This window comes from Ahaetulla prasina, chromosome 4, assembly GCF_028640845.1.
Source record: "Ahaetulla prasina isolate Xishuangbanna chromosome 4, ASM2864084v1, whole genome shotgun sequence".
Lineage (NCBI taxonomy): Eukaryota > Metazoa > Chordata > Lepidosauria > Squamata > Colubridae > Ahaetulla > Ahaetulla prasina.
The window spans coordinates 6,172,919-6,315,299 of NC_080542.1; the positions used below are offsets into that span (position 1 = coordinate 6,172,919).

The 142,381-nt window shown below is 45.7% G+C and overlaps 3 protein-coding genes across 4 annotated transcripts in view; 1 reads left to right on the top strand and 2 right to left on the bottom strand.

Annotated features, from left to right (window-relative positions):
* Nucleotides 1-10,091: 10,091 nt before the first annotated feature.
* REM2 (RRAD and GEM like GTPase 2) lies at nucleotides 10,092-36,765 on the bottom strand. Its single transcript, XM_058182316.1, has 5 exons — nucleotides 36,619-36,765; nucleotides 27,057-27,343; nucleotides 23,015-23,088; nucleotides 13,225-13,432; nucleotides 10,092-10,366 (listed from the first exon to the last, which is right to left on the bottom strand). The coding sequence occupies exons 1-5, from the start codon at nucleotides 36,681-36,683 to the stop codon at nucleotides 10,092-10,094; spliced, it is 909 nt and encodes a 302-aa protein (XP_058038299.1). The 5' UTR covers nucleotides 36,684-36,765.
* A 4,765-nt stretch (nucleotides 36,766-41,530) lies between these two features.
* Nucleotides 41,531-79,681, bottom strand: LRP10 (LDL receptor related protein 10). Of its 2 annotated transcripts, none has more exons than XM_058182319.1 (7): nucleotides 79,182-79,681; nucleotides 75,345-75,383; nucleotides 72,262-72,394; nucleotides 67,794-67,978; nucleotides 64,203-65,061; nucleotides 62,601-62,730; nucleotides 41,531-41,779 (listed from the first exon to the last, which is right to left on the bottom strand). In XM_058182319.1, exons 1-7 carry the CDS (start codon nucleotides 79,252-79,254, stop codon nucleotides 41,546-41,548), a joined length of 1,653 nt encoding a protein of 550 aa, XP_058038302.1. In that variant the 5' UTR covers nucleotides 79,255-79,681; the 3' UTR covers nucleotides 41,531-41,545. The 2 variants fall into 2 exon arrangements, with proteins under 2 accessions (XP_058038302.1, XP_058038301.1); XM_058182318.1 differs by lacking the exon at nucleotides 41,531-41,779 and adding an exon at nucleotides 53,944-55,430 and having other exon boundaries at nucleotides 79,182-79,606.
* Nucleotides 79,682-99,563: 19,882 nt separating this feature from the next.
* Nucleotides 99,564-142,381, top strand: part of MMP14 (matrix metallopeptidase 14) — a 58,681-nt gene continuing 15,863 nt past the window's right edge. Inside the window, exons 1-4 of the mRNA XM_058181820.1 lie at nucleotides 99,564-99,877; nucleotides 129,864-130,012; nucleotides 139,861-139,983; nucleotides 141,548-141,855. Of these exons, the coding sequence (XP_058037803.1) occupies nucleotides 99,797-99,877; nucleotides 129,864-130,012; nucleotides 139,861-139,983; nucleotides 141,548-141,855 (661 nt within the window). The 5' untranslated portion in view covers nucleotides 99,564-99,796. The remainder of the gene's footprint in view (nucleotides 99,878-129,863; nucleotides 130,013-139,860; nucleotides 139,984-141,547; nucleotides 141,856-142,381) is intronic.

Here is a 142,381-nt window from a genome sequence, read left to right on the forward strand (position 1 = left end):
AGTTCACTTAGCGGTGGCACAAAGTTACAACGGCCTTTGAAATAAGCGACTTAGGAGTCTCTTTCACACTTACAACCATGGGAGGGCTTCAAAAATGTTAGGAAGGGGTTCTCTGCCCGATTGCTGGGTGGGCGTGGCCATGGTGGGCGTGGCCTAGTCGACCTCCTGCACCATGGCAGGAAGGGGGTGTTTTTGCCCTCCCCGGGCTCCAGAGGCTTTTCTCGAGCCTCCAGGAGGGCAAAAACGGCCTCCCCAGGCCCTCTTCCCGAACTTCCAGTAGGCCTGTTTTTCGCCCTCCCCAAGCCTCCACGCGCACTCTGCATTTACCTGCATACAAAATGGGCCGTGTGGGGATTCCTGGGAGGAGCATGGTGGGGTGGGTGAGGCCAGCAAGGAATGAAATTTGGGGGTTCTCCGAACTGCACAGAATCTTAGCAAGAGGTTTTTTATTATTATTTATTTATTTGCATTTATATCCCACCCTTCTTGGAAGACTCAGGGCGGCTTACACTATGTTAACAATAGTCTTCATCCTATTTGTATATTTATATACAAAGTCAACTTATTGCCCCCAACAATCTGGGTCCTCATTTTACCTACCTTATAAAGGATGGAAGGCTGAGTCAACCTTGGGCCTGGTGGGACTAGAACCTGCAGTAATTGCAGGCAGCTGCTGTTAATAACAGACTGCATTAGCAGTCTGAGCCACAGAGGCCCATTCTCCTGAACCCCTGCAAACCCCCAGAAGCCCACCCCTGCTTATGACGACCCCTGAAGCATCCCCATGGTCACGTGATCAAAATTGGGATGCTTGGCTTGGCTCATGCTAATGACAGTTGCGGTGTCCCGGTGGTGTGTGTCCTGTGATCCCCTTTTGTGGACCTTCCGACGAGTAAAGTCAGCGGGCCAGCCTGATTCATTTAACTACCGGGCGACTAACTGAAGCGCTGCCGGGATTCCTTTAACAAGTCGTTAAAAACGGGGCGAAATTCTCACTTAGTGGAAGTCTCGCCAAACGACAGAAACGTTGAACTTTTTTTTTTATTCAAAAAGTTTTACAAAATTTTTTTTCCCCTTTCCCCCCTCCCCTCCCTTCACAACCCCCGACTTCCCGGAACGAGCACAAGGTATAGTTAAAAATAAAACAAACATATGCTAAAAAATTTTCGTCCCAACTTAATTATACCCCTACAATCATCAATTCCTAACTTCCCCCGAAAACAATCAAAAATAATACATCATAATCATTCAAAAACAGTCTGATAACTCTTAGTCTGATATCTACGTTGAATATAGTCAATCCATTTTTTCCATTCCTTTAAGTATCTTTCTTGCGTATTGTCTTTCAAAAAGGCTGATATCTTTGCCATCTCAGCCAAATTGGCAACTTTCAATATCCATTCTTCTATTGTAGGTACTTCTTTTTTCTTCCAATATTGTCCTATTAGTAATCTTGCTGCAGTTATTAGATTTAAAATCAATTTAGTCTCAATTACTGTACAATCCGTAATAATTCCCAACAAGAAAAGTTGCGGCAGGAACTTTATCTTCTTTTTCAAAACATTTTGTAAAATCCACCAAATTTTTATCCAAAAGACCTTTATGTCCTTACAAGTCCACCAAATGTGAAAATATGTAGCGTCATCACAATTACATCTCCAACATTTTGCTTGCATATCTGGATACATACACGATAATTTTTTAAGATCTAGATGCCATCTATGAAACATTTTATAAAAATTTTCCCTCAGATTCTGTGCCTGCGTGAATTTAACATTTCTAACCCAAATTTTTTCCCAAGTTTCCAATAATATTGGCTCCTGAAACGTTGAACTTGATCGTGGTCGTACGGCGAGGTCTACCTCAAATCGCGAGGGTGAGCACTTGGCGAACACCGGCGGGGGTGGGTGGGCGGATTCTCTGTCCGAGTATCACGGTAGTAGACGAAAGGCAGAGGAGCTGAGAAGTGGTAAGGCAGGGGTGTCAAACTCGGTTTCATTGAGCGACGCATCAGAGTTGTGTTTGATCTTGGAGGGGCCGGGTGGCCGCGTCCAGCCAACATCACTTGTGTTGGGGGTTGGTGGAGCTGGGGGAATCCACTTTTGCTAGTAGTTTGTTTTGCCAGCACTCTGCCAGCAAAAACGGAGCTGGGGGGGGGGCTCACGCGGCCCTCCCACCAGGCTCCATTTTTAGCTGTGACTGCCTCCTGCAGCCCTCCAGCAGCGAAAAGGGCTACCGCGTGCAGCCCTCCCAAGCTCCATTTTCACTGGCAGAGACACCGCGGGCGGGTCCTTCACTGTTTCCAGGGCCAGATCTAAGTACCCTGTGGGCCACATCCAGCCCGTGGGCTGCATTCAACACGCGGGCTGCATTCAACACGCAGGCCTTGAGTTTGACACCCCTGTGGTAAGGGAAGGAAAACACCGCGGGGAGGTAAGAAGCAGCAAAGCCAAGAGGGTTAAAAATGTGGGAAGGAATCGATGTTCTTTGTTGCAGGTGCTGCTCACCAGGAACGGGCGTGGGAAGATGACAGCTTCGCCCATCATCCCATCTTCACTGCTGATCTGGGAAGACACGGCTTGCATCTTTAAAAGGTTCCTTCTTGACTGCCTGGGTCGTCACCTTGTCATCTCTCTCGAGTTCCCCCCTCTCCCCCAACCTCTTGGGGACCAGTTTCGTGGAGAGATTTTTTTTTCCACAGACTTGGGGGACGACGTGGTTTCGTGTGCTGCCTGTATCCCCAGGATTGAGCTTCATTTGTTTACGCGGCCTGGTTTCAGGCATGTCGTAGCCCGGTGCCAGACCAGCGACGGGGGTTTTGAATACCCCCTGATGTAGACCTTTGGTCCTCAAGGGTTGCAGACATCTGTCGTGTCCCACTCCTCCGCTGACAGCCGGGTCAAGGAAATCCGAATCAGGCTTGCTCTGCAGCTCTGCCCAAAGTCCTAGCAAAGTCCTCAGAGCAGGCAGGAGACCAGAAAGTGACTTCAGCAAGATAAGTTCGACTTTGCCTGACTCAGAGACTGCCAGAAAGCAGATCCTTTATATAGGCCATGGGGTGTGGCTCCATGACTCAGCACTCATTAAGGCCTGCCCCTCCCTTCCTTCTGTTGCCTCCGTCTATCCAGTCTTCTGATGCGAGGGTCACTCCAATCAGCAGCTGTTGGAAATAAACCTTCCTCAGGCTCATATGCTGTGGAGGAGGGGGAGGGGTCTAGCTGCTCCGTTTGCCTGGGCATGGAGCCAGGACTGGGGCTGGGGGATGCTCCCTCCTCTGCAGCCTGCTTGGGCATGGAGCCAGGGCTGGGACCGGGAGGTGCCCCCTCCTCTTCAGCTTGTCTGGGCATGGAGCCAGGACTGGGGCCGGGAGGCATACATTCCTCCATGTTCAGGAGCAGATAAGAAGGCCCCGGCTGCTGTGAGAGCGGACAAGACACAACATCTTGATGACCAGTTGATAGTGGGGGAGATGTTCTGGGCCTCTTGGTGGCTTTCCAAGCATCATTTAGATCAGGGGTATCAAACTCAAGGCCCACGGGACAGATTCAGCCTGCAGGGTGCTTAGATCTGGCCCGTGGGGCCACCCTGGAAACAGTTAAAGCCCAGCCCACAGTGCCTCTGCCAGTGTGCGGCCCTCACAGGCTCCGTTTTCTCTGGCAGGGGGTTGCAGGAGTCCATTCAGAGTTGATATTCAGCCAGTTCGGGCCGGTTTGGGCGAACCGGTAGCGGCGACTGCGGGAGAGCCTGCCCACCCACCCCGGCATAATGCCGTTCTATTTAGCCATGTTTTCAAAGCCAGGCGCAGGCGCAGAAGGCGCGTGTGTGAGCAAAGCACATGCGTGGAAGTTGCGTGCGGCGAACCGGTGGTAAGAATATGTGAAACCCATCGCTGAGTCCGGAAACAGAGCTTGGGAGCCCGTTTTTGCTGGGAGACCATTTGGCTCACCACAGGCGCCCCTGACACGAGTGATGTTGAGCTGGCCACACACAACCTGCCCCCTCTAAAGTTTGTTTTTTCTTGGACTGAATTTATTACTACCTACTTGGGTCTGGGTCACAACAGCTAGATTGATTTAACAACCGTATTCCTAACTTCACAACCGCACAGCGATTCACTTAACAATGGTGACAAAAAAGGTCATTAAACGGGGCACAACTTGCTTCGCCGGTCTCCCGCTGAGCGGCATCAAATTTGGGGCTCAATTGTAGTTGTTGAGTCGAGGAATTCTTACTCTCATTTCTTACTTCACCCTTTCCACTTTATCTCTCCCTTCATGTAAAAGCAAGCCACGCCTGGCACTTCAATATAGCCAAAGAATCTGTTCTGATCATCACAAAAAAAAAGATGGTTTGGAAAAGGTTCAGAGAAGAGCAACTGAGATGATCAAAGGCCTGGAGACTTAAACCATATGAAGAATGGCTGCAGCAGCGGTGGGATTCAGCTGTTTTTTGTCTGGATCGCACTGTTGTGACCCAGACCCAAGTAGGTAGTAATAAACTTAGTCCGTGGAAAAACAAACTTTATTCAAACAGCTGGGAATTACTTCATTCCCAGCATTGTTCAACTCAAAGTAAAACAAATGCCTCCCAACACAAATTCCTCAGTTATCTCCCAAACCTTGGTCCAATTAGGCAAACTGCCAAAGGCCCTTCCTGGCAAACGTCCAGAAGCCACAAAAACAAAGATGTACATGAAGCAGAAGACAGAGCAGAAGATGCAGCTACAACATTGTTTTCCGGCAAAGCTCAAACACGGGTGCTGGTCTGTTTTAAGCCTTATGGGAGGGGCCAATCATCTCTTGTCCTTACTCCCGAGTTGTCCCTTGTGCTTGAGCTGCTCTTGCCTTCCGGCAGCTCTTCTCATGCGTGCATTAGGAACAGGCTCCTCCTTTTCCTCTGCCTCACTACTATCAGTCTCTGGATGCTCTGGAGTCCGCATCCCAATGGCCCTGACCTCACCTCAGCCTCATCGCTATCCGACTCCATTGCCAGCTCCATAGGCTGCTGATGGACCACATCATGCGTGAACCGGTAGCGGCGACTGCGGGAAGCTCCGCCCACACACCCGGACATAATGCATGACTACTGTGCATGCACAGAGGTGGCACATGCGAGTCAAGCGTGGGCATGCATGTGCTCACATTTGCAAACCGGTAGGGAAGATAAGTGAGTCCCCACCTCTGGGCTGCATGTTTTGGGTCTGGCTAGGCTGAAGAAAAGAAGAATTGGGGGTGACATGATAGCAGTATTCCAGTATTTGGGGGGGGGCTGCCACAAAGAAGAGTGGGGGGTCAACTTATTCTCCAAAGCACCTGAAGGCGGGACAAGAAACAATGGTTGGAAACTAATCGAAGAGAGAGGCAACCTGGAATTAAGGAGAAACTACGTAACAGTGAGGACAATTAACCAGTGGAACAGCTTGCCACCAGAAATTGTGGCCGCTCCATCACTGGATGTTTTTAAGAAGAGTCTAGACCAGGGGTGTCAAACTAGATTTCATTGAGGGCCACATCAGGGCTGTGGTTGACCTTGGGGGCATGGGCGTGGCCAATTGGGTGGCCGTGGCCAACTGTGTAGGCATGGCCAGCTTGACGCCACTCACAGGGCATGGTCAACCGAGTGGGTGTGGCCAGCTTGATGCCACTCCCCAAACTGCTGGCATGTTTCCTCTTTGCATTTATTTATTTATTTATTTGTTTATTTATTTATTTTGTCACAACAATATATGTAACTATCATACAGAAAGGTTATATAGTATAGAAAGGTGTAAGCATATATATATATATATATTTGTTTTCTGAGGTTTTCGCGGGTGTTTGTATGTAGATCTTTGGTTATTCGGGTTTTCTCCCGCGTAAAACTGGAAGTGTCTTGGCGACGTTTCGATGAAGTCTCATTCGTCATCTTCAGGCTTCAGCTTCGTGCTTCTGGGAGCAATGTGTGACTGCAGTTGTTTCTTCCTTTTTCCTCCTCCCAATTCTTCCACATTGCTCCCAGAAGCATGAAGCTGAAGCCTGAAGATGACGAATGAGACTTAAACGCCAAGACACTTCCAATTTTACGGGAGAAAACCCAATAAGAGATATATATATATATATATATATATATATATATATATATATATATATATATATATATATATATATATATATATATATATATATATATATATATATATGAAGAAGAAAAGAAAACAATAGGACAGGAATGGTAGGCACGTTTATGCGCTTATGCACGCCCCTTATGGTCCTCTTAGGAATGGGGTGAGGTCAATAGTAGAAAGTTTTTGGTTAAAGCTTTTAGGATTATGGGAAGAGACCACAGAGTCAGGTAGTGTATTCCAAGCACTGATAATTCTGTTACAGAAGTCATGTTTTCTGCAATCTAGATTAAAGCGGTTGACATTAAGTTTAAATCTATTGGTTGCTCTTGTATTATTGCAATTAAAGCTGAAGTAGTCTTTGACAGGAAGGATATTGTAATAGATGATTCTATGAGTTAAACTTAGGTCTTGTCGAAGGTGACGGAGTTCCAAGTTTTCCAAGCCCAGGATTTCAAGTCTAGTGGGATAAGGTATTTTGTTGTTTACAGAGGAATGGAGAACTCTTCTTGTAAAATATTTCTGGACACGTTAATTGTATTGATGTCAGAGATGTGGTGAGGGTTCCAAACAGGCGAGCTGTATTCTAGAATTGGTCTGGCAAATGTTTTATATGCTCTGGTTAGTAGTGTAGTGTTTTTGGAAAAGAAGCTACGCAAGATTAGGTTTACAACTCTTAGAGCCTTTTTTGCTATGTAGTTGCAGTGGGCTTTGGCACTTAGATCATTTGACATGAAAACTCCAAGGTCTTTAATGGGATGGGGGTCGTCTGTGAGGTAATGTCCATCAAGCGAGTACTTAGTGTTTGGGTTCTTTTTTTCCTATATGTAAGACTGAGCATTTGCTGGGCATTTGCATTGGGTAGACCGGGCCGAAACCAAGCAGGCCGGCTCCTTACATTTTCCAGGACAGCACCATGCACCGGATCCGACGCCCGCGGGCTTTGTGTTTGATACCCCTGGTGTCAGCCCCTCTCCAAGCTTCACTCTATTTGTGTTATATGTGTGCAATTTGTATTCAGTAGTTAGATTGCAGTGTCAGCATGTTAATGTAAAATAGCCGAGAACTTAAGGTGTATACTATCCTATTTAGATTAACATAAGAGGGCCCTTTAAGAGTGTCGTCTGACATAAAAGGAAGGGAGGGGGCAGCCAATGTTTGAATCAGCATAAACGCCAGACGCGCGGGCTTTCCAACGAACCCTGCATTCCTGAGATAATAAACTGCCGCAGACCTTCAGAAGAAGATTACCTGTCGTGTCCCACTCCTCCGCTGACGGCCAGGTCAGGGAAATCCGAATCAGGCTTGCCTCTGCAGCTCTGCCCAAAGTCCTAGCAAAGTCCTCAGAGCAGGCAGGAGACCAGAAAGTGACTTCAGCAAGATAAGTTCGACTTTGCCTGACTCAGAGACTGCCAGAAAGCAGATCCTTTATATAGGCCATGGGGTATGGCTCCATGACTCAGCACTCATTAAGGCCTGCCCCTCCCTTCCTTCTGTTGCCTCCGCCTATCCAGTCTTCTGATGCGAGGGTCACTCCAGTCAGCAGCTGTTGGAAATAAACTTTCCTCAGGCTCACATGCTGTGGAGGAGGGGGAGGGGTCTAGCTGCTCCGTTTGCCTGGGCATGGAGCCAGGGCTGGGTCCGGGGGGTGCTCCCTCCTCTGCAGCCTGCTTGGGCATGGAGCCAGGGCTGGGACCGGGAGGTGCCCCCTCCTCTTCAGCTTGTCTGGGCATGGAGCCAGGACTGGGGCCGGGAGGCATACATTCCTCCGTGTTCGGGAGCAGATAAAAAGGCCCCGGCTGCTGTGAGAGCGGGCAAGACACAACATTACCACGGGGGGCGAGAAGGAGCTGGCATTGGACCAGGCCTGCCTGACCTTTTGTGGGAAGGAGGGACTAACGAGGGGATATGGGATGTTAGCCATATTCTGTCTCAGATCCAACTATACACTGCTGTTGTCCGGATGTATTTAGTAAAAGTACTTTTCTTTATTTTCAAATGAAGTCAAGGTGTATTCTTTTCTAAATATAATCAGAGGCAGCCTGACACCTGGTCTAGAGAGTTACTTATCTGAAATGGTTTAAGTTCTCCTGCTTGAGCAGGGAGCTGGACTAGAAGACCTCCAAGGTCCCTTCCAGCTCATTCCTTCTATTTTACTCAAGAATAGCACAATGTAGTAGAAAATGGCTTTAATTGAAAATAAGGGCACACAATCAGCTGTAGTCAGACATTCTCTCTCCATTTTTTTTTCTGGACCCATTCTGGATTTGTCCTTAACATCTCGGTCTTTTCAGAATCGGGAAACAACGTTCTCTACAGAATTAAAAGTTCTGTTTTAAGAACTGCTGCCGTATCCGGTTCTTTGACACGTCCGGCAGCATCCAATTAAAACACGATCCTTATCATCGTCATCAAAATCATCCGAAGATATGAATAACCTCTCTCTGCGTTTTGCTCAACCGTCCAAAAGGAGAAATCTAGAATACACAGCTGGATTTATAAAGGGGTTTTTTTTTTTTTTTTTTGCCATTCAACATAACGATCCGAACGAGAAGGTCGCACACGATTTCTGAGGTTCTTTAAAAGGATGAGCTGCGTAAAGCCCCTTTACCACAAACAGCCAAGCCTAGAAAACGGCAATTTTGGTCGGCCGAAGTCATTATAGAAAACCGTCGCTTAAATGAAAACGAAAAGCAGCAAACGGGAAGAGGTGTTTTGCCGGAGCAGCGATGATCTACTCGAACCCTGGCTCACGGAAGTTGTCCGACAAAAGCTCTCGAGTGACGTGAAATTCAGAGCTGGAAAAAACAAAAACAAAAAAGGATTTTTCTCTGTTCGGCAAACCGCTGAGGCTGAAACTGTTCTCACCCGCAAAAAGGAAGGCCCGAAAAGTTTACGCCGTTGGCGTGGACTGTTTGAAGAGGAAGGACCCGAAGGGTGCCAGTCCATGGCTTTGAGCAAGGCCTTGTCGAAGTGAGGTCGGCGATTGTGTGAAACCCAGAATTTTGCGCGGCTGCAAAGAGGCACCACAAAACAGCTCTCTGAACCCCCTGATGGGACAAGAGCCGAAACGGAAAAAATTTTCCACACACGTTGTGTTCGTTTGTGCGCACTGACGGTGGGCAGTGGTGAGGTTTTTTTTCCCCCCTAGCTGGAGCCTTGAGAAATTTTTTTTACAAAATCCTTTAAAAGAAAGGCAGGTTTCCGAACGATGACGGAGGAAAAGGAAGGCAGATCAAGAAAAAATCCTGAGTCTCTAAAAGCAAGCGATTTAGCCCCACACGGCACTTTTACAACAGATTGAAAAGCCAAAAGTTGAACATTATGGGGGGGGGGGGTTCTGCCTTTGTCGCCCTACCTCCCCCACTAAGAATCCTCTCATAGAATCATAGGTCTGGAAGGGACCACGGAGGTCTTCTAGACCAACCCCAAAGCAGGAGACCTTATATCATCACAAGGGTGTGATGGTCTTTTGCTGAGGTGAGAAGGGAGATTTACAGTTGCGAGCAATTTCTCCCATCACGGCTCAATTTCAAATCCTCTGGCAGAATCTTAAACTTTCTTCTGAACCTGGATCTTCCCACTACACCCTCAAAAAGTCCTACTCAAAATTCGTCAAAAAGCCCTCCTCAAAATTCCTCAAAAAGTCCTCCTCAAAATTCCTCAAAAAGCCCTCCTCAAAATTCCTCAAAAAGTCCTCCTCAAAATTCCTCAAAATGTCCCCCTCAAAATTCCTCAAAAAACTCTCCTCAAAATTTCTCAAAATGTCCCCCTCAAAATTCCTCAAAAAGTCCCCCTCAAAATTCAGTGCCGTGCAGAAAAATAAAACTTGATAAGTTAGGCATCAAAGCAGATTGAAGAGGTTGAGCCTCCATGGAGTATCCTGCTCGACTCTCGACGGACATGTCCAGCATGGCGATGGACGCCGCCCTGGGAATGCGCGAAGCAAAAGTGTGTTTGTGTCTTTCCTTGGAGAGAGAAGATGGACGGCTCATAGCACTGAAAGGTCATTGCAGGATTTGGACCTCTGCTTGAAGAAGCGTCCGTTGCGGGGCACCAAGCTGGAGAGGAACCGCTTGGCTTTTTTGGTGAGGCTTTCGCGACGGCCGATGGCACCTTCTTTCCTCAAGGAATCGCCCTCCCGTCGACAGCGGCGGAGGCGTATCTGGCGCACGACGCCTTCGAAGAGCTCCTCGGTGTTGTGGTGCAAGGCCGCTGAGGTCTCGATGTGTTTGCAGTTCATCATCACCGCCAGGCTGCGGCCTTCTGGGGTGGAGAGACAAGAAGGAAGGAGAGCAGTTAAGCCATCTGGGATGGTGTTGAGTTTGTGTTTTTTTTTATCTATCCCGCCCTCAAGATCGTGAAGCCAAGATTCTGCCCATAGTTTCTAAAAACAACCCACAACCCGCTTTAAATAGTTGTCAGATTTATCTCCATCGGCCATCCCGCAACCACTCAGGGAGGTGTGCAAGATGGGCTACAAAAAAGAGGTATGATAAGGTTACAAAAATGAAAAGATGATGAACAAAGGACAAAGGCTATACAGGTACTCCACGAGTTACAAATGTAATGGAGCCTGCCCATTACATTCGTAACCCGAGGATTTGTGGGAGTGAATCTCGTACTTTGAACAATCACTCCCTCCTTTTGCTCACGGATTCGCTAATCAAATGCACAGTTTGTTAAATGCACGTGAGGTATTTCAGACTGGGGAAGGCCGGGAGGGGGGGGGCTAGTGATGGAACAGGCCACCGGCTTAAGATTACCCAAGACCTCCCTGACCTACTGAAATACCTCATGCTCCCCACAATTGCTTCCCCCCCGCCACCTTACCATCCAAAGATCTAGCAAGCTGTCTTCTTTCCAGCCTCTCAGCTGTGCGCGCCCTTCTGGAGCTTCGTTTTGGTGTGTGTAGGCCTCATCCAGAACTTTGAAGCCCGAAACAGAGCTCCTGAGGAGCAGGCGTGCCCCTCTGAAGTGCCGTTTTGGCATGGGCAGGCCTAATCCAGCTGTTCTGACCTAGGCTCCCTTAAAAAGCAGGAAGCAGAGTCTTGGTCCCAGCAAAACCTCCTTTATTTACACGACTGTGAATTCCTTTCATTCACAGTCAGCAAGGCCTGTCCAGATAGTTTTTCAAAAGAGTATTTATAAACACAGACCTGATCTCGCTTGGAAAGCTGCCAGGTAACAAATGCAGTACACGACAAAATTTGGCACAGAGTTTTCTGAGAGTCACAGAATGAACGAATTGTTTCCTGCCAAAGCCCATTCCCTGTTCGCTCCTCTTTTGTTTCCTATGGGAGGGGCCAATCACCTCTAAGGTGTGGCTTTACTCCCAAGTCGACCGAGCTTTCTTAGTTGTTCTTGTCTTCTGGAAGCTCTGTGCATGCGCACACTGGGAACAGGCTCTAGCGGTTCCTCTGCCTCGCTGCTGTCTAGCTCCCTCTCTGCCTCGGATGCAGAGCCGTCATCTGAGCTTTCTCCAGATCCCAGGACTGGCCCACGTTCCTCCCCAACGTCCTCACTGTCCGACTCTGCTGCCAGCTCTGTTGGCTGCCGGTGGGCCGCAACACTGACATTTTGCAGTGGCCAAGAAAGTTTCAGGACTTGTTCGTAAACACTAGGGGATACTTAACTTCAAACGTTCGCAAAGGGAACGCTCATTACCTATATAGAGAGCCCCCAAATTATGACCACAACTGAGCCCAAAGTTTCTGCTGCTAAGTGAGACATTTGTTCACTGAGTTTGGCCCCATGTTCAGACCTTCTGTTGTGCCTTGTCCTCCCTCCTCTCCTCAGCCGGGCCCCTCCCATCTCCTGCTATCCGATTCAGAGTCTATTAATGAAGAGGAACGGCCTGGCATGCCTCCAGCCTCCAGCCCTGGCACCATGCCCAGACAGAATGTCAGGAATGAACAAACAAACCTCACTCCTACAGCGTATGAGCACGAAGCCAGCCACGTGCTAGAATTGCTGGCAGCAGATCAGAAGGAGGGGAATTCACAGTGGATGGATCCCCACTTCTGGAGAATTGAGAGGCGACATCAGCAAAAGGAAGGGAGGGGCAGGCCTGGATAAGTGCTGAGTCATGGAGCCATACCCCATGGCCTATATAAAGGATCTGCTTTTTGGCATTCCTTGAGTCAAGCAAAGTCTCATCTGGTTTGCTGAAGTCACACCTTGGATTCCTGCCTGCCCTGAGAAATCTGAAAGGAATTTGGCAAAGCTGCAGAGGCTTCGTGGCCACGCTTGATACAGACTTCCCAGACCCGGCCGTCGGAGGGGGAGTGGGACACGACACCTTCCTTGCAACAGTTCCTAAGTGAATTGCTGGAGTTGTTAAGTTAGTGACACAGGTATTGAGTGAATTTGGCTTCTGCACTGGAACCATCATAAATATACAGTTCCTGCAGATCTTCATCGAGACGAACTTTCTCTACAATTGCAAACTGACAGGCATAATGCTCCAAGGTATCAAGGCCACCATCTGCTCCCACCTTCAACAGGGGTGAAATGCTCCTGGTTTGGACTGGATCACGTGATCCGATAGTGATGGGGGTGGGTAGTTCGGAGAACTGGTAGCAAAAATCCCTCCCACCCTCAACCGCCCATGCCTCGCTATTCCTCTTCTCTGTCCCTGAAGCTCTTGTTGGTGATATAGCTGCAAACGGCCTTAAATGACTGCCGCGGCACTACTGCAGCTGATCAGTGCTATAGGCGGCTAGTAGACACATGCCTCTATTTTTAAAGAAGGTAGACCGGTGCCTCCCAAAAAAAGGCAATTGGTAGACCGATGCCTCTATTTTTTTAAAGAAGGTAGACCAGTGCCTCCCCCAAAAAGGCAATTAGTAGACCGGTGCCTCTATTTTTTAAAGAAGGTAGACCGATGCCTCCCCAGAAAGGGCAATTAGTTGACCAGTGCCTATATTTTTTAAAAAGGTGGACCAATGTGCTCCCAAGTTTTGTGTAATTTATTATTTTTATTATTTATTATTATTGGCCATGCCCATTCAGTCACCTGGCCACCAAGCCACGCCCACCAATTAAGCCACGCCCACAGAACCGGTAGGGAAAATTTTTAGATTTCACCCCTGACCTTCACCTTCGAACATCAGGTAGCTCACCTTCTCGAGACACCTCCCGGGAACGGGCCAGGTCACTCTTGTTCCCCACCAAGATAATGGGAGGGTCAGTCCGAGGGCTCCCAGCCCGTAGGCGCAAGAGAGTTGGGGGCACCCTGGTGAAGCTGCGCCGATCAGTCACCGAGAAAACCACCAAGAAGGCATCGCCCGTCTGGAGACAGGATTCTTGCATCCAACCTCCGGAATCTCCCTGCCAAGAAAAAGTTGGTGAAGAAAGAAAATATCAAAGGTACAGAAGCTGTGGATTATAGGCAGTCCTTAACTTACAACAGTCTGTTTAGTGCAGCGGTCACCAACTGGTGGTCCGTGGACCACTGGTGGTCCATGAGAAAATTTTGGTGGTCCGCAGAAAAATTATTTGCATTATATATTATATACATTATATATAGTGCACTAAATCAGGGGTCATAACATAATAACAGAGTTGGAAGGGACCTTGGAGGTCTTCTAGTCCAACCCCCTGCCTAGGCAGGATACCCTACACCATTTCAGACAAATGGCTATCCAACATTTTCTTAAAAATTTCCAGTGTTGGTGCATTCACAACTTCTGCAGGCAAGTCGTTCCACTTATTGATTGTTCTAACTGTCAGGAAATTTCTCCTTAGTTCCAGGTTGCTTCTCTCCTTGATTAGTTTCCACCCATTGCTTCTTGTTCTACCCTCAGGTGCTTTGGAGAATAGCTTGACTCCCTCTTCTTTGGGGCAACCCCTGAGATATTGGAAGACTGCTATAATGTCTCCCCTAGTCCTCCTTTTCATTAAACTAGACATACCCAGTTCCTGCAAGCGTTCTTCATACGTTTTAGCCTCCAATCCCCTAATAATCTTTGTTGCTCTTCTCTGCACTCTTTCTAGAGTCTCAACATCTTTTTTACATTGTGGTGACCAAAATTGAATGCAATATTCCAAGTGTGGCCTTACCAAGGCATTATAAAGTGTCCTTAAACTACAGCCCCTGGGACAGATTTATGCAATGAATGCTTGTGTTACTGCAGAGAGTCTCCCCTCCATGGGTCTTTTGTGCGGAAAATTCTGACTTCGGGTCCGCTTCAGCTTCCTGGAGTGTGGCGAAGAGCCAGAGGGCCTCGTTCCAGTGGGACTGCATCATGGCCTGGAACTGGCTGACCATTTCAGCCCACTGAGCCTCCAGGCGCCGATACCTGGCCTTGCACTCCCGCAGGTCTTCCCTCTACTTGGAAAGCCTATGCTCCTAGTCCTCAGTGAGGTGCTTCTGCTGAGCCTCCTTCTCGGTCAGATCCAATTTGAACTGAGCTGTTTTGCCAACTCTTTCTCATGGTGGCTGCTTAGCTCCAACAACTGCCTCCTGTTGGGGTCCTAAGGAGCCCGGGAAAGGCAGGCAAGGATTGGCTGGGAGGGGAGGGGCGAGTAGCGGCTGGTGAGGCACCCCTCGACGTGAGTGACATCAAGTTGGCCACGCCCACCCAGTCACATGGCCATTTAGCCACACCCACCCAGCCGGTCATTAGGTAGGTCATATTAGTGGTCCGCTGGATTTAAAATTATGAATTTAGTGGGTTCCTGAGGTCTGAAAGTTTGGGGACCTCTGGTTTAGTGACGTTTTAAAGTGACGGCAGCACTAAAAAAAAATGACATTAGGTCTTGTTTTTCACATGACCGTTCCAGCATCCCACTGGGTCACGTGGGCAACACTCAGATTCTTGGCAACTGGTTCGTATTTATGACCGTTGCAAAGCCCTGGGGGTCACGTGATCCTCTTTTGTGACTTGGAAAACAGTTAGGTTTTCTTTTCATTGTCATTATCCAACTAGGCAAGTGATGGCAGTAAGTGGCATTTGCGGAGCGAAGGAAGAGGGAGGAGAAAAATAAGAAAGAGGGGCAGAGGGAGGAGGAGGAGGAAGAATGAGGGGGAAGGGGAAGGGAAAAGGAGAAGCAGGTGGCGAGGAAGTGAAAGGAGAAGGGGAGGAGAAAGAGGAGAAAGAAGAAGAAGGAGGAGGAGGGGAAGAGAAAGGGGAAGGGCAGGCGAAGGAGGAGAGGAAGGGGCAGGAAAAGGAGAGGAGGAGAAGGAGAAGAAAGGGAAGGGGAAGGGGAGGAGGAGAGGAAGGGGAAGGAGGAGGAAGAGAAGAAAGAAGAAGAAGAGGAGGAAGAAGAAGAGAAGGAGGAAGACTAAGAAGGAAGGGGAAGGAGAAGGGGAGGAGGAGGAAGAAGAGGAGAAAGAAGAGGAGGAGGAGAAGGAGAAAGAAGGAGGAGGAAGAGGGAGGGAAAGAAAAAGGAGAAGGGGAGGGGAGGAAGAGAAGAAAGAAGAATTCTTCCCCTGCCACGCCCACCAAGCCACGCCCACAGAACCGGTAGTAAAAAAAGTTGAATTTCATTTTGGACTAGAAGATCTCCAAAGTCACTTCCACCTCTGTTATTCTATTCTATTTTATTTTATTTTATTTTATTTTATTTTATTTTATTTTATTTTATTTTCCATTGAATTGAATTGAATTGAACTGAATTCCATTCAATTCCACAATTGAACATGTCCAGAAATATTTCACAAGAAGAGTTCTCCATTCCTCTGAAAACAACAAAATCCCTTATCCCACCAGACTTGAAATCCTTGGTTTAGAAAATTTAGAACTCCGTCGCTTTCGACAAGACCTAAGTTTAACTCGCAGAATCATCTATTGTAATGTCCTTCCTGTCAAAGACTACTTCAGCTTTAATTGCAATAATACAAGAGCAACCAATAGATTTAAACTTAATGTTAACCGCTTTAATCTAGATTGCAGAAAATACGACTTTTGTAACAGAATCATCAGTGCTTGGAACACTTTGCCTGACTCTGTGGTCTTTTCCCATAATCCCAAAAGCTTTAACTAAAAACTTTCTACTATTGACCTCACCCCATTCCTAAGAGGACCATAAGGAGCGTGCATAAGAGCACAAACGTGCCTGCCGTTCCTGTCCTATTGTTTTTCTTTTTCTTCTTCTTATATATATATATATATGCTTATACCCCCTAATATTTTCTTCTTATATTCCATTCCATTCTATTCCATTCCATTCCATTCCACTCCACTCCACTCCATTCCATTCTATTCCATATTTTCTATTCTATTCTATTCTATTCTATTCTATTCTATTCTATTCTATTCTACTCTACTCTACTCTACTCTATTCCATATATTCTCTTCTCTTCTCTTCTCTTCTCTTCTCTTCTCTTCTCTTCTCTTCTCTTCTCTTCTCTTCTCTTCTCTTCTCTTCTCTTCTCTTCTCTCCTCTCCTCTCCTCTCCTCTCCTCTCCTCTCCTCTCCTCTCCTCTTCCCTTCCCTTCCCTTCCCTTCCCTTCCCTTCCCTTCTAGTTCAATGAAAAGAAGGACTAGGGGCGACATAGTTCCAATATCTCAGAGGTTGCCACAAAGAAGAGGGAGTCAACCTATTGACTCCAAAGCACCAGAAATCAGGACAAGAAGCAACAGAAAGAGCCAACCTATAGAACTAAGGAGCAATTTCCTGACGGTGCGAAGAATTAACCAGTGGAACAACTCGCCACCAGAAGTTGTGGGTCTTCCAACACTGGAAGTTTTCAAGACGAGATTGGACAACCGTTTGTCCAAAAAATCAGAATGGCAAAAATTTCTGCTTATTTGAAAGACTATACACAAGAAAAATATATTTTAGAATGGAAAATGTGGATTGATTATATTCAAAATAAGTATCAGATAAAAAAATATCGAATAGCATATGAGTAAATTTAGGAAATATTTTGTATTAGATATATTTTTGAAGGAGAGGGGAATTGAGAGTGTGTTTATGTGTGGAGTGACTAGAGATTATAATTTAAGATTTATTTTGGATTATGACTGTTTTTTGATACCCTGCATTTTGTTCTGGGAAGTCGGGGTGGGGGGCGGGGGGTAAGGGGGAGGGGAACCGGGAGGGATGAGGGTAGAGGATGGAGTGATGGTTAATGTACAGGGATTATTGAAACCCACACTGATCATGAAGCACGACCAAGAACCAGAAGCCAGACCGCAGCTGCAACATTAGCCATTTCAAACCCCTCCAATCCATACATACAGCACACAGACACCCACTATGAAGATGTAGCATGACCACAAACGTGAAGCCAAACAACAGCAATGCAGCTCACCAGCTCAAATCCCCCTGCAACTCAGACTAATCTGAGCACATCCAAGCCCCCACCCAAACAGGACATACCCCCAGCCAATCAGAGCACAAAAAAAACCCCAGCCAATCAGAGCACAGCGAAGCTCCCACCCAATCAGTTCAAACCCCCACTAGCAGTTAAAAAGGAAGAAACAGCTGCAATCACACATTGCTTCCAGAAGCACGAAGCTGAAGCCTGAAGATGACGAATGAGACTTCGTCGAAACGTCGCCAAGACACTTCCAATTTTACGCGGGAGAAAACCCGAATAACCAAAGACCTACATACAAACACCCGCGAAAACCTCAGAAAACAAATTATTGAAGATGTATAAATATAATTAATGTAGGGTCAGGTCTGCCCAGCTACCATTTTAGAATGGTGGGGAGGGAGAAAGGAGGAAAGAGTAGGAGGTAGGAAAGAGGAGAAGAGGGGTAGAAGAGAGAGAAGAGGAAGGAAGAGCGGTAGAAGAGGGAGAAGGAAAGTATAGGGTGGAGGGAGGAAAGAATGTAGATAAGAGAAGGGGAGGAAGGTCTGGAAAGTAGAAGAAGGTAGAAGAGGGAAGAGAATTAAAAGGAGGGGGTGGTGACTGGGCAAGCCCGACTAATTGTATATGACTGTACATTGTACAACTAGACACAAGAACAGTTTTTTCCCGAAGGCTATCACTCTGCTAAACAAATAATTCCCTCAACACTGTCAGACTATTTACTGAATCTGCACTACTATTAATCGTTTCATAGTTCCCATCACCAATCTCTTTCCACTTATGACTGTATGACTATAACTTGTTGCTGGCAATCCTTATGATTTATATTGATATATTGACCATCAATTGTGTTGTAAATGTTGTACCTTGATGAACGTATCTTTTCTTTTATGTACACTGAGAGCATATGCACCAAGACAAATTCCTTGTGTGTCCAATCACACTTGGCCAATAAAATTCTATTCTATTCTATTCTATTGGATGAGTTGTTGGATATGAATGTAAAAATAAAACTTTTTTATAAAAAAACCCCAAAAAACGAAAAATCAAACGATAAAATTCAAACAAGCCACCCTTGAAAAAGCCGGCTCGCAGCAATGGACGAATTAAAATGCATTTGCCCGGCGAGGCCGAAAATAGGAATGAAAACTTAAACGTCGCTGCCTTTGTACACATTATTTATTTATTTATTTATTTATGGGGCAAACATTTGCATAATGTAGAATGCCGCCATTCTATCTGGGGAGAACCCTGCCTGCATTTGCATGTCGATTTGCATATATCTGGGCGCTGTCTGTAGCAGTCTATTTGCAGGCGCCGTTTTTTTTTTCCAAACAGATGTCTCATTTGCATACGTTCACATCCTGCCTTCTTGCATTTAAGAGATTTTTGTGAAACGCTGTCATGTCTCCCAACGAAATGTTTAAACTTTAAAAAAAACCAAAACCAAAAACAAAACAGCCGCTCGGATGGTTGGGGATTGTCGGTCATTTTTTGCATGAATTTAGCATCCGCCTAATTGTGCCAAAAAGCGGAGCATTTTCAAGCTGCTGCTTCTTGATTGGATGTCTGTTTTTGAATATTTACCGAAAACAACCAGCTTTCTTTGTTATTTTTCCCCCCCCCCTCGGCTGAGGACACTAAATTTGCACTTATACAAATCATTTAAAAAAAAAAATTCCTATACTGCTTAAATTCACGGTTAAATGAAGAGACGGATTGTACTTCCTGGCTGAAAGCCAACTGAAAATTAAAATGCAAATTCTTAACCCGTAAGAAATCCCCATTCACCCCAAACTCCCTGAAAAATTCACCAGGAATTCTTCCCAGAATCGCTCAGTTCTTAAGGGCTAGAAACTTGACTCGCTCAAGACTGGACTTGGGACAAGAAGCAAATTTCACTACTGAGTTGGACCAGAAGACCTCAAAAGTCACTTCCAACTTTGTTTTTCTATTCTATTCTATTCTATTCCATTCCATTCCATTCCATTCCAATGTACTATTTCTATTCTATTCTATTCTATTCTATTCTATTCTATTCTATTCTATTCTATTCTATTCTATTCCATTCCATTCCATTCCATTCCATTCCAATGTACTATTTCTATTCTATTCTATTCTATTCTATTCTATTCTATTCTATTCTATTCTATTCTATTCCATTCCATTCCATTCCAATGTACTATTTCTATTCTATTCTATTCTATTCTATTCTATTCTATTCTATTCTATTCTATTCCATTCCATTCCATTCCATTCCAATGTACTATTTCTATTCTATTCTATTCTATTCTATTCTATTCTATTCTATTCTATTCCATTCTATTCCATTCCATTCCATTCATTCCATTCATTCTATTCTATTCTATTCTATTCTATTCTATTCCATTCCATTCCATTCCATTCCATTCCAATGTACTATTTCTATTCTATTCTATTCTATTCTATTCTATTCTATTCTATTCTATTCTATTCTATTCTATTCCATTCCATTCCATTCCATTCCAATGTACTATTTCTATTCTATTCTATTCTATTCTATTCTATTCTATTCTATTCTATTCTATTCTATTCCATTCCATTCCATTCCATTCCAATGTACTATTTCTATTCTATTCTATTCTATTCTATTCCATTCCATTCCATTCCATTCCATTCCATTCCATTCCATTCCATTCCATTCCAATGTACTATTTCTATTCTATTCCATTCCATTCCATTCCTTTCCAATGTACCATTTCTATTCTATTCTATTCTATTCTATTCTATTCTATTCTATTCTATTCTATTCTATTCTATTCTATTCTATTCTATTCTATTCCATTCCATTCCATTCCATTCCAATGTACTATTTCTATTCTATTCCATTCCATTCCATTCCATTCCATTCCATTCCATTCCATTCCATTCCATTCCTTTCCAATGTACCATTTCTATTCTATTCTATTCTATTCTATTCTATTCTATTCTATTCTATTCTATTCTATTCTATTCCATTCCATTCCATTCCATTCCATTCCTTTCCAATGTACCATTTCTATTCTATTCTATTCTATTCTATTCTATTCTATTCTATTCCATTCCATATTTTCTATTCTATTCTATTCTATTCTATTCTATTCTATTCTATTCTATTCTATTCTATTCTATTCTATTCTATTCTATTCTATTCTATTTCATTCCATTCCATTCCATATTTTCTGTTCTGTTCTGTTCTGTTCTATTCTATTCTATTCTATTCTATTCTATTCTATTCTATTTTTCTTTTCTATATTCTTTTCTATATTCTATTCCATATTTTCTATTCCGTTCCATTCCATTCCATTCCATAGCTATCTTTTAAAATGTGTTCCAACTTCTGTTTAAAGATAAATGAAGTATTTTTTTAAAAAAAAATTAAATTACCTCACACGATTAGATCATCGAATTGCCACTTCTGAATTGCAGTTATTTGGGTCATTGAATTGCAAATTCTTTTGAATTGTGACATCAGACGTCATGAGTGCTCCTTCTCTGGAGGCTTTCAAAAAGGGACTGGAAAGCCATTTGTCTGAAATGGGACTGGGTCTCCCTATTTGAGCAGGGGGTTGGACTAGAAGACCACCAAGGTCCCTTCCAACTCTGTTATTCTACGTTCTAGTCCCGTGATGGCGAACCTATGGCACGCGGAGCCATATCGGTGGGCACACGAGCTCAGCTTCGGCGTGCATGAGCATGCTGGCCAGTTGATTTTCTGGCCTTCTGGGCCCACCAGAAGTAGGGAAACAGGCTGCTTCCTGCCTCCGGAGGCCCTGAGGGGGTGGGGAAGGCCAGTTTTTTGCTCTCCCCAGGCTCCAGAGCCTCTCTAGGAGCCTGGGGAAGGTGAAAACGGCCTTCCCCACACACCCTGGAACATTCCGGAAGCCAGAAACAATCCATGCGTGAGGGGGGGGCAGGGCGCATAGAATTATGAGTGTGGGTCAGTGCCTGCACGACACCCCCCCCCACACGACCCCCGCTTTTGGCACGTGATGGCAAAACGGTTAGCCATCACTGTTCTAGTGTATGATTAATTGGAAGACGTCAAAGCTGCTGTTCGATCGATGTAAGAATCTAACCTTCTGTTTCGGGATTAAATGCCACTCGTTTTGCATTCGCACGCGGACCGTTTCCCGAAAATAACATTTGGATGCAACGTCAGACATTCGATCAACAATGAATAAACGTTTTCCAGAGACTTTGCATGTGGGATGAATCAACCACGAAGCACCAAATAGGATATAACATCAGGGTGTAACAAAGATGGTTTCAGCCGGTTCGTTCCGATTCAGTCGAACCGGTAAGTGGAGATCGCCTGCCCTGGATCTATTTCGTCCTATTTAGGCACATTTTCGAGGCCGGGCACACGTGCAGAAGGCACGCAAGCAAGAAAAATGCCTGCATGGAAGGCGCGCACGCAAGCAAAGCGCCTGCGTCGAAGGCCGTGTGCCTGCGCGGAAGTGGCGCGAGCGAGCAAAGTGCATGCGCAGAAGGCCGTGTGCCTGCGCGGCGGAAGGGGTGTGAGTGAGCAAAGCGCGGAAGGCCATGTGCCTGCGCGGAAGGGGCGCGAGCGAGCAAAGCGCATGCATGGAAGGACATGTGCCTGCACGGAAGGGGCGCGAGCGAGCAAAGCGCCTGCGCGGAAGGCCGTATGCCTGCACGGAAGGGGCGCGAGCGAGCAAAGCTTATGCGCGGAAGGCTGTCCGCCTGTGTGGAAGGCACACGGGGTGAACCAGTGGTCAGAATATTGGAAACACACTGCTGGGTGTAAACTTTTTGGTTATATTAATTCTCTGAGGAGATTCTCAGTCATCCAAGTCATGGTTGTCCCAAAAGTGCTTTTTTTCAAGAGGCAACTGGATTTTCTGGTTTTTCTTTGAAGACGTTTCGCTTCTCATACAAGAAGCTTCTTCAGCTCTGACTGGTTGGTGGGGGCTATGGAAGGATCATATTTCCTTGGCTTACAACAATTCCTTTAATGCTCATTCAAAGTTCCAACAGCTGAAAAAAGTGACTTAGGTTATGGCGGTTTTTCTCACTTACCGCCTTTGTAGCAACTCCATGATCAAAATTCATACGCTTGGCCGCTGACTCATACTTATGACCGTTGCTGTGTCCCGAGGTCACGCAATCCCCTTTTGATGAACAAACTCAACGGGAAAGCCAGATTCGCTTAACAACCGGCTTACTAACTTATCAACTGCAGTGATTCACTTAACAACCAGTGGCAAGAACGGTCATAAAATGGAGCAAAACTCGCTTAAAGAATGCCTCGCTTGACCCACGGATATTTTGGGCTCAATGGTGGTCGTAAGGCGAGGACTCCCTGTATGATTTTAAGCCTCCAAGGGGCCTCAACGGCTCTCAGAAAGAGTACCAATGACCAGATGATTGCAAAGAAATATGATCCTGCTATCACCCCCAACATTCCGCCAGAACCGATGAAGCTTCTCGGATAGGAAGCGAAACCTCTTCTTCTTCTTCCTCCTCCAGGGGGGAAAAAAAATACAGTCCAGTTGCGTTTTGAAAAAGCCCCTTTGGAGACTTCAGTTAGCTTCCTATCTTTGGTCTTTTCAAATTTAAGGGTGTATTTTTCCTTCTAAAACACAGAGGTTACAAAGTCATACCTGATCCCAGATGTCGTACAACGTCAAGGTCACTTCTTCGTCATCCACGTAGAATCGTCTTTCGTATGAATCTTCTGATAGAGGCAAAAAAAGAGAAGAAGAAGTGAGCATCCGATCAGTGCAGTTGTTGTGCCTCGCCTGCCCCCCTCTCCGCAGCCAGGCCCCTCTCATCTCCTGCTATCTCAGCCAGAGACTGATAATGAAGACGAATGGCCTGGCATGCCTCCAGCCCCCAGTCCTGGCACCATGCCCGGACAGACTGAGCAAATAAACCTCCCCCCCCACAGCGTGTGAGCATGATGAGCATGAAGCCAGTCACGAGCTAGAATTCCCGGCAGCTGGAGGGTGGAGAGATCCCCGCTTCCGGAGAATGGAGAGGCGATGTCAGCAAAAGGAAGGGAGGCCTGGATAAGTGCTGAGTCATGGAGCCACACCCCATGGCCTATGTAAAGGATCTGCTTTCTGGCATTCCTTGAGTCAGGCAAAGTCTCATCTGGTTGCTGAAGTCACACCTTGGATTCCTGCCTGCCCTGAGAACTCTGACAGGACTTTGGCAAAGCTGCAGAGGCTTCGTGGCCACGCTTGATACAGACTTTCCAGACCCGGCCGTCAGAGGAGGAGTGGGACACGACAGCAGTCCTATTTCTATGGGGTCCATTATTTGATTTGATTTTTTTTTTTCAAAGGATGGTGAGGGAAGAATTTGGACTGGCGATGATTTGATTGAGCGGTGTTTTCAGATAAAACCGCCCAAGGAATCAAATATAAGGCAGAAATGTCCGTCTTTTCCACTTTCCATTTCCCTTCCTCTTCTCCCTCCCTTTCCATTTCCCTTTTCCTGTCTTCAATTCCCCTTCTGCTTCCTCTTCTCCTTCCTCTTTCTATTTCCCTTCTCTTCCCCCCTTCCTTTCCACTTCCCCTTTCATTTCTTCAATTCCGTCAAGGACCGGGATATCTACGGGACCGCCTGCTGCCACCAATAGCCTCCCATCGCTCCCATAGGGAGGGTCTCCTCAGGGTGCTGTCAGTCAAACAATGTCGGTTGGCGACTCCCAGGGGGAGAGCCTTCTCTGTGAGGGCACCTACCCTCTGGAATGAGCTGCCTCTGGGGTTACGTTTGCTCCTCCGGACCTTCCGATGTGAGCTCGAGATCTTTCTGTTTCACCGCACAGGGCTGGCCTAATTGTAATAGTTTTTAACTTGGGTTTTATTATTGTTTCATTAATAGTTTTAATGGAATTCGGCCTTAATTGAATTAGATTTTTAAAATTATTTTTTAATTTATTGATGAATCTGTTTTATGTTGGCTGTAAACCGCCCTGAGTTCTTCGGGAGAAGGGCGGTATAGAAATTAAATTAAATAAATAAATAAAATAAATAAATTCCCCTTCTGCTTCCTCTTTCCCTTCTGTCGTGTCCCACTCCTCCGCTGACGGCCGGGTCAGGGAAATCCGAATCAGGCGTGCCTCTGCAGCTCTGCCAAAGTCCTAGCAAAGTCCTCAGGGCAGGCAGGTGATCAGAAAGTGACTTCAGCAAGATATGTTTAGACTTTGCCTGACTCAGAGAATGCCAGAAAGCAGATCCTTTATATAGGCCATGGGGTGTGGCTCCATGACTCAGCACTTATCCAGGCCTGCCCCTCCCTTCCTTCTGTTGCCTCCGCCTATCAAGTCTTCTGGTGCGAGGTCACTCCAGTCGGCAGCTGTTGGTAATAGACCTCCCTCAGGCTCACATGCTGTGGAGGAGGGGGAGGGGTCTAGTTGCTCCGTTTGCCTGGGCATGGAGCCAGAGCTGGGGGCTGGAGGTATTTCTTCCTCTTCAGCCTGTCTGGGCATGGAGCCAGGGCTGGGGCCGGGAGGCATACTAGAACATTCCTCCGTGTTCGGAAGCAGATAAGAAGACCCCGGCTGAGGTGAGATCGGACGAGACACAACACCTTCCTCCATTTCCCTTCCCCTTCCCCTTCCCTTTCCCCTTCCCCTTTCCAGTCGGTTGACACAGACTCAATGCAGAAAAACCCGTTTCGGAGAGCGCAAAAGGAATTAAATGTGTCCTCCATTCATTTAATCCGTTGTGAGGGCAACCGATTCCCCAAGGGCTTTGTTAGATAAAACTCTTAATCTCTAGTTCAGAAACCTTTCTTGCATGTTTTTATAGGTAAGGCAAAAACCACATGAAAACCCAACTTCAAGCTAGCCATGGTTGCAAAAAACAAAACAAAACCAAAACAGATTAAAGGCACGATATTACAGAAAGCAATTGGGTCTACAGCAAAGAAATTACTAGATGGTCTTCAGCCGGTTTGGACCGGTTTAGGCGAACCGGTAGTAGCAACCTGTGGATGGGGGTGGCCTGTTTCGCCACCTGCCCCGGAGCTATGCCATCCTATTTAGTCATGTTTTCTAAGCCGCACACATGCTTGCAAGCCACGCGAACGAGTAAACCGGTAGGTAAATGATGTGTAGCCCACATCTGGTTAGTATCAAAATTGAATTAAAATTAAATTGTAATTCATAGCTGTCTGGTTATTCCTCGTTTTTGTCCCCCCCCTCTGCCTTTATCCTGACTGAAGCATCCTGTGTAGATTAGGTAAAGGTAAAGGTTCCCTTCGCACATATGTGCTAGTCGTTCCTGACTCTAGGGGGCAGTGCTCATCTCCGTTTCAAAGCCAAAGAGCCAGCGCTGTCCGAAGACCTCTCCGTGGTCATGTGGCCAGCATGACTCAACGCCAAAGGCGCATGGAACGCTGTTACCTTCCCACCAAAGGTGGTCCCTATTTTTCTACTTGCATTTTTTACATGCTTTCGAACTGCTAGGTTGGCAGAAGCTGGGACAAGTCACGGGAGCTCACCCCGTTACGCGGCACTAGGGATTCGAACCGCTGAACTGCCGACCTTTCGATCGACAAGATCAGCATCTTAGCCACTAAGCCGCCGTGTCCCTGTAGCTGTGTAGATTATCCTTCCTTTATTAATTTAACCACTTTCATTGCCGGGTGGATGGTGGTTACGGTAGATTTAGCAGAATAAAGAACTATTCTCAGATTTTCAGGGTTTATTATAAGGGCAAATTTTTTCCAAAGCTGTTTTCTGCTCCATTTAATTATGTGTATTTTACTGGTCCGGGATGCATCCATGTTTCATTTGGTTGAGTTTCCTTGGGAGAAATGAGGTAAATTAAACACTGTTTGGGAGCAGTGCAATATGGGTTTAATTGTTTTAACAACACAGTAGAGCAGTAGAGCAATTTTGCTGTAATATTAAAAAAAGCCGTACTGTGTTTTGAACAATCTTTTCCTAGATAATGTGTCGTACCAAATATGCAACATTGCATTAAAAAGTTCAACTGCAAAGTCTGAAGTGGATAAACACTTTCTTTCTTTCTTTCTTTCTTTCTTTCTTTCTTTCTTTCTTTCTTTCTTTCTTTCTTTCTTTCTTTCTTTCTTTCTTTTCCTTCTTTCCTTCCTTCCTTCTTTTTTCTCTCTCCTTCCTTGTCTTCTTCCTTCCTCTTTTCTTCTTTCCTCTCTCTCTCTCCTTCCTTCCTTCCTTTCTCTCTCTCTCTCTCCCTCCCTCCCTCTTTCTTTCTTTCTTTCTTTTTCTATCCTTTTTCTCTCTCCTTCCTTGCCTCCTTCCTTCCTCTTTTCTCTTTCCTCTCTCTCTTTCCTACCTTCCTTTCTTTTTCTTTTCTTTCTCTCTCTTTTCCTCTCTCCCTCTTCCTTCCTTCCTTCCTTCCTTCCTTCCTTCCTTCCTACCTTCCTTTTTCTTTCTTTTTCTCTCTCTTTCTTTTTTAAAAAAAGGAAGATTCCTATAACTTTCAGGTAACTTTAGCAGGTAGTTCAACAGGAGTTGTTTCCTTATTTGCATTTATGTGAGGGGAGGAAAAAACAACCTGATGGGTGGAACTTTTTGAATATGAATATATATATATATATATAACAGCAGTTGCTGTTAATAACAGACTGTCTTACCAGTCTGAGCCACCAGAGGCTGAATAGGGATCTCTTAATAGAACAGGACCAGCCGTTCTTCTTTGCCATCCTTACCTGCATGATCTTCCTCAGGATGGGTGACTCCTTTCATGCCCCCGAAGATGGCAGCCAACATTGTCTTGCCCACTCCGCTCTCGCCCAACAGCATGACTTTGTACGGGCCTCGTCCTCCGGCCGGACTGGCTCCACCATGGCTGCTGACCTCCGGGGAACTCGGTGGAGAATCCAGTTCATCCACCGCGGATGCCCTCACCAGCTGGTGTTTGATGGGCAGGGGCATGCTGCCACGGCGAGGTCCCGCCCCTGCCAACGCCGGGGGCAACGTCATGGCGGAACGGGAGCTGCCCAGAGAGAGAGAGAGAGAGAGAGAGAGAGAGAGAAGAGGGGAGGTTGACTGCGAAGGAGATTTGGCTAACAGGATCAGGATTCAGGCGCGACGGTGACACCTGCCCAATCTCGTCTTGGTCTGGAGGCTGAGCAGAACCAGGACCATGGAAGTGAGACCACAAGGAGATCACCAAAGCTGTCAGGAAGTCAGACGAACGTGCGAAAAGAGGCAGTGCCAAACGTATGGTACATGAAGGTCCAGCCAGTTTCCCTCTTGGTTAGGGCTCGAGAGGGGAAAATAGCTTGACTCCCTCTTCTTTGGGGCAGCCCCTGAGATACTGGGATACTGAGAAAGCTTAAATCACAGTCTTAGTCCCAGAAAAACCTCTTTTATTGAGACGGCTGTGAATTCTGTTCATTCACAGCCCGTAATGAGTCCCAAGCAGTTTGTGAATCGTCCAACAGAAGTCTGCCACAGTCCTTCGGAATGAGGCTGATAAACACCCACCTTTATCTCCCTTGAAACGCTGCCAAAGATCTAATTGCCAATTAGCTTTGCCAGGCCACACAGAGCCCAGAGTCAAAAGGGAGCTTCAGAGTTTAAACCGACCAGCACAAAGTTATCTAGACCCGTTCCAGTCCGGCTTCCGGCCCGGTTATAGCACGGAGACGGCTTTGGTCGCGTTGGTGGATGACCTCTGGAGGGCCAGGGACAGGGGCTGTTCCTCTGCCTTGGTCCTATTAGATCTTTCAGCGGCTTTTGATACCATCGACCATGGTATCCTGCTGCGCCGGTTGGAGGGATTGGGAGTGGGAGGCACCGTTTATCGGTGGTTCTCCTCCTATCTCTCTGACCGGTCGCAGTCGGTGTTGACAGGGGCAGAGGTCGTCCTCGAGGGGCCTCACTTGTGGGGTACCCCAGGGTCGATTCTCTCGCCTACCCTGTTCAACATCTACATGAAGCCGCTGGGCGAGGTCATCAGTGGGTTCGGGTGAGTTATCATCTGTGCGCTGATGACACTCAGCTGTACTTTTCCACCCCGGACCACCCCAGCGAAGCGGTCAAGTGCTGTCCCGGTGCCTGGAAGCCGTGCGGGTCTGGATGGGGAGAAACAGACTCAAGCTCAATCCCTCCAAGGCGGAGTGGCTGTGGATTCCGGCACCCGGTACAGTCAGCTGCATCCGCAGCTGACTGTTGAGCAGTTAGTGGCCCCAAAGGAGGTGGTTCGCAACTTGGGCGTCCTCCTGGATGGCGGCTGTCCTTTGAGGAACATCTGGCAGCCGTCACCAGGAGGCTTTTACCAAGTTCGCTTGGTTCGCCAGTTCGTCCTTCCTTGACGGGATGCCTTATGCACGGTCACTCACGCTCTGGTTACGTCTCGGCTGGATTATTGCAATGCTCTCTACATGGGGCTGCCCTTGAGGTGCACCGGAGGCTGCAGTTAGTCAGAATGCAGCTGCGAGTGGTAATGGGAGCCGCTCGAGGCTCCACGTAACACCTCTGCTCCGTGGTTGCACTGGCTTCCTGTGGTCTTTGGTGCGCTTCAAGATCCTGGTTACCACCTTTAAAGCGCTCCATGGCTTAGGACCCGGGTACTTACGAGACCGCCTGCTGTTACCGTATGCCTCCCATCGACCGTGCGCTCTCACAGAGGGCCTTCTCAGGGTGCCGTCCGCCAAACAATGTCGGCTGGCGGCTCCCAGGGTAGGGCCTTCTCTGTGGGAACACCGACGCCTGGAACGAACTCCCCTGGCTTCGTCAAGTTCCTGATCTTGGACCTTCCGTCGTGAGCTAAAACATACTTATTTATTCAAGCAGGACTGGCATAAATAGTGATTTTAAATTGGGGTTTTAGAGATTTTAAACATTTGTAAATTTTTTTAATTTTTAAATTATCGGCCATTTATTAATAGTTTCTTTTAATTTCTTTTAATTGTATATACTTTGTATTTTATTTCGGCTGTACACCGCCCTGAGTCCTTCGGGAGAAGGGCGGTATAAAAATCTAATAAAACTAAACTAAACTAAACTAAACAAAGTTGCTTCCTACAAAGGCTCACTTGCCTTTGCTCCTCCTCTATGTCTTATGGGAGGGGCCAATCATTTCCAAGCCTTACTCCCGAGTCGCCCCATTTTGTCTTAACTGTTCTTGCCTTCTGGCAGCTCTGTGCATGCGCGCATTGGGAACAGGCTCCCCCTGTTCCTCTGCCTCGCTGACGTCAGACTTTGGAGGCTCCGGAGTCAGCACATAACTCCCAGATGGCCCTGGCCCCATCTCTGGCTTTGATGCAGAGCCCATGTCTGAGCTTTCCCCAGACTCCAAGACTGGCCCATGTTCCTCCTCAGCCTCCTCATTGTCCGACTCTGCTGCCAGCCCGCAGGCTGTTGGCGGACCACAACAAGTTCCTGCAACTGTTCTTCATATGTTTTAGCCTCCAGTCCCCTAATCATCTTTGTTGCTCTCCTCTGCACTCTTTCTAGAGTCTCTACATTGTTTTTACATCATGGCTACCAAAATTGGATGCAGCATTCCAAGTGTGGCCTTATCAAGGCATTATAAAGTGGTATTAACACTTCACATGATCTTGATTCTATCCCTCTGTTTACGCAGCCTAGAACTGTGTTGGCTTTTTTGGCAGCTGCTGCACACGGCTGGCTCATATTTAAGTGATTGTCCACAAGGACTCCAAAATCCCTCTCACAGTTACTACTATTGAGCAAGGTACCACATATCCGGTACCTGTGCACTGGGCCTGTGCATCTTGATAGACTTGAACATTGGGTGCTGTCTAACAAACGGAAATTCAGTGGTGAAAAATGTAAGGTTCTACATTTAGGCAAGAAAAACAAAATGCACAAGACTAGGGGAGACATGATAGCAGTCTTCCAATATCTCAGGGGCTGCCCCACAGAAGAGGGAGTCAAACTATTCTCCAAAGCACCTGAGGGCAGGACAAGAAGCAATGGGCAGAAACTAATCAAGGAGAGAAGCAACTTAGAACTAAGGGGAGAAATTTCCTGACGGTTAGAACAATGAATCAGTGGAACAACTTGCCTCCAGAAGTTGTGAATGCTCCAACACTGGAAGTTTTTAAGAAGAGGTTGGATAAACATTTGCCTGAAGTGGCGTAGGGTTTCCTGCCTGGGCAGGGGGTTGGACTAGAAGACCTCCAAGGTCCCTTCCGACTCTATTATTTTATTCTATTCTAACTTCTTCCCTCAAGAAGACGCTATAGGGCATTGCTTGCCAAAACAACTAGACACAAGGACAGGTTTTCCTCCCCTGTGCCGTCGCTTTGCTAAACAACTCATTCCCACAACACTGAGAAACTACCAAGTAGGCTGTGTTACTATTGTCCTTCTCCTCTTTTCTGTGACCTATTTCCTTCTTTTTTTATGACTACAACTTTGCTGCTTGTACCTTACGATTTATGGAGTAGCCGCGTACGATTTATGTTGATTGCTTACTTGGTAGCCTATGACTATCACTTATGATTTATGATGAATGTATTTGACGATGATTATGATCACGATGGATTACTTGTTGCTTGTATGTACACTGAGAGCTTGTGCACCAGAGATAAATTCTTTGTGTGTCTGATCACACTTAGCCAATAAAGAATTCTGTTCTGTTCTGTTCTATTCTATTCTATATTCTATATTCTATATTCTGTATTCTGTATTCTGTATTCTGTATTCTATATTCTATATTCTATATTCTATATTCTATATTCTATTCTATTCTATTCTATTCTATTCTATTCTATTCTATTCTATTCTACTCTACTCTACTCTACTCTACTCTACTCTACTCCATCCTATTTTCTATTCTATTCTATTCTATTCTATTCTATTCTATTCTATTCTATTCTATTCTATTCTACTCTACTCTACTATTCCATCCTATTTTCTATTCTCTTCTGTTCTGTTCCGTTCCGTTCCGTTCCGTTCCATTTATTCCTATTCTATTCCATTCCATTCCATTCCATTTATTCTTTTTTTAAATTATTATTTGAATTTATATCCCGCCCTTCTCCAAAGACTCAGGGCGGCTTACATTGTGTTAAGCAATAGTCTTCATCCATTTGCATATTATATACAAAGTCAGCTTTTATTGCCCCCAACAATCTGGGTCCTCATTTTACCTACCTTATAAAGGATGGAAGGCTGAGTCAACCTTGGGCCCCGTGGGACTTGAACTTGCAGTAATTGCAAGCAGCTGTGTTAATAACAGACTGCTTAGTCTGTTGAGCCACCAGAGGCCCATTCCATTTATTCCTATTCCATTCCATTCCATTCTTTATTCCTATTCTATTCTATTCTATTCTATTCTATTCTATTCTATTCTATTCTATTCTATTCTATTCCATTCCATTCCATTCCATTCCATTCCATTCCATTCCATTCCATTCTGTTCCATTTATTCCTATCCCATCCCATCCCATCCCATCGCATCCCATCCCATCCCATCTGGGGCCAGCTTAAAAACCTGCATTTACCACCACATGCAAATCTGGCTTAATCCTAGCTTAGATGGACCTCAAACACTTGCTGCATCTAGGATCCAGCGCATGGCCCCGTTCCCCCCAAAAGGGGTTCCTTTGTTAACCGGATTACAAGAGTGTGTGTGTGTGTGTGTTTATTTGTGAATGCGCTCTCTGTGCTTGAAGGATACACCACCAAAACGACGAACCAGACACCGCCGGACGCGTGCAAGACACCGATTTTTCTATACGGCACAACCCATATGCTGTGCATGAACTATTTTTTTAAAAAAAACCATGCACGGGCTCGCATTTCTGAGCCAGAGACCGAAAAAAGCACACGGTTGCCCGAATGTCACATTAACGTCTTCTTTCTTCCATCGCTCTGCACGCGGTCGGGCTCATTCATCCCCGATCAGCAGCGCAAAGGCTCACGAATTACACACGCCCGATCTACTTGTCTAGTTCATCGCTTCATTAACTCTGCCCTGCTGGACGGTGTGCAATTGCATCGCCGAGCGTGGCTGGGCTTCCATCGGTTTCCAGACCAGCTGTTTGGAGTCACCGAGCCCACTCATTCGCATGCGGCTACGCCTGCCCCGGGATTTCAGGCACATGCTTCCCTGACTTCAAACCCACTGCGAAGTGTCCGCGCATTGACCTTTTGCGCCAAATCAGTGGCACGCATCAGACTCGCACCGACGAGCAAGCGAATTGGATGCTTGTTGTGTCTCCGCACAAAAGCAGCCGGAAAAAGGACTGCAGAACCAGTAGTGGGATTCAGCTGGTTCGGACCGGTTCGGACTAACCGGTAGTTAAATTGCTGTTTGGCCCCACCCCTCCCTGCCCGTTCCACGTGCCCCATTTTGACTCCCAGGTAAGTGCAGGGAGGCCTACTAGGCCCAAAACGGGGCGTGGTGGGGGCGGCTCATCTCCCCCATGGCCCATTTTTGCTCCCAGGGGAGTCCAGAAGGCCGAGTGCTGCCCCTTGGCCACGCCCACCATGGCCACGCCCACCCAGCCGATCATTAGGGCAGAGAACCGGTTGTTAAATTATTTGAATCCCACTACTTTAACCACAACCACAAAAAAGGGCCTCTGGTGGCTCAACTGACTAAGTCTGTCTGTTATTAACAGCAGCTGCTTGCAATTACTGCAAGTTCAAGTCCCACCAGGCCCAAGGTTGACTCAGCCTTCCATCCTTTATAAGGTAGATAAAATGAGGACCCAGATTGTTGGGGGCAATAAAAGTTGACTTTGTATATAATATACAAATGGATGAATAGAATAGAATAGAATTTTTTATTGGCCAAGTGTGATTGGACACACAAGGAATTTGTCTTGGTGCATATGCTCTCCGTGTACATCAAAAACCCTCACCCTCAATTCTTGGAGGATGTTAAAAATCCCCACGTACTTCGGCTAAAAAGAAATATCGATTACTTCATTTGGGTATCTGTGTTATCATTAGAATAAGAAGTCGCATTTTCAATTCCTTCCCCCAAAACATGGCTGGTTTTTTGTAAGGTCGAAGGGACTGACTGCTTATTCATTAAAAGGATTTATGTACGGCTTTTTGGAAAAATCCCAAAGCAGTTAACAAATCTGATTAAAATCATTTTTTTAAAAAAAACACATGATAAACACCAAGCCCACAAATATTAGAAGGACTGCCTGGGATTGAAAAATCCCAAAGCAGTTAGCAAATCTGATTAAAACCATTTATATATATAAATCGTTTTTTTATAAATATCTTCCCTACCAGACTTTTTACATACTTGTGGGCTTTATACACATACACACACTAGCAGTTAAAAGGAAGAAACAGCTGCGATCACACATTGCTCCCAGAAGCACGAAGCTGAAGCCTGAAGATGATGAATGAGACTTCGTCGAAACGTCGCCAAGACACTTCCAATTTTACACGGGAGAAAACCCGAACAACCAAAGACCTATATATATATGTATGTATAAAGACCACCAATATTTAAAAGGGCTGGCAGGGAAGAGCAATTTAAGATGCTAATAATGAAAATACGCTCCAGCATTTAAAAAGAATTGAAGTGGGGATGGCAGCGTTTAGCCAGCTTTGAATAAGCACAGCTACCTAAGCAGAACTGCATCTGTTTAGAATTAGGACAGGAGACCACGCGAAAAGCCCAGAAATAAAGAAATTTTTAAAAGCACCTCAGGAAAAGCAGATGATAGGCCATGGAAGATAATATACCTTATCCATAAATTCAGCAAGGTTTAATTTTTTTTCTTGTGGGGGGAAATGGCCTATTCTGAGTTTTTATAGCTTGGCTCATTTCCTTGAGCTCCCCACAGGACGTTTTTCGGAATGGGGAAAGGAATCAAGACCTCTGCTTTTGCTCGGACCTTTGAGATTTATTCAGATATAAAGGAGGAACAAGATTAAATCAAAATGCTTCGGTTTTTTCCCTCTATCCCACCCCAGCTGCCAGAGCCAAGCCCCAGAAGACAAGCGTTGCCCTACAGAGGCTAGTGCTTCACCGGTTGAATTTTTGCCTGTAACACATCTCTGGCAAGGCCCAGAAATGTAACGGATTAATGGCGGACATCAGCGAATGTGAAATAGCTAAAATAAAATTTGCCGGCATTGAAATTCGAAACCGGGGTATTTTTCAAGCTAGGCCCGATGAAGACGGGTGGACTTCAACTCCCAGAATTCTCCAGCCAACACACACACACACTGAGGCGCACAGAAAGCGCAGTACACAAAACCCGCTACTCGACGCATAATCTTTGTGTCGTGTGCAAGGAAGACGCAAAACGCACACAGCGGTGCCCGACCTCAATCTGTCTCCAGCCCAGCTTGCTGGGTCGGATTCAAAAAACCCCACATGCTGTGTTCACACACGGATAGGGGTCCCCGGGTTGGCGCGCACACACGGACGGAAAGGGCCGAGGCGTTTGCACCGATCGAAACAATTGCACATCGCTGCGCTCAGTGCACTACTAACAGTGATGTTGTTAGCTAGTTTGGTCATGAGATGTCTGCAAGAAACCAAGCAAGCTCAGAGGACTCCAAGGACCCCACAGCCTTTTTCCTCCAATTCTTCCTCCTCCTCTTCCCTCCAGACCTCATTCCTTCTAGCACTGATGCCATCACCTAGTTTGTTTATTTATTTATTTTTATTTTATTTATTTATTTATTCTGTCCAACACAACAATAGATATAAGTATAAGCATGAAATAACCACATAAATTGAATACAACCAAAGGGAACATTAGGACAGGGACGGTAGGCACGCTGGTGCTCTTATGCACGCCCCTTACAGACCTCTTAAGAATGGGGTGAGGTCAACAGTAGACAGTCTTTGGTTAAAGTTTTGGGGATTTTGGGAAGAGACCACAGAGTCAGGCAGTGCATTCCAGGCATTAACAACTCTGTTACTGAAGTCCTATTTTCTACAATCAAGATTGGAGCAGTTCACTTTAAGTTTAAATCTATTGTGTGCTCGTGTATTGTTGCGATTGAAGCTGAAGTAGTCTTCAATAGGAAGGACAAGTTGTAACAGATGTTTTAACTATGAGTTAAACTCAGGTCATGTCGAAGGCGGCGGAGTTCTAAATTTTCTAAACCCAGGATTTCAAGTCTGGTGGCATAAGGTATTTTGTTGTGATCAGAGGAGTGGAGGACTCTCCTTATAAAATATTTCTGGACACGCTCAATGTCCGAAATGCACTGTGGGTTCCAGACAGGCGTGCTGTAATCGAGAATTGGTCTAGCAAATGTTTTGTATGCTCTGGTTAGTAGTGTAATCTTTCCGGAGAAGAAGCTAAGCAAGATTAGGTTTACAACCCTTAGTTGGGCCCTGAAACATCTGCAATAAAGCAAGAAAGCTTAAAAGGGCACCAAGGACCCCACAGCCTTTCCCCTCCTCCTCCTCCTCCTCCTCCTCTCCGAAAACCTCATTCCTTCTAGCACTGATTCGATTCCCTAGTTGGGCCCTGAAACATCTGCAAAGGGCCATAATAGCTCAGGCTGTTAGAAACCTGTTATTAGAACACAGCAGCCTGCAATTACTGCAGGTTCAAGCCCGGCCCGAGGTTGACTCAGCCTTCCATCCTTTATAAGGTAGGTAAAATGACCCAGATTGTTGGGGGGGCAATAAGTTGACTTTGTAAATATACAAATAGAATGAGACTATACACTGTAAGCCGCCCTGAGTCTTCGGAGAAGGGCGGGACATAAATGTAAATAAATAAAAAAAAAAAGCAAGCAAGCTCAGAGGGCATCAAGGACCTCACAGCCTTTTTCCTTCTCCTCCTCCTCCTCCTCCTTTCCACAAACCTCACGAGCAAGCTCAGAGGGTGCCAAGGACCCTTCATCTCAACCCTGAGCTACTCCTTTAATTTAAAGAGTCTTCTTCATTGGTAACTTGCACATCAACCTCGCCCTGACAAGCCATGGAATTTGCCGTTCGTTGTGTCACCGCACACAAGCGGTGGGGAAACACAACTTTAAGGACCGCACACACCGCACACACCCACACTCCATTCCAGCAGGGTCCTGAGCATCTTCACATGCCAGAGAGAGAGAGAGAGAGAGAGAGAGAGAGAGAGAGAGAGAGAGAGAGAGAGAGAGAGAGAGAGAGAGAGAGAGAGAGAGATAGAGATAGAGATAGATAGATAGATAGATAGATAGATAGATAGATATGTGGGTATCTATCACCATCCAGGATGCTCAAAAGGAAAAAAAAAAAAACACCTTCCACCAAATTTCTCCCGAATCTTTGGCACAACATCCAAATTGGCCCTTCAGGCGGCCGACTCCTACCTGTTTCCAGCCATGGCTTCGGTGACACTCGCGGAAACCTTCAGCGTGGGCTTTTCTACAGACATCGCCCCAAGCCAAGGCTTCCGCCCGCGCTTGTCTACTTGGGGTTGTCCCGGTTTCGAATCCGGACGGAAAGACTGAGCTGTCTTAAACTACCACCTCGGGAGCAGCTTAAAAAAAGACATTCAGGGAAACAGGGGCAGTAGGAAAATAGGGCATCTCTCTCTCTCTCTCTCTCTCTTTTTTTTCTCTGTCTCTGTGTGTGTGTATGTGTGTGTGAGAGAGAGAGAAAGAGAGAGAAAAAGAAAGAGAGAGACAGACAGAGGAGAGAGAAAGAGAGAGGGGAAGGAGGGGAAGGAGGAGAGAGACAGAGCCAGAGAGAAAAATAGAAAGAAAAAAAGATATATATTGAGAGAGAGGTGGGGGGGGGAGAGAGAGAATGAGAGAAAGGAAAAAGAGAAAGAGAGAGAGAGAAAAGAGAGAGAGAGAGAGACAAAGAAACAGGGGAGGGGGGAGAGAGAGAGAAAATGAGAGAAAGAGAGAAAAAGAGAATGAGAGAATGAGAGAAAGAGAGAAAGAGAAGGAAAAAGAGACAGAGAAAGATAGAGAGAAATAGAGAGATAGTCTCTCTCTGTTTGTGTGTGAGAGAGAGAGAACGAGATAAAGAGATAAAGAGAAATAGAGAGAGAGAGAACGAGAGAAAGAGAAAAAGAGAAATAGAGAGAGAGAGAGAGAATGAGAGAAAGAAAGAAAGAGGAAAAAGAGATGAGAAGGATAAAGAGACAGAAATAGAGAGATAGCGTCTGTGCGTGAGAGAGAGAGATCGTAATTGTGTGTGTGTGTGTGAGAGAGAGAGAATGAGAGAAAAAGAGAAACAGAGAAATAGAGAGAGAGAGAAAATGAGAGAAAGAAAGAGAAGGAAAAAGAGACAGAGAAAGATAAAGAGAGAGAAATAAAGAGAGAGATTGTGTGTGTGTGTGTGAGAGAGAGAGAGAGAGAGAGAATGAGAGAAAAAGAGAAATAGAGAAAATGAGAGAAAGAAAGTGAAGGAAAAAGAGACAGAGAAAGATAAAGAGAGAGAAATAAAGAGATAGTGTGTGTGTGAGTGAGTGAGAGAGAGAGAGAGAGAGAGAGAGAGAGTGATTGTGTGTGTGTGTGTATGAATGTGTGTTTGCGTGTGTGTGTGTGAGAGAGATTCAGTCCCCGTAAAGGCACCTGAAAGGACGCCGGATCCAATTCCTTCCTTCTCCCGAACGACTTGCCCGCTGACTAGACCTCTCGTCCGTTTTGCCCAAACCGGCCGAAGGCTTCCAGCCGTTTTCAGCCGCTGAAAAAGCTCTCTAGCTTCCCTTTCTCTCTTTCTCTCTCTCTCTCTCAATCAATCCCAGCCGCTTCGCTCGCGGGTGGCAAAAAGGTGTGCCAAGTTTGCCACCCAAAATAATAATAATAATAATAATAATAATCATCCAAAAAATTGAAAATAATCCACAAAGAAGAAAGAGGAGGAAGGAGAAGCGTTCAGGGCTGCCGTCTGGCGTTTCAGGGCTGCCGTCGGCGCGGAGGCTGCTTCGCCAAGCTTTCAGCCTCCGCCGCCTCTTTTGGCCGGCTGCCACGCTCCAGGTGGAGAGGCTTCCTCGGCAGCCCCTGCCGGCTTCTCCCGGCTTTGTCGCCAGGGACGACCCGCCACCTTCGCCCGGGGAACGTGGGGTGTGGGGGGACCCACGCCGGCTGGCACCTGGCTGGATGGATCCCACCCGCCTTCCTTCTCCACCCGCCTCATCCTGCCCAGAACTCTGTGTGTGTGTGGGAGTGTGTGTGTGTATGTATGTATGTATATGTATATGTGTATGTTTATGTATATGTATGTATGTATGTATGTATGTATGTATGTATGTATGTATGTATGTATGTATATTTACTGTATGTATGTATGTGAATCTGCACTACTATTAATCTTCTCATCATTCCCATCACCAATCTCTTTCCACTTATGACTGTATGACTATAACTTGTTGCTGGCAATCCTTATGATTTATATTGATATATTGACCATCAATTGTGTTGTAAATGTTGTACCTTGATGAAGGTATCTTTTCTTTTATGTACACTGAGAGCATATGCACCAAGACAAATTCCTTGTGTGTCCAATCACACTTGGCCAATAAAAAATTCTATTCTATTCTATATAGGTATATGTATTTGTAATATGCTTGGTTTTAAGTTTCTGTTTTAATGTGTATATTGTGGGTTTTTATTATCTGGCTGTACACCGCCCTGAGTCCTTCGGGAGAAGGGCGGTATAAAAATCTAATAAAATTAAATAAATAAATATATATATGTATGTATGTATGTATATGTATACATACCCGTGAAAACCTCAGAAAACAAATATATATATATATATATATATATATATATATATATATATATATATATATATATATATATATATATATATATATATATATATATATATATATATATATATGTAGGTCTTTGGTTATTCGGGTTTTCTCTCGCGTAAAATTGGAAATGTCTTGGCGACGTTTCGATGAAGTCTCATTCGTCATCTTCAGGCTTCAGCTCCATGCTTCTGGGAGATATATATATATCTTTTTCCCTTTCTCTCATTTTCTCTCTCTCACACACAAAATCTCTCTCTCTTTCTCTTCTCTTTTTTCTTTCTCTTTTTCTCTGTCTTTCATTTTCTCTCTCTCTCACACACTCTTTCTCTCTCTCTTTCTCTTCTTTTTCTTTCTTTCTCTTTTTCTCTGTCTCTCATTTTCTCTCTCTCACACATACACACTATCTCTCTCTCATACTCTCTCTCTCTCTCTCTCTCTATATATATATATATATATATATATTCTCTTTCTCTTTCTCTCATTTTCTCTCTCTCTCTATATATATATATATATATATTCTCTTTTTCTTTCTCTTTTTCTCTTTCTCTCATTTTCTCTCTCTCACACATACACACACTATCTCTCTCTCTCTCTCTCTCTCTCTCTCTCTCACACACACACACACACACACACACACACTTTTCCTGGGGGGGGATGGGGCACTCCTTTGTCCCCACTTAGCCCCCTCCCCACCCACCCACCGTCTCGCAGAGCCAGGGAAAAAAAGGGGGAGCGGGCGAGTAAGGTGGGTGGATGGGAAAAGAGGGACGAGATTGCCCCTGGCTTTGCCAAATTGCTTTCCTGCGCTCTCTCCAAGGAATTGCCAGCCACTGCCCTCTCCCCACCCACCCCTCTTTTAAAGGGGCTTCCCTCTTCCCTCCCGCCTCTCCCCCACCTCGGCTACAGGAGAAGGGGTGGGGTGGGGGCAAGACAAAACCAGAGAGACCCCCACAGGCTGCCCTCTCGGTCTCCAAAAAACGCACCTGTTTCTTGCTCGCGGACACAGCCTAAGGTGGTAGTGGTGGTGCAAAAAATTGGAGGGGCTTCAGGTACGCCCCCCCCCGGTGCCTCTGCAACCCAGACAACGAAGGAAGGAAGGAAGGAAAAAAGGAAGGAAGGAAGGAAGGAAAAAAGGAAGGGAGGAAGGAAGGGAGGAAGGAAAGAAGGAATTTCGCCAGAAGAAGGGTGTGTGGAAATGACAGGCAGGTAGATTCCAGGAGAGGAGGGGTGTGTGTCTGGCCAGGCCCCCCAGTTTGGAGGGAGCAGGAAGGGATTGGAGGAAGGCTGGGTAGGAGGGGGGGGGTCGAAGGAAGAGCCAGATGGAAGCAATGTGTGTGTGAGAGACAAGGAGATAGCTTGCTAAGGAAGATGTAATAAAAGCATTGGGTGCAGCGAGGAAACCAAACATCGCCCAATTGGGAAGCATCAGCAGTCAATGGGTTGTCATCTAGGGAGGGAAAACAGGGATGGGAGGGGGAGACCCACAGATAAGCCCAAGAGGGGAAGAGAAGAGGTGGGGGGAGGTCTGCCAGCGCTGGGAAAAGGGATGGAGGCAATTTGCTTGGTTCCAGCTCATCTGTGTTGTGAATCTAGTCTTTGGGGCTACAATACGTGTGGGGTAGACCCCAGCCAATTCAATTCTGGCTGACCATAGACCATGGTTTAGAACATGGCTTCCTGAAGGAGGCGAGTGGGTGGGTGGCGGCCATCTGGCCGGAGTTGGGGAAAGAACGGAAAATGGTTTGCGATTGGCTTGCCTTGGCTCTGATCTGTCCCTCTTTCTCTCTCCTGGAGGGCTTGCAGAAGGCAAGATTCCAGATTTAACTTGAGTTGGAAGGGACCCGATAGGTCATCTAGTCCAACCCCACTCCACCCACCCACCCTGCCGCCCAAACAGAAGACCCGACACCATTTTTTGACAAGATGGCAGTCCGGTCTCTTCTTGAAAGCCTCCAGGAATGAAGCTCCCGCAACTTCCGAAGGCAATTTCTGTTCCATCCCTGTCAGAAAATGTCTCCTTATTTCCAGGTGGAATTTCTCCTTGAAATTATTTCTTGTCTGGCTTTGGAAAATAGCTTGACCCCTTCCTCTCTGCGGCAGCCCCTCAAATATTGGAAGACTGCTATCCTGTCTTCCCTGGTCCTTCTCTTCACTAGACTAGCCATGCCCAGTTCCTGCAACCATCCACGATATGTTTTAGCCTCCAGTCTCCTCATTTATTTATTTTGTCACACAGTATATAGAATAGCATTTTTTATTGGCCAAGTGTGATTGGACACACAAGGAATTTGTCTTGATGCATATTCTCTCAGTGTACATAAAAGAAAAGATACCTTCATCAAGGTACAACATTTACAACACAAATAATGGTCAATATATCAATATAAATCATAAGGATTGCCAGCAACAAAGTTACAGTCATACAGTCATAAGTGGAAAGAGATTGGTGATGGGAACTATGAGAAGATTAATAGTAGTGCAGATTTAGTAAATAGTTTGACAGTGTTGATGGAATTATTTGTTTAGCAGAGTGATGGCCTTCGGGAAAAAACTGTTCTTGTGTCTAGTTGTTCTGGTGTGCAGGGCTCTATAGCGTCGTTTTGAGGTAGGAGTTGAAACAGTTTATATCCAGGATGTGAGGGATCTGTAAATATTTTCACGGCCCTCTTCTTGATTCGTGCAGTATACAGGTCCTCAATGGAAGGCAGGTTGGTAGCAATTATTTTTTCTGCAGTTCTAATGATCCTCTGAAATAACTATACAATATATAAGCATATATATAAGCATAAGTATGTAGTAACTATATTAATGGGATATAATGAGAGGAAACAATAGGACAGGACCGGTAGGCACGCTGGTGCTCTTATGCACGCCCCTTACAGACCTCTTAGGAATGGGCTGAGGTCAATAGTAGACAGTTTTTGGTTGAAGCTTTGGGGATTTTGGGAAGAGACCACAGAGTCAGGTAGTTTATTCCAGGCATTATCAACTCTGTTACAGAAGTCATATTTTCTGCAATCAAAATTGGATTGGAGCGGTTAATCATCTTGATTGCTCTTCTCTGCAGTCTTTCTAGAGTCTCAACATCTTTTTTTATAGTGTGGTGACCAAAACTGGAGGCTGTACTCTAGGTGTGGTCTTACTAAGGCTTTATGGAGTAGTATTAGCACCTCCCTTGATCTTGACCGTCTCCCTCTGTGAATGCAATTTAGGATTGCAATTGGCTTTTTCGGCTGCCGCCAAAGATGGAAAGCAAAGCAGTCTGGGAAAATAGAAATGGCCCCTTGTATAGTACTACTACTACTACTACTACTAGTAGTAGTAATAATAATAATAATAATAATAAAAGATCTCTGCAGGTAACTCAAACAAGTGAGCCAAGTCGCATTCCAGCAACCCAGTCAGGAAAATTTCATTTAAGAATAATGGATTGTAGGAAACCCCGATTGGACTATGATTGGGTTTGCCTAGTCGAAGATTGGGTTTGCTTTGATTGGGGTTGAATCCATTGCGATTCCCCTTCTACAGGTAGTGTTCGAGTTACAACTGCACTTTTAGCGACCAACCAAATTTAGAACAGCGCTGAAAAATTGGCGAGTTTGAGGCAATCGCCAGTAGACGGTGAGTTCTAGTCCCGCCTTAAGTATGCAAGCTGGCTGGTAGATTTGGGGCCAATCATCAGGAGACGTTGAGTTCTAGCCCCGCCTTTGGTATGAAAGCTGATTGGGTGACTTTCGGCCAATCACCAGCAGACGGTGAGTTCTAGTCTCGCATTAAGTAGGCAAGCCGGCTGGTAGATTTGGGGCCAATCATCAGGAGATGGTGAGTTCTAGCCCCGCCTTTGGCGTGAAAGCTAACTGGGTGACTTTGGACCAGTCACCAGCAGATTGGTGAGTTCTAGTCCCGCCTTAAGTATGAAAGCCGGCTGGTAAATTCTGGGCCAATCATCAGGAGACGGTGAATTCTAGCCCCGCCTTTGGCGTGAAAGCCGACTAGGCAACTTTGGGCCAATCACCAGCAGACGGTGAGTTCTAGTCCTGCCTCAAATATAAAAGCCGGCTGGTAAACTTTGGGCCAATCATCAGGAGATTGGGAGTTCTAGTCCCGCCTTTGGTATGACTAGGTGACTTTGGGCCAATAATCGCTCCTTCAGCCCAACCCACCTCACAGGGTTGTTGTTTTGGGGAAAACCGGAGCAGAAAGGAGCATCAGGTTATGGTCACCATCTAATTTATAAAAAATAATTTTGAAAAACGTAAAACAAGAGAAAAGAAGACACTGAAGAAAACAGGGATGACCACAAAGTGAACTAAAATGCAACACTGAAGGAAGACTATGAACATTGAGTCTGAGGCGGCTACTTTAAATTACCAGAGCGCAAAGGAAGCGAAATTAACAGCCTAAATAGGAAAGCCAAGGAAAAAATGACAACACCTAAAATCAAATTATTTTTTCCTGAGGAATGAATCAGCTGCCTGTCAATGCAGAGAGGAACCTTCTGATTGATGGATCCTTTCTCACAAGCCAAAATGGGCAGGGAGGAGGAGGAGGAAGCGGAAGAAGAAGAGGAGGAAGAGGAAGAGGAAGAAGAGGAGGAGAAGGAGAGGAAAAGGAGGAGAAGGGAGGAAGAACAGAAGCAGGAGGAAGAAGAGGAGGAGGAGGAAGAGGAGGTTGAAGAAGAGGAGGAGGAGGAGGAGGAGGAAGAGGGGGAGGAAGAGGAAGGAGAAACAGGAACAGGAAGAGGAAGGAGGAAGAGGAAGAGAAGGAAGAAGAGGAGGAGGAGGAAGAGGAGATGGAAGAAGGAGGAAGAAGAGGAGGAGAAGAGGAAGAAGAGGGGGAGAAAGAGGAAGAAGAAACAGTAACAGGAAGAGGAGGAAGAGGAAGAGGAGGAGGAGGAGGAAGAGGAGATGGAAGGAGAAGGAAGAAGAGGAAGAGGAGGTGGAGAAAAGAAGGTGCAAGAAGAGGAGGGGAAGGAGGAAGAAGAGGAAGAAGAGGGGAAAGAGGAAGGAAGAAGAGCAGGAACAGGAAGAGAAGGAGGAAGAGGAGGAGGTGGAAGAAGAGGAGGAGGAAGAGAAGAGGAAGAGGAGGTTGAAGAAGAGGAGGAGGAGAAGGAGGAAGAAGAGGAAGAAGAGGAACAGGAAGGTAGGCACGCTGGTGCTCTTATGCACGCCCCTTACAGAGCTCTTAGGAATGGGGTGAGGTCAATAGTAGACAGTTTTTGGTTGAAGCTTTGGGGATTTTGGGAAGAGACCACAGAGTCAGGTAGTTTATTCCAGGCATTAACAACTCTGTTACAGAAGTCATATTTTCTGCAATCAAGATTGGATTGGAGCGGTTAATCATCTTGATTGCTCTTCTCTGCAGTCTTTCTAGAGTCTCAGCATCTTTTTTTATAGTGTGGTGACCAAAACTGGAGGCTGTACTCTAGGTGTGGTCTTACTAAGGCTTTATGGAGTAGTATTAGTACCTCCCTTGATCTTGACCATCTCCCTCTGTGAATGCAATTTAGGATTGCGATTGGCTTTTTCGGCTGCCGCCAAAGATGGTAAGCAAAGCAGTCTGGGAAAATAGAAATGGCCCCTTGTATAGTAGTAGTAGTAGTAGTAGTAGTAGTAATAATAATAATAATAAAAGATCTCTGCAGGTAACTCAAACAAGTGAGCCAAGTCGCGTTCCAGCAACCCAATCAGGAAAATTTTTATTTAAGAATAATGGATTGTAGGAAACCCCGATTGGACTATGATTGGGTTTGCCTAGTCGAAGATTGGGTTTGCTTTGATTGGGGTTGAATCCATTGCGATTCCCCTTCTACAGGTAGTCCTCGACTTAGTGACCAAAGTTAGAACAGCGCTGAAAAATTGGCGAGTTTGGGGCAATCGCCAGTAGACGGTGAGTTCTAGTCCCGCCTTAAGTATGAAAGCCGGCTGGTAAATTCTGGGCCAATCATCAGGAGACGGTGAATTCTAGCCCCGCCTTTGGCGTGAAAGCTGATTGGGTGACTTTCGGCCAATCACCAGCAGACGGTGAGTTCTAGTCTCGCATTAAGTAGGCAAGCCGGCTGGTAGATTTGGGGCCAATCATCAGGAGATGGTGAGTTCTAGCCCCGCCTTTGGCGTGAAAGCTAACTGGGTGACTTTGGACCAGTCACCAGCAGATTGGTGAGTTCTAGTCCCGCCTTAAGTATGAAAGCCGGCTGGTAAATTCTGGGCCAATCATCAGGAGATTGGGAGTTCTAGTCCTGCCTCAAATATAAAAGCCGGCTGGTAGATTTGGGGCCAATCATCAGGAGATTGGGAGTTCTAGTCCCGCCTTTGGTATGACTAGGTGACTTTGTGTTGTTTTGGGGAAAACCGGAGCAGAAAGGAGCATCAGATTATGGTCACCATCTAATTTATAAAAATAATTTTGAACTAAAATGCAATACTGAAGGAAGACTATGAACATTGAGTCTGAGGCGGCTACTTTAAATTACCCGAGCCCAAAGGAAGCGAAATTAACAGCCTAAATAGGAAAGCCAAGGAAAAAATGACAACACCTAAAATCAAATTATTTTTTCCTGAGGAATGAATCAGCTGCCTGTCAATGCAGAGAGGAACCTTCTGATTGATGGATCCTTTCTCACAAGCCGAAATGGGCAGGCAGGAGGAGGAGGAAGCGTAAGAAGAAGAGGAAGAGGAGGTGGAAGAAGAGGAGGAGAAGGAGAGGAAAAGGAGGAGAAGGGAGGAAGAACAGAAGCAGGAGGAAGAAGGGGAGGAGGAGGAAGAGGAGGTTGAAGAAGAGGAGGAGGAGGAGGAGGAGGAAGAGGGGGAGGAAGAGGAAGGAGAAACAGGAACAGGAAGAGGAAGGAGGAAGAGGAAGAGAAGGAAGAGGAGGAGGAGGAAGAGGAGATGGAAGAAGGAGGAAGAAGAGGAGAAGAGGAAGAAGAGGGGAGAAGAGGAAGAAGAAACAGTAACAGGAAGAGGAGGAAGAGGAAGAGAAGGAGGAGGAGGAGGAAGAGGAGATGGAAGGAGAAGGAAGAAGAGGAAGAGGAGGTGGAGAAAAAGAAGGTGCAAGAAGAGGAGGGGAAGGAGGAAGAAGAGGAAGAAGAGGGGAAAGAGGAAGGAAGAAGAGCAGGAACAGGAAGAGAAGGAGGAAGAGGAGGAGGTGGAAGAAGAGGAGGAGGAAGAGGAAGAGAAGGAAGAAGAGGTGAAAGAAGAGTAGGAGAAGGAGGAAGAAGAGGAAGAAGAGGAACAGGAAGAGAAGATGGAAGGGGAGGTAGAAGGAGGAAGAGAAGGAATAGAATAGAATAGAATAGAATTTTTATTGGCCAAGTGTGATTGGACACACAAGGAATTTGTCTTGGTGCATATGCTCTCAGTGTACATAAAAGAAAAGATACGTTCATCAAGGTACAACATTTACAACACAATTGATGATCAATATATCAATATAAATCATAAGGATTGCCAGCAACAAGTTATATTCATACAGTCATAAGTGGAAAGAGATTGGCGATGGGAACTATGAAACGATTAATAGTAGTGCAGATTCAGTAAATAGTCTGACAGTGTTGAGGGAATTATTTGTTTAGCAGAGTGATGGCCTTCGGGAAAAAACTGTTCTTGTGTCTAGTTGTTCTGGTGTGCAGTGCTCTATAGCGTCGTTTTGAGGGTAGGAGTTGAAACAGTTTATGTCCAGGATGCGAGGGATCTGCAAATATTTTCACGGCCCTCTTCTTGATTCGTGCAGTATACAGGTCCTCAATGGAAGGCAGGTTGGTAGCAATTATTTTTTCTGCAGTTCTAATTATCCTCTGAAGTCTGTGTTTTTCTTGTTGGGTTGCAGAACCGAACCAGACAGTTATAGAGGTGCAAATGACAGACTCAATAATTCCTCTGTAGAATTGGATCAGCAGCTCCTTGGGCAGTTTGAGCTTACTGAATTGGCGCAGAAAGAACATTCTTTGTTGTCCTTTTTTAATGATGTTTTTGATGTTAGCTGTCCATTTGAGATCTTGCGATATGATAGAACCCAGAAATTTGAAGGTTTCTACTGTTGATACTGTGTAGTCAAGTATTGTGAGATACTTGACAAGGATACTTGACAAGAAGACAAGGTGGAAGAAGAGGAGGAGGAGGAAGAGAAGGGGAAGAGGTGGAAGAAGAGGAGGTAGGAGAAAGGAGAAGAAGGACGAAGAAGAGGAAGAAGAGTGGGAAGAGGAAGGAAGAAGAGCAGGAACAGGAACAGGAAGAGGAGGAGGAGGAGGAAGAGGAAGAGAAGGAAGAAGAGGTGAAAGAAGAGTAGGAGAAGGAGGAAGAAGAGGAAGAAGAGGAACAGGAAGAGAAGATGGAAGGGGAGGTAGAAGAGAAGGAGGAAGAGGAGGTGGAAGAAGAGGTAGAAGGAGGAGGAAGAGGAGGGGAGGAAGAAAAGGAGGAAGAGGAGGTAGGAGAAAAGGAGGAGGAAGAGGTGGTGGAAGAAGAGGATGAGAAGGAGGAAGAGGAAGAGAAGGAAGAACAGGAACCGCCTTGCCAGCCGACGATCCTCCTCTAGAAAGATGCTGAGTTAGCTGCTCAATCTAATTAGGCTGGAGGGGAGAATTATATCCGTTAGTCATGGGTGGGAAGGTACTAATGAAGCATAATTAATGCCTGCCACAAAGTCAGGCAGAAATCTCTCTCTCCCCCCCCCGCTCTACATACTCCCCCCCCCCCAGCTCAGCCTTGGGAGACACAGCAAAATCAGGTCAAAGCTGAGCTGAGGATCAAGGTAACGTGCGGATGGAGGCACGGATGGGTGTTTGCAAACCCGTGTTTGTGTCTTCTTTGGTGTCTCTGTATGGAAATGGCGGTGAGGGGGGGAATTAAAATAATCCATCTTGCCTGCCCGGGGCTACGATGCTCCCCAGATTCTTGCAGGACCCGGTGCTCCCCACTTCTGACAGTCGGCAGGGCAACAGGCTGGATCCCGTCCAGAGCGGAGGCTACGTAATGGGTAGCCCCAGTTTTCAGCTACCATTTAATCCAGAGTGGCCGAATTTCTCTTCTGGCTGCTTTTCTCCGTGTTAAGGAGTGAGGGGGGAACCCACAGGAAACCGAGTCTCCGGGGGGGGGGGAAAGCTTTGCGCTTTTAACAAGAAGCATTTAAGGCGCTCACCCTGAAAATGGAGGTCTTTCAGCGTGAACGGCTTCCCAATTAAACGGCTCTTCGGTTGCTGATTTCCGCGGGACCCATGACAATTTAAAAGTGGCTAGCTAGGAACCCGAACAAAATAAATGGGATTCTGGTCCGCTGGGAACGAACTGAAATAAGAAGTGAAGTTCCATCTTATCCACAAGCAGGAGAGGATGGCTTTTTCTGGGTTATAGGAATTGAGGGTAATGTAAGGTCATCCAGTCTGACCCCACGTCTGAGGATCGCCCACTCGCTGTCTCCTTCGGAACCAGTGCAGATCTGTTCCTAAGAAAATGTCGCTCCTTAGTAGTAGAGGAGGAAGAGGAGGAGTTAGTAGTAGAGTAGGAGTAGGAGTTAGTAGTAGAGGAGGAAGAGGAGAAGGAGTAACCACTATAGTAGTTATTTCTCATAATCACTACACAGTAGCTACTAAGTGACTGGTCAGAAGTCAAGGACTATCGGTATAGGAATAGAGTAGAGTAGGAATAAAAGTAGGGTAAGTAGAGTAGAGTAGAATAGGAATAGAGTAGAGTAGAGTAGAATAGAATAGAAGTAGAGTAAGTAGAGTAGAGTAGAATAGGAATAGAGTAGAGTAGAGTAGAATAGAAGTAGAGTAAGTAGAGTAGAATAGGAATAGAGTAGAGTAGAGTAGAATAGAATAGAAGTAGAGTAAGTAGAGTAGAATAGGAATAGAGTAGAGTAGAGTAGAATAGAATAGAAGTAGAGTAAGTAGAGTAGAGTAGAATAGGAATAGAGTAGAGTAGAATAGAATAGTAGAGTAAGAGTAGAGTGGAATAGAATAGAATAGGAAGAGTAGAATAGAGTAGAGAATAGAATAGAATTGAACAGAACAGAACAGAACAGAACAGCATAGAGTTGGAAGGGACCTTGGAGGTCTTCTAGTCCAACCCCCTTCTCAGGTAGGAAACCCTATATACCGTTTCAGACAAGTGTCTGTCCAATCTCTTCTTAAACATCCCCCTGGTTGTTGTTGTTTTAAATAAATAAATAAATAAAGGAATTAAAAGAAAAAAGAAATAAGCCACACCGAACAGACAGGAAAATTTGCTTTATTCTAATAATTCAAAACATTTTTATTTATTTTTTTGGGGAGGGGAAAAAAAAAAAAGCTCGTAGCAAAATTGTAAAGGCAACAGAAGGTGAAAATTACACACCGCGCAGCCCTCGGTTAGTGGTCACAGCTCAAGAACGAAAAAGACATAGTGCAAATACTTGTTATTTCCCATTACCCGCAACCGATTTGGAGAAACAAAACAGAAAGACGTATATATGTATGTATGATGTATATGTATGTATGTATATATGGAGAGAGAGAGAGAGAGAGAGAGAGAGAGAGAGAGAGAGAGAGAGGAATTTATACATATTAACAGAAAGAGACATGAAGAATTTGACGCACTGTTGAGCAAAATCGGGACATAAATTAAGAACAGAATAGACTCGCAGAGTTGGAAAGGGACCTTGGAGGTCTTCTAGTCCAACCCCTTGCTGAGGCAGAAAAACCCACCCTATTACCAAGAAATCTCTTCTTTAAAAGCCTCCAGTGTTTGGGGCATCCATGATTTCTGGTGGCGGGTCGTTCCGCTGGTTAATTGTTCTAACTGTCAGGAAATTTCTCCTTAATACTAAGTTGCTTCTCTCCTTGATGAGTTTCCCGTCCATTGCTTCTTCGCCTGCCTTCAGGGGTTTTGAAGAATAGGTGCCCCCCCTCTTCTTCGGGGCAGCCCCTCAAATATTGGAAGATGCTATAACGTCACCCCTAAGTCCTTCTTTTCATCAAACTAGACATACCCCATTCAGTGGGGAAATTCAAAAATTTTCCCTACCGGTTCTTTGGGTGTGGCTTGGTGGGAGGGTCATGTAACTGGGTGGGTGTGGCCAACTTTTTTTTTACTTTTTAAATCATTTTTTAACTAAAAAAGTTTTAAAAAGTTCCATCGATCAGCTGTAACAATCAGCTGTGTCGCGCAATCGTGGGAACCTTTTAAAAAACTTTTTTAAAGCATTTTTTTTACTACCGGTTCAGGCGAATAGGTAGTTAAAAAATGCTTTAAAAAAGTTTTTTTAAAAAAAGGTTCGATGATCAGCTGTGACAATCAGCTGTGCTGCGCGATCGTGGGAACCTTTTTAAAGCATTTTTTTACTACTGGTTTGGGCGAATAGGTAGTTAAAAAATGCTTTAAAAAAGTAAAAAGGTTCCGACGATCAGCTGTGACAATCAGCTGTGCCGTGCAATTGTGGGAACCTTTTTAAAAACTTTTTTAAAGCATTTTTTTTACTACTGGTTCGGGTGAATAGGCAGTAAAAAATGTTTACTGTGACAATCAACTGTGACAATCAGCTGTGCCACACAATTGTGGGAACCTTTTAAAAAACGTTTTTAAAGCATTTTTTTTACTACCGGTTCGGGTGAATAGGCAGTAAAAAATGTTTTTAAAAAGTAAAAAAAAAAAGTTCCAACAATCAGCTGTGACAATCAGCTGTGCTGCGCGATTGTGGGAACCTTTTAAAAAACTTTTTAAAGCATTTTTTTTTACTACCGGTTGGGGCGAATAGGTAGCTAAAAATGCTTTTAAAAAGTTTTTTAAAAAAAGGTTTGATGATCAGCTGTGACAATCAGCTGTGCTGCGCGATCGTGAGAACCTTTTTAAAGCATTTTTTTACTACTGGTTCGGGCGAATAGGTAGTTAAAAAATGCTTTAAAAAAGTAAAAAAAAGGTTCCGACGATCAGCTGTGACAATCAGCTGTGCCACCAATTGTGGGAACCTTTTTAAAAACTTTTTTAAAGCATTTTTTTACTATTGGTTCGGGTGAATAGGCAGTAAAAAATGTTTTAAAAAAGTAAAAAAAAAAGTTCCAACAATCAGCTGTGACAATCAGCTGTGCCGCGCGATCGTGGGAACCTTTTTAAAAACTTTTTTAAAGCATTTTTTTACTACCGGTTCGGGCGAATAGATAGTAAAAAATGTTTTAAAAAAGTAAAAAAAAAAAAAGGTTCGGACAATCAGCTGTGACATGCAGCTGTGCTGCGTGACCGTCGGAACCTTTTTTTTTTTACTTTTTTAAAGCATTTTTTTACTACCGGTTCTGCCGAACCGGCCCTAACCGGTAGCATTTCACCCCTGACCCCATTCCTGCAACCATTCTAGCTTACTGTCCCCTAATCCTCTTTGTTGCTCTTCTCTGTACTCTTTCCAGAGTCTCAATTTTTTTTTTTTTACATCCTGGCGACCAAAAACAACATTAATTTATCTGTCTCCCTCCTGATCCTTGAATGTCTATTTTTTTCCCCTCAGGACAACCGACTTCTTCCAAGTTTTTTCCGGACATAAATCACCAAAGTCGCCCTGAGATGGTCCTCGACTTACAACGGTTTGTTTAGTGACCGTTCAAAGTGACGACGGCCCCGGAAAAAAGGGACTTTACGACCGTTTTTTTCACAGTTATAACCTCAGCACGGTGACGTGATCAAAACTGAGATGCTTGGGCAACTGACTCGTATTTATGACGGTCGCAGTGTCCCAAGGTCACGTGATTTCCCCTCTGGCGACCTCGTGACAAGCGAAGTCCATGGGGAGAGCAAACTTCACTTAACCACCCTGTCACTAACTGGATAATTCCAGTGAAAGATCATAAAATGGACCAAAGCTAGCTTGATCAATGTTTCACTTAACAACAGAAATTCTGGGCTTTGGTCATAAATCGAGGATCACCCGTGTTTCTCTTAAAAATTTCTACCCCTCTCGGGAGGAATTACGATACAATTTACAATTTTTCCTTTTTTTTTTGTTTTGTCTCGAGCTTGTATTTATTTGCATTCTGTGGGCTTTTGTAAAAAAATAAGGATAAATAAAAACGACTGGGTAGAGAACCAGCACAGATTTGATGGTTATTTTTTTCCCTTTCCCCCCCCCCACTTCCTCTTGCCTAAAATATGATTAAAATCCAGGTACTGCTTTATGATTATTATTTTTTTAAGAAAAAAAAATCAGACGGTATTTAGAAGGATGGAGTTGAATCCAGTCAGCGTCAGAGTAAACAAAGCTGAGAAGTTTCGTTTTCTTAAAAAAAGTGGTTAAGTGGTCGATTTTAGTGGGTTTAACCTAAACCAAGGTTGGATACAGGTAGTCTTGACTTACGACAATTCATTTAGTGACCGTTCAGCTACAACGACCCTGAAAAAAGTAACTTTTTCTTTTCATACTTATGACCGCGGTAGCATCTCTACGGTCATGTGATCAAAATTCCAATGCTTCACAACCAACTCATATTTATGGCCGTCGCCGTGTCCTGGGGTGTGTGTTAGATGATCCTCTTTTGCGACCTTCTGGCCAGTCAACGGGAATGCAGGATTCGCTTAACAACCGTGTGACTCACAGTGAAGCACTGTGACAAAAAAACGGTCGTAATACGCGGCCGAAATTCACTTTTAACGAAAGTCTCGCTTAACAACACAGATTGTGGTCGTACGTCGAGGACTACCTGTGCTTTTCCGCCACAGACCACTTCATCCCTTGTGAGGTCGTATGCCAGAATGGTTTTGGAGAATTCTGGATTTGAAATCCAGAAAAATTAGTGCGGGGGGGGAGAGGGGGGGAGAAAATCCACCATCGTCCACTTCATTGGTGTGAAAGAAATCGTAACCTCGTTTAAGCACAATTTTGTAATAACTGAAGGCAAAAACGACCTTTATTTTTGATTTAAGCCTTTCCTTTCCACAACTTCCCCACTCATGTTTATTTCAGGGTAGGTGGGTATATATTTGTCACTCGAAGGCCATTTTGCTCATAAATTTTAAGATGGGTAGATTTCAACTCCCAGAATTCCCCAGCCAACATGCCGGCTGGGCAATTCTGGGAATTGAAATCCACCCATCTTTAAAGTTGAAAAGCGTTGCTTTATAGGAAATAATCGGCAATGAATACCGCTAAATTTATAACCGATCCCTGCTCTTGAAAGATTCCTTCATACAAAAATCTGGCTTATTTACAAGCTGTTTGGATATTCCATGTGCAAAATTTCTTCTTTTTCTTCTTCTCTCTATTGGCTGTGCTTTGAAAAAATAATTTACTTACAAAAGATTTATCAACAAACGATTCCAAGTATATTCCATCTTTCTTTTTTTCTTTTTTCTTTTTTTTTTGTAAATCTAGGATTCGCTCCCACGGAACGCAAAAAAAAATGTTGGTTAGCAAAAAAAAAAAAAGGTTGCATCGTAAAACATGATTCGCAAAAAAAAATTAGTTCCGGTAGAATTATATTTTATATATATATATATATATATATATATCTTTGGTTATTCGGGTTTTCTCCCGCGTAAAATTGGAAGTGTCTTGGCGACGTTTCGACGAAGTTTCATTCGTCATCTTCAGGGAGCAATGTGTGATCGCAGCTGTTTCTTCCTTTTAACTGCTAGTGGGGGTTTGAACAGTTAAAAGGAAGAAACAGCTGCGATCACACACTGCTCCCAGAAGCACGAAGCTGAAGCCTGAAGATGACGTATGAGACTTTGTCAAAACGTCGCCAAGACACTTCCAATTTTACACAGGAGAAAACCCGAACAACCAAAGACCTACATACAAACACCCGTGAAAACCTCAGAAACAAATATATATATATATATATATATATATATATATATATATATATATATATATTGGAAGTGTCTTGGCAACGTTTCAACGAAGTCTCATTCGTCATCTTCAGGGAGCAATGTGTGATCGTAGTTGTTTCTTCTTTTTAACTGCTAGTGGGGGTTTGAACAGTTAAAAGGAAGAAACAGCTGCGATCACACATTGCTCCCAGAAGCACGAAGCTGAAGCCTGAAGATGACGAATGAGACTTCCTCGAAACGTCGCCAAGACACTTCCAATTTTACACAGGAGAAAACCGGAACAACCAAAGACCTACATACAAACACCCGTGAAAACCTCAGAAAACAAATATATATATATATTTATTCCCAGCTTTCCATAAATTCACAAAAATAAATCTTTCGTTGCGCTCCATGATGGGACGATTGAAAGGTCAAATTTCCACCAAAGGGAAAAAAAAAAAAAAATCAAATTACTGGTCTTAGAGAAAATTGCCTTCATGTTGCTAAAAGTTATTTTGGATTGTATCTTTGCTTCCTTCATTTTTTTAATCAGGCAAATAACTGGAGTTTTTCCTCCAAGGAACATATTGTATTCTTTCCTCCTCTTCATTTTCTAAGAAGGAACTTTAAAATGCCAAGCACATATACTTCGATCACTTTCAAGACAACCTTCAGGGTCAAAGACATCTAAAAAAACCTCCCTTGAGAATTATTGTGCAATTTGAGAACACAAATTGCCATTTCAAAAGAGAATAATCCCTTCTACAAATTAAGACGGAAGGAGCCAAGAAGATTAATCCATCTGGCGAGCCACAAAGACATTTCCGCAACCCTCGGTGGATCTGAACTGACTCCAAAGGCCAAATGAAACCCATTCCTGACAGGTCAAAACGCTGACAAGAAAGAAGAAATAATTTTTTAAAAATTAGATTTTTCCCCCCAAAGATTTCGCTCATTTCTGATGGGGCGGGGCAGGAGGGGGGGGGAACGTGGAAGGATCGGCGGGAAAGAAACAGAAACTTGACTGTCCATTGTCGGTCGCTGGTGACAAAATTTCCTCAAGGCCACATCCAACCTAAATTTCTCAAGTCAGAAGAGGTTCGTCGTCGGCATTCCAGTTCTCGAAGTTCTCGAGTTGCGGATCGGCAAGAGGGACTAGAAGCACTTCGTCTTCATCATCGGGAGATGGAGATGCGTTCCGGTCCTCTCCAGCTTCCGCGGAGCAGGCGGGCATGGGGGAGAAAAGCCGGACGCGGAGGCTACGCATGACCCCCGTAAACCGTGGAGTAGGCCGTGGGTTGTGAGGATCCGGCCTGGGTTCTGCAGGAATCAGTGGGACCTTGGTGGGAAGAGGCAACGGTTGGTCTTCTGGAAGATGGGAAGAAGCATCTCCATCTCCACGAGATGCCTCAGCGAGGTCATCGGGCACGGAAGATGAGTTAGGGATGATGGTGGAAGCCGTGGTAGAAGATGAAGCAGGGGAGGCCGAGTGACGAAGTAACCCCAATCGGCGCATGCGCCTCGTCAGACGTCGTAGGAAGCGGCTTTGATGGGGACGACGCCTCCCGCAGGCTCCCTCAGGGCTAGCTGGGTCCCGTCGCAAGAGATGCAGGAGAGACCGCAAATTCCCCAGGACCGAATTCTGAAACGAGAACCCAGAAGAAAGTTAGATCTTCAGCTTCACAAATTCACAGCTTGAAGAAGGCGGCTGAAGTTGAGAATTGTCCCTTGAACTACAGCTAGACTTCATCTTACAGCAACTCGTTTGAAGTCACAACGGCACTGAAAAAAATGACCCATGACTATTTTCACAATTAGCACGGTTGCGCTATCCCTATGAGCCCACACGATCAAAATTCAGACACTTGGCTACTGGTTCATAGTTATGACGGATGTGTTGTGGTCCGCCAGGAGTCTGTGGAGCTGGCAATGGAGTTGGACAGCGATGAGGCTGAGGTGAGGCCAAGGCCATCGGGGAGTGAGGTGCGGACTCCAGAGCCTCCAGAGACTGATAGTAGTGAGGCAGAGGAACAGGAGGAGCCTGTTCCTAATGCACGCATGAGAAGAGCTACCAGAAGGCAAGAGCAGCTGAAGCAGAGAGGACGACTGAGGAGTAAGGCCAAGAGATGATTGGCCCCTCCCATAAGGTTTAAAACAGACCAACACTGGTGTTTCAGCTTTGCCGGAAAACAACGTTGGTAGCTGCGTCTTCTGCTTCGTCTACGTCTTGCATTTATTTTTGTGACTTCTGAACGTTTGACCTTTGGCAGTTTGCCTAATTGGACTAAGGTTTGCGATAGGACTGAGGAATTTATGTTGGAAGGAATTTGTTTTAATTGGACTTGAATGACGCTGGGAATGAAGTAATTCTCAGCTGTTCAAATAAAGTTTGCTTGTTTTTTCACAGACTGAGTTTCCTACTACCTGCTGGGGCCTGGGTCACAACAGGATGCAATATCCTGGGGTCATGCGATCCCCATTTTGTGACCTTCTGACAAGCAAAGTCAATGGAAAAAAAAACATTCACTTAACAACCGTATTACTAACTTAGCATCTAGGATTACACAGAGTCCTAGTACTCCATCGGTAGAAATTTAAGAGGGATTAATCTTAAGAAAGGACCTACAGAAGACCATGAAAAAAAACCCAGTAGATCTTCACAGTTTTGGGGTGGACCAAAACTGATGGACCAAGAATGTCTTGATGACTTCTTACAAACACCAGCAAATGGGGAACATCAGAAAAATTGGCCCTCAAGAAGACAAATGCTCATTGGGAGTCATTGGTATACACTCATGTTGGTATCATTGCTCATTCTTGTCTTCCGTTGCTCTACAAACCTCTTGAGATGTTCCTTCTCAACCTTCACTGATAGAGAGATTATAGATAGATACAGATACTGATTAACAGAGTGGAAAGAGACCTTGTAGGTCATCTAGTCCAACCTCCCCAGCCCCGCCAGCCCAAGCAGGGGACCCTACACCATTTCTGAAAGATGGCACTCCAGTTTCTTCTTGAAAGCCTCCAGGGATGAAGCTCCCACAACTTCTGAAGGCAACTTCTATTCCATCGGTCGATTGTTCTCGCTGTCAGAAAATTTCTCCTTATTTCCAGGTTGAATCTCTCCTTGTCCCACCCGTTATTCTTTGTCTGGCCTTCAGGTGCTTTGGAAAATAGTTTGATGCCTTCCTCTCTGTGGCAGCCCCTCAAATATTGGAAGACTGCTATCCTATCTCCCCTGGTCCTTCTCTTCACTAGACTACCCATGCCCGGTTCCTGCAACCGTTGGTCATGTTTTAAGACTCCAGTCCCCTCATCATCCTGGTTGCTCTTCTCTGCATTTTTTCTAGAGTCTCAACATCTTTTTTTATAGTGTGGTGACCAAAACTGGATACAGTACTGTACATGTGGTCTTACTAAGGCTTTATAGAGTGGTATTCACCTTTTGGTCTTTCTTTCACTTAATTAAATCTGCACTACTATTAATCTTCTCATCATTCCCATCACCAATCTCTTTCCACTTATGACTGTAACTTTGTTGCTGGCAATCCTTATGATTTATATTGATATACTGACCATCATTTGTGTTGTAAATGTTGTACCTTGATGAACGTATCTTTTCTTTTATGTACACTGAGAGCATATGCACCAAAGACAAATTCCTTGTGTGTCCAATCACACTTGGCCAATAAAAAATTCTGTTCTGTTCTATTCTATTCTAAAGGATCACTTTAAAGGTGCTTTTCTGATTGATCAAATCAAGCAGAAGCTTCCTGGCCTTGGGTCTGGAATTCCCATAATCACATTTTTTCCTCTCAGAATAATATGCAAGTAATCCTTGACTTAATTCAGTCCAGAATTACAGTTATAAGTTATGGTGGTCTTCCAATGGGGTCATGTGACCAACTCAATTTTACGAGTGTGTGTGTGTGTGTGTGTGTGTGTGTGTGTTTTCTGAGGTTTTCGCGGGTGTTTGTATGTAGGTCTTTGGTTATTCTGGTTTTCTCCTGCGTAAAATTGGAGGTGTCTTGGCGACGTTTTGACGAAGTCTCATTCGTCATCTTCAGGCTTCAGCTTCGTGCTTCTGGGAGCAATGCTTCCAGAAGCGAGCTGAAGTGAAGACGAATGAGACTTCGAACGCCGCCAAGACACCTCCATTTATGAGAAAACCCAATAACCAAAGACCTATATATATATACATACATATATATACATATACATATATATATACATATATATATATATACATATATACATATACATATATATATATATATATATATATATATATATATATATATATATATATATTTTTTCTGAGGTTTTCACGGTGTTTGTATATAGGTCTTTGGTTGTTCGGGTTTTCTCCCTATATATATATATATATATATATATATATATATGTTTTCTGAGGTTTTCACGGTGTTTGTATGTAGATCTTTGGTTATTCGGGTTTTCTCCCGTAAAATTGGAAGTGTCTTGGCAGCGTTTGAAGTCTCATTCGTCATCTTCAGGCTTCAACGTGCTTCTGGGAGCAATGTGTGATTGCAGCTGTTTCTTCCTTTTAACTGCTAGTGGGGTTTGAACTGATTGGGTGGGAGCTTGGCTGTGCTCTGATTGGATGTGGGTTTTTGTGCTCTGATTGGCTGGGGGTGTGTCCTGTTTGGGTGGGGGCTTGGTTGTGCTCAATTTAGTCTGTGTTGCAGGGGGATTTGAGCTGGTGAGCTGCACTGGTGCTGTTTGGCTTTGTGTTCGTGGTGGTGCTACATCTTCATAGTGGGTGTCAGTCTGCTGCATGTATGGATTGGAGGGGTTTGAAATGGCTAATGTTGCAGCTGCGGTCTGGCTTCTGGTTCTTGGTCGTGCTTCCTGATCAGTGTGGGTTTGGGTCTGCTTTCTGGGTGGATGTGTGGTGATGACATCCTGTGTGGACCTCGTGAGTGTGGGTCTGATGTCATTCCTCGTTTTAAGGACTCGTTTGTCAATAAGGCGGGTTTCCAAATGGCTGGTAGGCGGGAGGTATCATCTCGTTTGTTCATGCTGTGTGGGCGTTTTTCTATCTCGATGGCTTCTCTGATTATTCTGTTGTTAAAGTGTTCAGTTTTGGCGATAGTTCTGGTCTTTTAAAGTCAATATCATGTCCTGTGACTTTAAAGTGTTGGACCAGGGAAGAAGTTGGTTCCTCTTTTTGAATGAGTTCTTGTGTTCTTCAATCGTGCACTTATTCTTCTGTTGGTTTGTCCAATGTATGTGGTGGGGCAGGCGGTGCATGGGATTTCATATACTCCTTGATTTTCTAACTCAATTTTGTCTTTGGGGTTTCTTAGGATGGTGGATATTTTTGGTTTGTGCAGAATGCTGTCTTGATGTTGTGTTTGTGGAGGATCTTGCTGATTCTGTCTGTGGTGCCTTTTATATATGGGAGGAGGGCTGTGCCGTTTTCTTGTTCTCTGTCTTGGATTTTAGTGGGGGTTCTTTTGGATTAGCTTGGTAATCTTATTTCTTTGGAATCCATTGGATGTTAGTACGTTAGTGAGAGTGTCTAGTTCGGTTTTAGGTGTTGTTCATCAGCTAAGCATTTTGTTCTGGAGATGAGTGTCTTGGCTACGGAGTTGATCTGTGCTGGGTGGTGGTGTGAGTGCGTGCAGATGGCGGTTTGTGTGCAGCCAATGCTCCCACCCAATCAGTTCAAACCCCCACTAGCAGTTAAAGGAAGAAACAGCTGCGATCACACATTGCTCCCAAAGCCTGGGCTGAAGCCTGAAGATGACGAATGAGACTTTGTCGAAACATCACCAAGACACTTCCAATTTTACGCGGGAGAAAACCCGAATAACCAAAGACCTACATATACATATACATATACATATACATATACATATACATATACATATACATATACATATACATATACATATACATATATATATATATATATATATATATATATATATATATATATATATATATATATATATAGGTCTTTGTTTGTTCGGGTTTTCTCCTGTGTAAAATTGGAAGTGTCTTGGCGTTTAAGTCTCATTCGTCATCTTCAGGCTTCAGCTTCTGGGAGCAATGTGTGACCGCAGATGTTTCTTCCTTTTAACTGCTAGTGGGGGTTTGAACTGATTGGGTGGGAGCTTGGCTGTGCTCTGATTGGATGGGGGGGGGTTGTGCTCTGATTGGCTGGGGGTGTGTCCTGTTTGGGTGGGGGCTTGGTTGTGCTCAAATTAGTCTGAGTTGCAGGGGGATTTGAGCTGGTGAGCTGCACTGCTGCTGTTTGGCTTCGTGTTCGTGGTCGTGCTATATCTTCATAGTGGGTGTCAGTCTGCTGCATGTATGGATTGGAGGGGTTTGAAATGGCTAATGTTGCAGCTGTGGTCTGGCTTCTGGTCCTTGGTCGTGCTTCCTGATCAGTGTGGGTTTGGGTCTGCTTTCTGGGTGGATGTGTGGTGACATCCTGTGTGGACCTCGTGAGTGTGGGTCTGGTGTCATTCCTCGTCTTAAGGACTCGTTTGTCAATAAGGGCAGGTTTCCAAATGGCTGGTAGGCGGGAGGTATCATCTCGTTTGTTCATGCTGTGTGGGCGTTTTTCTATCTCAATGGCTTCTCTGATTATTCTGTTGTTAAAGTGTTCAGTTTTGGCGATAGTTCTGGTCTTTTTAAAGTCAATATCGTGTCCTGTGACTTTAAAGTGTTGGACCAGGGAAGAAGTTGGTTCCTCTTTTTTGAATGAGTTCTTGTGTTCTTCAATGCGTGCACTTATTCTTCTGTTGGTTTGTCCAATGTATGTGGTGGGGCAGGCGGTGCATGGGATTTCATATACTCCTTGATTTTCTAATAATAACCAAAGACCTACATACAAACACCCGCGAAAACCTCAGAAAACATATATATATATATATATATATATAGTCCTGTGCCTAATCCTCCACTCATTAAACAAGTTCATTTGATCCAGTGGGTGGTTTTGCCAAACACTAGAAGTACCGTATTTTTCAGAGTATAAGACGTACTTTTTGCACCCTTAAAAGCGGGTGGAAATGTCTGTGCGTCTTACACAGCGAACGTTGCCAAAGTCCCGCCCACCTGCCAGCCCCCATTAACCGGCCGTTTCTGGCCTCCGCGCATGGCATCTTCGGCTTCTGCATGCCCCATTAATGGCCCATTTCAGGCTGTAGGGATTGCCGCAGCCCATCTCTGCCGATCACTTCCTCCATGCGTTGTGTTTTCGGCCTCCGCATGCCCCATTTTTGGCCTCTGCACATCGCATTTTCGGCCTCTACATGCCCCATTAACAGCCCGTTCCAGGCTGCAGGGATCACCACAGCCCATCGCTGCCGATCACTGCCTTCATGCATCGGGTTTTCGGCCTCCGCATGCCCCATTTGTGGCCTCTGTGCATCGTGTTTTCGCCTCGACCAGGCCGAAAGCACGATGCGCAGAGGCCAAAACCAGGGCATGCAGAGGAGGCTGAAAATGCGACACGCGGAGGCAGCGATGGGCTGTGGCAATCCCCACAGCCTGTAACAGCTGATTGTGGTATTCCGGGAGGCTGATCCAGCCGCCAATTAGCTGCTCCTGCTGAATCAGGCTGTTTGCTGCAAGGATGCTAGCCAGATGAATACCGATGGATGCTGGTCGACAGAGGCAGTTTCCCATCCCCCTTGTTTTTCTCCCCAAAAACAAATGTGCATCTTATACTCCGGAGCGTCTTATATGCTGAAAAATACGGGTAAATGCCAAAAATCGGGGGGGGGGGATGTCAAAATCAAAAATAATGTGACTGCAAAACACACTGCAAATCATTGTGAACATGAGCCAGTAGCCAAGCATCCAATAGGGAGATGGTGTTGGCGGGATCATCTTAAATACCTTTGGGCAGGGTATGTGTTGTGACTCTGGCCCTCGAGCCTGTTCCCATGTGACTCGGAAAGTGAGGGAGAGGAGCCAGCAAGGCCTCCCTCGCTAGGACTCTCCTCGCTGGCACTGCCCCAAGTTCCAGCTGCAGGCCAGGAGAAGGAACTGACAAGGCCTCCCTCTCCCACACCCTCCTCCTTCCTGGCAACGCCTCAAGTCCCAGCTGCTGACGATCAATCCTGGATTAATCCGAGGCAGCAACGAAGAGATAAGCGTGCGCAGCAGAGGAAGAGGTGTGGCAGGCGGTGTGGCAGGCTCAGAGATTCTGAGTCACTGAGCCACACCCCCCAGGGTATAAAAGTGGGTGGAGCTGCCATGTGGCCCTTGTGACGGACAAAAAAGCTACCAAGAGTGCACTGCAGCTCGGTTGTTGGAGGGTTAAAGGACTTTGTCAGTGAGTTTTTGGCAACAGATCTTGGACACGAGATAATGGACTCAGAACTTGGCAGGCCTCTGCACAGTCACTGCCAAGTATTTCCTCAACTGAAGAAAATCAGGTCTGTAGCAAAAAAAAAGACTGGGAGACACGCGTCTTTGAGTTTGCTCTGTGAAGTGGGGACGGGGACAGAACAGTATGTGATTGGTTGTTAAGTGACGACTACCTATACATCTTGCTTCTCAGACATAATTTTCATGGAAGGACTTGCCCTCCAATGAAGACATTAAGAGGGTTCTTCGACAACTGCGGGAAATAAGGATAAGAAATGAAGGAAAGTGGAGGCAGAGGGAACCGATGGTCTTCTGAATCTCCAAACACTGGCAACTTTAAGACTTGCGGACTTCAACTCCCAGAATTTCCCCAGCCAACACGGTGGGCTGAAGAATTCTGGGAGTTTGAAGTCCACAAGTCAGTTTGCAAGGAAGGCACGCGAAGAGTGTTGGGCTCACTCACCTGATTTGGATGCTCAACCGGGAACCCTTCTACTGGAGGAATAACCCCGCGAGCGATGAGCTGCCCATAAGATGGGGGAGCCTGGCGCTGAACCAACTGGGCCTCCATCCGTGACATAGGTGCCAAAACTCTAAAAGAGGGAGAAATCAGAGAATGATCATCCTTGTCCCATTTCTTAGGAGCATAACCCTGATTCCCGTACACGGGTGGTATTCAATTATTTTTCCTACCAGTTCACAAATATGAGCGCGCATGCATGCTCGCTTTGCTCGCACACACCCCGTTCGCACATGCACCTGGCCTTCCACGCATGCACTTTGCTGGCGTGTGTGCCTTGCACGCATGTGCCCGGCCTCAAAAACATACCTAAATAGGATGGCATAGAGCCGCGATTTCTGCTATTGGTTCAGCCAAATTGGTCCGAACCGTCTGGATACCACTTCTGATCATGTACCCTTCTTGTTTTCTTATCAAGTCTTTCTCAACTGGGCATCCTCCAGCTGTGTGGACCATCTCCCAGAATCCCATTGGCATCATGGTGGCCAATGCTAAGGAATGTATTCATCTTCCTGGTGGACACGTGAGTTGGGGAGTGTTAAGTTTCCTTAAAAGCGTGGTTTTTTTTCATCTTCCCTAGTGTCTTCCAGTAGGAGGAGATTCATTTTCACTTGGTTGGTACGTTCAAATGTATAAATCTTGGAGGACCTTGTTGTGACCAGCCAGCAGCCTGCAGAGCTGGCAACTGAGTCGGACAGCGATGAGGCCGAGGTGAAGCCAAGGCCATCGGGGAGTGAGGTGCGGACTCCAGAGCCTCCAGAGACTGACGGTAGTGAGGCAGAGGAACAAGAAGAGCCTGTTCCTAATGCACGTGTCAAGGATGAGAAGAGCTACCAGAAAGCAAGAGCAGCTCAAGCAGAGAGGATGACTCGGGAGTAGGGCCAAGAGATGATTGGCCCCTCCCATAAGGCTTAAAACAGACCAGCAACGGCATTTGGATTTTGCTGGAAAACAACGTTGGTAGCTTCATCTTCTGCTTCGTCTAGGTCTTGCCTTTATTTTTGTGACTTCTGAACGTTTGCCAAGAAAGACCTTTGGCAGTTTGCCTAATTGGACCAAGGTTTGCGACAGGACTGAGGAATTTATATTGGGAGGAATTTGTTTTAATTGGAGTTGAACGACGCTGGGAATGAAGTAATTCTCAGCTGTTTGAATAAAGTTTGCTTGTTTTTTCATGGACTGAGTTTCCTACTACCTACTTGGGCCTGGGTCACAACAGACCTTTATGATCGTCTACAGCTATCTCAGCAACCTTAAAATGCATGGACTTCAACTCCCAGGATTCTCCAGTAGGCTTGAGGAAGGAAGAATTCTGGGAATTGAAGTCCACACTTCTTTAAACTGCCAAAATTGGGTAACAACACAGCCCTGGGGTCAGCCCTCATTCCCAGGACACAACTCCCTCTCCCATCAGTCCATTCAATACGGGCCCTTCCTCTCAATACTGACCCCTTTAGTGCATCAACTCTATCCCTGTCCACCTTTCCAGCCACTACACCTCCCAAGTCCCACCCTCTTCCTTTATTTCCACAGCTGGCTCCTCACCCAAATTCATGGCTCCGGAGCGCATACAGACGGCACGTGCAGCCCAGCGCGATAACCAGAAGGAGACCGCATACCAGGCTGCCGATGACGGCCGCCGTCACCACCTTGCGGGGCAGGATGTAGGAGCAGTCCGCCTCATCTGAGGTATCGACGCAGTCCGCTTGCCCGTCGCACACCCAGCTCTCATAGATACAGCGTCCGTCTCTGCACCGGAAGTTCCCAGGCTGGCAGGAGTAACAACGGCGTTCGTCAGCGGCATCCGCACAAAATGTTTGGTAGTTGCAACGGTCGGTGGCACTGTAGCAGACGGCACCTCCGATGCCTCGTCCTCCACAGGGGTACTGCCCCGGCGGGCAGCCATGGCAACCATCCTCATCGGCGCCGTTGGCACAATCCCAATTCCCGTCGCACCGCTCGGCAGTGCTGTAACATGTGGCACCCTCGCCGCTGTCTCCTCCGCAGGGGAAGTCCCATGGCACACAAAATCCTTGCACGTGGTACGTGGCGTTGAAACCCCGTCCTTCTGTTCCCGGCACCGCCTGGTAGACCACCCATGCCCGGCTAGATGGGGAGTCCACCGACACAATCTTGTTGTTGCTGGTGTAATCCAAGTTGCGCAGCAGGTGAGGGAGGAGTGGGTCGCCAGGCACACCGTCGTACACCCGGAGCGAGTCCCCGATATCCAAATTAAGGACAGTGAAGTGAAGGGTGAGGGGACGGCTGTCGTGGGCATCCAGGACCCACTGGCAATGCGCGGCGCCCAGGTGTGAGTCCGAGCTGAAGGCCGGGGAATAAATCACCCCGTAGAAGTCGTCCAAGGTGCGGTTGCATGACACAACAACAGGCTGTGTTTTGGGTTCTGAAGCAGAGAAAGATGCAAAAGGCAAGAAACAAAAATGACACCATTTTTAATTACGTAGCAGGAGACCCACAATATAACTTCCTTCTCTGCTACCTGTGTCTAGAATTCCTCGAGAGAGATATTATCAGCGTCGTGAATCTTAACATAGTGGTACCTCAGTACAGAGGTAGTCCTCAATTTGCAACCACAATTGAGTCCAAAATTTCTGTTGCTCAGCGAAACATTCGTTAAGCGAGTTTTGCCCCATTTTACGACCTTTCTTGCACCGATGTTAAGCGAATCCCTGCTGTTGTTATGTTAGTCACACGGTTGTTAAGTGAATCCAGCTTCCCCAATTGACGTTGCTCATCAGAAGATTGCAAAAGGGGATCACACGATCCCGGGACACTGCAACCGTCTTAACATATGAGTCAGTTACCAAGGGTCTCGATTTTGATCACGTGACCACAGGGATGCTACAACGGTCACGGGGAAAAAACATCCTTTTTCACTGCGGTTGTAACATTGAACAGTCACTAAATGGATATTTGTCAGTTGAGGACAGCCCGTTACTCAGCTGCTTTCAAACTCATCAAATTTTTAGAAATCAATTGTGTTGTAAATGTTGTACCTTGATGAACGTATCTTTTCTTTTATGTACACTGGGAGCATATGCACCAAGACAAATTCCTTGTGTGTCCAATCACACTTGGCCAATAAAAATTCTATTCTATTCTATTCTATTCTATTTGGTACTCGGCGCATTCTGATGCGACAATTTTGTCCCGGTACTCATCGATTGTTAGGTATCCAACACACGAACTGGAACTGTCGATGTTGGCTGCCTTATGACTCACTACTTCAGGGGTGTCAAACTCGCAACGACGTGTCGTCAACTTTCCCCTTTGCTAAACTGGTGCAGGATGCATCTGACCGTCCGATCAACTGATCAACGCATCTGACCGTCCGATCAACGAGTTTGACACCCCTGCACTATATCATTTCTTACAGGAATTTTTTTTTTGGCTGCTCATTTTTTTTTGATACCCATCACTCCTCCTGGAACCAATTAACAATCAGTACCATGGTATCATTCTACAGCAGTGGTGGGATTCAGCCAGTTAGCACCTATTCGGGAGAACCGGTTGTTAACTTTCTAAGCAGTTCGGAGAACCGGTTTGTTGGAAGAAATCTTATTTTGTTTTTTCCCACTTTCCAGGGCTAATCCTGTACGGAAGGAAACATTCTGGTGGTGTTTCTAGCCTAATCTTTATTGCCCTGCTTACAGAAACTGCCTCTTTGGCTAACCCTTAGTACATTGTAACAGCTACGGCGAAGCGCTCATCGGCGTGAGCAACGTTGAGTTGGCCATGCCCACACGGTCACATGACCACCGAGCCACACCTACTCAGCTGGTCATTAGGGCAGAGAACCGGTTGTTAAATTATTTGAATCCCACCACTGCTCTACAGGGAATCCTCGTTTAATAACCGCAATTAGGACCAGCGATATGGTTATTAAGCAAAGCGGTCACTAAGTGAAACCATGGTAGGGCTTACAATCTTCCTTCAGCTTTCCTCCAGCTTTCGACACCCGCGAAGGTGATAAGTGGAAGGGCCAGTTGCATACGTTTTCATCACTGTCGTAATTGTGAATCCTAGTCAGTCGCTAAATGAGGATGCTTATGACCATCGAGCATCCCCAATGGTTATGTAATCAAAATTTGGATGCCTGGCAATGGGCATGATTTTACGACGGTTCCAGCGTCGTGGGGTTACGTGACCGTCATTTGCAAACTTCCCAGCCAGCTTCTGACCAGCAAGGCCAACGACGAACACCAGGTTCACTTAACGACCATGCGATTCACATAACAACATCATTAATTCACTCAGCAACTGTAACAAACAAAAAAAGTCGTTAAATCAGGCAGGACTCCCTTATCAACTGCCTTGCTTATCAATGGAAATTCTGCTCCCCATTGTGGTCGTAAGTCAAGGACCATCCGTACCACAGCTAATCCTTGACGTACGACCACAACAGAGCCCAAAATTTCTGTCATTAAGCGACACATTTGTTCAAGCCAGTTCTGCCCCATTTTACCTTTCTTGCCGCAGAGGTGAAGCAAATCGCTTCAGTCGTTAAGTTATGAACCTGGTTGTTAAGTGAATCTGGCTTCCCTGCAGACTTCGCTGGTCAGAGGATCACAAAAGGGGATCATCCAACCCCCCTCAGGGAAACTGCAACCGTCAAAAGTATGAACCAGTCACCCCACAATCTGAATTTTGATCCGATAATCATGCAAAGGACGTTGCAAACATCGTAAGTCGCATTCTTCAGTACCGTTCTGACTTTGAACGGTCACTAAAGGAACTGTTGCAAGTTGAGGATATATCTGTATAATCTTGTCTCGGGGTTTTAGAGTTGGGGACCCCACTGTTTTGACCTAGGTCCCGACAAAACCCCTTTTATTAAACAAACAGTCCATGGCTTTACTCCTGAGTCGACCCTTGTTCTTTAACTGTTCCCTTCGTCTGGCACACTGGGAACAGGCTCCAGCTGTTCGTCTGTCTCACTGATGTCGGACTCCAAAGGCAGCTAATAACTGTCCTGGCCCCCTCTCTGCCTCCGATGCAGAGCCCTCATCAGAACCTTCCCTAGACTCTAGGACCGGTCCATGTTCCTCCCCAACCTCCTCACTGTCCGAATCTGCTGGCCGCCGGCGGGCCACAACGCCCACAGCCTGGCCTTACCTCTTTCATATTTGAGCTGAAATCTATTCCTTGCCCAGAATTTCCAACTGTAAGTCAGGGTCACGTTGCCACCCTTTACGCGAATCGATTCCGGCGTTGTGTAACCGCACAATTTCCGGGACGGCTGATTGGGCGCACGGATGATCAGCATTTCCGACCCGCAGGAAAGGAAGAAATGTTGGAACCTGTGGTGGTGGTGGAGAGGAATAAAAAAAACCCCAGACTCAAATCGAATTGATCTTTCTAGGTGGAAGCATTTCTGAAGATACCAAGAGGTTGAAAAAGGAACACGTTTAACAGAATGCAGACTCGGCGTTGGAAGGGACCGTGGAGGTCTTCTAGTCCAGCCCCCTGCTCAAACATTTCAGACAAATGATTTAACGGCTCCTTTGATCTGAAATCTTCCCAGACAAACACAGAATAACAGGGACCTTGGAGGTCCTCTAGGCCAGCCCCCTGCTCAAGCAGGAAACCCGATACCGTTTCAGACAAATGGCTGTCCAATCTCTTCTTAAAAAACCTCTAGTGTTGGAGCACCTGCAAATTCTGGTGGCAAGTCGTTCCACTGGTTAACCGTTCTCACGGTGAGGAAATTTCTCCTTGTTTCTAAGATGCTTCTCTCTTTCCATCCCTTCCTTCTTTTGAATGAAATAGTTCTTTTTATCCGGGAAAAAGAAAAATTCTCCCTTGGGCCAGCCAACTTTTGAAGAATATTAGGGCAAACTAAAGTGAAAAGTAAAAAGTGAAAAAAAAAAGAAAAAGAAAAAGAAAGAATACTGTACAGCTAGTCCTTGACTTACAACCAGTGGTGGGATTCAGCCAGTTCGCACCACTTCGGGAGAACCGGTTGTTAACTTTCTGAGCAGTTTGATGAACTGCTTGTTGGAAGAAATAACTAGAGCAGAGAACCGGTTGTTAAATTATTTGAATCCCACCACTGCTTACAACCTAAATTGGGCCAGTTGCTAAGCGAGGCAGATGTGCAGTGAATTGCGCCTCATTGTACGACCTTTCTTGCTGCGGTGGTCGTTAAGCAAATCTGGCTTCCTCCATCGATTTTCCTTGCCGGAACTGATATAAGTACATGCCAGTTTCCAAGTGACTGAATTTTGATCAGGAAAACAATGGGTTGCTGCAACGGTTATAAGTGTGAAAAGCGACCATCAGTCACATTTTTTCACTTCCGTTGTAACTTCGAACGGTCACTAAACGAACGGGTGTAAATCAAGGATGTCGTTACAGTAAATTGTTACACTTCTAGATATAATTAACGCAAATATTGCGCAAGTGTGTTTCTGTGTTTGTATTCATTTCTAGTACACTTATATAACCGTCACAATTTTTAAAACAGTTTATTTTTAATTTATGTATATATTTTTGGGTTTGGTACTGTCGTGTCCCATTCCTCCGCTGACGGCCGGGTCAGGGAAATCCGAATCAGGCGTGCCTCTGCAGCTCCTAGCAAAGTCCTAGCAAAGTCCTCAGGGCAGGCAGGAGACCAGAAAGTGACTTCAGCAAGATATGTTTAGACTTTGCCTGACTCAGAGAATGCCAGAAAGCAGGTCCTTTATATAGGCCATGGGGTGTGGCTCCATGACTCAGCACTTATCCAGGCCTGCCCCTCCCTTCCTTCTGTTGCCTCCGCCTATCAAGTCTTCTGACGCGAGGGTCACTCCAGTCTGCAGCTGTTGGCAATTGACCTCCCTCAGGCTCACATGCTGTGGAGGAGGGGGAGGGGTCTAGTTGCTCCGTTTGCCTGGGCATGGAGCCAGAGCTGGGGGCTGGAGATACTTCCTCCTCTTCAGCCTATCTGGGCATGGAGCCAGGGCTGAGGCCGGGAGGCATACTAGGACATTTCTCCGTGTTCGGAAGCAGATAAGAAGGCCCCGGCTGTGGTGAGATCGGATGAGACACAACAGGTACCTTCTGGCTTGGGTTGTTTCCTTCTTCTTTTATTATTTTAAATGCAATTAAATTAAAAAAAAAAAAAGCTTTGGCGAGCCTTTGGCATTGCATGGGTAACCAATGGAACAGAAGTTGCCTTCAGAACAGGGGTGAAATGCTCCTGGTTCGGGCCGGATCCCCTGATCCGGTAGTGATGGCGGCGGGTGATTTGGAGAACCGGTAAGCAAAAATCCCTGTTGTTCCCACCCCCACCCCGCCCCAGCTGAGCCGCGCGATCATCAGAGGTTTTTTTTTTAACTTTTAAAAGCATTTTTTCCTCGGCTGAAGAGGTTGTAAAAAAAATGCTTTTAAAAGGTTCTGGCGATTAGGCAACTCCACTGGGATCATTAGACCCCTTTAAAAGCTTTTTTTACCCCTCTGGCGATCCCAGCTGAGTTGCCTGATCATCATAGGCTTTTAAAAGCTTTTTTTTTTTTACAATTTTTCAGCTGAAGAGGTTGTAGAAAAAATGCTTTTAAAAGTAAAAAAAAAAAGTTGGCCACGCCCACCCAGTCACATTACCCCCCCAATTAAGCTACACCCACAGAACCAGTAGTAACAAATTTTACATTTCACCCCTGCTTCAGAAGTTGTGGGAGCTTCATCCCTGGAAGCTTTCAAGAAACGACCGGACTTGCCATCTGTTTTAAAAAGGTGTAGGGCCATGATGGCGAACCTATGGCACGCATGCCGGAAGGGTGGCAGGCAGAACCATCTTTCTGGACTTGCCAGCCATTATCCTTTGCTCGTCTGGTGTTGTGTCTCGTCCTCCCTCCTCTCCTCATCCGGGCCCCTCCTGTCACCTCCCGGGCCTGCTATCTGATTCAGAGTCTGATAATGAAGAGGAACGGCCTGGCATGCCTCCAGCCCCCAGCCCTGGCCCCATGCTCGGACAGAATGTCAGGAATGAACAAACAAACCTCACTCTTACAGCGTGTGAGCAGGGAGCCAGCCACGTGCTGGAATTACCGGCAGCAGATCCAGAGGAAGAGAATTCACAGTGGACGGATCCCCACTTCCGGAGATCTGAGAGGGGACATCAGCAGAAGGAAGGGAGGGGCAGGCCTGGATAAGTGCTGAGTCATGGAGCCACACCCCACAGCCTATATAAAGGATCAGCTTGAGTCAAGCAACTTTGAGTCAAGCAAAGTCTCCTTTCGTTTGCTGAAGTCACACCTTGGATTCCTGCCTGCCCTGAGAAATCTGAAAGGAATTTGGCAAAGCTGCAGAGGCTTCGTGGCCACGGTTGATACGGACTTCCTAGACCCGGTCGTCGGAGGGGGAGTGGGACACGACATCTGGGTTCCAATGCGCCGGCCAGTTGGTTTTCATGTGTGCGGGAACACCGGAAACCGAGAGAGCAGCTGCGCGCACCGGGAAGATGATCTTCCGGTTCTGGCATGCGTATGAGCACCAGTCACCTGGTGTTCCAGTTTCTGATATGTATGCACACCAGCCACCTGGTCATCTGGTTTCTGGCACGCATGTGCACACAAAGACCAGCTGGCCAGTGCGCATGCGTGTGCCAGAAACCGGAACAACATCCTCCCAGCACGCGCATGCGCATGGGGGGACTGCTCTTCCTGTTTCCGGCAGCCCCCACGTGCATGAAGACCAGCTGGCCGGCGTGCCGGAACTTGGAAAAGCAATGGACGACGGCTCGCTGCACTTCCAGTTTCCAGCACGCGGGCACAGGTGCACGCTCCAAGATTCGGCAACACTGATGTAGGGTCTCCTGCTTGGCCAGGGGGTTGGATTAGATGAAAGTCCAACACCTCTTAAAGTTACAGTGTTTAGCGGGAAAAAACCAACCACTGTGTGATGACCCGGGGCATGACACAAAGGCAACACAGCCAGAGAACCGACACGAGTCCCTTTATTATCACCAACTGTACCCCAAATGTCCCTTTCAACTCTCCGGCTTGGAGAGAGAGCTCTTCCACCAACCTCTCCTAGTCTTTGCCTTGGCAATACTTCAGTCCCAAACGTTGTAAGCGGAAAACGTCTAACAAAAACTCCAAAGGCAAGACAAGGTAATTAATCCGGCAGGGCAAGCAAAATAAGGAATTCCACAAGTAAAGTAGCACGTCAGTAAATCATTGGGAGGATGCCGGGATTCAAAGAAACACCAGATAAACTCAGCGTTTGTTCCCAACAACCGCCCTTCTCATTTGCCTCTCCTTTTAAACTCCAGCAGCAGCTGTGCCTTATAAAGAGGATCGGGTCCCTTTCCTCCCTCGTAAGCCACGCAACCCACATTGCTCTCTTCTCCGTTCCTCCCTGCGCTGCCTAGGATGAGGAGAGGGCGGGCCTTGGTCTTCATCTGAACCCCATCTCCCTTGTTCTACCTCTCCCCTGCTCTGCCCAGCCTGACTTTGCCCTTCCCCAGTTTCCTCCACAGCCAATGGATCCATTCTCTCACTCTCTGTCAGCCGTTCCTGTTCCCCTTCGGATTCAGATTCCGTCAGGGGTATGAAACACTGCTTTGGATCCTGTAATATTCATTGTAGACTCTGCTGCTCACCCGATGTAAATGATATCATCCGGGCCACCCACGATCACCCAGGAGCAGCTGCTGGAAGTCGCCACGTGGCCCGAAGGGCTATGGATTTGGCCTTGCGGTTCTCTCCGGACATCGGGATAACCTGGACAAACGGCTGCAGAGGCGGAGAAAGAAAGTCAGGAAAACGATGCCCCCTCTCTTATTTTTTTCCAGCTCTTTGGCCACTCTCAGACTCCTCCTCTTTGTGTCACTTTTTCACCCTCGCCCCAACGCGGGCTCATTTAGTGACCGTTCAAAGTTACAACTGCACTGAAAAAAAATGGCCGTTTTTCACGCTTAACGACTGTGGCAGCGTCCCCGTGGTCGCGTGATCAGCATTCAGATGCTTGGCAACTGACTCATACTTATGACGGTTGCAGTGTCACCCGGGTCGCGTGATCCCCCTGTTTGCAAGCTTCTGACAATCAATGGGAAAGCAGGATTCATTCAACGACCAGGTTAGTAATTTAATAACTGCAGCGGTTCACTTAACAAAGGTGGCAAAGAACAAGTCGTACAATGGGGCGAAGGTAACAAGAAATGTTTCGCTTAGCGACATAAATGCTGGACTCGATTTCGGTCGTAAGTCGAGGACTACCTGTTAAATGTAGAAATCCAGCCTGGGATTTCCTAATAACCTCAGCAGCTTTAAGATATGTGGATTTCAACTCCTCTGTGGCTGGCTGGGGATTCTGGGAATTGAAATCCCTAAATAAATAAGATAAAATACTGTATTTTTTGGACTATAAGATGCTTTGGACTATATGACACATCTAGCTTTTGGGGAGGAAAATAAGAAAAAAAAAAACTTGCCTCTGCCTCCCAGCAATTTGCCTCCTTGCGGCAAACAGCCTGATGAACTTCAGCACAGCCTGATTTAGCAGGAGCAGCTGATTGGTGGTTGGATCTGCCTTCTGGAATACCACCGATCAGCTGTTCCAGGCTGCGGAGATCGCTCCCACCCATCGGCGCCGTTGCCGCCCATCAACGCTGCCACCTATCACTGACTCCGCACGTCCCGTTTTCGGCCTCCGCGCTTCCTGTTTTTGGCGGTGGGGATTGCCGCCGCCACCTATCCCAACGCCTGGAACTGGCCAAAATCGGGACACATGGAGGCCAAAAACGGGGCATGCAGAGGCTGAAAATGGGATGTACAGAGGCCAAAAATGGGGTGTGTGGAGGCGGCAATAGGTGGCTGTGCCAATGGGCGGCAACAGCATCGATGGGCAGCGGCGATCCCTGCAGCCTGGAACAGCTGATCGGCGGTATTCCAGGAGGCAGATCCAACCACCTATCAGCTGCTCGTGCTAAATCAGGCTGTGCTGAAGCTGACCAGGCTATTTGCTGGAGGTAAATTACTGGGAGGCAGAGGCTGAAGGGTGGGGGCTAGAGGGTGGGCGGGGCTTCAGCAACATTCACTCTATAAGACACACAGACATTTCCACCCATTTTTTGGGAGTGAGGGGGAGGGAGAAGTGCATCTTATAGTCCGAAAAATATGGTAATAAATCTCTAAATCTTAAAAGTTGTTGAGGAAGATTCCCAATCATTTCTGGGAATTATTACACATCCTGACTTCAAAATGCACCCAACTCTCTTTGTCTCGCTTGCTTTCGTAATCTTTTTAAAACCGATTGAGAGAAGAAATATGCCCTCACTTTGTGTATTTTCCTCTCTCTCAAAACAACACATAAACTCACCTCTCCTCCACCCCCAACCTGGATACTTTCCTTGGGTGCAACCCTCAGTACAGGTAGCCCTGCTCCATTTACTGACCGTCCGGAGTTACGACGGCTCTGAAACAAGCGACGCATGATAGTTTTTTCACACTTACGACTGTAAGTCCCCTAATCAAAATTCAGACACTTAGCAACTGACTCATATTTATGTCGGTCGCAGTCAGTGGTGGGATTCAAATAATTTAACAACCGGCTCTCTGCCCTAAGGACCGGCTGGGTGGGTGTGGCCAGGGTGGGCGTGGCCAGGGGGTGTGACAGGCAGCACTCGGCCGCCTGCACCCCCATGGAGCAAAAATGGGCCCCCTTGCCCCGCCCCCCCATGCCCATTTTGGGCCTAGTTTGCCTCCCTGCAGTCCCTTGGGAGCAAAAACGGGACCTGGGGGTGGGGGCGGGTGCCACACACAACCCTGTGTCTTGTTTTGGGCCTAGTAAGCCTCCCTGCACTTACCTGGGAGGCAAAACACGGAACATAGGGACTTCTGGAAGGGGCGGGGAGGGGAGGGGCCAGCCAGCAATTTAACAACCGGTTCAGCCGAAGTGGTGCAAACCGGTTGAATCCCATCATTTGTCACAGCGTCCCAGGATCACGTGATTCCCCTTTTGCGACCGTCTGACAAGCAAAGACAACGCGGGAGGCGGATTCACTTAACGCCTGTGTTACTCACTTTAATAACTGCCGCGATTCATTTAACAAATGTGGAAAGAAAGAAAAAAATTGCAAAACGGGGCAAAACTGACGGAACAAATTTCTCGCTAACCAACAGAAACGTTCGCCTCAATTTTGGTCGTTAAGACAATCCTTAATTTTCATTTTGAAAACAATTGACGCCTCAGTATCCTCCAGGTTCCCTTGATGATACAAATAGTCCTCAACTTATGACTGCAACGGAGCCCCAATGTTCTGACACGGAGCGAGACGGTTGCGAAGTGAGCTTCGCCCTGTTTTAACGACCTTTCTTGCCACTGTTGTTAAGCGAACCACCGCAGTTGGCAAGTAAGTCACCCGGTTGTTAAGTGAATCTGGCTTCCCCATTGATTTGGCCCTTCGGAAGGTCGCAAAAAGGGACTGCGTGACCCCCCTTCCCCCGACACGGCAGCCGTCATAAATATGAACCAGTTGCCAAGTGTCCAAATGTTGATCACATGATACTGGGGATGCGGCAACGGTTATAAATGGAAAAGTCAATTTTTTTAAGGCCGTTTTACCCTTGAACGGTCCCAAAATGAACGAAATTGAGGCCTAGCTTAGAAAATGCCCTTTCTTATAAATATAAGAATAAATGATTATTGCTAATCTGGTTCCCTCCTTACTACGGTCTTACTCACCCGTCCGTGAGGAGTTACTTTCCGCAGCCTGAATGACACCTAAGAGAAGGGAAAACAAAACAAATTCAATTTTAGAACCAGTATTTTCTCCATCTCGGCCATTCTAAGTTGGGTGGACTTCAATTCCCAGAATTCCCCAGTCAGCCATGCTGGCCAGAGGAATTCTGGGAGTTGAAGTCCACCGGACTTAAAATGGCTGACAAACACTATTCTAGATTTGTTTTTCTCCCACCCTCTCACTGCATCTGACACAGATAGTGGTTTGAGTTGGTGGTTTGACAGCTCATCCCCAAAATTTTCTTTGTAGCCATGCCAAAGTGTTCGGTCATTTCCTTTGCCTTATATTTCTTTTCAACCAGGTATCCCAGCCTCCAAGGGTGAGATTTCTCAGTGGTCTCCTTTCCCTAAGCCCTAAGATATTTTCTAGTGGTTTAAAATCCCTTTGCTCTTTTCCTGTGAATTCGCCACTCAGATCTGTTTATTTATTTATTTTTGCTAATAAAAGGGTTTTTTTCACCTTTCCTCCTGGTTATTTTTCCTGGATAATTCCAACCCAGCCCTGGGCTGCATAAACAGAGGGATAGAAATCAAGATCACGTGAAGTGTTAATATTGCTTGATAATGCCTTGGTAAGGCCACACTTGGAATATTGCATCCAGTTTTGGTCGCCACAATTTTAAAAAGATGTTGAGACTTTAGAAAGAGTGCAGAGAAGGGCAACAAATATGATTAGGGGACTGGAGGCTAAAACATATGAAGAACGGTTGCAGGAACTGGGTATGTCTAGTTTAATGAAAAGAAGGACTAGAGGAGACAAGATAGCAGTGTTCCAATATCTCAGGGGCTGCCCCACAGAAGAGGGAGTGAAACTATTCTCCAGAGCACATGAGGGTAGGACAAGAAACAATGGAGGGAAACTAATCAAGGAGAGAAGCAACCTAAAACAAAGGAGAAATTTCCTGACGGTGAGAATAGTTAACCTGTGGAACAGCTTGCCACCAGAAGTTGTTGGTTCTCCAACACCGGAGGTTTTTAAGAAGAGATGGTCTAGGGGTCTCCTGCCTGAGCAGGGGTTGGACTAGAAGACCTCCGAGGTCCCTTCCAACTCTGTTCTTCTATTATTGCATTTTCCCAATCCATCTTACCAACATTCAGATTTGGGGAGGGGGCATTTAATGCCCCATTTTTCTTAGCATAAATGGTTGGACTGCTGAGAAGAAAAAAACAAAAACAAACCGGACCCCCAGAAGAAACAGAAGAAGAAAAAAGTATCACTTCATCCAGTTTTGGTCACATTATAAAAAAAGATGTGGAGACTCTAGAAAGAGTGCAGAGAAAAGCAACCAAGATGATTAGGGGACTGGAGGCTAAAACATAGAATAGAATAGAATAGAATAGAATAGAATAGAATAGAATAGAATAGAATAGAATAGAATAGAATAGAATAGAATAGAATTTTTATTGGCCAAGTGTGATTGGACACACAAGGAATTTGTCTTGGTGCATATGCTCTCAGTGTACATAAAAGAAAAGATACCTTCATCAAGGTACAACATTTACAACACAATTGATGGTCAATATATCAATATAAATCATAAGGATTGCCAGCAACAAAGTTACAGTCATATAGTCATAAGTGGAAAGAGATTGGTGATGGGAACGATGAGAAGATTAATAGTAGTGCAGATTCAGTAAATAGTTTGACAGTGTTGAGGGAATTATTTGTTTAGCAGAGTGATGGCGTTAGGGGAAAAAGTGGTTCTTGTGTCTAGTTGTTCTGGTGTGCAGTGCTCTATAGCGTCGTTTTGAGGGTAGGAGTTGAAACAGTTTATGTCCAGGATGCGAGGGATCTGTAAATATTTTCACGGCCCTCTTCTTGATTCATGCAGTATACAGGTCCTCAATGGAAGGCAGGTTGGTAGCAATTATTTTTTCTGCAGTTCTAATTATCCTCTGAAGTCTGTGTCTTTCTTGTTGGATTGCAGAACCGAACCAGACAGTTATAGAGGTGCAAATGACAGACTCAATAATATGAAGAACGGTTGCAGGAACTGGGCATGGCTAGTCTAGTGAAGAGAAGAGAAGGACCAGGGGAGACATGATAGCAGTCTTCCAATATTTGAGGGGCTGCCAGAGATAGGAGGGGGTCAAGCTATTTTCCAAGGCACCTGAAGGCCAGACAAGGAACAATGGATGGAAACTGACCAAGGAGAGATTAAATCTGGAAATAAGGAGAAATTTTCTGACACTGAGAGCAATCGACCCGTGGAACAGAAGTTGCCTTCGGAAGTTGTGGGAGCTTCATCCCTGCAGGCTTTCAAGAAGAGACCAGACTGCCATTTTGTCAGAAACAGTGTAGGCTCTCCTGCTTGGGTGGGAGGGTTGGACTAGATGACCTACAAGGTCCCTTCCCACTCTGTTAATCCGTTAAAGAGCAAGACGGGGAAAAGTGGAATCAACCTGCCGCTGCCAGCATTGCTTTGCCAGCCAAAACAAACTACAAAACCGGAAGCCGCCCGCTTAAGAATGAGGCTGATCTGCCTTCCCAACTCCTGACCTTCGCCGCTTACTTTGGAGAACCAGGGGAAAGGGGGAAAAAAAAGTGGGGGGGGAAGGTTATATTTCTTCTGCAACCCCACCCTGATCGAAGGAGAGGGGGGAAGAGAAAAGGAAACCGAGTGGCCTCCTTGCCCCAAAGCTGATCTACCAACTTCTACCAGACTGGGAAGCCGTGGGGAATGAAGGGGGATCTTGGGGAATGAAGGGGGATCGTGGGAATTCAAGGGGGAACATTGGAAATAAAGGGGAACCGTGGGAATTCAAGGGGGACCATGGGAAATGAAGGGGGACCATGGGAATTCAAGAGGGATCGTGGGAATTCAAGGGGAATCATGGGAATTCAAAGGGGAACATTGGAAATAAAGGGGAATCGTGGGAATTCAAGGGGGACCATGGGAATTCAAGGGGGATTGTGGGAATTCAATGGGGATCGTGGGAATTCAAGGGGGGCCATGGGAATTCAAAGGAAATTGGAAATAAAGGGAATTGTGGGAATTCAAGGGGACCATGGGAATTCAAGGGGACCATGGGAAATCAAGGGGGATCATGGGAATTCAATAGGGATCGTGGGAATTCAAGGGGGGCCATGGGAAATCAAGGGGGATCATGGGAATTCAATAGGGATCGTGGGAATTCAAGGGGGACCATGGGAATTCAAAGGGGAACATTGGAAATAAAGGGGAATCGTGGGAATTCAAGAGGGATTGTGGGAATTCAAAGGGGAACATTGGAAATGAAGGGGGATCATGGGAAATCAAGGGGATCATGGAATTCAAGGGGACCATGGGAATGAAGGGGAACCATGGGAATGAAGGGGACCATGGAAATGAAGGAGACCATGGAATTCAAGGGGATCATGGAATTCAAGGGGACATGGGAATGAAGGGGAACCATGGGAATGAAGGGGACCATGGGAAATCAAGGGGAATATGGGAATGAAGGGGACCATGGGAATGAAGGGGACCATGGGAATTAAAGGGGACCATGGGAATGAAGGGGAACCATGGCAATTCAAGGGGACCATGGGAATGAAGGGGACCATGGGAATGAAGGGGACCATGGGAATGAAAGGGGACCATGGGAAATGAAGGGGGACCATGGGAAATGAAGGGGGAACCATGGGAAATCAAGGGGGATCATGGCAATTCAAGGGGGACCGTAGGAAATGAAAGGGGACTGTGGGAATTCAGGGGGGACCATGGGAATGAAGGAGAATCGTAGGAAATGCAAGGAAGGGGTAGGGAATGGAAAGTGGGGAGGGGGGTTTCGCTCTCTCACCCAGCAGGAGCCCCACCAGAACGAGGCAGGGGGGACCCCTCCTTTTGGCCCGGAGAGGCTGCCGGGCGCCCATCGCCCTCCGGAAAGGAAGAGGCTGCTGTTCCAAGGTTCTTCCCCGGCCGGGTGGGTGGGTGGGTGGGTTGCCTCCAGGACCCCCCCCCCCTGCTCCCCTCTTCCTCTTCTTCCTCCTCGGCGCTGCTTCTCCCTTTCAGTCGCTCATCCCAGCCTTGCGATCGCCTTTTCTCCGGAGTCCGCCGGCTGCGCTGGGCGCTGGAGGTTCCACCGGGCGGAGGGTCTTTCTTTTTTTTTTCTTTTTTTTTCCCTCCCCCGCGGCGCTGTTGGGGGAAACTTTGTTTCCTTCTGGAGCTTCCGGGCTTTTGGCAACTTTGTCAGCCGGGGGAAGGGCGGGGAGAGGACGGGTGGGGGGAGGAGGGAAGAAGCGAGGTGACGCCGCCTCTTCCTCCGCCGGGGCCCAACCCGCAAATTTGCCTTCACACGTATTTTACTCCTCCTCCCTTTCTCCTTCCTCCGATCCGGGCATCGCGGCTGCGGGAGGAGGAGGAATAGGAGGGGGAGGGGGCTTTTTGGATCCTGCCCCTCCCCCAGCCCCGATCTCCCCTTCTAAGGAAGCCGCATCCCCCCCCCGCATCCTTATCTCCCCCACCCAGCTTGACTGGGGTCCCGCGTGTCGTGGGAAGGGGGCTTTGGTTGGGTAGAGGGGGTGGCAGCCAGAAAGAGTCCCATAGAAAGTGGGTGGGTGGGTTTCCCGGGGTTTGCATAGGAGGGATTCCCCCCCTCTTCCCCTCAACCCCCCTCCATGCGGGCATAGCGACTGGGGAGGGGGCTTCTTTGATCCCCCCCCCAGCCCCGATCTCCCCTTCTAAGGAAGCCGCATTCCTCCCATCCATATCCCACCCACTCACCCACCCTCCCTAACCGTGTCGTGGCTTTGGGTGGGTGGGTGGCAGCCGGAAAGAGTCCTATGGAAAGTGGGTGGGTGGGTTTTTCTCGGGCTTGCATAGGTGGGATTCCCCCCACCTCTTCCCCTCATCCCCCCACACCATCTGGGCATAGAGGCTGGGGAAGGGGCTCCTTTGATCATCCCCCACCCAGCCCCGATCTCCCCTTCTAAGGAAGTCGCATGCCCCCATCCTTATCTCCCCCCCCCCACCTTGACTGGGGTCCCGCGTGTCGTGGGAAGAGGGCTTTGGTTGGGTAGGGGGAGTGGCAGCCAGAAAGGGTCTTATGGAAAGTGGGTGGGTGGGTTTCCCGGCTTTACATAGGAGGGATTCCCCCCCCCTCTTCCGCTCAACTCCCCTCCATGCGGGCATAGCGACTGGGGAGGGGGCTCCTTTGATTCCCCCCCAGCCCCGATCTGCCCTTCTAAGGAAGCCGCATTTCCCCCCACCCATATCCCACCCACCCTAACCGTGTCGTGGCTTTGGGTGGATGGGTGGCAGCCAGAAAGAGTCCTACGGAAAGTGGGTGGGTGGGTTTTTCCCGGGCTTGCATAGGAGGGATTCCCCCCTCATTTCCCGCCCCCCCCATCTGGGCATAGATGCTGGGGAAGGGGCTGCTTTGATCCTCCCCCACCCAGGCCCTCCCCCAGCCCCGATCTCCCCTTCTAAGGAACCCGCATCCCCACCCACTCTTATCCCACCCACCCACCCACCCTGACCGTTTGGGGGTCCCGCGTTTCGTGGGAAGGGGGCTTTGGTTGGGTGATGGGTGGTGGCAGCCAGAAAGGGCCCTATGGAAAATGGGTGGGTGGGTTTCTCGGGCTTGCATAGGAGGGATTCTCCACCCCCCCACCCCAATCCGGGCATAGCGGCTGGGGAGGGGGTTTCTTTGAGCCTCCCCCACTCAGCCAATCCCCCAGCCCCGATCTCGCTTTGTAAGGAAGTCACATCCCCGCTCTACCCACCCACCCTAATGGGAATCGGACCGTTTGGGGTCCCGTGTCGTGGGAAGGGGCTTTGGTTGGGTGGGAGGAGGCAGCCAGAAAGAGTCCCATAGAAAGTGGGTGGGTGGGTTTTCCTGGCTTGCATAGGAGGATTCCCCTCTTCCGCTCAACTCCTCCATGCGGGCATAGCGACTGGGAGGGGCTTTGATTCCCCCAGCCCTGATCTCCCTTCTAAGGAAGCCGCATCCCCCATCCTTATCTCCCCACCCACCCTAACCGTGTCGTGGCTTTGGGTGGATGGGTGGCAGCCAGAAAGAGTCCTACGGAAAGTGGGTGGGTGGGTTTTTCCCGGGCTTGCATAGGAGGATTCCCCTCATTCCTCCCCCAATCTGGGCATAGATGCTGGGAAGGCTGCTTGATCCTCCCCACCCAGGCCCTCCCCCAGCCCCGATCTCCCCTTCTAAGGAACCCGCATCCCCCCCACTCTTATCCCACCCACCCACCCTGACCGTTTGGGGGTCCCGCGGGTCGTGGGAAGGGGGCTTTGGTTGGGTAGGGGGTGGCGGCAGCCAGAAAGGGCCCTATGGAAAATGGGTGGGTGGGTTTCTCGGGCTTGCATAGGAGGGATTCTCCACCCCCCCATCCCAATCCGGGCATAGCGGCTGGGGAGGGGGTTTCTTTGAGCCTCCCCCACTCAGCCAATCCCCCAGCCCCGATCTCCCTTTGTAAGGAAGTCACATCCCCCCTCTACCCACCCACCCTAATGGGAATCGGACCGTTTGGGGGGGGGTCCCGCGTGTCGTGGGAAGGGGGCTTTGGGGTGGGGACAGCCAGAAAGGGTCCTACGGAAAGTGGGTGGGTGGGTTTCCCGGGGTTTGCATAGGAGGGATTCCCCCCCTCTTCCCCTCCCTCTCCATGCGGGCATAGTGGCTGGGGAAGGGGCTTCTTTGATTCCCTACCCAGCCCCTCCCCCAGCCACGATCTCTGGCCCTTTAAATGTGGGGTCTGCCCTTATTCCCCCCACCCCCCCACCCTGACTCCTTTGGGGTCCCGTGTTTCGTGGGAAGGGGGCTTTGGTTGGGTGGCAGCCAGAAAGGATCCTATAGAAAGTGGGTGGGTGGGTTTTTCCCGGGGTTTGCATAGGAGGGATTTCCCCCCTCTCTTCCCATCACTCCCCCCCCCATCTGGGCATAGAGGCTGGGGAGGGGGCTCCTTTGATCCTCCCCCACCCAGCTCCTCCCCCAGCCCCGATTTCTGGCCCTTTAAATGTGGGGTCTGGGGAAATCCCCTAACTATGGGATTGAGCTCTCCTGCAGCGCTTGGCGCCCCCTTCCGGCGCCCACGGGGTCCTGCAGTCGAGTCTCGCTTTCAAAAGGCGGCTAGAAATGGCTGTATAATATTAAGAAAGCTGTATTTTTTTTTTTCTCAAGTGCGGTCACTTTAAGAAAGCCTGGACTTCAACTCCCAGAATTCTCCAGCCAGCAAAAGCAAAGAATTCTGGGAGGTGAAGTCCAGGCTTTCTTAAAGTGACCGCGCTTGGGGGGGGGGGAAACACAACAACATGGCTCTCTTCCATCCTTTGGCTGCCCCCTAGCGGTCTCCTGAGGCACTGCAGCCCCGGTAGAGTCACGTGATCGGCAATGCCTTTTGGATTCTGAGTTTTTTTAAAGGAGTTTCCTTTTTATAATACTGGAGTCCTTTTTAAAGTTAGCAAAATATCAAAATTAAAAGACAACTTTTCCTTCACGGTTAAATTTTTTTATAGAAAATTAATTTGAATTTAAATTTAATTACATTAATTAAATTTAATAATAAAAATAATAAATAAATTAAAATTAATTAATTAATAATTAAAATTATTAACATTTAATAATTTTAATTATTAATTAATTAATTTTAATTTAATTTAATTTATTAATTTTTATTTTTATTTTATTTATTTATTTACTTATATTTATTTATTTATTAAATATTTATTATATTTATCTATTTTATTTTATTTTTATAATAATTTAATTTAATGTATTATTTGTTTATTTTTATTTTATTTATTTATTTACTTATATTTATTTATTTATTAAATATTTATTATATTTATCTATTTTATTTTATTTTTATAATAATTTAATGTTATTAAAATTAAATTTTATTTTTAATTTTAAAAAAATAAAAAAAATATTTTTTAAATTAAAAATAATTAAATAATTAAATAATTTTAAATTTTTAAAGATTTTAAAAGATTTATTAAGATTTAATATTAAGCAGATTTATATTAAGAGGATTTTCTTAATATAAATTATGATTAAAGGTGAATAAGTTCACAGAAGCATGTATTACTGCCCCCGGCACAGAGAAGCAGAGAGGCTCAAATTCAGTGGTAGGTTTCCACTATTTTTACCTTCCGCGCATGCGCCCAGCCTCGAAAATGTGCCTAAATAGGACGGCACAGAGCAGTGATGGCTAACCTTTTTGCCGTCGCGTGCCAGGAGGCGGGGGGGGTCACCCGTGCACATGCCCACACCCATAATTCTATGTGCCCCGCATGCAATGCGCACACGACACCCCACCACCACCAATCCTGGCACGCAATGGCCCAGTAGGCCTGTTTTTCTCATTCACCTGGCTCCAGAGCCTTTCTATGAGTCTGGGGAGGGCGAAAACCAACCAGAAACGGCCTGTCTGCCAACTTCCGGTTGGACAGGAAGTGACTTTTTTGTTCTCCCCAGCCTCCAGAGACTCCTAGAGATAGGAGGTGTGAGAGATTAACGGGCCTTCCCCCGGCAACTCCCAGGCCCTCCGGAGGTAGGAAACAGCCTGTTTCCCTACTTCTGGTGGGCCCAGAAGGCCCGAAAAATCAGCTGGCGGAACTGAGCTCGCGTGCTCACTGATACGGATTGTGGGAAACACCGCCGCCCCCCCCTCGGAAAAATGAAATATTTTGGGGACTATTAAAAGAGGCAGAATATTATATTTCCCCAAAGGAGAAATGGAGAAGCATGTTCTTAAGAGCCAGGAAGCAGCCCCCCCGTACAGCAGAGGCTGGCACTTAATGATGATAACCCAGCTTAGTGAAAGAGGAAGCTGACTATCTAGATGGCTCTATTCATAAGCAAAGCAAAATACTGCCAGCAGAAGTCCATTCAAGATAGGATAGTTTGGAAACCCCCTATTGGACAGGAAAATCCATCTGGATCTTGGATGAGGGGCTGCTTGTTCTAATCCTACCATTCTGCCTTTCTTAGCTGTCAAACTTTGCTGCGAGGAGTTTTTGAAATATCCTGTCTCCTCCTCCTCTTCTTCTCTTCCCTCCTTTCTTCCTCCTCCTTCTTTCACTTCCTCTTCCTCCTCTTCTTCCTTTTCTCATTCTCTTCATTTCTCCTCCTCCTCCTATTCTTCTTCTTCTTCTTCTTCTTCTTCTCCCTTTTCCTCTTCCTTTTTCCTCTTCTTCCTCTTCTTCTTCCTCCTCATTCTCCTCCTCTTCCCTCCTTCTTCCTTTTCCTTCAACTTCTTCTTTTCCACTTCCTTTTCTCTTCCTTCTTTCTCTTCTTCCTTTTCTCATTCTCCTCATTCCTCTTCTATTCTTCTTCTCCCTTTTCATCTTCCTTCTTCCTATTCTTCCTCTTCTTCTTCCTCCTCCTCATTCTCCCTTCCTCCTTCCTCTTCTTCCTTCTTCCTCCTCTTCTTCCTTTTCTCATTCTCCTCATTTCTCCTCCTCCTATTCTTCTTCTTCTTCTCCCTTTTCCTCTTCCTTTTTCCTCTTCTTCCTCTTCTTCTTTCCTCCTCATTCTCCTCCTCTTCCCTCCTTCTTCCTTTTCCTTCAACTTCTTCTTTTCCACTTCCTTTTCTCTTCCTTCTTTCTCTTCTTCCTTTTCTCATTCTCCTCATTCCTCTTCTATTCTTCTTCTCCTTTTTCATCTTCCTTCTTCCTATTCTTCCTCTTCTTCTTTCCTCCTCCTCATTCTCCCCTTCCCTCCTTCTTCCTCCTCCTCCTACTTCTCCTTCCCCTTCCTTTTCCTCTTCCTCTTCTTCCTCTTTCCTCCTCTTCTTCCTTTTTTCATTCTCCTCATTCTCCTCCTCTTCCTTCCTCTTCCTCTTCTTCCTCCTCTTCCTTTTTTCATTCTCCTCATTCTCCTCTTTCCTCTCCCTCTTCTTCCTCCTCTTCTTCCTTTTTCTCATTTTCCTCATTCCTCCTCCTCCTCTTCTTCTTCTTCCTTTTCCACTTCTTTTTTCCTCTTCTTCCTTTTTCTCCTCCTCTTCTTCCTTTTCTCTTCTTCCTTCCTTCCTCCTCCTCCTCCTCCTCCTCCTCCTGTTTAATCATTGGTCTTTTCCTATGATTACGTTCTTCTTCTAAAAACACAAGCGGAGTAATTGCAAGAGAAGAAAGAAAGGAAACGGGTCAACTCTAAAACTTTTCCCCGTGCTGAGAACAAGATTCCTGGAAAATCAAAATTATTAACGGGACGAAACCGCCAACTCTTGTAGTGCTTTGCATTCGTTGATCTACAACCAGAAGTGTCTTGTGCCTTTCTTCTTTCTCCTCACCCTTTCATTCCACAGATTGGGTTGTTGGTTTTTTTTCTCCCCCTTAGCTCTCCAGCTCCAGACGTGGTTTCTGGCATTTACATTTTGCTGATTCCAAGATATTTTTTTTTGAAAAGCTTTCCCACGTCCGCTTTTCTCCCTGCCTCCTTCTCCTTTTTCTTTTATTTTTTTTTGAGGGGGATGGCTGGATTCCAGGAAGAAAATAGTCTGAGAAATCGCACCGATTTTTACTTACCTGGGGGAAGAAGAAAAAAAAAAACAGAAAGAAATTTATTTAGGGAGACAGTAGGGAAGAGCTTGGATTCCCTCGTCCCCACCAAAAAAGCGGGATCTTGTGGCTTTCAGAAATAGCGAAACCCCTTTTCATGACGGTTTCCGGGAAGACAGATGGGTGAGACCTGGGAGGTTTCTCACTCAGCAAAAATCGGGAGGGCTGAGTCAACTGGGCAACCCAGTATCCCCAGATGGCTGGCTGTGGGTGGGTGCGGGTGGGGGGGGCAGGCAGGGATCATAAAGGCAGAGATGAGAGGAGAAGACAGATGAGGTGGGGGATGGGGAAGAATCTGCTGACAGACCAAAAAAAAACAACAAAAAACCCCACAAATTTTGGAAAGCAAAAGACGCTTTCTTTCGGCTTTAATGGCTTTTTCCTCCTGGCAGACTTCAGATTTCCTTCCGACACGATGCTTGTTTTCGGCTTTTTCCCCCGATTGTCTTTCTGAACTTCGGTGACTTTTGAGACGGATGGACTTCAACTCCCAGGATTCCTCAGCCGGCCATGGGGAATTCTGGGAGTTGAAGTCCACCCATCTTAAAGCCGCCGAAATTCAGAACTCCAAGGCGGCACAGAGAGTGGTGGGATTCAGCCGATTCTCCCTGGATCGGGCGAACCAGTAGCGGCGACTGCGGGAGGCTCCGCCCACCTGACCAGACGTAATGCGTGAGCACCGTGTTCTATTTAGGCATGTTTTTGAGGCCGGGTGCATGAGCGGAGGTGGTGTAAGCGCTCACATTTCTGTTGCTCGGCGACTGGTAGGTAAATTATGTGAATCCTCACCTCTGATCTCCAGGGTCACATGATCAAAATTCAGACACTTGGCAACTGATTCATATTTATAATGGTTGAAGCATCCTGGGATCACCTGATCCCCTTTTGCGATCCTTCTGACAAGCAAAGCCAATGGGGAAGCCAGATTCACTTAATGTTGTGGTCCATCAGCAGCCTCCGGAGCTGGCAACAGAGTCAGACAGCGATGAGGCTGAGGTGAAGCCAGGGCCATCGGGAAGTGAGGTGCGGACTCCAGAGCCTCCAGAGACTGACAGTAGTGAGGCAGAGGAACAGGAGGAGCCTGTTCCTAATGCACGCATGAGAAGAGCTGCCAGAAGGCAAGAGCAGCTCAAGCACAAAGGACAACTCAGGAGTAAGGCCAGGAGATGATTGGCCCCTCCCAGAAGGCTTAAAACAGACCAGCACCAGTGTTTCAGCTTTGCCGAAAAATAATGTTGTAGCTGCGTCTTCTGCTTCATCTTCTGCTTCGTCCTCTGCTTCATCTACGACTTTGTTTTTGTGGCTTCTGGACATTTGCCAGGAAGGGCTTTTGGCAGTTTGCCTAATTGGACTAAGGTTTGTGAGATAACTGAGGAACTTGTGTTGGGAGGCATTTGTTTTACTTTGAGTTGAATGACGCTGGGAATGAAGTAATTCATTTGAATAAAGTTTGTTTTTCCACGGACTAAGTTTATTACTTGGGCCTGGGTCTCAACACTTAACAACCCTGTTACTAAGTTAACAATGCAGTGTGGCAAGGAAGGCCGTAAAATGGGGCAAAACTTACTTAACGACTGACTTGCTTTGCATTTGGGGCTCAATTGTGGTCGTAAGTCGAGGACCTCCTGTAGAAACAAAACTAGAACAATTCTTCTCTTTAATCAGACTTCAGTTCCTACAATTCCAGAATCAGCCATGCTGGCTGTGGAATTCTGGGAGTTGTAGTTCCCAAGTCATAAAGGGGCCATAGTTCCCCATCTCTCTGCTTTAAATTTCAGTTTTGTGATGCCCGAAGGGGAATTATGGGAAAGAAATACAAATAATCTTTTGACTTACTTTTCATTTAATGACCGTTCAAAGTTACGACACTGAGAAAAGTGACTTAGGACCATTTTTCAGCCTCTCCAGGGTCACGTGATCAAAATTCAGACGCTCAGCAAATGACTCACATTTATGACAGTCGCAGCGTCCCCCTGGGTCACGCGATTCCCTTTCGCGACCTTCCGACAAGCAACGTCAACGGCGAAGCCAGGTTCACTTAAACAACCGGGTGACTAACTTTTAACAACCGCAGGGGTTCACTGAACGTCGGTGGCAAAAGTGCAGCTGTAAAATTAAGGCCTAGCTTCTTTAGCAACTACCTCACTGAGCAATGGACATTTTGGGCTCAGTCGTGGTTGTAAGTCGAAGACTACCTGCAGCAGTGGAATTCACATTATGTTACTACTGGTTCACTGAGCACACTTGTTGTGTCCCACTCCTCCGCTGACGGCCGGGTCAGGGAAATCCGAATCAGGCGTGCCTCTGCAGCTCTGCCAAAGTCCTAGCAAAGTTCTCAAGGCAGGCAGGAGACCAGAAAGTGACTTCAGCAAGATATGTTTAGACTTTGCCTGACTCAGAGAATGCCAGAAAGCAGATCCTTTATATAGGCCATGGGGTGTGGCTCCATGACTCAGCACTTATCCAGGCCTGCCCCTCCCTTCTGTTGCTGCCGCCTATCAATTCTCCTGAAGCGAGGGTCACTCCAGTCTGCAGCTGTTGGTAATTCACCTTCCTCAGGCTCACATGCTGTGGGGGAGGGGGAGGGGTCTAGTTGCTCCGTTTGCCTGGGCATGGAGTCAGGGCTGGGGGCGCTTCTTCCTCCTCGGCCTGTCTGGGCATGGAGCCAGGGCTGGGGCCGGGAGGCATGTTAGGACATTTCTCAGCGTTCAGAAGCAGATAAGACGGGCCCGGCTGCGGGGAAAGCAGACGAGGCACAACAACACTCACTTCGTGCACCCGGTTTGCAGGTGCCTGCGCCCGGTTCGTGCATGCATGCGCCCGGTTTGCACACATCTGCACCCGATTCGCCTGTGTGCCTGCCTTCCACACATGCGTCCGGCCTCAAAAACATGCCTAAATAGAATGGCATAAAGCCAGGGCGTGTGGGCAGGCCCACCTGCAATTTCTGCTCTCGGTTCGGGCAAACCGGTCTGAACCATCTGAATACCATTTGCCATTTCGGAGAGCTTTCGCCGTTCCATAAAATGGACATTTTGATTTGATGCTACAATCGGGTAACACAACTTGCCTCCTCCTCCTCCTCCTTCTTCTACCTTGGTTCACAGGGCGAACGGCTGCAAACTAATACCTCTGGAATGCGTTTCCTCCAGGTAGGGGATTTCGCAACCGACGGCTGTTGTTTGTGATCACCTTTGCAAGTAAGTGGTTCATTAGATCCCCGCCTGCTGTTTCAGCCACACCCGTTTGGCAGGACTTACCTTTGGTCTCGCTCTTTGTCTAAAGAACAGCCTAAAATCATAGGTGTGCATACCCACGTCGCGTGCATATATATTGTTATCTGTATCATTATATTTATTTCTTAGTTTAGATTAACGGAATTGGAAGGGACCTTGCAGGTCATCTAGTCCAACCCCCACCCACCCCGCCCAAGCAGGAGACCCTACACCATTTCTGACACAATGGCAGTCCGATCTCTTCTTGAAAGCCTCCAGGAATGAAGCTCCCACAACTTCCGAAGGTGACTTCTGTTCCATGGGTTGGTTGTTCTCACTGTCAGAAAATTTCTCCTTATTTCTAGGTTGAATCTCTCCTTGATTGGTGTCTTGGAAAATAGCTTGACCGCCCCCTCTCCTCTCGGTGGCAGCCTCTCAAATATTGGAAGATGCTATCATGTCTCCCCTGGTACTTCTCTTCACTAGACTAGCCAGGCCCAGTTCCTGCAACCTTTCATCGTATGTTTTAACCCCAGTCCCCTCATCATCCTAGTTGCTCTTCTCTGCACTCTTTCTAGAGTATCAACATTTTTTATTTATTTATTTTATTTATTTTGTCACAACAGTATATATAAGCATAAGCATGAAATAACTCTACAATATATAAGCATATATATAAGCATGAGTATGTAATAACTATATTAATTGGATATAACGAAAGGAAACAATAGGACAGGAACGGTAGGCACACTTGTGTTCTTATGCACGCCCCTTACGGACCTCTTAGGAATGGGGTGAGGTCAATAGTAGACAGTTTTTGGTTAAAGCTTTGGGGATTTTGGGAAGAGACCACAGAATTTGGTAGTGCATTCCAAGTATTAACAACTCTGTTACTGAAGTCATATTTTCTGCAATCAAAATTGGAGCAGTTAACATTAAGCTTAAATCTATTGTGTGCTCGTGTATTGTTGCAATTGAAGCTGAAATAGTCTTCAACAGGAAGGACATTGTAATAGATGATTCTATGAGTTAAACTCAGGTCATGTCGAAGGCGGCAGAGCTCTAAGTTTTCTAAACCCAAGATTTCAAGTCTGGTGACATAAGGTATTTTGTTGTAATCCGAGGAGTGAAGAACTCTTCTTGTAAAATATTTCTGGACACGCTCAATTGTATTAATGTCTGAAATGAGGTATCTTTTTTTATAGTGCGGTGACCAAAACTGGATGCAGGATTCTAGACTTTCATCCAGCCTTTACTGCTGTAGAGTGAAGTCAAGGAAGCGAGCGCACAGAATGCAGTCTTCCTTTCTTCTCCTATTTTCCCGCGGCAAACGACAATCCTGCGAGGTGGGTTGGGCTGAGAGAGAAGAATTGGCCCCAAAATCACCCAGCTGACTTTCGTGCCTAAGGCGAGACTAGAACTCACCGTTTCCCGGTGATTGTGGCCAAAGTCACCCTGGTGGATTTTGTTCTTAAGGTAGGACTAGAAGTTACTGTCTCCTGGTGATTGGCCCAAAGTCACCCAAGTGGCTTTTGTGCCTAAGGCGGGACTAGAACTCGCTGTCTCCTAGTGATTGGCCAAAAGAAACCCAGCCAGGTTTCATGCCCAAGACGGGACTACAACTCACCAGTTCCCGGTGACTGATCCAAAATCACTGAGTCGTCTTTGACGCATATAACGGGACTAGAACTCACTGTCTCCTGGTGATTTGATCCCTCCAATCACCTTGCTGCCTTTCCTCCTTAAAGTGAGACTAGAACTCTCCGGCTCCTGCCGATTGGCCTAAGCTGCTCTATAGCTTGTCTGGAGAACCGGACTGATGTTATTTCACCAACCTGGAGGTGGGTGGACTTCAGCTCCCAGAATCCCCTAGGCAGCTTAACCACTGCTGAGAACTCTGGGAATCAAAGTCCAGAAGTTTTCCGGTTCGGGAAAGGCAGAAGTGGGTTTCACAAGATTTTACCACCGGTTCGCCGTGCACCAGAAATGTGACACATGCATGCATGTGCGCCGCTTAGAAAACGTAGCTAAATAGGATGGCATAGCGCCGGGGCAGGTTCTGTCGTGTCCCCCTCCCCCTCCGACGACCGGGTCTAGGAAGTCCGTATCAAGCGTGGCAACAAAGCCTCTGCAGCTTTGCCAAATTCCTTCCAGGTTTCTCAGGGCAGGCAGGAGTCCAAGTTGTGACTTCAGCAAACTAGAGGAGACTTTGCTTGACTCAAAGTTGGAATGCCAAAAGCAAGTCCTTTATATAGGCTGTGGGGTGTGGCTCCATGACTCAGCATTTATCCAGGCCTGCCCCTCCCTTCCTTATGCTGGCGTCACCTCTCAGATCTCCAGAAGCGAGGATCCTCCCATTGTGAATTCTCTTCAGCTGGATCTGCTGTCGGTAATTCCAGCACGTGGCTGGCTCCCTGCTCACAAGCTGTAGGAGTGAGGTTTGTTTGTTCATTCCTGACATCCTGTCCGGGCATGGGGCCAGGGCCGGGGGCTGGAGGTATTATCAGACTCCGAGTCTGATAGCAAGCCTGGGAGGAGACGGGAGGGGCCTGGCTGAGGAGAGGAGGGAGGACGAGGCACAACAGGTTCGCCCGAACTGGACTTAACCAGCTAAATGCCACCACTGGAGAAAGGCCCATTCAAAGGAAAGAATTCCATAGAGAGAGAGAGAAATTATCTTTATCAAATTAAAGATGAAAATCTCTACCCGACTCAGTCAGGTGACACTTGTTTTCTTCGTTTCGACTTTCTCCGGATTTTTCCATTTTTGCGGCTGACGCCGTCTTTCATCAAGAGCAAAAGATGCCTTAAAAAATACTCAGTGCCCTTCTGAAAAGCTGGTGTGATTCACTCAACAGCTGCAGCAAAAGAGGTTGTAATGTTGGGGTGTGATTCATTGAATGACGGACGTTTCGATCCCAGATTTGAAGGGGATTAGCCTTTGATTGTTTGTTATTTTACATTTTTTTAAAATAAATAAATAAATTTGAGGGGCGGCAGTGGGAAGCCTGCTATTGTCCGCAATTTCTTTCTTCTTCTCTTTATTTTTTTTTTCCTTGTCCTGTTCCAAATTTTCATGTTTTGGTTACTGGGAAAAAAGTTTTGCTGTCGGGTTGAAGCCGCAGCTTGAAAGAATTAAAAGTGACCCTGGTTGGTTGGTCTGCCTGTTAGTCTATCTTTTTTTTCTCTCTCTCTCTGATGCTCTTTTTTCCTTCCTCTCTGTTCTTCTTCTTCTCTCTTCCTTTCTCTCTCTCTTTCTTCCTTTCTCTCTTCCTCTCTCACTCGCTTCCTCTCCATCTCTGTCTCTCTTTCCCTTCCTTCCTCTCTCTCTCCCTCTTCGTCTTTCTGTCTCTCTCTCTCTCTTCCTCTCTCTGTCTCTCTCTCTGTCTCTCTCTTCCTTTCTCTTCCTTCCTCTCTATCTCTTTCTTTCTCTCCCTCTCCCTCTCTTCCTGTCTGTCTCTCTCTTCTTCTCTCTATCCCTTCCTCTCTCTCTTCCTCTCTGTGTCTCTCTTCCTCTCTCTTCCTGTCTCTTCCTCTCTTTCTGTCTGTCTCTCTCTCTCTCTCTCTTCTCTTCCTCTCCATCTCTCTCTTCCTCTCTCTCCCTTACTCTCTCCCTTCATCTCTTCCTCTCTCTTTTCTCTCTCTCTTTTTCTCTCTCTGTCTCTCTCTTCCTCTCTCTCTCTTCCTCTCTTTCTCTGTCTCTCTCTCTCTTCCTCTCTCTCCCTTCCTATCTTCCTCTCTCTCTTTTCTCTCTCTCTTTTTCTCTCTCTGTCTCTCTCTTCCTCTGTCTCTCTCTCTCTTCCTCTTTCTCTCTCTCTTCCTCTCTCTTTTCCTGTCTCTCACTCTCTTCCTCTCTCACACTCTTCCTCTCACTCTTCCTCTTTCTCTCTTTCTCCCTTTTTTAAATTTTTGCAGCTGATGCCTTCTTTGTCAAGAGCAAAAGATATCATCAAATTCTCAGTGCCGTTCTGAAAATTACGGTGAACATAATAATTTTCCTACTGGGGATGTGTTCCTACTTGTTCCTATTTCATCAGAGGCTAAAGGCTGCTCTGGGAACTGAGCATTTTCCTTCTTACCGGAACTCCTCCACTTACGACTGTTCATTTAGTGACCATTCGAAGTTACAACCGCACTGAAAAAAAGCGACCTAGGTTCATTTGTCATACAGGTAGTCTTCACTTTACAACCCGCAATCAAGCCCAAGACCTATGTCACTAAGCGAGACATAGGTTTAACTGAGTTTTGCCCCAGTTTTTACGACCTTTCTTGCCACATTTGCTAACTGAATCACTGCAGTTGTTCGATTAGTAGCACGGTTTTTAAGTGAATCTGGCTTCCCCGTTGACAGAAGATTGCGAAAGGGGTTCCTGTGACCCCGGGAAGAGTGTGACTGTCATAAATGTGAGTCAGTTCCCAAATGCCTGAATATAAATTACGGGACCATGGGGATGCTGCTGTTGTGGTCCGTCAGCAGCCTACGGAGCTGGCAACAGAGTCGGACAGCGATGAGGCTGAGGTGAGGCCAGGGCCATCGGGAAGTGATGTGCGGACTCCAGAGCCTCCAGAGACTGATAGTAGTGAGGCAGAGGAACAGGAGGAGCCTGTTCCTAATGCACGCATGAGAAGAGCTACCAGAAGGCAAGAGCAGCTGAAGCACAGAGGACAACTCAGGAGTAAGGCCAAGAGATGATTGGCCCCTCCCATTAGGCTTAAAACAGACCAGCACCGGTGTTTCAGCTTTGCTGAAAAACAATGTTGTAGCTGCGTCTTCTGCTTCATCTTCTGCTTCATATACGTCTTTGTTTTTGTGGCTTCTGGATGTTTGCCAGGAAGGGCCTCTGGCAGTTTGCCTAATTGGACTAAGGTTTGTGAGATAACTGAGGAATTTGTGTTGGAAGGCATTTGTTTTACTTTGAGTTGAACGACGCTGGGAATGAAGTAAGGAAGTAATAATTCCCAGCTCTTCAAATAAAGTTTGTTTTTCCACGGACTAAGTTAATTACTATCTACTTGTGTCTGGGTCACAACAGCTGCAACTGTCGTAAGTGTGAAACATGGTCAGAAGTCCCTTTTTTTCCAGTGTGGTCACTAAATGAACGGTTGTAAGTTGAGGACTACCTGTGCTTATGACCAGGCAGCATCCTCATGATCCTGTGATTAAAATGCAGATGACTCACAACTCTCAATTAAAATTCACAACTCTCTTGCTTAGCATTGGCACTCTCTGGCTTAATGATGGTCGTAAGTCGAGGACTACCCATGTTCCTTATTTTCTCTAAAAAAAGATGATTTTTTAGGGGGGAGAATCAATTTTTATTCATTTTTCCCTCCCTAACACCCACCTATTTTATGAACAGAGTATTGGCCATATCATATCTTATATCTTATACAACTTATCATATCCAAATACATTTGACTTAGTCACAATTTCTGCCAAAGTATTCTTTTTCCATATTTTTTTTATCATATCTTAATATTTTTATGCTTGTTTATATAAATCACATTTTCTTTCGCCCTCAGGGTCTAATTTCTCCATTTTTACTGATATACATTTTCTTTTATTGTTTTTTTTTAAGTAATTCATTCTTTATCCTGATAACGTTCAAATGTGTTCGGGGTTGCCTTTCTTCCATTTTGTCTTCTTCATTTTACAGCAATCTTTCTTCTCTTTTTTTTTTAATTTGCATTTGTATCCTGCCCTTCTCCGAAGGCTCAGGGCGGCTTATACTATGTCAAGCAATAGTCTTCATCCATTTGTATATTATATACAAAGTCAACTTATTGCCCCCAACAATCTGGGTCCTCATTTTACCTACCTTATAAAGGATGGAAGGCTGAGTCAACCTTGGGCCTGGTGGGACTTGAACCTGCAGTAATTGCAAGCAGCTGCTAATAACAGACTGCATTAGTCTGTTGAGCCACCAGAGGCCCTCTTTCTCATTCCTCTCCCTCCCTTCTTTTATCCTTCCTACTTTCTATCTCCCTTTCCTTTCTCCCCCTCCTCCTTTCTTCCTCCTATCAAACCTTCTCTCCTATTCTTATTTCTCCTCCCTTTCTTCCTCCCTTCTTCCCTTTCTTCCTCTCCTCTTCCCTTTCTTCCTCCCCTCTTCCCTTTCTTCTATTCTTCTCTCTCCCTCTCCCAGCAATAAGAAAGAGTAGAGAGACATATACCTGAAATTTATAATAGAGAAATGAGATATTTGATTGTGAATGTGTTAACAGCGGCTAGGACTGTGTTTGTAAAAAACTGGGAAAATGAGGAAATACCAATGCAAGATGAAATTATTAAGAAAATAATAGAATGTGCATAAATATAATATAATATAATATAACATAACATAACATAACATAACATAACATAACATAACATAACATAACATAACATAACATAACATAACATAACATAATATAATAATATAATATAATATAACAACAGAGTTGGAAGGGACCTTGGAGGCCTTCTAGTCCAACCCCCTGCCCAGGCAGGAAACCCTACACCATCTCAGTCAGATGGTTATCCAACATTTTCTTAAAAATTTCCAGTGTTGGAGCATTCACAACTTCTGCAGGCAAGTCGTTCCACTTATTAATTGTTCTAACGGTCAGAAAATTGAGTAAATTGACATTTGAAATCAGAGAACAGGAAGATAAACAATATTATAAGATATGGGATTTATTTTACCAATGGTTAGATAAAAAAATACGTTAATGAAGTTTGACAGAGATATATATATTTGCTGAAATATACAAAATGTAACAATAAGGGTTTGAATTAAGGAAAGAAAATGAACGATACAAATATAATTAATGTAAAATGTAATACATTTTAAATGAAATTAGGGGAGAAATATCTATAGTTAAATAAAAGATCAATTGATTAAAATATTTGGACATATATCAGATTGGTAAAATGCAAAATAAGTTAAATTACATATTATGAATATGGTGGAATTGCACGAAAGTCTTTGTAACCAACCAACCGACATGCTGTTTGTATTTGTATATTTTTATTGAAGATGCTTTTATGTATGTTTGTATAGAAAAATAAAAATAAAAATTCTAAAAAAAAAGGAATAGAGACACGGAAGGGAGGAGACTGGATCTGCTTAACAACTGGATCTGCTTAACATGATTCGCTGAAAGCCGGTGGGATTCACTTAGCGGCGGCAGCAGCAGCAGCAGCAAAAGAGGTTGTAAGGTTGGGTGCGACTCAGTAAGTGACGGAGGTCTCAATCCCAGTTGTGGGGTTTTTTTGGTGCCTGCCCGGAAGAGAGTTACTACCTACCTAAAATTCAAGGCAGAGTAGGAGGGGGAAATGTGTATTTATTCTTCCTTTCTCTCTTTTTCTTCCTTCCTCTTTCTCTCTTATCCTCTTTTCCTTCCAGTCTTTCTTTACCTCCCTCCCTCCTCCTCCTCTTACTTTCTTCTTCTCCTTCTCCTTCTCCTTCTTCTTTTTCTTCTTTTTCTTCTTCTTCCTTTCTTCTTTTTTCCTTCTGCCCTTCCTCCTTCTCTCGCTTTTCCTCCTCCCTCCCTCTCTATTTTTCTTTTCCTTCCTTCCCCTTTCTCTCCTTCCTCCCCTCCCGACAGGCCTGGCCTTGCCTTCCTTCTCCCTCTCCTTCCCTCCTCCTTTTCCTTCCTTCCCCTCTCTCTCTTCCCCTCCCTCTCTTCTTTCCTCCCTTCCTCCTTCTTTCCTTCCTCCTCTCTCTTCCCCTCCTCCTTTCCTCCTTCCCCTTTCTCTCCTTCCTCCCCTCCAGACCAGCTTGGCTTCACCTTCCTTTATGTTATAAATTATGTTAAATTTAATATTAATATAAATATATATATATATATATATAATATATTATATAATAATAATAATAATAATATAATATATATATATATATATATATATATATATATATATATATATATATATATATATATATATATATATATATATATAATATAAATTTATATATAATTAAATATATAAATTTATATTAAATGATGTTTCCATCATTTATGTTGTAAATCTTGTACCTCGATGAATATATCTTTTCTTTTATGTACACTGAGAGTATATGCACCAAGACAAATTCCTTGTGTGTCCAATCACACTTGGCCAATAAAAATTCTATTCTATTCTATTCTATTCTATTCTATTCTATTCTATTCTATTCTATTCTATTCTTTCCTGCTCGTCCTTCCTTTTCCTTCCTTCCTTCCTTCCCTCCTCTCTATTTTCTTCCTTCTTCTTTTCCATCTGCCCTTCCTCTCTCTTTTCCTATTCCCTTCCCCTCTCCTTCCTCTCCTTCTTTTGCCTCCTTCCTCCTTTTTTTCCTTCCTGCCCTCCCTTCCTTCCTTCTCCTTCCCTCTCTCTTCCCTCCTCCTTCTCCCTTTCTCTTTCTCTCCTTCCTCCCTCCTGACCAGCCTGGCGTTGTCCTCCTTCCTTCTCTTCCCTCCTCCTCCTCCTCCTCCTTTTCCTTCCTCCCTCTCTCCTTCCTTCTCCTCCTTTCCTTCCTTTCCTCCTTCTTTCCTTCCTTCCGCCACTCTCTTCCCCCTCCTCCTTTCCTCCTTCCCTTTCTCTCCTTCCTCCCTCCAGACCAGCTTGGCTTCACCTTCTTTATGTTATAAATTATATTAAATTTAATATTAATATAAATATATATTTATTATATATATAATATATTATATAATAATAATAATAATAATATAATATATATATATATATATATATATATATATATATATATATATATATATATATATATATATATATATATATATAAAATATAAATTTATATATAATTAAATATATAAACTTATATTAAATGATGTTTCCATCATTTATGTTGTAAATGTTGTACCTCGATGAATATATCTTTTCTTTTATTTCTACTGAGAGCATATGCACCAAGACAAATTCCTTGTGTGTCCAATCACACTTGGCCAATAAAAATTCTTTTCTATTCTATTCTATTCTATTCTATTCTATTCTATTCTATTCTATTCTTTCCTCCTCGTCCTTCCTTTTTCCTTCCTTCCTTCCTTCCCTCCCTCTCTTTTTCTTTCTTCTTCTTTTCCATCTGCCCTGCCTCTCTCTTTTCCCTATTCCCCTTCCCCCTCTCCCCTCTTCTCCTTCTTTCCCTCCCTTCCTCCTTTTTTCCTTCCTGCCCCTCTTTCTTTCTTTCCTTCCTCCTCTTCTCTTCCCTCCTCCTTCTCCCTTTCTCTTCTCTCCTTCCTCCTCCTGACCGGACTGCCTTGCCTTTCTTCTCTTCCCTCCTCCTCCTCCTCCTCCTTTTCCTTCCTCCTCTCTCCTTCCTTCTCCTCCTTTCCTTCCTTTCCTCCTTCTTTTCTTCCCGCCACTCTCTTCCCCCTCCTCCTTCCTCCTTCCCTTTCTCTCCTTCCTCCCTCCAGACCAGCTTGGCTTCACCTTCTTTTATGTTATAAATTATATTAAATTTAATATTAATATAAATATATATTTATTATATATATAATATATTATATAATAATAATAATAATAATATAATATATATATATATATATATATATATATATATATATATATATATATATATATATATATATATATATATATATATAATATAAATTTATATATAATTAAATATATAAACTTATATTAAATGATGTTTCCATCATTTATGTTGTAAATGTTGTACCTCGCTGAATGTATCTTTTCTTTTATTTCTACTGAGAGCATATGCACCAAGACAAATTCCTTGTGTGTCCAATCACACTTGGCCAATAAAAATTCTTTTCTATTCTATTCTATTCTATTCTATTCTATTCTATTCTATTCTATTCTATTCTTTCCTCCTCGTCCTTCCTTTTTCCTTCCTTCCTTCCTTCCCTCCCTCTTTTTCTTTCTTCTTCTTTTCCATCTGCCCTTCCTCTCTCTTTTCCCTATTCCCCTTCCCCCTCTCACTTCCTCTCCTTCCTGCCCTCCCTTCCTCCTTCTTTTCCTTCCTGCCCCTCTCTTTCTTTTTTTATCCTTCCCTCTTTCCCACCTCCCTTCTCCCTTTCTCTTTCTCTCCTTCCTCCCCTCCTGACCGGCCTGCCTTGCCTTTCTTCTCTTCCCTCCCTCCCTCCCTCCTCCTCCTTTTCCTTCCTCCCTCTCTCTCCTTCTCCTCCTTTCCTCTTTTTCTCCCTTCTCCCTTTCCCTCCTTCCTTCCCTCCTGACCAGCCTGGCGTTGTCCTCCTTCCCTCCTCCTCCTCCTTCTTTTCGCCTCCTTTCCTCCTCCTTTTCCTTCCTTCCTCCCTCTCTCTCCTTCCCCTCCTTCCCTCCCTTCTCCCTTCCCCTTTCTCTCCTTCCCTCCCTTCCCAGACCCCGCCTGGCCTGGCTTTCCTTCTCTTCCCTCCCTCCATCCATCCCTCCTCCTTCCTCCCGCCCCGCTTGTCCTTCCTCCCGCCCGCCCTCTAATTGGAGCCAGACCCCGAGGCGAATCCGGCTCCAGAAGGGCCGGCTCAGCGATCCGGGAGCGGCGGGGCCAGGAGGCGGCGCAGGCGAGAGAGAGAAAGAAAGAAAGAAAGAGAAAGAAAGAAAGAGAGAAAGAGAAAGAAAGGAAAATCTCTTGCAGCAGCAGCAACAGAAACAGCAACTTCTTCTCTCTCCTTTCTTTCTTTCTTTCTTTCCTTCTTTCTTTTTTTCCCCTTCCTTCTTTCCCTTCGAAGCAAGCGAGCGATGTGGCTCCTGCGGCTGCTGCTGCCCATCGCCTGGGCGTCCTGCGCTCTCCCTGCCGCCGCCCAGGAGTTCAGCCCCGAGGTGAGTCCCGGCTGCTGGCTAGACGGTGCCCGCTCGCCCGCCGCCACCGTCGGCCCCGCCTCGGTTTTGGCCCCGGAGGAGCCTGGCCGACGGGACGCGCGGGGCTTGCAGGAGGGAGGGAGGGCGGCGGGGAAGGGAGGGGAGGGTTGTCCCTGTCCCTGCATGGATTTCCTGGGTGGGGGGCTCCAGGGTTGGTTTTAGGGGTTTTTTTGGACACCCCTCTCCCCTGACTTCATTCTTCCTTTCCTTTCTTCTTTCCTTGTTTTGTTTCCTTCTTCCTTTCTTCTTTTCGGTCCCCTTCCCTTTCCCTATCTAATTTTCCTTCCTTCCTTCCTTCCTTCCTTCCTTCCTTCCTTCCTTCCTCCCCTGACTTCATTCTTCCTTTCCTTTCTTCTTTCCTTGTTTTGTTTCCTTCTTCCTTTCTTCTTTTCGGTCCCCTTCCCTTTTCCTATCTAATTTTCCTTCCTTCCTTCCTTCCTTCCTTCCTTCCTTCTTTCTTTCTTTTCTTCCTTTCTTCGTTTCTAACTCCCTTTCTTCTTTTCTAGCTATCCTTCCCTCCTCTTCTCTTCCTTTCGTTTCCTTGGTTTATTTTTCTTTTCTTCTTTTCTGCCTTCCCATCCCTTCTATCTTCCTTTCTTTTCCTTTCTTCTTTTCTGTCTTCCCTTCCCTTTCTTCTTTTTCTGCCTCTTTCCCTTCCCCTATCTGTTTTCCCTTTCTTTCCCTTTCTTCTTTTCTATCTTTCTTCCTTTTCCTTTCTTCTTTTCTCTCTTCCCTTCTCTTCTGTCTTTGTTTCTTTTCCTTTCTTCTTTTCTACCTTCCCTTCCCTTCTATCTTCCTTTTCCTTTCTTCTTTCCTTTCTTCCTTCCCTTCCCTTTTCTTCTTTTCTATCTTCCTTCCTTCTTTTCTTCTTCTTTCTTCTTCCTTCCTCCTCTTCCCTTCCTTCCTTCCCTCCTCCCTTCTATGTTCCTTTCTTTTCCTTCTTTTCCTGTCCATTTTCTATTTACTTTTCCTTTCTTTTCTCTCTTCCTTCCTTTTCTATCTTCCTTCCTCCACCTCCCTTTCCTTCCTTCCCTCCTCCCTTCTATGTTCCTTTCTTTTCCTGTCCTTTCTTCTATTTACTTTTCCTTCTTCTTTTCTCTTCCTTCCTCCTCTTCCTTCTATCTTCCTTCCTTCCTCTATTTTCTTTTCCTTTCTTCTCTCTTCCCTTCCCTCCTCTTCCCTTCTCTCTTCCTTTCCTTTCCTCTATTTTCTTTTCCTTTCTTCTCTTCTCTCTTCCCTTCCCTCCTCTTCCCTTCTATCTTCCTTTCCTTTCCTCTATTTTCTTTTCCTTTCTTCTCTTCTCTCTTCCTTCCTCCTCTTCCTTCTATCTTCCTTTCCTTTTCCTCTATTTTCTTTCCTTTCTTCTTTTCTCTCTTCCTTCCCTCCTCTTCCTTCTATCTTCCTTTCCTTTTCCTCTATTTTCTTTTCCTTTCTTCTCTCTCTCTTCCTCCTCTTCCTTCTATCTTCCTTTCCTTTTCCTCTATTTTCTTTTCCTTTCTTCTTTTCTCTTCCCTCCTTTTCCTTCTACCTTCCTTTCCTTTTCCTCTATTTTCTTTTCCTTTCTTCTCTTCTCTCTTCCCTTCCCTCCTCTTCCCTTCTATCTTCCTTTCCTTTCCTCTATTTTCTCCTCCTTTCTTCCTTTCTACCTTCTCTCCTTCCGATTTGCCTCCCTCCCCCCCCCCCCACACCTTTCCTTAAGCAGAGGGGCAGACACTCCGCATTTCTCTCCCCATTTTCCTGCCTCTCCTCTCTGCCAGCCTTCCCTTCACCTTTTGCTCCCCTTTCTTTCTCTTTACAGCTGGTTTGCTCGTTTACTCCTCCCTTCATCTGTGTTTCCCCCCCCCTTTTTTTTTTTTACTATCCTTTGTTCCTCCCTCTTCTTGGATGAGTTCTGCAGCTGGATGGAGAAGGGCTGTTTCCTAGCCAAGGCATGTGCCTCTCTTGCACTCCTTCTGCGGCCAGCCAACCTCATTCGCACGGACCGGCTCCAAGATCGAATTTGCATGGCCTGGATTTCTTTCCTCTTTTCAGGTTTTTTTTCCCCCCCCCTTTCCTTTCCAGCAACACCGCCTCCCTCCTCATCTCTGTCTCAACATGATGTCAGTTGATGTTTTTTCCCCTTTTCCTTTCCTCTCCTTTCCTTCTTCTATCTTCCTCTCCTCTCCTTTCCTTTTTCTATCTTCCTCTCCTCTCCTTTTTCTTTCTTCCTTTCCTTTCTCTGTCTTCTTTTCCTTTTTCTATCTTCCTTTCCTTTCCTTCTTCTATCTTCTTCCTTTCTTCCTTTCCTTTTTATCTTCCTTCCTTTCCTTCTTCTATCTTCCTTTCCTATTTCTATCTTCCTCTCCTCCTTTTCTTTCCTTTCCTTTCTCTGTCTTCTTTTCCTTCTTCTATCTTCCTTTTCTTTTCCTTCTTCTATCCCTTTCCTTTTCTATCTTCCTTTTCTTTCCTTTTCTATCTTCCTCTCCTCTCCTTTTCTTCTCTTCCTCTCCTTTCCTCCTTCTATCTTCCTTTCCTTCTTCTATCTTCCTCTCCTTTTCTTTCTTCCTTTCCTTTTTCTATCTTCCTCTCCTTTCCTTTTCTATCTTCTTTCCTTTCTTCTTTTCTCTCTTCCTTCCTTCTATCTTCCTTTCCTTTCCTCTATTTTCTTTTCCTTTCTTCTTCTCTCTTCCTCCTCTTCTCTTCCTTCCTTTCTTTCCCTTTCTTCTTTTCTATCTTTCTTCCTTTTCCTTTCTTCTTTTCTCTCTTCCTTCCTCCTCTTCCTTCTTTCCTTCCCCTTCTATGTTCCTTTCTTTTTCCTTTCTTTTCCTGTCCATTTTTCTATTTACTTTTCCTTTCTTCTTTTCTCTTCCTTCCTTCCTTTTCTCTCTTCCTTCTTTCCTTTCCTTCCTTTCTTCTATTTTCCTTTCCTTCTTCTTTTCTCTTCCTTCCTTCCTTTCCTTTTCTATCTTCCTTTCCTTTCTTCTTTTCCTTTCTTCTTTTCTCTTCCTTCCTTTCCTTCTACCTTCCTTTCCTTTCCTCTATTTTCTTTTCCTTTCTTCTTTTCTCTTCCTCCTCTTCCCTTCTATCTTCCTTTCCTTCCTTTCCTTTTTCTTTTCCTTTCTTCTTTTCTCTCTTCCCTTCCCTTCTATCTTCCTTTCCTTTCCTCTATTTTCTTTTCCTTTCTTCTCTTCTCTTCTCTTCCCTCCTCTTCCCTTCTATCTTCCTTTTCTTTCCTCTATTTTCTTTTTCTTTCTTCTCTTCTCTCTCTCTTCCTCCTCTTCCCTTCTCTCTTCCTTTCCTTTCCTCTATTTTCTTTTCCTTTCTTCTCTTCTCTCTTCCCTTCCCTCCTCTTCCCTTCTATCTTCCTTTCCTTTCCTCTATTTTCTTTTCCTTTCTTCTTTTCTCTTCCTTCCTCCTCTTCCTTCTATCTTCCTTTCCTTTCCTTCTTTCCTTTCTTCCTTTTCTTCTTTTCCTTCTTTCCTCTTCCTTTCCTTTCCTTTCCTTCTATCTTCTTTTCCTTTCTTCTTTCCTCTTCCTTCCTTCCTCCTTCCTTTCCTTTCCTCTATTTTCTTTTCCTTTCCTTTCCTTTCCTCCTTCTATCTTCCTTTCCTTTCCTTTCCTTTTCTCTCTCTCTTCCTTCCTTTCTTCCTTTCCTTCCTTTCCTTTCCTCTCCTTTCCTCCTTCTTCCTTTCCTTCCTTTTCTACCTTCCTCTTCCTCTCCTTCTGATTTGCCTCCCTCCCCCCACACCTTTCCTTAAGCAGAGGGCAGACACTCCGCATTTCTCTCCCCATTTTCCTGCCTCTCCTCTCTGCCAGCCTTCCCATCACCTTTTGCTCCCCTTTCTTTCTCTTTACAGCTGGTTTGCTCGTTTACTCCTCCCTTCATCTGTGTTTCCCCCCCCCTTTTTTTTTTACTATCCTTTGTTCCTCCCTCTTCTTGGATGAGTTCTGCAGCTGGATGGAGAAGGGCTGTTTCCTAGCCAAGGCATGTGCCTCTCTTGCACTCCTTCTGCGGCCAGCCAACCTCATTCGCACGGACCGGCTCCAAGATCGAATTTGCATGGCCTGGATTTCTTTCCTCTTTTCAGGTTTTTCCCCCCTTTCCTTTCCAGCAACACCGCCTCCTCCTCATCTCTGTCTCAACATGATGTCAGTTGATGTTTTTCCTTTCCTTTCCTCTCCTTCCTTCTTCTATCTTCCTCTCCTCCTTTCCTTTTCTATCTTCCTCTCCTCTCCTTTCTTTTCTTCCTTTCCTTTCTCTGTCTTCTTTCCTTTTCTATCTTCCTTTCCTTTCCTTTTTCTATCTTCCTTTCCTTTTCTCTCCTTTCCCTTCCTCTCCTTTTTCTATCTTCCTTTCCTTTCTTCTCCTTTTCCTCTCCTTTCTTTCCTTTCCTTTTTCTATCTTCCTTTCCTTTGTCTATCTTCCTTTTCTTTTCCTTCTTCTATCCCTTTCCTTTTCTATCTTCCTTTCTTTCCTTTTCTATCTTCCTCTCCTCTCCTTTTTCTTCTCTTCCTCTCCTTTCCTCCTTCTATCTTCCTTTCCTTCTTCTATCTTCCTCTCCTTTCTTTTCTTCCTTTCCTTTTCTATCTTCCTCTCCTTTCCGTTTTCTATCTTCTTTCCTTTCTTTCTTTCCTTTTCTATCTTCCTTTCCTTCTTCTATCTTCCTTTCCATTTTCTATCTTCCTCTCCTCTCCTCTTTCTTTCTCCCTTTCCTTTTCTATCTTCCTTCCTCTCCTTTCCGTTTTCTGTCTTCTTTCCTTTTCTATCTTTCTTTCCTTTTCTATCTTCCTTTCCTTCTTCTATCTTCTTTTCCTTTTTCTATCTTCCTCTCCTCTCCTTTTTCTGTCTTCCTTTCCTTTCCCCTTTCCTGTTTCTATCTTCCTCTCCTCTCCTTCCCTCTCCTTCTATCTTCCTTCCTTTTCCTTTCTTCTTCTCTATTGTCCTGCCCTGCCTTGTCCTGCCCTGCCCTGCCCTGTCCTGTCCCATCCTGCACTTATGGGTGTAATCCATTCTATAGGATTTTTTTAATTTTTGCAAATGGCTTCTGGAGTGGAAAAATTAGAAATCCTCTTCTCCTTCTTCCTTTTTTGCTCTTAGGGTCCCCGGCATCCATTCCTCCCTTGTGGTTCTTGTTCTTTTCCTGGGCCAGTGAATAGCTCCCCAACTCCACAGGGCCACTAACTGGGCTGGGTCAGTCTTGAGAAAGAGGGGATTTTGAGTCCCACTTGCCTGGACTGTAGGACATGAGGGGAAGTTGAGAGAGCTACTCTTAAACTAGCTTTCTTTCTTTCTTTCTTTCTTTCTTTCTTTCTTTCCTTCCTTCCTTCCTTCCTTCCTTCCATCCTTTCTTTCTTTTTCTTCCTTCCTTTCTTTCCTTTCCTCCCTCCCCCCTCTCTTTCTTTCTTTCTCTTTTTCTCTTCCTTCCTTCCTTCCTTCCTTCCTTCCTTCCTTCCTTCCTTTCCTTCCTTCCTCCCTCCCTCCCTCCCTCCCTCCCTCCCTCCCTCTTTCTTTTCTTTTCTTTTCTTTTCTTTTCTTTTCTTTTCTTTTCTTTTCTTTTCTTTCTCCCTTCCTTCCTTCCTTCCTTCCTTCCTCGCTCCCTCCCTCCCTCTTTCTTCCTTCCCTTCCTTTCCTCCCTCCTCCCTCCCCTTCCTTCCTTCCTTCCTTCCTTCCTTTCTTCCTTCCTTCCTTTCTTCCTTCCTTCCTTCCTTCCTTCCTTCCTTCCTTGCCTTCCCCTCCTTCCTTCCTTCCTTCCTTCCTTCCTTCCTTCCTTCCTTCCTCTTTCTTTTTCTTTTTCCTCCCTCCCTCCCTCCCTCCCTCCCCATTCATAAGATGACAACATGGCCGTGTGAATCTCTTTTCTTCTAATTTGAGAAAAAAATATCCATTGTAAGGAGGGGGGGAAATGGAAATGAGTAATAGTGAGGAAACGGCTTAGTGTGAGAACTGCAATTTAGGACAGACAATGAGAGAGAGAGAGTCAGAAATAATGTAGCTCATTTAAATCAAATCAGGTCTCTTCCCTCATCCCATCCCACCTCTCCCCATTTCCCATTTCTGTCCTCAGAACGCTTTTTTCTAGCCTGCAAACTTGAGTTTTGACCCATCCTGCTACTAAGGTCTCGACCGTTTGTTGTGAATTCTATTTGGTGGGTTCTTGTGTGAAGCCATCTTTGTGGTTTGTCAGTTTCAAGTTTATGGCGGAGAGGGGCAACCAACCAGGGTTTCATTTTTCTTAAAAAATGGGGTGGGATGAAGTTTGGGATTGCTGATATGATAATACCTTTTATCTGTTTATTGAACAGTTTTAAACTTGGGTGTCAACTTTGGGATCCGGGCCTCACAAACGCCAGCAACACCGCCAGCATCCATGGGAATTGCCACAAACCACAAATCTTTTAAATCTCAGTCACTAAGTGGGGCCTAGGAATGACGGCTTGTCCTTATGGTCTGGGTGTGGCTTATTCCATAAACCAAGTTAACGAACGGTCAAAGGCCGCGCGTGAAAGCGATATTTTGTAGGTTTTTACACTTCTCGGGCTGGTGTAGCGTTTCTCTGCATTGTTTCTCAAACGCGATGGAAGAGGCCCAGCGGCTCTCATTGGTGAGATGGGCAGCTCCGTAGAATCCCAAGAGCTAGGAAGGGACCTTGGAGGTCTTCTAGTCCACCCCCTCTTCTCCGAGGAAGGACACCTTATGGTACGCTTGTCCAAGCGCTTGTCCCACTCTTTTCTTTTGAAAAGATCTAACAAATAAATCCCTAAGTAAATAAACCGATGCCTCATTCCCCTCACTTAGTCACGAGTAGCCTCGGTTCCCCCTCCATCTCTTCTTGCCTCTTTGTCTCAAATCACATTTCTCTTGATTACACAACAGTTCCTTGAAGGACTTAGAGCTGTTTGGGTGTTTTCCTGAGGATTGTTTGTTATTTTAACGTTTAAAAAAAAATTAAAAAAAAAATTGGGGGCACTGGAAGCCTGCTGTTGTCTGCAGTTTCTCAATTTCACTTCTCTTTATTATTTTTTTCCCTTGTCCTGTTCCACATGTTCATGTTTTTGGCTACTGGGAAAAAAAGGTTTTGCTGTTGGGTTGAAGCCGCAGCTTGAAAGAATTAAAAGTGACCCCAGGTCGGTCGGTCGTCTGCCTGCCTGTTTGTCTGTCTGTCTGTCTCTCTTCCTCTCTCTCTTTCTCTTTCTTCCTTTCTCTCTCTTTCTCTCTGTTCCTTTCTCTCTCTCTCTTCCTCTCGCTTTTTTCCGTTCTTTCTCTCTTTCTCTCTCTTCTTCTCTCTGTCTCTTCTTTCTCTCTCTCCCTCTCCCTCTCCCTCTCTTTCTCTTCCTGTTCCTTTCTCTCTTTCTTTCTTCCCCTCCTCTCTCTCTTTCTTCCTCTGTTTCTCTTTCTCTTCCTGTTCCCCCCTCTCTCTCCATCTGTCTTTCTCTCACTCTTTCCTTCTTTCTTTCTCTGTCTTCCTTTCTCTCTTCCTCTCTTTCTCGTCCTGTTCCTCTCTCTTTCTCTTCCTCTCTCTCTGTCTCACTCTCTTCCTTTCTCTCGCTCCCTCTTCCTCTCTCTCTCTCGTCCTGTTCCTTTCTCTCTTTTTTTCCCTCTCCTCTCTCTCTCTTTTTCTCTCTCTTTCTTCCTCTCTCTCTCTTGCTTCCTCTCTCCCTCTTCCTCTCGCTCTTTTCCGTTCTTTCTCTCTCTCTCTGTTCCTTTCTCTCTTTCTTTCTTCCCCTCCTCTCTCTCTTTCTTCCTCTCTCTTCCTCTCTGTTTCTCTTTCTCTTCCTGTTCCCCTCTTTCTCCATCTGTCTTTCTCTCACTCTTTCCTTCTTTCTTTCTCTGTCTTCCTTTCTCTCTTCCTCTCTTTCTCGTCTTGTTCCTCTCTCTTTCTCTACCTCTCTCTCTGTCTTGCTCTCTTCCTTTCTCTCGCTCCGTCTTCCTCTCTCTCTCGTCCTGTTCCTTTCTCTCTTTTTTCTCCCTCTCCTCTCTCTGTTTTTCTCTCTCTTTCTTCCTCTCTGTCTCTCTCTCTCTTGCTTCCTCTCTCCCTCTTCCTCTCTTTCTTTTCCTCTTCCTTTCTCTCTCTCTCCCTCTTCCTTCCTCTCTCTCTCTCTCTCTTCCTCTCTTTTAAAGGGAAGGGATTGGAGAAAAGCCAGACAGACACCACCTCCCCTTCCCCCTTTTTTGCCCTGGTCTTCGAGGAACAAAGACATGGGAAGCGAACTGGGTGGGTGGCTTGGCCGGGAGATCAAAGGCGTTGGAGGTGGGGGTTGGGTGGGGTGGGGGAAACTTAGTCAAGCCCCCTTATAAAAGAGCTGAGACGACTTTGAGGAGACTTGCAACTTTAGAAACCCCCGCTGGTGGGCTCACCGGAAAGAAAGAGAAAACCAAAAGACAGGAAAAGGGAAGGCATTAGGATTAGAAATTAGGATTATTTTGCGCTGGGGGGTGGGTGGGGGTGTTAGGGGTGTCGGCAGTGAATTTTACAACCGAGCTGGGAAGTGGGGGGAGGAGGAGGAGAAAAGGAGAGGCCGGAAGTGGTCCCAACAGGGCCTGGAGCCAAGCCGAAAGGAAGGGGGCTCCGGGTGGTGACCTCTGAGCGCGCGCGGAGCGAAGAAAAAAAACAAAAAAACAACCGACCTCATGAGTCAACCAGGAATGAGGAGGATATTTGGAAGAGGGGAAGAGACAAAGCAGGGCCTTGTGGAGAAGCGGAAAATAAGGGGAAGGGGGAACCTCTGGAGGTTTGAACAGTAACAAGAGTTGGAAGGGACCTTGGAGGTCGTCTAGTCCAACCCCCCTGCTCGTGCAGGAGACCTACTAGGACCGCGATGGCGAACCTATGGTGGCACGTTGGAGCCATATCGGTGGGCACGCGAAGTCAGCTCCTTTTTGGGCCTTCTGGGCCCCACGGAAAGTAGGGAAACAGACTGCTTCCTGCCTCTGGAGCAGGGGTCTCCAACCTTGGTCCCTTTAAGGCTTGGGGACTCTGGGAGTTGAAGTCCACAAGCCTTAAAGGGACCAAGGTTGGAGACTTCTGCTCTGGAGGGCCGTGTGCGTGCGTGTGTGTGTGTGTGAGAGAGAGAGAGAGAGAGAGGAAGGCCTGTTTTTTGCTCTCCCCAGGTTCCAGAGCCTTTCTAGGAGTTTGGGGAGGGCGGAAATGGCGTTCCTCACTCCCCCCCCGGGGACGGCCCGTTTGCAGACTTCCAGTCCCACCAGAAGTTGGCAAGCGGGCCGTTTCCGGCCTCTGGAGAGCCTCCAGTGGGATGGGGAAAGCCGTTTTCGCCCTCCTCAGGCTCCTAGAAAGGCTCTGGAGCCCGGGGAGGGCTGAAAATGGGCCTACCGGGCCCACCGTGCGATCACGTGCCAAAAGCAGAGGGAGGAGCATGCACATGCGGGGTGGGGGGGGCAGCACATAGAATGGTGGGGCACATAGAATTATGGGTGTCGGCACGCACGCGACCCTCCCTCCCCCGCGCTTTCCCCACTTTTGGCACGCGATGGCAAAAAGGTTAGCCATCACTGTACTAGGGGTTCGAACCGCCCGAATGGCCGACCTTTCCGATCGACAAGCCCAGCGTCTGAGCCCCCGAGCCCCCGAGCGAGACGTTCTTCGAGCTTAGTCCGAATATCGGAGATGGATGATGGAGAATTGGCCCCGGTTGGACGACCGGATGAAACACGAGACCCAGCCTTGTGTGGGCTAGATGGGGCTTGTTTGCATTGTGTTTCTTTCCCAGAGGATATTTTGGGGATATTTTGTGTGTGTGTGATGACACACAGGGCAATCTTTATTTTAGGGTTTCCGCCGGGGACCCAGGTGGGTGGCTGGCTGGCTGGAGGGGTGAGGGGAAGCTTTTTTTATACTGAACCGTTGGCGAGATGGCCAGAGCACAGAACGGAAGAGTGATGTCATTGTGACACACAAACACACACACACGCACAGGAGGGTGCTCAAACCCAGCAGACTTCTTGGGGTTGTTGGAATCCTTCGTTCCCTCTCCATTTTTGTGTGTTTTTTTCTGGGCCAGAGAGTTTGACTAGTCCCATAGAGGTAGTCCTCGACTTACGACCACAAAGGAGCCCGACATTCCTTGTCGCTGAGCGAGGCAGTCCCTGAGTGAGCTTGCTCCCCCCCACCCCCGCCCCGGGTTAAGGCCTTCTCTTGCTTCGTTCCTAAGTGAATCGCTGCGGTCGTCCAGCCGGGAACACGGTCGTTCAGCGAATGCGGAGTTCTCCATTGACTCGACTCGGCAGAAGGTCGTGAAAGGGGGGGGCACGGAAACAGTCATAAATACGAGGCGGTTGGTTGCCAAGCATCCGGATTTTGGATCACGGGACCGGGGTGGTGGTGGAATGCTGCAACGGTTGTTAAGTGGGAATAACGGCCATAAGTGGATGCCATCCAATACTCGAATTACAGCTGCAACTGAGCCCAAAAATTTCTGTTGTTTAAGCGAGACAGTCGTTAAGGGAGGTTCTGCCCCCGTTTTACGACTTTTTGTGACTGAGTCGCGGCGGTTATTAAGTTAGGAACACAGCCGTTAAGTGAAGCCTATCGACTTTGCCTGTCAGAAGGTCGCCCAATGGGATCGCATACCGTAAACCTGGGACGTTGCAACCGTCATAAATATGAGCCATTTGCTTAAGCGATCAGGGGCCCCTCGGGACATTTTGAAAATCTGCCTTGCGCTTTGGTGCCGTAGCTGGGAACTGAACCCGATGTGGAACAAGAACCACAGAGTTGGAAGCTGTGGTGGGATTCAGCCGGTTCGCACCACTTCGGGAGAACCGGTTGTTAACTTTCTGAGCCGTTTGGCAAACTGGTTGTTGGAAGAAATCATGAGGGCAGAGAACCGGTTGTTAAATGATTTGAATCCCACCACTGGTTGGAAGGGTACCTTGGAGGTCTTCTAGCCCAACCCCCTGGACAAGCAGGAGACCCCCACACCAGGGATGGCGAATCTTTCAGACCCCAAGTGCCCAAATCGCGCTTGCGCATGGCCAAACGCAAAGGTGCGGATGCACAGACATAGCCATGCGCAGCAGCGACCCGAAGACTTGCTGGACGATAGGAGGCGGGACCTCCCAACGCCCGCAGCGCGGAAAGAGGTGAGATCTTTTTCTTTCGTGAGCTTCCGCTTCGTCCTTTGCAGGGAAACCGAAGCGCACGAAAGGAACGCCATGGAGATCTGACCTGGAGTGACAGCGCGTATGCCATAGGTTCGCCATCAAGGCCCTATACCATTTCAGCAGGGCTGAAATCTACTTACCTTCCTTACCGACTCGGAAGTGCATGCGCAGAAGGTAAAAAACACATTACTTTCTGGTTAAAAGCAGGAAGTAATGAAGGGACGCGGTGGCTTAGTCCCTTAAGATGCTGAGCTTGTCGATCGAAAGGTCGGCAGTTCAGCGGTTCGAATCCCTAGTGCTGCCGCGTAACGGGGTGAGCGCCTGTTACTTGTCTCAGCTTCTGCCAACCTAGCAGTTCGAAAGCACGTAAAAAATGCAAGTAGAAAAATAGGGACCACCTTTGGTGAGAAGGTAACAGCGCTCTGTGCGCCTTTGGCGTTTAATCATGTTGGCCACATGACCACGGAGACGTCTTCGGACAGCGCTGGCTCTTCGGCTTTGAAACGGAGATGAGCACCGCCCCCTAGAGTCGGGAACGACTAGCACAAATGTGTGAGGGGAACTCTTACCTTTTAATGACACCTGGGGTGGGGGTCATTGCTACTGGATCGCCGAACTACCGGCCACGATCGCTAGTATTTCACCCCTGCATTTCAGACAAATGGCTGTCCAGTCTCGTCTTAAAAACCTCCAGTGTTGAAGCACCCACAACTTCTGGGTGACAAGCTGTTCCACTGGTTAATTGTTCTCACTGTCAGGAAATTTCTCCTCAGTTCTAAGTTGCTTCTCTCCTTGATTAGTTTCCACCCATTGCTTCTTGTTCTACCCTCAGGTGCTTTGGAGAATAGCTTGACTCCCTCTTCTTTGGGGCAGCTCCTGAGATATTGGAACATTGCTATCATGTCTTCCCTAGTCCTTCCTTTCATTAAACTAGGCATACCGAGTTCCTGCAACTGTTCTTTGTATGTTTTAGCCTCCAGTCCCCTAATCTTCTACGTTGCTCTTCTCTGCACTCTTTCTAGAGTCTCCACAAATATATTTTGATTTTTAACAAATCCACAGACGTACAGCTTACCGCTGACCTAAAAATATTGATCTATCAGAAATCGAGCTGGAAGGCCTGTGACTTAGAGCCATAATTGAGCCCAAATTTCCGTTGCTGAGACAGTTTGTTAAAGGAGTTTTGCCCCATTTTATGACTTTTACTCTTTCTTTCTCATCTCTCTCTCTCTCTTGCTCTTCCTTTCTCTCCGCCTTTCTCTCTCTTTCTCATCTTTCTCTCTCTCCCTCTTTCTCTTCCTCTCTTTCTCATTTCCTCTCTCTTCCTCTCCTTCTCCCTCTTTCTCTTTCTCTTTCTCTTTCTTTCTCTCCCTCTCTTTCTCATCTTCCTCCTTCCTCTTCCTCTCTCTCATCTTTCTCTTCCTCTCTTTCTCTTTCTCATCTTCCTCCCTTCCTTTCCTCTCTTTCTCATTTCTCTCTCCTCCTCTCTTTCTCTTTCTCTTCCTCTTCCTCTCTCTTTCTCATTTTCTCTCTTCCTCTCCTCCCTCTTTCTCTTCCATTTCCTCTCACTTTCTCTCCCTCTCTTTCTCTCCTTCCTTCCTTCCTTCCTTCCTCTTCCTCTCTCTTCCTCTCCCTCTCTCTTTCTCTCCCTCTCCTTCTCACCTTCCTCCCTCCCTCTTCCTCTCTCGTTCTCATCTCTCTCTCTTTCCTCTCTCCCTCTTTTTCTTCCCCTCTTTCTCATTTTCTTTCTCTTCCTCTCCTTCTCCCTCTTCCTCCTCCTCTCTCTTTCTCGCCCTCTTTCTCCCCTTCCTCCCTTCCTCTTCCTCCCTCTTTCTCATTTTCCTCTCTTCCTCTTCCTCTCTCTCTCAGAGACCTCTAGTCCAGCCCCCTGCTCAAGCAGGAGACCCTATACCCATGAAAGCGAACCAAGTGACACACAAGAGCCATCTCTCCGAGCATGTGAGCCATCGCCCATGGTTTTTCCAGGTTCCAGTGCACTGATCAGCTGGTCTTCATTTACGCGGGAGCGCCAGAAACTGGAAGAGCGGCCGCCTGGTCGCACGCACCCGCCGGGAAGGTGATCTTCCGGTTTTTGGCGCGCGCATGCACACCGGCCACCCGATCTTCACACGCACATACGTGCCAGCAACTGGAAGACCAGGTGGCGTGCACCGAAAACCGGAAGATCATCTTCCTGGGGCGTGTGCGTGCGCACCGGGCGGCTACTCTTTTTGGCTTTCCGGCGCACGCTCCCTTTTCGGCAATCGGTGCACGAAAAAGTTCACCAACACTGCCGTATACCATTCCAGACCGGTGACTCTCCCGTCTCTTCTTAAAAAAAAAACCCCACGACATTCTGGTGCGGTTCCATCCAGTCGACCTATCAAGACGTTTGATTTTCGGTCCACGAAAAACAACAGATTCCGCTTCTCTGCTGGGATGCAACAGCTCTCCCTTGCCATCTTAAACGAGGCCGAGATTAAATAAAAATTGCAAATAAATCGCTCCCCTCCCCTCTCCCTTCTCGACTTGGCCACGATTAAGCCAACTTAAAAATTCGGGATAAATGGCCAATCAAATAGACGAGGCCACGATTAAGCCTGCTTAAAAATTCGGGATAATTGCCAAATTAATCCTGCCGGCAGGAAGCCAAGCGGGGGCCCGGCAAAGCCAGAAACCCAACGAGATAAAAAGAGTTTCGTGAGATAAAGAGTTTCTCCACTCGCTTGAAGGCCCACGGAAGGAATCTGAAGACGAATTGGCCAGGATTAAACCCCAAATCCCGGATAGGATCACAGTCCCTTCGGCTCTTTTTCAAAGCCAAGGAAGAAAAGGGGAGGGGGAGGAAAGGCTGGGGCTTGGGGGCTGGCTCTGCTTCGAAATTCAGATGCTTACCAGGTTTTTGGGGAAGCTGGGCCTCTTATTTAACTTTGGTTCTTTGGCAGCACCCACGCATCTTAGAAAATGCCCGCTGGCCAGGAATTCTTGGCACTCCTGCTACGTCCCCCCCCCCCCGCCCCGCAAGGCGGGGAAACCAGAGCGCGGCTGAAAAATCTGGGATGGGATCCTGTTTGGACTTATGACCCTCTTTTACCGGTAGTCCCCGGTTTATGACGGGGACAGTTCGATGTTAGGATGGAGTTCAGAAAAAAACGACTTGCAATTGTCCTTGAAGTTATAGGTCTCGATCTCTCTTTCTGTTCCTTGTTCTCTCCCTCTCTTTCTCATTTTCTCTCTTCCTCATCCTCTTCGTCTCTCTCTCTCTCCCCCTCTCACTTTCTCTTTCTCTTTTTCTCTCTTTCGCTCTCCTTTTCTCTCATCTCTCTCCCTCTTCTTCTTCCTCTCACTTCCTCTCTCTTTTTCCCTCTCTTTCTTTCTCATCTCTCACTCTTTTTTGCTCTCTCTTTCTCATTTTCTCTCTCTCTTCCTCTCTCCCTCTCTCCTCCCTCTTTCTCTTTCTCTTTCTCTCTTCCTCTCTCTTTCTTTCCCATCTCTTGCTCTTTCTCTCTCTCTCTTCCTCTCTCTTTCTCTCTTTCTCTCTCTTCTCTTCCTCTCTCTCTCTTCCTCTCTCTTTCTCTCTTTCTTTCTCATCTCTCACTCTTTTTTGCTCTCTTTCTCATTTTCTCTCTCTCTTGTCCTCTTCCTCTCTCTCTCTCCTCCCCCTCTCTCTCGCTTCCTCTCTTTCTCTCTCCTCTTTCTCTCTCTCTCTTCTCTGTTATCTTTCTCTTTCTCTCTCTTTCTTTCCCATCTCTTGCTCTTTCTCGCTCTCTCTTTACCATTTTCTCTCTCTCTTGTCCTCTCCCTCTCTCGCTCTCCCTCTCCCATTTCCTCTCTTTCTCTTTCTCTTCTCTCTCTTTCTCTATTATCGTTCTCTTCCACTTTCTTTCTCTCTCTTTTCCTCTCATTCTCTCTCTTCCTCCTCATTCTGTTTCTCTATTTTTCTCTCTTTCTCTCATTTTTTTTCCTCTCTCTTTTTCTCATCTTTTCTCTCTTTTTCTCATCTCCCTCTTTTTCTTTTTCTCTCTCTTTTTCACTTTCTGTCTGTCTGTCTGTCTCTCTCTCTCTCACACACACACACACAAACACACCCTGTGGGCACATGATCACATTTCAGGGCTTGGCATCTGACTCAGATTTAGGACCGGTTGCAGAGTCCTGCAGTCATCTGACTGAAATTTGTGATGGTTTTTTGCTGAATTTTTGGCAGAAATGGGCAAAAAAAAAATCTCTGTTGAATATGCCGGTTTCACTTAAAGACTACATGATTCATTTAAAGACCAGAGTGACTCACTTCACAATCATAAAATTGAGTCCGGTCACGTGGTGCCTTGACTTTTATGACCATAACAATTTAGGACCGAAATTCCGGGCAACGTTAGGCATTTGACGGTTACAGGGAGTCCTCAACTTATGACTGAAATTGAATCCCAAACTTCTGTCACTAAGAGAGACGGTTATTAATCGGGTTATTCCCCATTTCTTGCCACAGTTGTTAAATGAATCACTGCAGTTGCTAAGTTGGAAACACGGCCGTTAAGTGAATCATGCTTCCAAGTTGGAAACACGGCCGTTAAGTGAATCATGCTTCCCAGTGGAGTTTGCTTGTCAGAAGGTCACAAAAGGGAATCACATGAACTACAACCGTCGTAAATATGGACCAGGTGCCAAGCAAGATCTAATTTTGATCACGGGACCATGGGGATGGCCGCAACGGTCATAAGTGTGAAAAACAGTTATGGATCAGGGTTTTTTTTAGTACCATTGTAACTTCAAACGGTCACTAAAGGAATCGTTGCAAATCAAGAACTTCCTATGCGTGTAATAGGGTAACCAGAACTCAGGTTTAATTTCCAAAATGACCACAAGTTGGCAGCAGAGAGAGAGAGAGACACACACACAAAGAAGATGATAGCTCTGTGCTGCCATCTAGCTACCATTTGGAACACTGCACTGGATATCAGAATCCTTTTTATTTCTTAAGGACTTCACCCGTTAACCACAACCGAATGGTTGTGTGAAGTCAGGGTAAGTTGCCTGAAGTTTTAGCGCCATTCTCCCTACTCCCTTTCCATAATCTACCGCCCAAGGTTGGTATTCACTTACCTTCGCTACAGGTTCGCAAATGGGGCGTGCCCGCAGGACCTTCTATGCATGCGCAGAGCATCAAAAAATGGGACATGATGACATCCGGGCGGGTGAGCAAAGCCTCCTGCAGCCGCTGCTACCGGTTCGCCTGAACCGGCTAGAACCGGCTGAATAGCACTACTGCTACCGCCTGTCGGGATTGTAAGGCGGTCCATGAATTTAAAAGACCCGATACCTTGCTCAAAAGTAGTAACTGTGAGAGGGATCTTGGAGTCCTAGTGGATAACCATTTAGATATGAGCCAGCAGTGTGCAGCAGCTGCCAAAAAAGCCAACACAGTTCTGGGCTGTATAAACAGAGGGATAGAATCAAGATCACGTGAAGTGTTGTTACCACTTTATAATGCCTTGGTAAGGCCATACTTGGAATATTGCATCCAGTTTCGGTCGCCACGATGTAAAAAAAGATGTGGAGACTCTAGAAAGAGTTCAGAGAAGAGCAGCAAAGATGATGAGGGGACTGGAGGCTAAAATATATGAAGAACGGTTGCAGGAACTGTCTAGTCTGATGAAAAGAAGGACTAGGGGAGACATGATAGCAGTGTTCCAATATCTCAGGGGCTGCCCCAAAGAAGAGGGAGTCAAGCTATTCTCCAAAGCACCTGAAGGCAGGACAAGAAGCAATGGGTGGAAACTGATCAAGGAGAGAAGCCACCTAAAATAAAGGAGAAATTTCCGGACGGTGAGAATAGTTAACCCGTGGGACAGCTTGTACCTCCTAGATGGCCCTTTCTCTGCCTCAGACGCAGAGCCCTCGTACGAACCTTCCCCAGATTCCAGGACTGGCCCATGTTCCTCCCCAGCCTCCTCACTGTCTTTAACTCTGCTGCCAGCTCCATAGGCTACTGGCGGACCACAACACCATCCCCGTGATCATGGGATCAAAGTTCAGCTGCTTGGCAACTGGTTCATACCAGTGGTGGGTTTCAGTTTGGGCGAACCGGTAGTGACGGTGGTGGGAGGCCCGGACATCATCATGGATGCTCTGCGCGTGCGCAGAAGCGCTGCGCTCGGGGAAAGCACATACATGTGTGCTCACCGTTCCGAACCGGTAGCGAAGGTAAGTAGACCCCCCCCCTACTGTTTGTTTGTTTGTTTGTTTTGTTTACATTTATACCCCGCCCTTCTCCGAAGACTCAGGGCGGCTTACAATGTATAGGGCAATAGTCTCATTCTATTTGTATATATTTACAAAGTCAACTTATTGCCCCCCCAACAATCTGGGTCCTCATTTTACCTACCTTATAAAGGATGGAAGGCTGAGTCAACCTTGGGCCGGGCTCGAACCTGCAGTAATTGCAGGCTTTGTGTTCTTAATAACAGGCCTTACCAGGCAGAGCTAAACCGGCCCTACTGGTTCATAGATATGACCGCTGCTGCATCCCAAGGTTCATGGGATCCCCTTTTTGCGACATTCCCGCAAGGGGGAAGCCAGATTCACTTAACGACCAGGTGACTAACTTATCGACTGCAAGGGATTCGTTTAAGAACGGTGGCAAGGAAGGTCGTAAAATGGAGCAAAACTTTAACAAATGTCGCACTTCATAACATAAATTTTGGGCCCAATTATGGTGACAGGTCAAAGACTATCTGTTTTCCCCAATCTTAGCCGTTGTAAGATGTGTGGATTCCAACTCCCAGAAGAATATAATATAGAATATAGAACAGAACAGAACAGAACAACAGTGAATAGAATAGAATAGAATAGAATAGAATAGAATACCAAAAACTGTCTACTATTGACCTCACCCCAAGGGGCGTGCATAAGAGCACAAAAGTGCCTACCGTTCCTGTCCTATTGTTCTCTTCATTATAGTATTATATGCATACTTTTACTTATACTTTTACTTATATATACTTTTTCTCTCATGATGGATTATTGTTTATGTTGATGATTGTATATACTGTTGTGACAAAATAAAAAAAATAGAATAGAATAGAATAGAACAGAATAAAATTGAATGGGATGGAATAGAATAGAAAAGAATAGAATAGAATAGAATAGTTTTATTGGCCAAGTGTGATTGGACACACAAAGAATTTGTCTTGGTGCATATGCTCTCAGTGTACATAAAAGAAAAGATACGTTTATCAAGGTACAACATTTACAACACGAATGATGGTCAATATATCAATATAAATCAGAATAGAATAGAATAGAATAGAATAGAATAGAATAGAATAGAATAGAATAATAGAGTAGAATAGAATAGAAGAGAAGAGAAGAGAATAGAATAGAATAATAGAGTAGAATAGAATAGAAGAGAAGAGAATAGAATAGAATAGAATAATAGAGTAGAGTAGAATAGAGTAGAATAGAATAGAATAGAATAGAATAGAATAGAATAGAATAGAGGATTAAGCCAAATTTGCATTTGGCGGTAAATGCAGGGTTTTAACCTGGCCTCAGATGGGATGGGATGGCATGGGATGGAATAGAATAGGAATAAATGGAATGGAATGGAATAGAATAGAATAGAATAACAGAATAACATAGAATAGAATAGAAAGAACAGAACAGAACGGAACAGAATAAAACAGACCCAACGTTTCACCCTGGACCTTCCCTTCCCAGAGTCACACTGTCCGGAAAATGTTGCCAAGATCGTGGGGTGAATCACCGTTGAGATTAAGAAAAGTGGGGAGGGGGGAGAAGAGAGAAGAAGTGACTTGGCAGTGTGTGTGTGTGTTTGTGCGCGATGATGCATCAGCAGGGCTGGATAATCTTGGGTGCGGATGGATGGAAGGCAGCGTTTGCAAGAGCCAGGTGGAGGTGGAAACTTAACACAAAGAGGTGGCTGGATCAGACAGCGGATTAACTGTAACGCCAGCCTTGAGCCTCGAGAAAGAAATGCCACTCGCTTGCCTGTCTGCCGGTTCTCTATAATTTTTCTCTTAAAAGTTTTTCCACAAGACGATAAAAAAAACTCGGACCACCTCAAAATCTAAATAAATCAATAAAGTATGGAAGTAAAAAGGAGAAAAACGAAACAGAGAAGGCGAGAAAGTTGGGAAAAAATATATATAGAGGAGAAAGAGAAAAGTTACCTCAGAGGATTTTTCAAAGCATATTTATAAATACGTTTTTGTTGTGACCCAGGCCCAAGTAGGTAGTAATAAACTCAGTCCGTGGAAAAACAAACTTTATTCGAACAGCTGGGAATTACTTCATTCCCAGCGTCGTTCAACTCAAAGTAAAACAAATGCCTCCCAACACAAATTCCTCAGTTATCTCACAAAATTTAGTCCAATTAGGCAAACTGCCAAAGGCCTCTCTTGGCAAACGTTCAGAAGTCACAAAAATAAATGCAAGACGTAGATGAAGCAGAAGACGCAGCTACCAACGTTGTTTTCCGGCAAAGCCCAACCGCCGTTGCTGGTCTTTTAAGCCTTATGGGAGGGGCCAATCATCTCTTGGCCCTACTCCCAAGTTATCCTTTTTGCTTGAGTTGCTCTTGCCTTCTGGCAGCTCTTCTCATGTGTGCATTAGGAACAGGCTCCTCCTGTTCCTCTGCCTCACTTCTATCAGTCTCTGGAGGCTCTGGAGTCCGCACCTCGCTTCCCAAAGGCCCTGGCCTCACCTCAGCCTCATCGCTGTCTGACTCCGTTGCCAGCTCTGTAGGCTGCTGACGGACAACAACAGTTTTATTTATTTATTTTATTTATTTATTTGATTTTTATACCGCCCTTCTCCCGAAGGACTCAGGGCGGTGTACAGGCAAAGTAAAAACAAGCAATACAATATACAATTTAAAATGCAAGTTAAAAATCTTATTTTATAATTGGCCTAAAAATTTAAAATATATAATAAACTAAAACCCCATTTAAAATTATTAATAGAAAATTTAAAATCAATAAAATTTAAGCCAGCCCCGCGCGAATGAAAAGATGTGTCTTCAGTTCGCGACAGAAGGTCCGAAGGTCAGGTATTTGGCGTAAACCCGGGGGAAGCTCGTTCCAGAGTGTGGGAGCCCCCACAGAGAAGGACCTTCCCCTGGGGGCCGCCAGCCGACATTGCTTGGCGGACCGCACCCTGAGAAGTCCCTCTCTGTGAGAGCGTACGGGTCGGTGGGAGGCATGCGGTAACAGCAGGCGGTCCCGTAAGTACCCAGGCCCTAAGCCATGGAGCGCTTTAAAGGTCGTAACCAAAACCTTAAAGTGCACTCGAAAGGCCACAGGTAGCCAGTGCAGTCTGCGCAGGAGCGGTGTTACGTGGGAGCTACGCGTAGCTCCTTCTATCACCCGCGCAGCTGCATTCTGGACTAACTGAAGCCTCCGAGTGCACCTCAAGGGGAGCCCCATGTAGAGAGCATTACAATAATCCAGGCGAGAGGTAACGAGCGCATGAGTGACTGTGTTTTAACCTCTGTCGGTCTAAACAGGTCATCCTTGACTTACAACCATGTCTGAGGCCAAAATATCCCAAGCGGTTAAGTGAGTTTCCCCCCCTCCCTTTTTACGACCCCTCTTGCCGTAATCGTTCAGCCAGTCCCTGCCGTTGCTAAGTTAGTCACATGATTGTTAAGTGAATCTGGCTTCCTCGTGGATTTTTCTGGTCAGATGGTTGCAAAAGGGGATGGCGTGACCCCGGGAGACTGCAATCATCATAAATAGGAATCAGTTGCCAAGCGTCTGAATTTTGATCACATGACCGTAGGAATCCCGAAATGGTTATAAGTGCAAAAAAACCGGTCGTCTCACTTTTTAAAGGGCTGTTGTAATTTGAGTGTTCACTAAATCAGAGGTGGGATTCGGCCAGTTCGCACTGGTTTGGCCGAACCGGTAGCAGAAATTGGCTGAGCCTTCTATGCCCATGACGGCTCTAGGCTGTCCTATTTAGGCACGTTTTTGAGGCTGTGCGCACATGCACGGAATTGGCATGTGCACTCATACTTGCGGGAAGGTAAGTGAATACCAGCCCTGCACTAAATGAACGGTCATAAATTGAGGACTATCCGTATTACACTTTTGTCTGTAATCTGTCCTGTTGGATCGATCAAACCATAAATGCCCCGAGACAAATTCCTTGTGTCTCCAATCACACTTGGCCAATAAGAAATTCTATTCTATTCTATTCTAAATCTCAAATGCATGTCTTTATTCATTTGTTACGCAAAAAAGAAGTCCATTAGAGGCTTCTAGTCACCCATAAATGCAGTTAAAATGCCTAATTTTAAACTATATTATGAAGCAATAGCCCTTTCAGTAATAAGTGACTGGTTTAATTTAACAGAGGAAAGAATTTTGACTATAGAAGGTTATGACTTGTTATATGGATGGCATGCGTATTTATTTTATGGAAAAGAAAAGTGGATAGGGCTTTTAAGAGTCATGTGTTGAGAAGTGCTCTTTTGCGGGTCTGGAAAAAATATTCCTATAAACTAGACTATAAGATTCCTATATGGGTGAGCCCCAGACACGCAATAGAGAATATAAATATAGAACAGAAACAGGAAATGATTACTTATAAAGAACTTTTCTTTAAAAATAGAGGCACCGGTCTACTAGCCGCCTACAGCGCTGATCAGCTGTAGTGCAGCCCTTTGAAGCGCCGCGGCCGTCATTTAAAGCCGTTTGCAGCTATATCGCCACCGAGAGCTTCAGGGACAGAGAAGAGGAATAGCGAGGTGTGGGCGGTGGGGGGGGGGCAGGCATTTTTGCTATCGGTACTCCGAACTACCTGCCCCCATCGCTACCGGATCGCACAATCCGGTCCGAACCAAGAGCATTTCACCCCTGCTATGCATGTAATAATTTCACCCAGTAATCATAATAATCTTCTGTGGCATTTTTTCTTTAATCCTAAAAAAAATAAAAAAATTCCTGGCTTCATCTGAATATTGGTCTTTAAAATCCTCTGTATCGAAGTATGTATTTAGATCCAAATTTTTTTTTTTAGTCTTTTAAATTCTTTTAAATCTCCACCCAGCATGTCTGTCAGTCTGTATCTTCAAGTGGTAGTGTCTAGCTGGCTTTGCGTGAGCTCTTAGAAGTTAAACACGGTCAGATCTGATTGCTATTGGGTGGGAGACCACTCGGATATCCGCGGATGGAGGGAAGACTGAGAAATCCAAAAAGATTTTCTTGAGGAATCTCAAGAAAAAAAAAGGAAAATTGCTTTTGGGTGATTGCAAGAAAACGGCATGGAGATAGTGACAAAATTAGCAGGAGTTGAGTTGCAATTGAAGGACACAAACCAAACTTCAACATACACACTTGTTATCCACGCAGTACAAGTGTGTATGTTGAAATTTGATTTGTGTGATCAGTCGCTTCCTCCACGGGAGCCTGCGAAAGCTTCCAGGGGAAGAAATTTTCTAAACTTTTGCGTAACAGGGCAGGAAACAGGGTTTGAGCTGTCGGTTCTCGGACCCTGCCACGCGCACGTCGCACCCTTAACACAATCTTGGAATTCACCCCGTCTCCTGCTGCAGGGTTTGTCAAGCTCAGCGGCTTTAAGATGGGTGGACTTCCCACTCTCAAAATTCCCCCCAGCCGGCATGCAAAAACACAATTTGGGTGCAGCCATCGGTTTCAATTCATTTGTTGAGTGTCGGGGGAGATTGTGGCGTTGATTTTTTTTTGGAGGGGGGGACCTTGGTTTGGGAGGGCAGAAAAAATAAGAGAGGCGTAGGGTTTTTTTGTTTTTTTTGGGAAGCCTATAATTCTGTGGTTTGCATCTGATTAAACTGTTTGAACTCCGACTCCAATCCGCAGAGTTGGCACCACAGCTCTGGACAGCTGCTGTGGTCATCTGGCATTAAGAAGGGCCGCTAACTTAGTTTCTTCTAAGTTTCTACTAAGAAAGAAACTAAGGTACTAAGGTAGAAACTAGGAACTGGAAAAATAGTATTATGTAAGCAAATTAATTAGGGACGCGGTGGCTCAGGGGCTAGGACGTTGAAATTGTCGATCGAAAGGTCAGCAGCTCAGTGGTTCGAATCCCTAGTGCTGCCGTGTAACAGGGTGAGCTCCCATTACTTGTCCCAGCTTCTGCCCACCTAGCAGTTTCGAAAGCACATAAAAATGCAAGTAGAAAAAATAGGGACCACCTTTGGTGGGAAGGTAACAGCGTTCCGTGCGCCTTTGGCGTTGAGTCATGCCGGCCACATGACCATGGAGACGTCTTCGGACAGCGCTGGCTCTTCGGCTTTGAAACGGAGATGAGCACCGCCCCCTAGAGTCAGGAACGACTAGCACGTATGTGCGAGGGGAATCTTTACCTTTAAGCAAATTAACCCAGACAACATGCTGTTTATGTATGTAAAGAGAAACTGTAAATGTAAATATAATCATCATCCTCACTTGAAACACAACACGTATATCGAAGATATCACGAATACCCAGGCATATTGGAAGCAGATAACATCTTGAATGGAAAAGTCAAAGAGTCAAGGAATACATCAGGAGGGTCCGCAAAAATATTAAAATCAAAGCTGAATGCTGGAAACATAATTAAAGCCATTAATACATGGGCAGTTCCAGTGATACGCTACCCAGCTGGACTCATCAACTGGACTTTGGCTGAACTGGAAAACTTGGACTGGAAAACGCACAAACTTTTGAATATGTACCACTCTTTACATCCACGAAGTGACATCGACACGTTGTACCTGCCAAGAAAAATAGGAGGCAGAGGACTATTGCAAATCCATCAAACTGTAGAAGAAGAGAAACGAAGTCTGAATGTGAACAAAAGTATGGAAAAATTGCTGCAGGCTGTGAAAAGGGAGAACATTATAAAAACAACAGAAACAAAGGCAGAATATAAGGAAAAACAGCTGGATGACAAATTAAAAAAGATGGAAAACCAAAGCGTTGCATGGAAGCACTTGAAAAATATTGAAGGAAAATGTGATGACAACTTGACGTGGGCATGGCTTAAGATGGGAACCATCAAGAAAGAAATGGAAGGTTTAATGCTCACTGCTCAAGAACAAGCACTACAAACTAATGCCATGAAAGCAAAGATACAAAAATCCACCGACAATCCAAACTGCCGACTTCGCAACAACAAAGTCGAAACTGTTTCACATTTAATATGTGAACACAGCAAAATCGCACAAACGGATTACAAAGCTAGACACGACCGAGTTGCTAAATTAATCCACTGGTCATTATGTAAAAAATACCACTTGCCTGTATCCAAAAAGTCATGGGAATATAAAGTGGAAAAAGTTATCGAAAATGAGACGGTGAAGATCTTGTGGGACTTTTGAATAGAGACGGATCGTCACTTGGAACACAACACACCAGATACCATGGTTGTCGAAAAACCGAAACGTACAATTTATTGACATCGCGGTACCAGGAGATGCCAGAGTCGAAGAAAAAGAACTGGAAAAAATCATGAAATATCGCGACCTGGCCATCGAAACTACACGGCTATGGATGAAGCATGTAACAGTGATACCCATTGTCATTCGGGCACTTGGTACCATGTCCAAGAATTTTACAATTGCAGAAATTGCAGCTTCCTGCAATAACACCAGCTGAACTGCAAAAAACTGCGCTACTCGGAACATCATATATTTTAAGAAGGTACTTGGTTGATACCTAGGATGCTGGCAGCAACCAATATAAGCCATTAGCACCAGTCAATGGTATTTGTGACATATTTTTAGATGATCAATTGACTGAGTTTCATGTTTAATAAATAAAAGAGATAATAATAATAATAATAATAATAATAATAATAATAATAATAATAATAATAGAAGGATCGCTAACTTGACTGATCCTTCTTGATGGGTATAGGTTAGGGGTATCATACTCAAGGCCTGCAGGCCAGATGTGGTCGGATCCGACTTGTGGGGCCATCCTGGAAAATGGAGGAGGCCACTTCGGCCCAGTCTACCCAGTGCGAAGAGGAAACATGCCAGCAGTTTGGGGAGTGGCGTCAAGCTGGCCACACCCACTCGGCCACACCCAGTGAGTGGCGTTGCTGGCCACGCCCACCTAGTCGGCCACACCCACCCAGTTGACCACGCCCCCTGAGGTCAACCATAGCCCTGATGCGCCTCCCACCAATGCAATTGAGTTTGACATAATGGAGCTCTCGATGTCTGTTGCTAAGTGAAACAGTTGTTCGGTAAATTTTGGGCCGTTTTACGACCTTCCTTGCCACGGTTTGTTCAGTGAATCCCTGGGTTGTTACGTGAGGAAACACGGTTGTTAAGTGAAGATTGGCTCCCGCATTGCTTCTCGGAAGGTCGCCCAAGGCGGATCGCCTGACCCCGGGACATGGCAACCGTCATAAGTAGGAACCAGTTGCCAAACATCCGAATTTTGATGATGTGACAAATGGGGGATGCTGCGATTGTTGTCCTAAGAGTCATTTTTTTCCAGGTGCCTTTGAATGGTCACTAAAGAAACGGTTGTAAATTGAGGAGTACCTGTAAAAGGAACTTTGGGGGGGGAATTTACAATGGGTTCTACTTACCTTTACTACCGGTTTGCAATGGGGCTGCGCACATGTGTGAGTGAAGCAAGCACACGCGCAATCTCTTCTGCGCATGCGCAGAAGCTTCGTGATGACGTCCGGGTCAGTGGGCGGAGCCTCCCGCCGGTTTTACTAACGGTTCTTACGAACCGGTCCAAACCAGGGGGCAACCCATAATGGTCAATGGCAGGTGGGAACCCTTAGCTGACCTTGATGGAATTGATGAGATCCAATGAAGTGACCTACAAGGCACTTCATTGGATCTAACGGCTGTAGGCTAGATTGAGGAGTTGAAGAAAAATCTTGCAAGGTGTCATCAACAGACACCTTCCTTCTGGTGCCGAGCAACCAACGTGGACTTTCTAGAGCCCATAAAGTCCAGCAGAAGTTGATGGATAGCTAGATCTTCTCCATGATGAGTTTTTCCTAAAACTGGTCCTTCAAGTCTTTTTCCAATCAGCCGCGAGACTTTTGATTGCTCAATAGTGGAAGAAAGAAGAATTACCTACAATTGAAGAATGGACACTCAAAGTATCAAATCTGGCAGAAATGGCAAAAATTTCTGCTTACTTGAAAGACTGTACGCAAGAAAAATATATTTTAGAATGGAAAATGTGGATTGATTATATTCAAAATAGGTATCAGATAAAATAATATCGAATAGCATATGAGTAAATTTAGGAAATATTTTGTATTAGATATATTTTTGAAGGAGAGGGGAATTGAGAGTGTGATTATGTGTGGGGTGACTAGAGATTATAATTTAGGAATTATTTTGGATTATGATTGTTAGTTTTGATACCCTGCATTTTGTTCTGGGAAGTCGGGTGGGGGTGGGGGTAAGGGGAGGGAATTGGGGGTTGAGGGTAAAGGATGGAGTGATGGTTAACGTACAGGGATTATTGAAGATGTATAAATTAATGTAGGGTCGGGTCTGCCCAGTTACCATTTTAGAACGGTGGGGAGGGAGAAAAGAGGAGAGAGTAGGAGGTAGGAAAGAGGAGAAGAGGAAGGAAGAGGGGTAGAAGAGGGAGAAGGAAGGTGTAGGGTGGAGGGAGGAGAGGATGTAGATAAGAGAAGGAGACGAAGGTCTGGAAAGTAGAAGAAGGTAGAAGAGGGAAGAGTGTTAAAAAGGGTGGTGGTGACTGGGCAAGCCCGACTAATTGTATATAACTGTACATTGGATGAGCTGTTTGATATGATTGTAAAAATAAAACTTTTTTATGAAAAAAAAAAAAGTCTTTTTCCAATGGTGTTCCCATCACTACTGTAACCAAATCCCGCTGTCTTACTCCTAGTTTTTCCTCTTCTTCCCTTTCCTTCTACTTTTCCAACCATCACAATTTTCTCCAAAGAGCTGGGTCTTCCTGTATGGTGACCTCCAACTGGATGAAGCGATGGGGCATTGCATGCCAAATCAATTTAGACACAAAGTTAGGTGGGTCCTTGGGTCATCACGGCTGAACATCTAATTCCCACAGCACCGTCTTAGGCCTAAAGATATTTACCCATGTAGTACCCATGTATCCTTCTCATCTCTCTCATCTCTAGCATCTTTCCTATACTTTCTCCTATTGGCATCTTATGATTAATAATAATAATAATAATAATAATAATAATAATAATAATAATAATAATAATAATAATAATAATAATAATAATAATATTTTAATTTGTATACCGCCCTTCTCCCGAAGGACTCAGGGCGGTGAACAGCCAGAATAAAAATAACAATCAAATATACACAATGAAATAAAACATTACTTAAAAAACTTATTTAAATTTGGCCCAAATTTAAAATGCATTTAAAATCCCAAAAAAAACTAATTAAAAATTTAAAACCCATAAACAACTAAAAATTCCCACGCGGACAAATAAATAGGTCTTAATAGGCCTGAATAGGTCTGATCACTTGTTTCGTATCTTACGGTTAATGATTGTTAACTATGATTTATGAGCTATGACCAGGGGCGAAATCCAGCAGGTTCTGACAAGTTCTGGAGAACCGGTAGCAAAAAATTTTGAGTAGTTTGGAGAACCGGCAAATACTAACTCTGGCTGGCCGCAGGAGTGGGGTGGGAATGGAGATTTTGCAGTATCCTTCCCCCTGCCATGCCCACTAAGCCACGCCCACAGAACCCGTAGTAAAAAAAATTGGATTTCACCACTGTCTATAACCTATCACTTTGTTGTTTGTATTTACACTGAGAGGTTATGCACCGGAGACAAATTCCTTGTGTGTCCAAACACACTTGGCCGATGAAGAATTCTATTCTGTTCTGTTCCATTCTGTTCCACTCTGTTGTTTTGTTTCATTTTGTTCCATTCCATTCCATATTTTCTATTCTATTCTATTCTATTCTATTCTATTCTATTCTATTCTATTCTATTCTATTCCATTCCATTCTATTCCATATTTTCTATTCTATTCTATTCTATTCTATTCTATTCTATTCTATTCTATTCTATTCTATTCTATTCCATTCTATTCCATTCCATTCCATTCCATATTTTCTATTCTATTCTATTCTATTCTATTCTATTCTGTTCTATTCTATTCTATTCTATTCCATTCCATATTTTCTGTTCTGTTCTGTTCTGTTCTGTTCTATTCCATTCCATATTTTCTTTTCAATTCCATTCCATTCTATTCCATTCCATATTTTCTATCCTATCCTATCCTATCCTATCCTATCCTATCCTATCCTATCCTATCCTATCCTATCCTATCCTATTCTTTGATTGGTTTGAGAGCTACAGTAGCATTGAAAAAAGGGACTTATGACCATTGGCAGAAATGAACCAGCAGAGGAGAAAGGTTTAAATAATTTCAGTTCTTTGTAGGGTTCCTCATCAGATTACACTGATTTGCGGTCAATCACCGATTAGATTAAACGGGAATTAAGCGGTGATACCAACCATTCATAGCTCAATAAACTCCTGCTTTTTCAACCTTCAACTACTACACCAAAGTAGTTTTCGTTTATCTGCAAGCAGTTCTCGACTTACGACCGTAACCGAGCCTGTGATTTGGGTCGTACGTCGTGACAGTTGTCGAGTGGGGGCCCCCACGGGACAGTGACCCATTGTACAACACTTTATTTGTGACGGTCGTTAAGCAAAACGACCGTCGGCTATGGAATGGGTTTTTTTTTTCCTGCAAAATGTCCTAGATCACGGTCGTAACTGCAGGACATTTGCCAAGCACTTAAAATACGGTCAGATGACTGCTGGAACGGGGTGGGGGGTGAGATAGAACTTGAAATCTCCAATCTGGTTCATACGTAGCTTTTTCGGGCTCCGTTGTAACTTTAAATGGTTGCTCAGCAGCCGGTCCTAAGTCGAGGACTTTCTAAATTGCCTTCATGACATTCAGTTTTGATATTGATATATTGATATTGATATATTGAGATATATATATATCAATATATATATATAGATAGATAGATAGATAGATAGATAGATAGATAGATAGATAGATAGATAGATATTTGTTTTCTGAGGTTTTCGCGGGTGTTTGTATGTAGGTCTTTGGTTATTCGGGTTTTCTCCCGCGTAAAATTGGAAGTGTCTTGGCGATGTTTCGACGAAGTCTCATTCGTCATCTTCAGGCTTCAGCTTCGTGCTTTGCTCCCAGAAGCACATTGCTCCCAGAAGCACGAAGCTGAAGCCTGAAGATGACGAATGAGACTTCGTCGAAACGTCGCCAAGACACTTCCAATTTTACGCGGGAGAAAACCCGAATAACCAAAGACCTACATATATTGATATATTGATATCAAAAAGGAAGAAACAGCTGCAATCACACATTGCTCCCAGAAGCACGAAGCTGAAGCCTGAAGATGACGAATGAGACTTCGTCGAAACGTCGCCAAGACACTTCCAATTTTACGCGGGAGAAAACCCGAATAACCAAAGACCTACATACAAACACCCGCGAAAACCTCAGAAAACAAAAATTGATATATTGATATCAATATTGATATATTGACCATCAATTGTGTTGTAAATGTTGTACCTTGATGAACGTATCTTTTCTTTTATGTACACTGAGAGCATATGCACCAAGACAAATTCCTTGTGTGTCCAATCACACTTGGCCAATAAAAATTCTATTCTATTCTATTCTATTCTATTCTATTCTATTCTATTCTATTCTATTCTATTCTATTCTATTCTATTCTATATCCTTGAGTCTACCCTTCAATTGGCTTTGAGTTTCGATATTTTTTTTCACGTTCCTGTTTTGATTTTCCCCACCAGGCCTGGCTGCAACAATATGGGTATTTGCCCCCGGGCAACCTTCGCACCCATACCCAGCGTTCTCCGCAGTCGGTGTCGGCCGCCATCGCTGCCATGCAACAATTCTACGGACTTCGGGTGACGGGCATAGCCGATGTGGAGACGATGAAGTGAGTGGGGCCTTGTTTTCCTTCTCCCTGCGCTGGGAGTCATTCACCTTTCACCAGCTTCTCTTCTTACAAAATTTACTTTTTGAACTGTGAGGGGGGAAAAAAACAAACAAAAAACCCAGGATGAATTGGGAGATTGTTAACGGATTGCTTGCCACGGGGGTACTGGAGGAAGGAAAAAAACGAAACGCTGCATGATTTTGTAGATGCGGCTCTAGGCCTTGCCCGAAAGATAATTGATCTTTCTCTTACTGAATAGCACTTAGACTTGTATACCGCTTTACAGCCCTCTCTAAGTTGTTTACAGGGCCAGCCTATTGCCCCCAACAATCTGGGTCCACATTATACCGACCTCGGAAGGATGGAAAGCTGAGTCAATCTTGATCCGGTCAGGATCGAACTGCTAGCAGTAGGCAGAGTTAGCCTGCAATAGCAATAGCTCTTAGACTTATATACTGCTTTACTGCCCTCTCTAAGTGGTTTACAGAGTCAGCCTCTTGCCCCAACAATCTGGGTCCTCGTTTTACTGACCTTGGAAGGATGGAAGGTTGAGTCAACCTTGAGCCGGTCAGGATCGAACTGCTAGCAGTAGGCAGAGTTAGCACACAATAGCAATAGCTCTTAGATTTATATACCGCTTTACAGTGCTTTACAGCCCTTTCTGAGTGGTTTACAAAGTCAACCTATTGCCCCCAACAATCTGGGTCCTCATTTTACTGACCTCGGAAGGGTGGAAAGTTGAGTCAATCTTGAGCCGGTCAGAATCGAACGGTTGGCAGCTGGCAGTCAGTGGAAGTAGCCTGCAATACTGCATTCTAACCACTGCACCACCACACTTCCCGAATGCAAATTATTTTCCTCTGTGTGTTGATTCCAGAGAGAAAAGATCTATTGGGGTTGTAGAAACGGGTGCCCCTCCCACCCACCAACTTCGGAACTGGCAACTAATGGCACCGACTTTAAGTCGGGTGACCAAAAGTGAGTTGCCAATAAAAGAGAAATATTTGTAGCTCTGGGTTGAAATAAGGTGTTCGTTGGTGCTCTCTGAGCTTGGTATGTTTTTTTTTGGTTTTTTTTTTGCAGACGTTTCGTGACCCAACTAGGGAATATCATCAGTGCTAGAAGGAGAGAGAGAGGAGGAGAATGAGGAGGAGGGAAGAGGAGGGGGAAGGAAAGAGGGGGACTTGTGGGGTCCTTGGTGCTCTCTGAGCTTGGTGATTTTCTTGCAGATGTTTCATGACCCAACTAGGTAACATCATCAGTACTAGAAGGGAGTGGGCTTTGTGGAATGAAGCAGGAAGCAGGAAGGAGAGGAAGGGGAGAAAAAAGGGGAAGAGGAGGAAGAGAAGAGAGATGGAGATGGGGAGGAAGAAGACTGTGGGGTCAGGGGTGAAATCTACTTACCTTCCTTACCGGTTCGGAAGGTGCCACACCGACCTGTGCATGCACAAAACCCCTCTGCGCATGCGCAGAAGGTAAAAAACACATTACTTCCTGGTTAAAACCTGGAAGTAATGACACGTGGGCAGGTGGGCGGAGCTTTGCTCCATCATCGCCGAACTACCGGCCACGGTCGCTACCGGATTGCACGATCCGGGAGCATTTCAACCCTGTGTGAGATCCTTGGAGCTTTCTGAGTTCGCTTGTTTTCTTGGAGACGTTTCCTGACCCAAACTAGGTTAACCTCATCACTGTTCCTGATGATGTTACTTTGTTTTGTTACCTAGCATTGATGATGTTATATCGTTGGGTCATGAAACGTCTGTGAGAAAACCACCAAACTCAGAGACCACCAAGGAACTCCAAGGACAAGACCCGGTGGCTTAAAGGTGGAGCTCTTGCCTCATAATCAGGAGGTTCCGAGTTCGCTCCTAGCTAAAGGCAGATGTAGGGTCTCCTGCTTGGGCGGGGGGTTGGGGGTTGGACTAGATGACCTACAAGGTCCCTTCCAACTCTGTTAAACTTACTGTGTCTTCCTGAAAATAAGACCCTGTCTTATATTTTTTTGAACCCTAAAATAGGCACTTGGCCTTATTTTCGGGGAGGTCTTATTTTCTGGGGTGGTCTTATTTTCTGAGGAGGGCTTATTATCCGTGGAGGTCTTATTTTCTGGGGAGAGCTTATTACCAGGGAGGTCTTATTTTTAGGGAGGGCTTATTATCTGGGGAGGTCTTATTTTCTGGGAGGGCTTATTAGCCAGGGTGATCTTATTTTCTGGGGAGGTCTTATTAGCCAGGGAGGGCTTATTTTCAGGAAGGGCTTATTTTTGGGGAGGTCTTATTATCTGGGGAGGTCTTATTTTCAGGGAAACATGGTAAACTGTTAAACTCCTCAAGAACAAGTTAAGATGGTCTACTTTTGGGGAACCTCTTGTGAAAGGAAAACCAATGCTGGTTTGGAGAGAGGTGTGAATCAGAAAGCAAGCGGTCCATCATGGCTTAGATCTGATCTAGAGAAACGTTTCTTGCTGGAAAAACGGGGCACAAAACCCAGAACTCATGGGTTTTTTGTTTTTTTTTCTAAGACGTTCTCCAAGGCTTCCCACAACGCTGGCAGATCTTATGAAACCACTTCGGATGATGTCACTTGTAGCGGGGGGGAGAGAACAGGGCTGCGGTTGTGTGTGTCGAGGGAGGGGAACCAAATGCGAAGAACTCCCAGCCTTGACGAGTGGGCAGCGTGGCTGCAGGGCATCCTGTGTTGGGGTTGGCCCTTGGCAAGCCTACAAAGCGACCAGTGTCTGGTGAGGTTAGCGTTGACCAGTGGGACTCCACACCACAAGAACTTGGCAAAGAAGAGAGGGGGGGAATTGGAAATAAATCTGGGAGCAGCTTCAGACAGGCGATGATGGCTTGGGATTAGTCAACGGTGTTGGGGGTGGGGCGGGCAGAAGGGGCGACCGTTGCTGGGATTTTTTTTGGGGACCTCGGTAAAAATTATTCAGTCCCTTTCGGCCAGAAGGAAAAAGAGCTTCGTTGCTGGGTAGGCTAGCTGTCGGAGCGGTGGCCATTTTGTTAATCGGACAGAAAAAAGAAATATCCAAAAAGATAAAGAATGAAAGCAGTTTATTTTATTTTTTTTTAAAAAAACCATTTTGATGCAAGGTTTTGGCTCGCACAGAATTCTCTAACGTTAGGTGATCTTTCTCGGCGTTAGTAATTTAAAGATGTCTGGGTTTTAACTCCCAGACAAGTTAACTTGCCAATGTGAGGAACTTATGGGTTAGATACTATCCAGCATGGCTGTTTGTCTGTCTGCCTTATCTGTATCTTCATTTTGTGTTCTCTCTCCCTCTCCCTCTCTCTCTCTCTCTCTCCATTTTGCTGTCTATCTCTCTCCATTTTTTTATCTCTGTCTATCTTTCCAGTTTGCTTATCTATATCTCATTGTTTTGCTGTTTGTATCTTCCTTCCTTCCTTCTTTCTCTCTCTCTCCTTCTCCTCACCTCTCCTCTCCTCTCCATCCATCCATCTATCTACTTGCCTACCTATCTGTCAATCCATTTATTCATCTATCTCTCACCATTTTGCTATCTGTCTGTATCTGTCTCTTTCTCCAGTTTGCTGTCTATCTCTCTCCATTTTTCTATCTCTGTCTGTCTATCTATCTTTCCAGTTTACTTATCTATATCTCTCTATTTTGCTGTTTGTATCTTCCTTCCTTCCTTCCTTCCTTCCTTCCTTCCTTCCTTCCTTCCTTCCTTCCTTCCTTCCTTCCTTCTCTCTCTCCTTCTCCTCACCTCTCCTCTCCATCCATCCACCCACTCGCCCACCTATCTGCCAATCCATTTATCCATCTATCCCTCACCATTTTGCTATCTGTCTGTCTCTTATCTGTCTCTCTCTCCATTTTGCTATCTCTCTCCATTTTTCTATGTCTATTTGTCTTTCCAGTTTACTTATCTATATCTCTCTATTTTGCTATTTGTATCTTCCTTCCTTCCTTCCTTCCTTCCTTCCTTCCTTCCTTCCTTCCTTCCTTCCTTCCTTCCTTCCTTCCTTCTCTCTCTCCTTCTCCTTACCTCTCGTCTCCATCCATCCACCCACCCACCTGCCCACCTATCCGTCAACCCATTTATCCATCTATCTCTCACCATTTTGCTATCTGTCTGTCTGTCTCTATCTGTCTGTCTCTCTATCTGGCTATCTTCATTTTGCGATCTGTTTGTCTATTTCCATTTTGCTATCCCCCCCACAACTCTCCATCCATCCATCGTCGTTCTATCTCCATTTTGCTATTTGTCTACGTCTCTCACTAGCTATCTTCATTTTGTCGTCTGTCAGTCAGTCAGTCAGTCAGTCAGAACAGGCAATTGCTGATAATGTATACCATTTTTCCTTTAGAGATAGCACTAGCGCTTAGACCAGTGGTTCTCAACCTTTATAGTGCTGCGACCCCTTTAATACAATTCCCCACGATGTGGCGACCCCAACCGTAAAATTATTTTCATTTTGAATTTATCGCGCCTGAAGCCGTATTGGCTAGCAATCTGAACTGCTTGCGATTGCCTTGAGGACGGAGGCATTAAAGCGGAGACTCCTCCCCTATTAAGTTTATCGCGCCTGAAGCCAGATTAGGCTGGCGATTGGGAGTGATTGCAGCTGGCTTGAGAGGGAGACATCAGAGCAAAGATTTCTCTCTTTTTTAATTCATCGTGCCTGAAGCCGAATTCGGCTAGCGATTTGAAGAGCCTGCAACTGGCTTGTGGAGTCAACCATTGGAGCGCGATTCTTCGACTCGCAAGTATACTTCCCGTATTTCCGATGGTCTTAGGCGACCCCTGGCAAATCGTCATTTGACCCCCAACAGGGTCCCGACCCACAGGTTGAGAACCACTGGCTTAGACTCCTATACCGCTGTGCACGGCATCACAGCCCTTCTCTAAGCGGTTGACAAGCTCAGCATCTTGCCCTCAACCTTCTGTGTCCTCCTTTTACCGACCTCGGAAGGAAGGATGGAAAGCTGAGTCAACCTCGAACCGGTCAGGATCAAACTGCAGGTTGTATGTAGGTTTACACCTAGTAGTTTGGAAAAGCTTCATTCGGGACTTTAGTCTGTGGTTATGTGTTCTGTTTAGAAATCGGTTAGGTCATTATTTATCTGTGGTTCTATTTGTGTCCATGGTACTTTCGAAGGAATGAGCGGTTAGAAATAGACGCAGACCGAGACAAAAGAGTTCAGGGAAGAATAGAGACGTCGCTAGGTTTATACAGTTTTTGGCATTTCGGGCTATAAAAAATATTCCGGGCTGAGAGAGAAAGTGGGGGGGGGGGAAGGCCAAGAAATTTTGAGAGAGTGGTATATGGTCAATGGAATTTATCCAGGATAAATTATGCATTTTTTCCCCATTGCTCTTGAGTTCCCTGAAGAAAATCTATGCAATTTTCTTTGGGAACAATATGGAAGTGATTCTATTCTATTCTATTCTATTCCATTCCATTCCATTCCATTCCATTCCATTCCATTCCATTCCATTCCATTTCCTTCCTTCCTTCCTTCCTTCCTTCCTTCCTTCCTTCCTTCCTTCCTTCTTTCTTTCTTTCTTTCTTTCTTTCTTTCTTTCTTTCTTTTTCTTTCTTTCCTTCCTTCCTTCCTTCCTTCCTTCCTTCCTTCCTTCCTTCCTTCCTTCCTTCCTTCCTTCCTTCCTTCTTTCCTTCCCTTCCTTCTTTTCTTTCATTCCTTCTTTCTTTTTCTTTCTTTCCTGCTTTCCTTCTTCCCTTCCATTTCCTTCCCTCCATCTCCTCCTTCTCCCCCTCCCCCCTCCTCTTCTTCCTTCCTTAATTTGCTTAAATCTTACTTTATATTTCTGCCTGTCAATCAACCAACTTATGCTTGTAACTATGTCCTGGTTCTCAACTTCAGAGCTAAACCCCCCCCCCCAAACCAGTGTGGCTTCGTGGGCGTGGCAGGGGAAGGATACTACAAAATCCCCATTCCCTCCCCACTCCTGGGGGAAGAATATTGCAAAATCTCCATTCCCACCCCACTCCTGGGGCCAGCCAGAGGTGGTATTTGCCGGTTCTCCGAACGACTCAAAATTTCCGCTACCGGTTCTCCGAACGACTCAAAATTTCCGCTACCGGTTCTCTAAATGACTCAAAATTTCTGCTACCAGTTCTCCAGAACCTGTCAGAACCTGCTGGATTTTACTTCTGCCCACCTCCTCAAATCTATTCCACAGCCCATCATCTCAATTCGGCCACCATTAGCTCATGGACAGGAAGGTCACATTTGTGCAGCTAAACCACGGGTTTCGTTGGAACCCAGAGTACTTCCCACTTCTTAATTTAGGCCAAAGCATTCATTAAGCCCTACTGGTGAGCTAGGAATTAATCAGCTTGTGGGTTCGAGAGTCATCCGTGACTCCAGAGGCAGCAGGGATGGTGGTTTTTTTTTAATTTATTTACATTTATATCCCGCCCTTCTCCGAAGACTCAGGGCGGCTTACAGTGTGTAAGGCAATAGTCTAATTCTATTTGTATATTTACAAAGTCAACTTATTGCCCCCCCAACAATCTGGGTCCTCATTTTACCTACCTTATAAAGGATGGAAGGCTGAGTCAACCTTGGGCCTGGTGGGACTAGAACCTGCAGTAATTGCAGGCAGCTGTGTTTTAATAACAGGCTTCTTACAGCCTGAGCCACGGCCCTGTTCCTTGACCAGCGATGGGTTTCATATTTTGTTACCACCGGTTCGCCCCGTGCGCGCGGCTTTTGTGCAGGCACCCGGCCTTCTGCAAATGCGCTTTGCTCATTTGTGCACCTTCCGCGTGTGCGCCCAGCCTCAAAAATGTGTTCTAAATAGGACGGCATAGAGCTGGGGCAGGCCCAGCCACGATTTCTGCTACCGGTTCGCCTGAACCGATCCGAACCGGCTGAATATCCCCCTCTGTCCTTGACGTCCGAAAACGGGGAGGATATTCCAACCTCTATAACTGTCTGGTTCGGTTCTGCAACCCAACAAGAAAAACACAGACTTCAGAGGATAATTAGAACTGCAGAAAAAACAATTGCTACCAACCTGCCTTCCATTGAGGACTTGTATATTGCACGAATCAAGAAGAGGGCCGTGAAAATATTTGCAGATCCCTCGCATCCTGGACATAAACTGTTTCAACTCCTACCCTCAAAACGACGCTATAGAGCACTGCACACCAGAACAACTAGACACAAGAACAGTTTTTTCCCAAAGGCCATCACTCTGCTAAACAAATAATTCCCTCAACACTGTCAGACTATTTACTGAATCTGCACTACTATTAATCTTCTCATAGTTCCCATCACCCATCTCTTTCCACTTATGACTGAATGACTATAACTTGTTGCTGGCAATCCTTATGATTTATATTGATATATTGACCATCAATTGTGTTGTAAATGTTGTACCTTGATGAACGTATCTTTTCTTTTATGTACACTGAGAGCATATGCACCAAGACAAATTCCTTGTGTGTCCAATCACACTTGGCCAATAAAAATTCTATTCTATTCTATTCTATTCTATTCTATTCTTTTTTGTTCAACTTGCCCAGGTGGCCTTCAGTCTTGGGGATCTCTACCTGGCTGCGTTCCCATCCGAATTCCAACTGGATATGACTCTTGTTTGTTTATCTATTTATTTGTATCCTGCCTTTATTATTTTGCAAATAGTAGGCGGCAAACTTATCCAACACACTTTCCTCCTATTTTCTCCACAACGACATTCCTGAGAGGTGAGTTGGGCTGAGAGAGAGGGACTGGGCCAAAGTCACCCTGCTGGCATTCATGCCTAAGGAGAGACTAGAACTCACCGGCTCCTGGTGATTGGCCCAAATTCACTCAGCTGGCTTTCGTACTTAAGGTGGAACTGGAACTCACCATTTCCTAGTGATTGGCTCAAAGTCACCCAGACAGTGTTTGTGCCTAAGATGAGACTAGAACTCGCCGTCTCCTGGTGATTGGCCCAAGGTCACTCAGCCAGCGTTCATGCCTAAAATGAGGCTAGAACTCACCGTCTCCTGGTGATTGGCCCAAAGTCACTCAGCCAGCGTTCATGCCTAAAATGAGACTAGAACTCACCGTCTCCTGGTGATTGGCCCATCACCCAGACAGTGTTTGTGCCTAAGGTGAGACTAGAACTCACCATACTAATGATGATTGACCAAGTTCATCCAGCTGGCACTCATGCCTAAGGAGATACTAGAACTCACCGTCTCCTGGTGATTGACCCAAGGTCACTCAGCCAACGTTCATGCCTAAAATGAGACTAGAACTCACCGTCTCCTGCTGATTGGCCCAAAGTCACTCAGTCAGCGTTCATGTCTAAGATGAGACTAGAACTCACCGTCTCCTGGTGATTGGCCCAAAGTCACTCAGTCACCGTTCATGCCTAAAATGAGACTAGAACTCACCGTCTCCTGGTGATTGGCCAAAGGTCACTCAGTCAGCGTTCATGCTTAGGCGAGACTAGAACTCACCGTCTCCTGGTGATTGGCCCAAAGTCACTCAGTCAGCGTTCAGGCCTAAAATGAGACTAGAACTCACCATCTCCTGGTGATTGGCCCAAAGTCACTCAGTCAGCGTTCATGCCTAAAATGAGACTAGAACTCACCGTCTCCTGGTGATTGGCCCAAAGTCACTCAGCCAGTGTTCATTCCTAAGACTAGAATTCACCATCCCCTGGTGACTGGCCTTAAGTCACCAAGGGGCCTTTTGTATCTAAGGTTGAAACTGGAACTCACCATATCCCGGATTTTAGCCTTAACCACGAGACCTTCCTTATTTTTTTTATTTTTATTTTGTCACAACAGTATATACAAACATACTATATAAGCAAAAGTATGCAATAACTATATTAATTTGATATAATGAAAGGGAACAATAGGACAGGAACGGTAGGCACTTTTGTGCTCTTATGCACGCCCCTTATAGTCCTCTTAGAAATGGGGTGAGGTCAATAGTAGACAATTTTTGGTTGAAGTTTTTGGGATTTTGAGAAGAGACCACAGAGTCAGGTAGTGCGTTCCAAGCGTTAACAACTCTGTTACAGAAGTCATATTTTCTGCAATCAAGATTGGAGCGGTTAAGATTAAGTTTGAATCTATTGTTTGCTCTTGTATTATTGCGATTGAAGCTGAAGTAGTCTTTAACAGGAAGGACATTGCAATAGATGATTCTGTCTGTTAAACACATGTCTTGTCGGAGTCGGCGGAGTTCTAAGTTTTCTAATCCCAGGATTTCAAGTCTGGTGGTATAAGGTATTTTATTGTTTTCAGAGGAGCGGAGAACTCTTCTTGTAAAATATTTCTGGATGCTTTCAATTGTATTAATGTCAGAGATGTGGTATGGGTTCCAGACAGGCGAACTGTATTCAAGAATAGGTCTAGCAAATGTTTTGTATGCTCTGGTTAGTAGTGTAGAGTTTTTGGAAAAGAAGCTGCGCAAAATTAGGTTTACAACTCTTAGAGCCTTTTTTGCGATGTAGTTGCAGTGGGCTTTGGCACTTAGATCATTTGATATGAAAACTCCAAGGTCTTTAACAGGGTGGGGGTCATCTGTAAGGTAATGTCCATCAAGCTTGTACTTAGTGTTTAAGGTTCTTTTTCCGAATATGTAAGACTGAGCATTTGCTGGTTGAGATTTTCACGAACTCAGCCCAGGTTGGCTAAGTACCGGCACCAGACACGTCCCCTTTTGAAGGTGTGGGGACTGCCACAATTTCTGCCCCCTCTAAGTGGGGAACTACAGTAGATTATACTTTTCAACAGTTGTGAACTGAAAGCTTTTGGAGGGATGCAAAAGAAACTTTCGGGGAACCAAGAAGCCAGCCCCTGCAAACTTTTAATTTTCTGGGTCTCTTTCCTTCTAAGGGCTATGAAGAGGCCTCGTTGTGGCGTCCCGGATAAATTTGGAGCGGAAATTAAAGCCAACGTGAGGCGCAGGCGCTACGCGATCCAGGGTTTCAAGTGGCAGCAGATGGATCTTAGCTTCTGGTAAGACGCAAGCGGTTGTTATTTTTGTTAAATTCTGCATGAAGGGCCAGGAAAGGAGGAAGCTAGAAAACAGGGTGGGGAACTAGAATTCATTGGAAATCTTGTCGCTCCGAAAACTTCAGTTCCCTCCTACCCCAAACACCAGAGTGATTTTTAACATATTTTGGCACAAACATGAGGACTAGAAGCCTTAAAAAGAAAATAAAAGTGTTCCTTAACCCTGGGTGACTTTAAGATGGGTGGACTTCAACTCCCACAATTCCCCATCTTCTGGGAGTTGGAATCCTCCGCATCTTAAAGTCGTTGAGTTGAACTTCCTGGCTGGGGAATTCTGGGAGTTGAAGTCCCCCCATATTAAAGTTGTCTAGGTTGGACTTTCTGACTGGGGAATTCTGGGAATTAAAGTCCATCCATCTTAAAGTTGCCAAGGTTGGACTTCCTGGCTGGGGAATTCTGGGAGTTGAAGTCCACCCATCTTAAAGTTGCCTAGGTTGGACTTCCTGGCTGAGGAATTCTGGGAGTTGAAGTCCACCCATGTTAAAGTAAAACAATGCACTAGATCTTATCCATTAGATCTGGATAAGTCCAGATTCTCAGGTTCCCTGGAACAGGGGTCTCCAACCTTGGTCCCTTTAAGACTTGTGGACTTCAACTCCCAGCTGGCTGAAGGACTCTGGGAGTTGAAGTCCACAAGTCTTAAAGGGACCCCTGCCCTGGAAGATTTCTTGTATCTTCCTCATTAACTTCTGGAGATGTTAAAAGAGACGATATCCACATAAGATTGATTTATATCAATTAATAAAGCCAAGAATAAAAAGAGTCCTTGATTTATCATTGAGAGACATAAAAAATTGAGGTTGGGAGAGATTAGTGAACAGGTTAATCTATCCAACATATCACAGCAGCTTTGCTAACCTAAGATCCTTCAGCTGTAGTGGAGCCACAACCTCAGAAACAAGGATTTCTGCCTTGAGCAGAGGGTTAGACTAGAGGATCTCTAAAACCTCTTCCTTTCTATGAATTTGTGGGGCGCTAGCTGACAATTCTGGCAGCTGAAGTCCTGAAACACCTAGATAACATTAGATTATAGGACGCAATGTTGTGGATTGTGAAGGGTCTTGGCAGTAGACAAGTTGTCTTTCCGTTAAGGAAACAAAAAAGTGTTGTGTGAAGCAAACCCAGTTTGCAGATCTTGGTTAGAGATGTAAGACTGTGGGATGGACTCAACCCTGGCTCTAGAACAGGAGTGGGATTCTACCGGTTCGGACCGGCTCAGACGAACCGGTAGCTCTGACGATCAGGTCGGCCCGCCTGTCCGCCCGTCCGCCCATCTGTCCCTGAGCTTTAGTTACCTTTATTTTCTTAGCTGATTGGCATGGCAGAGCAGATCGCCGCGCCACAGCTGTGTTACTCCTAAATGGTAACACAGAAGATTAGTATTTGTAAAACTGTGCACACACACAAAGTGTGCGTTAGGCCTGCGCGCGATCACCAAACTGGTTGGTAAACCAGCAGCATCCCACCACTGCTCTAGAACCACATTTTTTTTTTGCCTCTATTGCAGCATCCAGAACTACACACCCAAGGTTGGAGAACAGGCCACTTTTGCCGCGATCCGACGGGCTTTCCGTGTCTGGCAGTCGGTGACACCGCTGCGTTTCCGCGAGGTGCCTTACTCGTCTGTGCGGGAGGGCCGCGAGCCGCAGGCGGACATCATGATCTTCTTCGCCGACGGCTTCCACGGGGACAGCACCCCGTTCGATGGCGAAGGCGGCTTCTTGGCCCACGCCTACTTCCCGGGCCCCCATATCGGTGGCGACACTCACTTCGACGCGGCCGAGCCTTGGACCTCTCGCAACGATGACCTCAGCGGTGAGGGTGGGATTATGAGGCAACCTTTGATGGAGGATGTTCTGAGGTGGGGGATGGAGACTGTGATCTTTGGAGGAACCCGGAAGGCCAGAAAGATTGTGCGAGTGAGTCACGGATGGTGATCCAGCCGTGGTTAATCCCGTCTGCGCTATTCATTCGCTCGGGACCCGGCAGAATGTTGCTTCTCTTTTCCACTTCTGTAGACTTCCTCGATCGCGTTCTCGGTTCCCCTTCGCCCTAGCCTGTGGTGAGAAGTCTTTGGGGTCAGAACTGGGGAGGATGCCCGTAGAAGAGGCTCCATGCTCCACGTCCCCAATAGCAATAGCAATAGCACGTAGAGTTATATACTGCTTCATAGTGCTTTTACAGCCCTCTCTAAGCGGTTTACAGAGTCAGCATATTGTCCCCAACAATCTGGGTCCTCATTTTACCCACCTCAGAAGGATGGAAGGCTGAGTTAACCTTGAGCTGGTGAGATTTGAACTGTTGAACTGCAGCTAGCAGTAAGCTGAAGTAGCCTGCACTC

What these genes read in the sequence shown, in the direction of transcription:
- REM2 (XM_058182316.1), bottom strand. Translation starts at nt 36,683, where the DNA reads ATGTCTGTAGAAAAGCCCACGCTGAAGGTTTCCGCGAGTGTCACCGAA. An exon ending in TCCTGAGGAAGATCATGCAG is followed by an intron (nt 23,089 to 27,056) that starts GTAAGGATGGCA and finishes TGCCTCTATCAG; the next exon opens with AAGATTCATACGAAAGACGA. An exon ending in CCGGGAGGTGTCTCGAGAAG is followed by an intron (nt 10,367 to 13,224) that starts GTGAGCTACCTG and finishes TCTCCACCCCAG; the next exon opens with AAGGCCGCAGCCTGGCGGTG.
- LRP10 (XM_058182318.1), bottom strand. Translation starts at nt 79,254, where the DNA reads ATGGGCGCCCGGCAGCCTCTCCGGGCCAAAAGGAGGGGTCCCCCCTGC. An exon ending in AAGTAACTCCTCACGGACGG is followed by an intron (nt 72,395 to 75,344) that starts GTGAGTAAGACC and finishes CCGCCTCTGCAG; the next exon opens with CCGTTTGTCCAGGTTATCCC. An exon ending in TCAGCTCAAATATGAAAGAG is followed by an intron (nt 65,062 to 67,793) that starts GTAAGGCCAGGC and finishes TCTCTGCTTCAG; the next exon opens with AACCCAAAACACAGCCTGTT.